Source organism: Impatiens glandulifera, chromosome 5, assembly GCF_907164915.1.
Source record: "Impatiens glandulifera chromosome 5, dImpGla2.1, whole genome shotgun sequence".
Lineage (NCBI taxonomy): Eukaryota > Viridiplantae > Streptophyta > Magnoliopsida > Ericales > Balsaminaceae > Impatiens > Impatiens glandulifera.
In genome coordinates, this window is record NC_061866.1 from 50,401,803 (window position 1) to 50,523,698 (window position 121,896).

The window sequence follows — 121,896 nt, forward strand, 5'->3', positions numbered from 1 at the left end:
CCGATTTTGTATGTAAAGTCTCGAGCTTGTCTTCTACACAAACGCGTATTTATCCCTGGTTGCTCAATTCCCGTCCGTAGATAAAATGCTGATAAAGGGTATCCATAGTTTTCATCGGGAGAACAAGAAATGTCATCATCACCTTCTTCAAGCCCTTAACGCTTATTGTTGGTTCCAATGGCGCCGGAAAGAATGTAATGCTACCGCCCTTCTTCCTACTCCTCTCCCCTCGTTTCGTACTCATAAATGTATATCTTATGTGTTTCACATGCCAGTGGTTTGGGTTTGCAGAAGATCGTTTAGTGCTTAAAGGATGCTTGTACCGGCGAGTTGCCCCCGAATGCTAGGTAAGGTCCTCTCTCTTTCTCTCAATAAACAAATACTTTACCATTGCACATGTTCTCAATTGGTTAACAAATACATTTAGTTTGTACCGGATGTTAACACTACTATTGCAAATCCAAGTTGGTTGAAACTTTTTCCAACTTGGATTCGAGTCTTTTGATTTAGTTACCTTATCTATCCCAATTATCTAGTAATGCACTATGCGAGGGAATATAAGACAGAAAGAGAAAGATTAATTAGAAATTAGTAAGAGTAAGAATAGATCAACAAAAGAAGAGAGTTTAGGAAAATGTACCAAGTAATTCTCTAGCCCGATCTATGTGGAATGCCCCTTATATATATGTTGTAGCGCCCACAATAGAAATAACTGCAGCGCCCAAAATAGAGATAACTGGAATTAGGAAATAACTGTCCACAGTCTATTTAGTGGGGTGAGTCATCACATTCCCACTCCCTTAAGAATGTCCTTTCTTCTGGTGAGTCATCACATTACGAACCTTTTATTGACCTTCTAGTCCTCTTAGAACGATTCTTCTAAACTGGAAATTGTTGACAAAAAGTAGGAAACTGAGAACGGAAGAAAGACCAATCCTCCCATGAAGCATCTTCAATTGGTGAGATAGAAACAAGTGGCGGCAAGAAGAGATTGATGGAAAGGGTTGAGCGCTTCCACGACGAGATAGAAAATACCTCACGGCTCGACTAGGGTTTACACATGAGGGAGCGAGAAGAGAAAGTAATGAGATAGAATCAATGATTAGACTAATGGCTCGAGCTCGACTAAGGTTTACACAGGAGGGAGCGAGAAGAGAGATTAATGAGAGAGAAGCAATTTAATTCAATCTAGGGTAGGTGAAGAGTCACAAATTAAAGCTATTTAATTTTTTTTTAAAATTCAAAAAATCCAGCGTGGCAATGCCACATAGATTCGCTTTATGATCTGAGCCCCACCCCTCGGCCCCCAAATCATTATTCTTTTAATTATCAATCTTCTTCCTTGGACTCTCGGCTCTCCCTCATTTATGTCTTCATTGACTTATGCCTCCAATATCCAATCTCTTGGTTAGTTCATCATCCTCCCCTTGATCCTTCTTCTCAATTGTCATTCCCACTTTTGTATTTTATTAATTTGATTTTTAATTACCAAATTTCAGTAAAAGTTGTCATTACCAATTTAAATAGATGACCACTGAAATAGTTGAAATAATAGGCGACTTATTTCTAAAGGTAAAGTCTGAACTGAAGATACAATGTTCTAATTAGACTTTAGAGTATATGACCTGTCTGGCATTAATGACCACTGAAATAGCCAAACTTTAGATAATGTCGAATTGGGACTAGGGTTTTGAGACCCATTTGACCAATGTTATGCAAAATTGTCCCAACCCCCTTCCAATTCCACTCGGATCCCTTAAACCCTCCCCTCGTTCTGTATCAACTTACACTCTGCGAACCTACCCATACCTACCGATTTTGTATGTAAAGTCTCGAGCTTGTCTTCTACACAAACGCGTATTTATCCCTGGTTGCTCAATTCCCGTCCGTAGATAAAATGCTGATAAAGGGTATCCATAGTTTTCATCTGGAGAACAAGAAATGTCATCATCACCTTCTTCAAGCCCTTAACGCTTATTGTTGGTTCCAATGGCGCCGGAAAGAATGTAATGCTACCGCCCTTCTTCCTACTCCTCTCCCCTCGTTTCGTACTCATAAATGTATATCTTATGTGTTTCACATGCCCGTGGTTTGGGTTTGTAGACGATCGTTGAGTGCTTAAAGGATGCTTGTACCGGCGAGTTGCCCCCGAATGCTAGGTAAGGTCCTCTCTCTTTCTCTCAATAAACAAATACTTTACCATTGCACATGTTCTCAATTGGTCAACAAATACATTTAGTTTGTACCGGATGTTAACACTACTATTGCAAATCCAAGTTGGTTAAAACTTTTTCCAACTTGGATTCGAGTCTTTTGATTTAGTTACCTTATCTATCCCAATTATCCAGTAATGCACTATGCGAGGGAATATAAGACAAAATGAGAAAGATTAATTAGAAATTAGTAAGAGTAAGAATAGATCAACAAAAGAAGAGAGTTTAGGAAAATGTACCAAGTAATTCTCTAGCCCGATCTATGTGGAATGCCCCTTATATATATGTTGTAGCGCCCACAATAGAAATAACTGCAGCGCCCAAAATAGAGATAACTGGAATTAGGAAATAACCGTCCACAGTCTATTTAGTGGGGTGAGTCATCACATTCCCACTCCCTTAAGAATGTTCTTTCTTCTGGTGAGTCATCACATTACGAACCTTTTATTGACCTTCTAGTCCTCTTAGAACGATTCTTCTAAACTGGAAATTGTTGACAAAAAGTAGGAAACTGAGAACAGAAGAAAGACCAATCCTCCCATGAAGCATCTTCAATTGGCGAATGACTCCATTGCATGAGAACTTGAACACATGGCTTCCCTTTTCGTCGTATAATCCGTCTTTGTAAAAAAATTTCTAGTTCCAATTGAATAACTCCCTCATTTGATACCGTTGGAAAAGATGGAAGGTCCCAACTTGGCTCTTAAAAGAGACACATGAAAAACTGGATGGACTTTATAATAATCTGGCAACTTCAATTTATATGCTACCATACCGATCTTCTACTCTACCATGAACGGACCAAAAAACTTGGCAGCAAGTTTTATATTCTTTCGAGCTGCAATAGTTGTTTGCCGATAGGGTTGTAACTTCAAGAATACCCATTCACCTACTTGAAAACTTCTTTCTACTCTCTTTTGATCTGCCATTTGTTTCATTCTATTGCTGACTATTTCCAAGTTATCCTTGAGAATACCACACATTCTTGTTCTCTCAACCAAGAAATCATCTGCTGCACAAATATTGCTGCGTAGCATAGGACCTAACGGAATCGAAACAGGGAGAAATCCATACACTGCTTGGAAATGAGTCGTCTTGAGTGATGCATGAAATGTGGTATTATACCACCATTCAACAAGAGGCAGCCACTGTTTCCACTTCTTGGGTTGATGCCCAGTCATACAACGCAAATATGCCTCAAGATATTGATTAACTCTTTCGGTTTGACCATCCATCTCAGGGTGATAAGCAGTACTTAATAATGATTGAACACCCAGGTTTTTTTAGTAATTGTTGTCAAAACTTACTAATAAAGATGAAGTTTCTATCTGAAACTATCGATTGGGGTAGCCCGTGAAGACAATAAATACAGTCAATAAAGAGGCCTGCTATTTGTAGTGCCGAATAAGGATGGTGCAGAGCAATGAAATGACTATATTTTGAAAATCTATCAACAACGACCAGAATAGTAGAATATCCTTCTGATGAAGGCAGTCCTTCTACAAAATCCATAGATATATGAGTCCATAGTCTCTCTACTACAAGTAATGGCTGAAGCAAACTTGGGTATGCTGTTCTTTCGTTTTTAAAACGCTGACATACATCACAAGATTTAACTAAATCTTGTATCTGCTTTTTGAGCCCTGTCCAATAAAATAACGCTTTCACTCGTTGATACGTCGCTTGCATACCCGAATGACCTCCTATACTAGAACCATGCAACGTCGAAAGAATTTGAAACCTCAATTCGTTGTTCTCGTCGACATAAATCCTACCTTTACATTTTAAAAGACCTCCTTCAAATGAATAATCTTTCTCTTGTTCAGATTTAGTGGAACATACAACTATAGCCTTTTGAACTTTCTCGTCCTCCTCATAAGACTTTTCAATCTTCTTATGCTACAATGAGTCGGTTGAAATCAACATATTTGCAATAGCATGTTTATTTTGAGATAGAGCATCCACTGCCAGATTGGAACTACCACGTTTATACACGATCAAATAATCAAATCCAAGTAACTTCGTAATCCATTTCTGTTGTAAAACCGTTGTAATCTCTTGCTCCATCAAAAATTTCAGATTTTGATGATCCGTTCTCAAAATAAAATGTCTTCCATACAAATAATGTCTCCACTTAGTTATCGCCATTATAACTGCTAACATCTCCTTTTCGTACGTAGAAAAACCCAAACGTGGTTTGGATAATGTCTTACTTAGAAATGCTATCGGTTGACCCTTTTACATCAGAACTGCTCCAATTCCATAATGACTTGCATATGTTTCTACTTCTAAAGGAATGCCAAAATTTGGTAGAGTAAGAACTGGAGTTGTCATCCATGCTTGTTTAAGCTGCTCAAATGCCTTCTCAGCTTCTAGACTCCATTGGAATTCCCCCTTGTTTAGTAAGTTATGTAGCTGCTTACTAATAAGACCAAAACCTTTAACAAATCGCCTATAGTATCCAGCCAAACCTAGGAATCCTCGTAACTGTTTGATGTTGGTGGAAACAGGCCACTCTTTGATGCACCTTATTTTTTCAGGATCTACCTTCACCTCTTGACCTCTCACAAAATGTCCCAAATACTCTAGCTTTTGCAATCCAAATAAACACTTAAAAGGTTTCACATATAACTGATTTAACCTTAACAAGGTTAGGACAGTTTTGAGGTGATTCACATGGTCCTCCACTGATCGACTGTATATTAGGATGTCATAAAAAAATTAACATTGTGTTTCGTAAATGAGGTTTGAAAATGTCGTTCATAAGAGCTTGAAATGTGGCTGGTGCGTTTGATAGTCCAAACGGCATAACATTGAGTTCGTACAATCCCGAATGTGTTCTGAAACCGTTTTATGAATATCTTCACTGCGAACTCTAATTTGGTGATATCCTGATCGGAGATCTAGTTTTGAAAATATTGTTGCTCCGTGTAGTTCGTCTAAGAGCTCATCAACTGCTGGAATATGATATTTGTCCTTGATCGTTATTTTGTTTAACTTTCTATAATCCACACAAAATCTCCACGTTCCGTCTTTCTTTTTCACCAGAATGACTGGCGATGCAAATGAGCTTGTGCTACCCTTGACAAAACCAGATTTCAGCATCTCTTTTATTAAGCACTCAATCTCATCTTTCTGAATAAATGGATATCTATAAGGACGTTGATTAGGTGGCATGGCTCTAGGGAGAAGGTTGATCGCATGGTCAATACTCCTCATTGGTGGTAGCATGCTAGGAGTTTCAAATACATCAGCAAACTCTTGTAGTGCATTAATTATCATCGGATCATTGTTAGAGCATAATGACTGCAAGTTAATGATTTGAGTCTCTACTGAAACAAAAAACAACTGTCCAAAAGGACAACTCAACCCTTTCTTCACCGATTTGTTGATAGTAGATTCATCCATAAGCTTGAAAGATGTTACCTCGTCATTCCCATAAAGTCAAATCTTCTTACCATTTAACCTTGCTTTCATTAGTCTTTTGGTGAAATCAAGACTTACTGGACCATATTTCTTCATCCAGTCAGCTCCCAATACGATATCACAACCTCTCAGTTTTATCGTTCTCATACTCTTTTTGAACTCAAAACCTTGAATAGTCAGTATCATTTTAGGACATATAAAGCAACTGTAAATCTTTCCACCATTAGCAATAGTTACCGATAATGGTATTGTTTCGTTTAGGTCATAGCCCAACTGATTTGCAGTTCCTTCGTCGATAAATGAATGAGAACTGCCGCTATCAATTAATATATTCACAGATTTCTTCTTCACCTTTCCAAGTATTTTTAGGGTAGTAGTGCTCGAACTACCACTTAGAGCATACATTGATATTTTCCCAATTGAGCCAACAACTTCCACTTCTGGTTCCTCATCTGGATTAGCTTGGGTTGCTAGCCATTCCTCCATTTCCACATCTACACCTTCAATTCGGAAAAAGATAACTCTTTTGCAGATATGATCCTTGGTGTATTTTTCATCGCATCGAAAACAAAGTCCTTTCGCCCTTTTAGCCCGCATCTCTTCAAATGATAGTGTCTTCTTTGACATTTTTCTATTTAAATTTCTCTTCGTATCGCTACTATTAGAGTTATACCTGACATTTCCATTATTCCATGGCGGTTTTGACACTACTCTTCTGGTTGTCATAATGCTGATTTAGGACCAACTTTCTGATTTTTCGTCAATGGTTCCAAGTAAACATCTTTTTCTTTAGCAAACTTGATCGTCTGTTCCATCATACGCGATTCTAGCAAGGAAAACGCCTCTTGCAGTTCTTCCCTCAATCCATCAATGAAACAAGAAATATAATAGTCTTCAGTTTGTGGTGTTGATTTTGATACCGTGAGTGCTCTTAACTCTTGCCATTTGCAAATATATTCCTTTAATGTATCTGTTTGCTTAAGTTGGTGAAATTCCACTACGACGTCTTTATGTCCAGCACCATGAAATTCTGCTAATATTGCATCTGTGAACTCCTCCCAGTTTGGCGACACCGCATCTATTCTATAATCAGTATACCAAATATTTGCTTCATCGATCATGTAATAGGATGCAAAATATACCATATTTATATCATTCATCTCAAAATTGCTAAAAAAATGATTAGCCTTACGGATCCATCCCTAGGATTTGTTCCATTAAACTTAGTGAAATCAATACGTGGATCCTTTACCAACATGCCTCCATTAGTGTTTGTTTGCTTTGATTTAGAGAAAGGAGTTACCAATTTAGTTCCTGACGGTTTTGGCAGAATACCATCGCCTTCTTCTGGTCTACGATTTGATGAAAACGCACCCCCTAACCCTTCATGGAAGCGATTGCTGGAATTCATCAATTCTAGCATTGTCACGCATTTCATATTCATATCTTCCAGTCTCTGATTTGAACTAATCAATGAATCATTTTGTGTCTTCTCTAGTCTTTCAATCCTTTCTTGCATCACTTGATCAGATTTCTCCATTCTTTCGGTAATCGTCGAAGTAAGTCGTCTGTACTTTTAGATCTTGTTTCTGGAGCCATTTCTTCACTTCCGAGCATCGTCACTCTGATACCAGATGTTATGTCCCAATTATCCAGTAATGCAATATGCGATGGAATATAAGACAAAATGAGAAAGATTGATTAGAAATTAGTAAGAGTAAGAATAGATCAACAGAATAAGAGAGTTTAGGAAAATGTACCAAATAATTCTCTAGCCCGATCTATGTGGAATACCCTTTATATATGTTGTAGCGCCCACAATAGAAATAACTGTAGCGCCCACAATAGAGATAACTGCAATTAGGAAATAACTGTCCACAATCTGTTTAGTGGGGTGAGTCATCACAGTTACCTTATCTTTATTTTTGTGTAGCCTTAGCTTGTTTATTAAACATGGACTCAACAAAGTCTTGAATTTCTAATCATCCGGTAGATACTTGTCCTGATTATAGACAATCTCCTGTAGTTATTTAGATTCCATAAGACATTCTTCCTTCCCTTCAGAGTTGTCATTGAATTGTATTTCGTATTTTTTTCTTATCACTATAGTTAACCTATTTTTCTTGTGTTTGAATGAATCAAATCCAACTATTGTACCACTTGAACATTTATTGGTCTCACAAACTATTGCCACATTATATTTCTACAATTTCATTTGTCAAAGGAATGTAATCCCATCAGATCACACTTCTTTTACCAAACGTAAAATTTTTCTTTCAACTATGACTTTGTAGATTTTCCAATGGAATCAAGATATTGCTTAAAAATTGGAAATTATCAATTTCTAAATATGCTCATTATAACCTGGTTTGTACTATGTTTTAGTTAAAGTAAGATGTCTTTTTTTTTGGTGAATTGTGTAACAACCAACATATGTAATTTCCTTTCTGTTTTAAATTTTCAGAAGGTTTGTCTGAGCTACAAATGCGCTGATATGGATCGTGAAATTCCAGCTTTAATGGGCGCGTCAAAGGCTGTTCTTGAAAATGTCATATTTGTGCATCAAGACGAGGTTAACTGGCCATTGCAAGATCCTTGAACATTGAAAAAGAAATTTGACGATATCTTCTCTGCTACTAGGTACTTATCATAACCTTTGGGATCATATATTTCGTTTTTTCTATTCAGTTGCACCAGCTTTGTGATACAATGTTAGGGTGTTATTAGCATTTTAGTGGGTTGAAAATTTTAATTGGGCTAGTTATCTAATCCAAGTAAGTTAAGCGATTAGTTAGATAATATTAGTATAAATAGTATATAAGGTTAGTATTTGTAAATGTGTGAAATAAAGTTGAAATTTCTTTTTCTCATCTAGTTCTTTACATTTTCTCTCACAATTTCAACAATCATCAGTATTATTCCTATCACTTTGTTTACAAAGCTAGGGTTTGAAGTTTCAATTGAGTCCAGCAATATTACCCTGTAACAATCCAGATAGTGATTTTATCCTGCTAGAGATGATAAAATGCATCCCCTTACTTAGTACAGAAAAAATGTGGCATTATTGACTAGTTATCTAATCCAAGTAAGTTAAGCGATTAGTTAGATAATATTAGTATAAATAGTATAGAAGGTTAGTATTTGTAAATGTATGAAATAAAGTTGAAGTTTTTTTTTTCTCATCTAGTTCATTTACATTTTCTCTCACAATTCCAACAATTATCAGTATTATTCGTATCACTTTGTTTACAAAGATAGGGTTTGAAGTTTCACTTGAGTCCAACAATATTACCATATAACAATCCATCCCCTTAATTTACAGAGAAAATGTGGTATTATTGGTTAGTTTTCTAATCCAAGTAAGTTAAGCGATTAGTTAGATAATATTAGTATAAATAGTATAGAAGGTTAGTATTTGTAGGGGTGTTTATCGGTTCGGTTTCGGGTTATTCGAGTTCCTCAATTCGGTATTTTCGAATTTTTTGTTTTTTTTCGTCAATTCGAAAACCGAACCGAATTCAAATAAATTCTAATTAAACCGAACCGAATTCGAATTTTATATTCAGTTTGAACTTCGAATAATTCGAATTCAAACCGAATTCTATTTTTTTTTATTTTAAACTCAAAATAAAATGTACCAACTAAGAATTGAACTAGGGGTCTATACCATGGTAGGGTACTATTCTACCACTAGACCACTAGTGTTTTTGTTTCATTTTTTTCATTTATTATAAATCTTAATTCAAAATATTCTAGTTTGATTACTTTGAACTTATTCTTAAGTTAAGTTTGAAAAATAAATAATAAAAAATGAATTCGGTTTTCAGTTTGATTTTCGAGTTGAAACCCAAACTCGAAAACCAATTCGAAAACCGTATTTGAATTCGAATTGGTTTGAAATTCGATTCGAAAACCGAAAATGAAATTCGAATTCGGTTTATTCGAATTCGGTGAATTCGAATTCAGTCGGATATTCGGTTTAGACCAAATATTGAACACCCCTAAGTATTTATAAATGTGTGAAATAAAGTTGAAGTTTTTTTTCTCATCTAGTTCTTTACATTTTCTCTCACAATTCCAACAATTATCAGTATTATTCGTATCACTTTGTTTAAAAAGCTAGGGTTTGAAGTTTCACTTGAGTCCAACAATATTACCATGTAACAATCCAGATAGTGATTTTATCCTGCAAGAGATGATAAAATGCATCCCCTTACTTTATAGAGAAAATGTGGCATTATTGGCTAGTTTTCTAATCCAAGTAAGTTAAGCGATTAGTTAGATAATATTAGTATAAATAGTATAAAATGTTAGTGTTAGGATCAGGATCGCCCTTGGAGGACCGGGGTCCGGCTTAAGGGGGAACTCTTACAACACAACACACACAAACACAAATTTGGAACTAATCCGGTTAAGGACTAGAACCACTCTTAACACTACATAGGTTGTCACAGACTCTTGAACCGAGTTCAAGGGTGGAAGTGTCTGTTTCAACCTGAAACAATTGCGCACGGTTCGGTTTAGAAGGTATTAGGAGAAATCGGTTTAAGGAGAAAGCCGATTCGATTAAGGGATTTATTAGTTATTTCGGTTGAGCTATTTAGGAGTTTCGGTTCGATTAGAGTAGGTAAGCCGGAATGTAAGTATGAAGAACACGAGAAAAGATTTTATCGATGTTCGGAGTTTAATCTCCTACGTCACCCATTCTTCTCAAATAGTGAGAAGAATATTCACTAACTGGAATATTACACAAACACAATGCCGATCGAGTCTTATTTACTGCTCGTCGGTTACACCACTCACACAATGATGTAATACTTTTTACTCAATGTAAAAATACACACAATACAAGATGATCTCGGAACTTTCAATAACTATTTAAGGTCGTGCGTAAGATTTCTTTTTCACTGTTATTTGTCCATGTTTCTAGAGACGCTTCAACTTCCTTTTATAGTGAAAGGATGACAACGATCATCTTTTCTCTCTCCAAGGGATTGGTCGCTGGAAGCCGCGCTGGTTCAGAAAGATTGCGTGCACGTCTTGCCATTTTGGACACTTGATAGACATGCATTAGGCCAGTTTGCTATGTCAGAAAATTTCTTTTGATTTGGACAGTTAGGTAATCATTCTTCTTACCGCATGCTTCTGATTAGAATCCTTCTTTTGCATATTTCCAAGAGATATCTATGTCATCATAGTACGTCATCTTCACAGATTCATCACTTTTGAAAACCGTTTGGCTTTATGATCTTCAATATTTGAGCCAGCCGGATAATGATGTTTTTCGCTTTGTATCTCAACTGAACCAGTTAGAGGAGTTCAGCCGGTTTCACAGATCATGACCAGATCTTTGAGGCATATGCTTCAGCCGGTCTGATGCGGTTTGAGCTGTTCCTGCACATGGAAGTTGAAACTGATTAAGTTTTTTTGACGGGTTAAAATTAATCTACTTAATTTTTCCAACAGTTAGTATTTGTAAATGTGTGAAATAAAGTTGAAGTTTCTTTTTCTCATCTAGTTCTTTACATTTTCTCTCATAATTCCAACAATTATCAGTATTATTCGTATCACTTTCTTTACAAAATTAGAGTTTGAAGTTTCACTTGAGTTCAGCAATATTACCTTGTAACAATCCAGATAGTGATTTTATACTGCAAGAGAAAATGTGGCATTATTTGTGTGTTGCAAATAGTTAAAGATTCCCGATTCTTGCAGCAATACAGGTTGTTGTCATTATATTTGTTAGGTAGTCAGAGCTATGATAATGACTTAAAGTTAGAACATAAAAATGGTGTGTGTAAAATTCTTTATAAAATGACCTTTGATATTTTAATTTCTCTCACTCTTACTTTGTTGATGTTTTAATCTCTCTCACTACTTATTCTACTCCCCTAGCCTTAGCAGAACACAATGAGGACGACAATGGCTTTGATGAAGAACACTGCAAAGAGATATTTAACAGCAGCGGAGAGGGCGGCGGCTGCTGCTGTTAGAACTCAAGTTATAGTTGACAAATTTAATGAAGACGCCCGAAAATCCTACCAACTCGAACTCGAATTCAGTGAAATGGTATAACATGTTAATTTATAGTTTTTTGTTTTGTTTAGTTTTATCACAAAGTGACCTTCTTTTGAAGGGAAAAAAGTAAAAGGAGGAGGAGGTGTGCCGAAGGAAAAAGAGGAGAAAGAGGAGGATGATGATGAGGAGGAGGAGGAAGAGGAGGAGGAAGAGGAGGAAGAGGAGGAGGTGTGCCGGAGGAGGAGGACCCGAAGCCGGAGTCCTCCGCCTAGGAACCGAAGTATGCAGTAGTAAGGAGCCCGATAATTTTTTAGGTACTATGAACCTACTGTTTCTTCTTTCTTCTTCTTCTTCACCAACCTTTCTTTCTTGTTTAATATTATTATGAGTATGTTATGTGTGTTATGTGTGCTTGTGACAACCTTTCTTTCTTGTTTAATATTATTAGGAGTATGTTATGTGTGTTTTGTGTGCTTGTGACAAACTGATTAACCTTTGTTTGATAATATTAGTGGGTATGTGTTACGGTCTAAAATCAAGACCTCGGTCCTAGAATAAATTCCAGCAACCTTTCTCGGCACCCGGTCTCGGTCCTATGGTGCACATGGGCCAGATTTCTGTTTTGTTGTTTTATTATTTTGTTTTGTTTTTCTTTTTCTATTTTACAAACTGAATTCTGTTATTTTCTAGTATTTGTTGTAACCGAATATTCTGGGGCAAGACATCACCTATATAAGGATGATCTTTCTTCCCCAATGACCCATGAATAGAATGATAAAGATGTGACTTCGCCCCTATTCGTCTATTATTATTATTATGGATTGTTTGGTATAGACCAACAGTATTTCTCTTCGCACCCTTGGTTCTTCTATTCCCTCACCCCCAAATTCTCTATTGAAAACCTTCCGCTGCCCTTTGATTGTAGAATTTCCACCAGTCTTAGAGATCAAGAACTCGATTCTTGAACCCAAAACACACCTTACGAAATAAGTCGTAACATTCTTGGTATCAGAGCAAGACGATCCTCAAATGAAAGAAACCCGATAGCAACAAAGATGGATGATATTAAGACCCTACTCGAAGGGCTGACCCAACAATATGCCTCCATGAATACTGCCCTGCGACAACATATGACCGAACATGCTGCCTTGCACAATGCTTTTCTGCAAAATGTGAATAGAATGTATGCTGCTGGAAAAAGCTTGACAGCCATTGAAAAAGGTGCGTTTAATAATGGTCAAAATCCTCGCACCCGACCCTATAATATTGCTTTTTGCTACCTTCCTCCAACCCAGCTCACAAATGTTAATATTCCTGAATTTGATGGGACTGATTTGGAGGGATGACTCTTATTTGCCGAGCAAGTCTTTAGGGAGAGCAAGACGAATGATGCCACAAAGCTAGACATTGTCCGCACTCACGTCTCAAAAGAGGCAAGAACGTGGCATGAATCATATCTATGTAATCGCAACCAAAAGGTAGCGTTGACGTGGGATGCATTCAAGAGGGATCTCTTGCTACGATTCGGTCGCAGGCTCTGGTACTGTGCCAAGCCGCCGCTACTGCCAAAACCATGCATTGTTAACACGGTCTGGCCGAGCACAAACCGGACGACTGATCCCAAGGAAGACCGACACTATACTTGCAATGATAATTGGGAGCCCAATCATAGGTGCAAATCCAGATTGTTCATGTCCCCGACTAATCAGCAAGAAGTTCAAGAACTCGTTCAAGAACCCGTCCAAGAATCAGATTTTTATGACCCACTTTTGCTACTTGAGACATGGAACAAACGTGTCATTATTTTGCACCCTTTCACGGTCCAGAAGGGTACCCCTCGGTCGCGGGTCAACATAATACAAAGCGACCAGCTACACAAGGCCTTGGAAAATTATAATGTTGCTGCCACAGTACAAATAAAGAGTAAAAACGAATACCAAAGTGTTTCACTTGTTTTGGAAGACACTCTAGAAAATTTCCAAAAAATAATCAAAGGGCTCACCCAACAACCCACCACCAGCCAGGAAGGTAGTCGGAAGACATGGCTATGTTGTTGCACATGTGTTGCTGGTCTGGATAAAGGACTGAGCTTGGTTGTTTGAAGATAGTCTAGAGTATGCCCGGAAGAAAATGGCCCTTTTGCTGCACCGGGTGTGTTGGGCCGAAGGAAGGACTGGTTGTGGAGCATGAAGACCGAAAGCTTCTAAGAAATGCGGTCCTAAGACTCCGACACTTGCTGGACTTGCTGAAGTCCGACCGAATTCTTTGAAATATTGAGAATGCGCATTAGAGGCTCGGCAGACTCGGCAGACCACGGTCTTTTTCGTCGAGGACGACGAAATTTGAAGGGGAGATATTGTTACGGTCTAAAATCAAGGCCTCGGTCTTAGAATAAATTTCAGCAACCTTTCTCGGCACCCGGTCTCGGTCCTATGGTGCACATGGGCCATATTTCTGTTTTGTTGTTGTATTATTTTGTTTTGCTTTCCTTTTCTATTTTACAAACCGAATTATGTTATTTTCTAGTATTTGTTGTAACCGAATATTCTGAGGCAATACATCACCTATATAAGGATTATCTTTCTTCCCCAAGGACCCATGAATAGAATGATGAAGATGTGACTTCGCCCCTATTCGTCTATTATTATTATTATTGACTGTTTGGTATAGACCAACAATATTTCTCTTCGCACCCTTGGTTCTTCTATCGCCTCACCCCCAAATTCTCTATTGAAAACCTTCCACTGCCCTTTGATTGTAGAATTTCCACCTGTCTTAGAGATCAAGAGCTCGATTCTTGAACCCAAAACACACCTTACGAAACAAGTCGTAACAGTATGTTATCTGTGATTATTGGTGGATAATATTAATGATATTAATGGTATGTTGTTGTTTGATTGTGATAAAAATACACTTGAAATTTTAATTGTCTTGGGTTTAAGATTATTAGACAAGGATGAAGTATACTATAAAGAGAATAGGGTTTACACGAATTCAAACCCGAATAAAAGTAAAATATTTCAGGATGGATTGATTTCGTGTTTTCATATATGCCCAAAATCTCTTAAAGTAATTATGCTTGTTTAAAAGGGTTAACGAGTCCTCACAATCGGTCGCACATTTTAATTGTGATAGTTTATTCATATTAAAAAATAATAAGAAAATGAGTTAAAAGAATATGTAAATATATTTTAAGAGTAATGATAAAGAACGATAATTTAGTATTATAAATAATGTCAAAAATGATAAGTCAACACGTAATTGGACTTAAATTTAATACGAATGAGAAATTTCATTTTTCAAGTTTAATCATGCGTTGACAGATCATTTTTAACACCATTCTATTTTTACTCATATTCTAGTGTTACCCAAAGAATATGTTGTTCATTAATGATTTATAACTATTAAAACTTAGAAGTATCATTTGTGATAACTATGTCTCTACTCTCTATACAAACTATTACTATTTCAAAAATTATGGACCTATGTCTCTATACAAACTATTATTATTTCAAATATTATGGACCAATAAAACTTTCAGGCCCAATTTACTTATTTTCTTATGGGCCAGTCGAAGAGGCCCAATTTACTTATTTTCTTATGGGCCGGCCAAAGAAGATTCTTGTACATTTTATTGGGCCCACGCATGATCTTGACAAGAGACTAAATAAAAATAAAAAATCAAGTATATTGTTATTACAATTTAATTTATTCTAACATCGATCTATCCAGATAAATTATCAGAATAGTTTTGATATTTTGGTGATAATATTCTTGATCATGTAGTTTGATTAATCTTATTTAATACGACTACTCTCTATTTTTAAATTACAAAAAAAAAAAAAATGATTTTTTTTATTTAATTGATAAAGAGTTTGAGTTACAATATAATACAAGACCAAAATAAAATTGTAGCTATGATCATTTTTGCAAAACATAATATAACAATTTAAAATTGATAAATATTTATTATTAAAACTTAATTAGGCCCTTTTCAAATTCACTCTAAACTATATATTTAAATAAATCCTTCAATGATCAAACATTTTTTTAAATAAAAAAAAATTGAACAATATATTAGTAACATTTCTCAGATTTATACATAAAACAATCTAATTATTATAAACTTTTTTTAAAAATTTTTTTTTCAAGAATGTATAACAAATTTTAAATGTAATGTTATCAGCCATTTATAAATGAACAAAAAAAAAACAGAGATAGGCAAATAACATAAACAGAGACAAGTTGATTACCAACAAAATATAGTGGAATAAATGTTATCTAGAACAAAAGAATATTAACCCATCATATTTTTTTAGTATTACTTAAACACAGATGACATATTAAGAATCAGAGGATAATGACAAACATAATACAGTACTGCTAACTTAGCATTATCTAAAAAAAAGACAAAATCAAATGACAAACAAATTAGGCCTCATCCGTCGGAGTAGGAGGATGAACACAATAGATAGATATCGACAAATATACTAGGTATTAAGAAACAGATGATAATGACAAACATACTAGGTATTATCAGCGTTCTCTTATTGTTTAAATAAAATAAAAAAAAAGACATAATCGATTATGTTCTGTATCTTGAATTTTAGTTTTATTTAGATAATACAAAGTAAGAGAACACTAATAAGACATTGTTTGTCATTATTCTCTATTTTTTAATACCTATTATGTTTGTTGATATCTATATATTGTTCATTCTCCTCCTGCAACAGACTAGGCCTAATCTGGTTGTCATTCAACATAGATATTTTGCAAGACATACCAATACTCAGTCAACGGAATTAAAAAAAAAAATATTAGATAAATGAATATGACAAACCTTATTATAAGGAAAAAATGGAAGCAAAAGAATTTTTTGCACAAGCATACCTGACGTGATGCTAACATCGTACGAGCAGGTTTTAAGAATATTGTCATCATCATCAGGTTCATGGGCCACAAGATAAGTAGATTGCAGGGTTGCCTGCACATACACTAAATTCAATCAAAAGTATTTGACATAGGGTATCCTGATTAGTTCATGAGTTTCTTTAACTGATGCCAAAGCACAAGCTCTATAGCAGTTGTGCAGTGCAAAGGTTAACAATGGGTTGGTCTATGTGATTATACAGATTGAGTATGAGATAGAGACATTGTCGATATCTCAGTTCTTTTTTAATGAACCGCCAACAAATTTCAAGTTTCGAGTAATTTTCTGAAGCTTCCTTTTCAAACTACTACTAACTAAATGGTATATGTATCAGATAAATAATAAGCTCAAGGAAGGTTAATTAATTACATACAGGATCATTTTAAATCATGTTGTCTTGATCTTCATATTCAGCCATGTCTGGTATGTAATCATCGTCACCCCCACCAAAGTATGATGGAATAAATTGAATGGTACTTTTCTTGTTGATATCCAAGCTCACCATGGACGGAAGGTTTTCTTCGTCATCAGATTTGTTTTCTATCAAAATTCACATTCTTTTCAAAAAAACTACTACAACTTATAAGTGCATTGAACTAGGTTCTGTAAATGTTGTTACCTATTTTGGCTTTCCATGAGTGGCCATCCAACCATCATTGTCCTCATCATCTAGAAGAACTTCTCCACCAGAAGTTTCATAGTCTTCTTCAGCAAAAGATATAAAACGGATTATAAGAGTTCTAAGTGCAGCAGTTATATGACTTCCACTTGCTATTACCATTTCTTGTGATCAAAAATTGCTTTTCTGCTGGTAAATATGACTTCCTCTTGCTTTGCTCACCAGATTCCCTACAATACATCACAAGAACCAACAAAGCAGAACAACATTTTTATGTTCAGGAGCCATAATCACATTCAATTCTCACAAATTCAAGTCAATTTCAGAAAAGACGCTATCATCACATCAAAAATGAAAGCAAAACAAGCATAGGTTTGGAATATCTAAGTTTCAGTTTTTTCGTGACTTTCCAAATGGTTTAAGGGAATTAAGTTATTAACTGTCTTAAAATGAAGAAACAGAAATGGAGAATAAAGAAATCAGCTGATGGAAAAGGGTAATATCCGAATTACCATGACCAAGTGGGGCATTTGGAAACGAGATTGTCGTCGTTCTTGGACGCTAAGAACGCCTTTCTCCTTGAAAGCGGAGACAGTGCGATGATGGCTTGTGATCCTCTTGAATGCTTCGTGAAGCTTCTGCCAAAGAAGCATCTTCTAAATCCCTCTAAGCTGATTCTTTGATCAGTATAAAGTGGAATCAGTGAAGAAAATCAAGAACATGAAATTAACGAAAACGTTTCAAATATCGTGCTATGCTAGGGTAGATGATTCATGATAATTTAGCCCCTTCACTCAATCTAACACCTAGTCACATGCGCAAGCCTTAAAATTAAAAATTAAAATATAATAACTCTTTATTTACTTATATACAGAATATTCATCTTTTATATTACTAATTATGCAAATATCTTTTTTCATATTCCTTTCTCCAATCCTACTCCTTAATTAACTCAAAAATTATTTATTTATCCCTATTAATTTTATATATTTAATTTTTATCTTATTTATTTTACTTATTTTATTTTATTTAATTATTAAATTTTTTTTTATCATGAAATATAATTAATTAATTTTTAATATTCTTTTTTCTATTTAAAAAAATCTAAAAATATATAATTAATTTTAAATATTATATATTAATAATAAAATTAAAATAAAATAATAATTTTATATAAAATAAATATTTTAAAAAGTTAAATATGAAATATTTTAATAAAAAATATTATACAAATGTTATCGTTTATATTATTAAATAAAACATTATATTTAATTTGACTAATTATTAATATATAATATATTAAAGACTTTATCTTATTTATTTATTTATTAAATAATTTTATTTATAAAAAAAATTAAATTTTATAAGTATTTTAATATACATATATAATTAATATAATAAAATATAAAATATTTATATTTTATTAAATTAATACACATTTCAATATTTAATATATTTTAAATAATTATAATATAAAAATAATAATATTTTGTATTTTAATTAAATAAATAAAGTTAAAAAAACATATTAAAAATTAATTAATTAATTATATTTAATAAAAAAAATTTAATAATTAAATAAAATAAAATAAGTAAATAAAATAAAATAAGAAAGATAAATATATAAAAATGATAGGAATAAATAAATAATTTTTGAGTTAATTGAGGAGTGAAGGCGGAAGTGGAAATATGGGAGAGGTGGGAAAAACACATCCCATTAATTATATAATTTTCTTATACATATATATATTAATAAATTAATGTTAAATGCATCTCTCATTAATTTTTGTATGTATTCATAGGGAAATTTGATGAAATGGCCTTTAAAAAGGCCTTAAATGCAGAAAGTGTCAGCGCATTAATTTTAATGCGTTGGTGACACATTTATTTTTTTTGGACGAAAATACCCTAGTTGCGGGAATTTTTTTTTTTTCAAAATATTTTAATTATGAATCTCTTTTTGGACGAAAATGCCCCAGTTGCGTCACGCAATTGCGAGATGAAAAAAAATTCATCTCGTGATTGAGGACGTCTCACGACATAGGCAAAATCGTCCAAAAACAGTAAAAGGTGTCACCAACGCTTTTTTTAAGCGCTGCACTTTTAGCATTTAAGGCCTTTTTGAGGGCCATCTAATCAAATTCCCAGTATTCATATGTATATAACACAATCAATTATAAAGATATAAAATTTATATTTACTTTAAATATATTCAGATGGTTCAATACAAAATTTTAATATTTTAATTCTTGACAATGTCTTCAAACTCTTCGAGAACTTGATTTATATGAGGTCTAAGAGTAAGTGAAGGAGAACAATAAGTCAATGTAAGGTCAAATAAATTTAAAATCTAACCTATTTTAAATAAGTTTTGTAATAATACATATCTCTGAAATAAGAGAGCAACAACAGTGAGGTTAGTAACACTACTTTACTATCATCAAGTGTGTAGCAGTGAGGTTGGTAACACTACTTTACTATCATCAAGTGTGTAGCTTGAGAAATTTTCAACTAGCCTTAGGGAGGGAATTCTACTTCGGTATTGATGAATTGATTCACATTGCTTCCGATGATTGTTGATATTTTCAAAGAACAACCGAATAACATGAGAATCAATGAGGCATACACTTATGGATCCTCTTTATAATTAAATAAATCCAATCATATTATATATATATATATGATCTATGAAACAACTGTATCCAAACACCGTATGCATTAGAGTGTATGCATTAGAGTGTTATTAAAATAAATATAAGTTATATTCACATAGAAATGCCTATGTTTTGATTGAGACGGTACATATGAAAATGTTCATGTAAGAATTATAATAAGTTATATTAGATAACTTGTTGAATATGGTAAAATAATTTTAGTTATAAAGTTATTTCTATTTATGTTATTATACCAATAGTTTAGGGCTATTTTGTAAGATGTATGAAGCTACTGTATCACTGTTAATAAGATCGGGAGATGGCCCCGTATAATCTATTACGTTTTTTTCAATTCTTGTTCTTACATTGAAAAACATTACTCAATCACAAGTTTTTCCACTTGATTCTAAAAATTAACATGATATTAGAGCAGGACGAAGTTTCTTCTTCTTCTGATTCTTCGTCTAGGTCTACTTATAGTTCTTCAGATACTACGATAGATTCGGAAGAAGAAGTCACTACTTATTCTACTCCACTAGCCTTAGCAACGCACAATGAAGCCAACAATGTAGGCTTTGATGAAAAACACTCCAAAGAAATATTTAACAACAACGAAGAGGACTACTTCTAGACTAAAGCTATACTTAACAAAATTAAGGAAGACAAAGACTATGAGGCTGTACGAACAGACCACAAACTCAGTGAAAAATATACCATGTTAATTTATACTTTTTTGTTTTGTTTAATTTTATTACAAGGTGGTGTTGTTTTGAAAGGAAAAAAAAGGAAAATGAGAAGAAGAGGAAGAGGAAGAGGAAAAGGAAGAGGAGAAAGAGGAGGAGGAGAAAGAGGAGGAGGAGAAAGAGGAAGAAGAAGATGAGAAAAATGAGGAGGAGAAAATGTAATATTATTTATACGTGTTACAAATAATTAAAGATTCATGTTTTTACAATACAGAATAAGTTATTATCATTATATTGGGTATCTAGTGATATTAGAGAAATATTTATATGAAAATGACTTAAAGTCATAATATAAAAATAGTGTGTGTAATCTTCTTTATAAAATGACCTTCGATATTTTAATCGCTCTCACTCTTATTTTGATATTTTAATCTCTCTCTCACACTATTTATTTTGCTCCCTTGGCCTTAACAGCGCACAATGAAGTCAGCAATGGAGGCTTTGATGAAGAATTCTCCAAAGAAATATTTAACAGCAGCAAAGAGGGCCACTGCTAGAACTAAAGTTATACTTGACAAAATTAAGTAATACGTAGACTATGAGGCTGTTCGAACAACCCACAAACTCAATGAAAAAATATATCATGTTAATTTATAGTTTTTTGTTTTGTTTAATTTTATTACAAGATGATGTTCTTTTGAAAAAAAAATGAAAAAGAGGAGTAAGAGAAAGAGGAGTATCAGGAAGAGGAAGAGGATGAAGAAGAGAGAAGGAAGTGTGTCGGGGGAGCAGGAATAGGATGAGGAGGAAGAAAAAGAGGAGGAAGAGGAGAAGGAAAACATGTATCATTATTTATGCATATTACAGATAATTAAATATTTTCGTTTCTTGCAATACATAATAGGTTGTTGTCATTATATTGGTTACGTAGTGATATTAGAGGAGTATTTCTATGAAAATGACTTAAAACCATAACATAAAAATTGTGTGTGTAATCTTCTTTAAAAAATGATTTTCGATATTTTAATCTCTCTCTTATTTTGATATTTTAATCTCTCTCTAACTACTTATTCTACTCCCCTAGCCTTAACAACGCATAATGAAGACAACATGCAGGCTTTGATTAAGAACACTCCAAGAATATATATTTAACAGCAGCGGAGATGGCTGTTGCTAGAACAAAAACTATATATACTTAACAAAATTAAGGAAGACGTAGACTATGAGGTTGTCCGAACAGCCCACAAACTCAGTGGAAAGATATACAATGTTAATATATAGTTTTTTATTTTGTTTAATTTTATTACAATGTGGTTTTTCTTTTGAAGAAAAAATGGAAAAGGGGAGGAAAAGAAAGAGGAGGAGCTCTGCCGGAGGAGGTAGAAGAAGACGAGGAAAAGGAGGAGGAGAAAATGTATCATTATTTATGCGTGTGGAAGATAGTTAAAAATTCTTGTTTCTTGCAATACATAATATGTTGTCATTATATTGGTTACGTAGTGATATTAGAAGAGTATTTCTATGAAAACGATTTAAAGTCATAACTTAAAAATGATGTGTGTAATCTTCTTTATAAATGACCTTCGATATTTTAATCTCTCTCACTCTTACTTTGATATTTTAATCTTTCCTCTTACTACTTATTTTGCTCCACTGGCCTTAGAAGCGCACAACAATGAGAAAATGCAACATTATTTATGCGTGTTCCAGATAGTTAAAGATTCCTATTTTGTAATACATAATAGATTGTTTTCATTATATTGGTTACGTAGTGATATTAGAGAAATATTTTTATAAAAATGAATTAAAGTCATAACATAAAAATGATGCGTGTAATCTTATTTATAAAATGACATTCGATATTTTAATCTCTCTCACTCTTATTTTGATATTTAAATCTCTCTCACTACTTATTCTGCTCCCATGGCCTTAACAGTGCTCAATGAAGCCAACAATGGAGACTTTGATGAAGAACACTCCAAAGAAATATTTAACAGTAGCGGAGATTACTGCTGCTAGAACTAAAATTATACTTGACAAAATTAAGGAAGACGCAGACTATGATGCTGCCCGAACAACCCACAAACTCAGTGAAAAGATATACCATGTTAATTTAAAGTTTTTTGTTTTGTTTAATTTTATTACAAGGTGGTGATTTTTGAAGAAAAAAAGGAAAATGAGGAGGAAGAGAAGAGGAGTAGGTGTGCCGGAGGAGAAGGCGAGGGAGGAGAATGAGGAGGAGAAAATGTAGCATTATTTATGCATGTTGCAGATAGTTAAAGATTCATATTTCTTACAATACATAATAAGTTGTTGTCATTATATTGGTTACGTAGTGATATTGAAAAAATATTTATATGAAAATGATTTAAAGTTACAACATAAAATGGTGCGTGTAATCTTTTTATAAAATAACTTTCGATATTTTAATCTCTCTCACTCTTACTTTGATATTTTTATCTCACTCTAACTACTTATTCTGTTCCCCTGCCTTAGTAGCGCACAATGAAGCCAATAATGGAGACTTTTATGAAGAACACTCCAAAGAAATATATTTAACAGCAGCGGAGAAGGCTGTTGCTAGAACTAAAACTATATATACTTGACAAAATTAAGGAAGATGCAAACTACGAGGTTGCCCGAACAACCCATAAACTCCGTGAAAAGATATACAATGTTAATTTATAGTTTTTTATTTTGTTTAATTTTATTACAATGAGGTTTTTTATTTTGAAGGAAAAAAGGAAAATTGGGAGGAAATGAAAGAGGAGGAAAAAGAGGAGGAGGTGTGCCGGAGGAGGAGAAGGTGGAAGAAGAGGAGGAGAAAATGTATCATTATTTATGCGTGTGATAGATAGTTAAAGATTCATGTTTTTACAATACATAATAGGTTGTTGTCATTATATTGGTTACGTAGTGATATTAGATGAGTATTTATATGAAAATGACTTAAAAAGTCGTAACATAAAAATTGTGTGTGTAATCTTATTTATAAATGACATTCGATATTTTAATCTCTCTTTCACTCTTACTTTTATATTTTAATCTCTCTTACTACTTATTCTGCTCTTCTGGCCTTAGCAGCGCACAATGAAGCCAACATAAAGGTTTTGATAAAGGCTACTTCAAAGAAATATTTAACATCAGCGTAGAAAGTTGCTGCTAGAACTAAAACTATACTTAACAAAATTAAGGAAGATGCAGACTATGAGGCTACCCGAACAGCCCACAAACTCAGTGAAAATATATACCATGTTAATTTATAGTTTTTTGTTTTGTTTAATTTTATTACAAGTTAGTGTTCTTTTGAAGGAAAAAAAAGGAAAATGAGGAGAAAAAGGAGGAAGAAGATGAGAAGGTGTTCCGGAGGAAGAGGAGTAGGAGGAGAAGGAGGAGGAAAAGAAAGAAAAGAGGAGGAGAAAATGTAACATTATTTATGTGTGTTGCAGATAGTTAAAGATTCTTGTTTCTTGTAATACAGAATATGATGTTGTCATTATATTGGTTACGTAGTGAGAAAATAGTTGTAGTTGTATAACAAATTTGATCAATTTCTTACAAAGTTTACCGGGTAATAAGTGCTTACATCGTTCAATCCTCTCCTCCTTCGGCTGATATCGCCGCCTCTCTTTCTTCGGCGGATGTCATCGCCTCTTTTCTTTCGGCGGATGTCACCGCCTCTTTTCCTTCGGCGGATGACTAATTTGTTGGTAAAATCTCGATTTAATTTGTCGTCGCCTTTCATTTTCGGGATTTTACAAATAAATTAAATCTAAATTTCACAAACAAATTAGTCATCCACCGAAGGAAAAGAGGCGTAGATATCTGTTGGAGGCGTGGAATGCACTACGTAAGTAATTATTACCTGGTAAACTTTGTCTCTCCAAAACCCTCTATATTTGGCTTGTTCATCTTATTCTCATCATCGATCAATTTATTTATCTCCTTTACAGCTATTTTCTCCGCTCGTTTTTAGCCTGTAGAGAGTTGACGATCTGTCTCAGCCTAGCTCTTTCCTTGCGACTAAGAGAGAAATTACGGAAGAACGTCATCCTTGACAGCGTAGAACTCATCATCGCAATGGTGTATCAAGATCTTGAAAGTGAATTTATTTGTTAAAAAAAAAGACTTTCACCAAAATTAATAAAATGTAAATAGACCAATTTACTTTAAAATACATGTTTAAATAGATCCGAAACTTTTTTTTTAAATGAATCTCAAGGGACGCATAGGACAAGATTATTCCAGTGAAGGTAATCTATTAGATTATTGTTTGGTTTAAATAATTTAATTACCACCTACACCCTCAAATTCAATGTAGCTAGGCCATACTTTTTTTTACAATTTTATTTGTAAAAAATAATCTAAACAAGGATATAGTCGTCGGATCATGATTATACACTTATTAAGTACAAATAATATCATTAAATTTTAATTTCGATTGCAAATTTAAATTGTGTACCATAAACTAAATTTTAAATAAGTTTATGCCTAGTTAAAGTCTCTCATTTGTACTTTTCTTTTGAAAGCGTATTAACTTTTTTAAAATTTAAATTGAAGGTTTAATCTTAGTTTGTAGGAAATAAATTTAGAGTTTGACAAAAAAAAAAAAATAAAATAAAATAAAAAAAAATTATTTGGATTAAATGATAATGACTTAATATAGAGAATTTATAAAAACAAAATCATAAATAACTTAATAACTTTAAGTCAATCCAACTCTTATTTCCCACCATTCACATTAATTGAACACCTTTATCACAAATATTATAATTCATAGTCATAATTTCTAAGTCATTTTGGTTATCTCTAAGATTAACTCATTGTTTTTTTTTTCAAAGATTTTTCTTTTTCATCTCTAAGGTATAAACCATAGCCACAAATTGTTCAAAACCTCGTTTCTCATATTATATTATATTTTATTACAAACACGATTTTAGAGTACTATATATATTCAATCAATGTTATTCTAACAAAATTAATTTTGATTGTTTATAGAACAGTTTAATATTTGATGTTAGTAGTGATTTTTTAATAGCTTCATTAGTTGTTCTATTAGTTGTTCGGCATTTTTTTTTTAAATTAAATTTTTGTAATAATACCTATAATAAAATAATTTTGCAATTCTTTTAGAGTACATATTATTTTGCATTTAAATGTGAAATATATAAAGAAATCAAAATATATAATTCAACATGACTTATAAACCTAATTAAGTTAACCTAAAATAGACTTAATTATTAATTAAACATTTTAAAAGATTGGTAGATGTTTTATTTTATTTTCGGCATGTTATATTTTTGTTGTTTTATTTAAACGAATTTATCATTTTTAATATACAATTACATTTTAAAACAATAGTTAATTTAACAAGAATTATGTGTCTAAGCTATGTAGTGTGTAAGTGTGGTCTGAATTTTAAGATATTATTATTTTGATTCTTCTGAGTTACTTTCTTCAATATAAATTAGTGTTTGTTGGTCTCGAACTCATACGATATAAATTTAAAAACTTTGATAATATAAGATTATTTCATACTACTCGTTCCTTCTGTCTCCAAGAGTTTTCCTTTGTCCTCCGGTGAACTCTCTTGCCACATGATGAAGTTTCTTTGTCGGGACGAATGTGACTTTAAATTTAGCTTTTATTGTAACCGTTTATCAAAATTTTTTTCTTTAACCTTAATTGTATCAAATCAGTTAGATAAACCTAATTTTTAGTACGACGTAAACGAGAGTATATAATACTTTTACAATTTTCACACTATTTTTTTTTATTAAATTTAATTTTTAAATATAAATATTTTATAAATACTGAAAGTTTAGATAAATAATTTTTTTTACCAAACGTAAAAATTCTCTTTCAACTATGACTTTGTAGATTTTCCAATGGAATCAAGATATTGCTTAAAAATGGGAAATTATCAATTTATAAATATGCTCATTATAACCTGGTTTGTACCATGTTTTAGTTAAAGTAAGATGTCTTTTTTTTGGTGAATTGTGTAACAACCGTAATTTCCTTTCTGTTTTAAATTTTCAGAAGGTTTGCCTGAGCTACAGATGCGCTGATATGGATCGTGAAATTCCAGCTTTAATGGGCGCGTCAAAGGCTATTCTTGAAAATGTCATATTTGTGCATCAAGGCGAGGCTAACTGGTCATTGCATGATCCTTCAACATTGAAAAAGAAATTTGACGATATCTTCTTTGCTACTAGGTACTTATCATAACCTTTGGGATCATACATTTAGTTTTATTCTATTCAGTTGCACCAGCTTTGTGATACAATGTTAGGGTGTTATTAGCATTTTAGTGGGTTGAAATTTTTAATTGGGCTAGTTATCTAATCCAAGTAAGTTAAGCGATTAGTTAGATATATCAGTATAAATAGTATAGAAGGTTAGTATTTGTAAATGTGTGAAATAAAGTTGAAGTTTCTTTTTCTCATCTAGTTCTTTACATTTTTTTTTCACAATTCCAACAATTATCAGTATTATTCGTATCACTTTGTTTACAAAGTTAGGGTTTAAAGTTTCACTTGAGTCCAGTAATATTACCCTGTAACAATCCAGATAGTGATTTTATCCTATAAGAGATGATAAAATGCATCCCCTTACTTTGTACAGAGAAAATGTGGCATTATTTGTGTGTTGCAAATAATTAAAGATTCCTGGTCTTACAGCAATACAAGTTGCTGTCATTATATTTGTTATGTAGTCAGAACTCTGATAATGACTTAAAGTTAGAACATTAAAATGGTGTGGGTAATATTATTTATAAAATAACATTTGATATTTTAATCTCTCTCACTCTTATTTTGTTGATGTTTTAATATCTCTCTCATTACTTATTCTACTCCCCTAGTCTTAGCAGAACACAAAGGGAAAAAAAGTAAAAGGAGGAGGAGGAGGGAGAGGGAGAGGAGGAGGAGGATCCGAAACCGGAGTCCTCAACCTAGGAATCAGAGTATGCAGTAGTAAAGAGTCCGATATTATACCGAATAATATTTTATAATAATTAATTTTTAAAATAATTAACACTGTCACAATTTTTTTTTATCATTTTACTCTTCAATTAAAATAAAGATTAAATATATAATTATTATTTGGCATCCCCTTATTTAGTACAGAGAAAAATGTGACATTATTTGTGTGTTGCAAATAATTAAAGATTCCTGATTCTTACAGCAATATAGGTTGCTGTCATTATATTTGTTATGTAGTCAGAACTCTGATAATGACTTAAAGTTAGAATATCAAAATGGTGTGGGTAATATTATTTATAAAATGACATTTGATATTTTAATCTCTTTCACTCTTATTTTGTTGATGTTTTAATATCTCTCTCACTATTTATTCTACTCCCCTAGTCTTAGCAGAACACAAAGGGAAAAAAAGTAAAAGGAGGAGGAGGAGGAGGAGGAGAGGGGGTTGGAGGGGGAGGAGGAGGATCCGAAGCCGGAGTCCTCCACCTAGGAATCAGAGTATGCAGTAGTAAAAAGCCGATATTATACCAAATAATATTTTATAATAATTAATTTTTAAAATAATTAGCACTGTCAAATTTTTTTTATCATTTTACTCTTCTATTAAAATAAAAATTAAATATATAATTATTATTTGGCATCCCTTACTTAGTACAGAGAAAATGTGGCATTATTTGTGTGTTGCAAATAATTAAAGATTCATGGTTCTTACAGCAATACAGGAGTTGCTGTCATTATATTTGTTATGTAGTCAGAACTCTGATAATGACTTAAAGTTAGAACATCAAAATGGTGTGGGTAATATTATTTATAAAATGACATTTGATATTTTAATCTCTCTCACTCTTATTTTGTTAATGTTTTAATATCTCTCTCATTACTTATTCTACTCTCCTACTCTTAGCAGAACACAAAGGGAAAAAAGTAAAAGGAGGAGGAGGAGGAGGGGGAGGGGGAGGGGGAGGAGGAGGAGGATCCGAAGCCGGAGTCCTCCACTTAGAATCAGAGTATGCAGTAATAAAGAGCCCGATATTATACCAAATAATATTTTATAATAATTAATTTTTAAAATAATTAACACTGTCACAATTTTTTTTTATCATTTTACTCTTTTATTAAAATAAAGATTAAATATATAATTATTATTTGGCATCCCCTTACTTAGTACAGAGAAAATGTGGCATTATTTGTGTGTTGTAAATAATTAAAGATTTCTGGTTTTTACAGCAATACAGGTTGCTGTCATTATATTTGTTATGTAGTCAGAACTCTGATAATGACTTAAAGTTAGAACATCAAAATGGTGTGGGTAATATTATTTATAAAATGACATTTGATATTTTAATCTTTCTCACTCTTATTTTGTTAATGTTTTAATATCTCTCTCACTACTTATTCTACTCCCCTAGTCTTAGCAGAACACAAAGAGAAAAAAAGTAAAAGGAAGAGGAGGGGGAGGAGGAGGAGGAGGATCCGAAGCCGGAGTCCTCCACCTAGGAATCAGAGTATGCAGTAGTAAAAAGCCGATATTATACCAAATAATATTTTATAATAATTAATTTTTAAAATAATTAGCACTGTCAAATTTTCTCTCTATATATATGATGAGAGAGAAAATAATAAATATATATATACAAAAAAATAGATAAAATACACAAATTAATTATGTGAGAGATAAATTATATATATATACATAATAAATTGAGAATTGAGGAGAAAATAAATATATATATTTTAACTATTTTTTTTAAAATTAATTTAATAAATATGAAGACTAATAATTTTAAAAAAAGACTTTTCATTACTTAGGAAGGAAATTTAATATATAAATGAAAAAATGATAAAATAAAAAACAAATTAATTATTAGTTATACAAAATAAAAATAAATAGATATTTAATATTAAATATAAAATTATTAATAAGGTAATATATATTTTATGTAATTTGTATGAAAAATAATATATTTTATATGAGAGAGAAAATAAAATAAAAATAAATTAAGAAAAATAAATTAATAATTATGGTAAAAAAATAAATTAATATATATATTAACGGAAAAAAAAGATAAATTAGTAATTATAAAATAAGAGTTAAATTAGTAATTATTATAAAAGAGAATTTGAGAATTATTATTAGTAGGTATATACTTGCAAAATAATATAGGAAAAATATAAATAATTTTTTTATAAAATATTTAATTTAATAAAAGAGAATATATTTATATGAAGAGAAAATATATAATATAAATATATAATTAATTATTAATAATTGTTTGATAATATAAGTAAATTTTATGAAAATAAATAAATAAGTAAAAGAATCAAATTTTTGAAAAAATATATAATAATTATTAATTTATCTCTCATTTTGTAATTACTAATTTCTTTTTTTATCAATTTTTTTTTTCATAAGACAATATGAAAAATATATATATAAATGAGAAGAGAAAAAATAAAAAAATTAATTATTAAAAATACAAACATAATATTAAGTGCGTCTCTCCTAAATTTATATATATTATTTTTTTCTTCTTAACTAATATATATATATATATATATATATATATATATATATATATATATATATATATATATATATATATTTGGTAGCCCTAATAATTAATTTATATTTTATTTTCTATTTCATTATATATATATATATATTATATTTTATCATTAATTTTATAATAATACAAAAAAATTATATTATTTTACAAATAAAATTTTAAAAACCAATATTAAACATTATCCCAGTTTATAAGAATTTTTCTCTTCTATCAAAATTACTTATACATAATTACTAATTTATTTCTCTTACTTTAATTATTTTAATTATTAGTTTAACTTTCCTAATTAAATTTTATTTTATTTTATTAATGTTTGTTTCTTAATTATATTTTTTTATTATTATATGTCTTATATATATTATTTTTATTCATTAATTTTATATAAATTTATATTTAATATTAAATATTTATTTATTTTTTTATATAAATATTTATGATATAATAATAATAATATATATAATAATAATAATATATATAATGACGTTTAATAGGATTGATTAAACTTACACTAAAATTACAAATTTCTCCATTTTAAATATTAAATATTCATTGATCTTTCATATTAATAATATATATTTCTTAATTAATTTTCTTTTTTATTTTCTTTCTCATCCTATATATATATATATATATTTTATAACTCTAATAATTAATTAATTTTTTATTTTCTTTTCCCTCATTTTTATATATATATAAATATATATATTTATATATATATTTATTATCTTTCTCATTTTCTATATATATTTCATATATTTTTACACATAATTTTTATATTTTTTAATAAAATAAAAAATTATAAATATTTTAATTTATTTAAAAAAATAATATTAAACTGTTCTCTCAATCTATATATATATATATAACGTGGTCTAAATAGGGAGTGAAATCGCCTTCGAAATCCATCAGCTCCAGTTCGAAATTGGCAATGATCATAGGTTAGATTTAACACAAAAGGCCAATGAGACCATCATCCAGTTAGCATTGCATCTCTTTAACCGTAAAAGATAAATAGTTTAGGGTTCGTAAGATATATGCTGTTTATTTTTTTTTGAAAAAGAATAGAAAGCTTACCACAAGTTGAGGAGAGAGTGAAATTGTCTTTAAAATTCATCCGCTACAGTTCGAAATCATCAACGTTGAAGCTGTCATTCAGCTTCATTGCTCATCTAGTGGTGCATGATAGTGTCTCGCACCAAAATCCTAAGTAAAAATAAATAAATAAGTGAGAAACGGAAAAGTTAAAAAAAGAACATGTAAGAGAAATAAAAGTTCACAACTATTTATAATGTTTTTTTCTTATTTATGTTTAATTCTCATTAATTTATCATTTATTAAATTTAACGATTTTATCTTATTTATTTCTAATCTTTCATTTATTAAATTGAACTTTTTTTTATATTAAGATAAAATAATAAAAATAATAATTAGGAAAGAGAAATTAGTAAAATAAAATAAAAATGAATTAGTAAAAATAAATTAATAATTATGATAAGAGAGAAACAGTTATAAAATGTTAAAAAAATATAATAAGTCTATGTGAGCTGTAGTGAGAGCGTAGATGTCACCCTATATTTATTTTTGTCATAATATATTATATATATAAAAAAGAGATAAAATACACAAATTAATTATGAGAGATAAATTATATATATATAATAAATATGAGGAGAAAATAAATATATATATTTTAACTATTTTATTAAAAATTTATTTAATAAATATGAAGACTAATAATTAAAAAAAAAAGACTTTTCATTACTTAGTAAAGGAAACTTAATATATAATATATAAATGAAAAAGTGATAAAATAAAAAATAAATTAATTATTAGTTATACAAAATTAATTAATTAATTATATATATATATAATGAGAGAGAAAATAAAAACTGAAATTAATTAGAAAATATATTATAGATAAATTAGTATAGTTATGGAAATATAATTATGATAGGAGAGAGAAACTCATATAAAATGAGGAAACTAATAATTATATTAAGGAAGAGAAATATATATATATATATATATATATTAAGAGAGAGAAAATAATTAATATAATTAAATTAGGAAAGAAAAATGACTTGATTTGTGGATGATTGTGGAGAGAGCGTGTTTTTCACCTCCAACATTTTAAATTAAGCGTCATTAGTACAAATACAATGATTTCAGTACAAATAAATTTAGAATCGCAAAATATTTGAATCATAGGTTCCACACATAATTCAAAATAATGAACAAAAATATTGATAATTATTATTATTATTATTATTATATAATTGTTTAATGAAAAATCGATAACCCAACGGAACTGATAGCTTATGGGTTTCATTATATCAGTTTATTGCTTAATCGATTCTAACGATTCCGGTTAACTAGTTTTTTTACTAGTTAAATGGTTTGGTTTTCGGTTGAACTATTTTTTTAACAGTTTAACTAGTAAATTTGTAAAAATTTAATATATATTTATATTTTTTAATTTATATTAGTTATTTTTATAAATATTATATATATTTATAAATAATATTTAATAATTTATATATATTAGTTATTTTTAAAATTTTAATTATTTTAAAAACTCTAATTTATATAGTTATTAGTTTAAAAATGGAGACTTTTAAAATATATTATATTTTATAATATTATATTGTTACAATAATATAATATATTATAAAATATTTATAAATATTTATAAATATTTTTATGAAATATTATTATAATATATTATAATATGATAGGACAGCGCAAACAAGAATTTTGAAAAAAAAAATATTTAATAAATTTAATACTTAATATAAAAATTAAATTATTGGTTCACTGTTAAATCGGTTAATCGATAAAACTAGAATCGGTAAAACTGATATAAATACTAATCGATTAACCGATTTGTAAAATAATATGTAAAATCGAATTTAAACGAGACAGTTGAACACCTTTAGTCGGGGGCATGAATTCAAATTCTTTAAGATATTATAAAACACAATTTAGATTATAAATATTTGTATTTTTTTTTTATAAAATTTTAAAATTATAATTTGAGAAAACTTTATTTATATATATTTATAAATTAGATTTTGTATGGTTTGTTAATAAAAATATTTATAAATAATATATTTATATATTATATAAAATTAGAAGATAGAAATTATATATAAGAAATTAAATAGTAAATAATACAAAGAGAAAGAAAATATTTATAGTATAAATAGTTGTTACCTTTTATATATTTTTGTATTTAAATACTTCATCTTTTAACATTCTGTTATGCTTTTTTATTGGGTTAACATGTACTTACAGTTCTAACTATTATCTTCCAAGAATTGATAATTTGTAATGTTTGTTTGGAGATCAATGTGGAGAAAAAGAAATGACAAGCTCTTATTTCTGCTGTCAAAGGGTTATAGGCATCCGAGTTCTACAACAATAGTCAACAAGAAGAGTTTGACAGCCTATTTTTCGCGATTATTCAGTTCTGAAAGTTTCAGAACTAATATTTTGGATGAGCATGCTCGACTAGGTAAACAAGATCAGATTGATTGGTTTGTTAATGAAAAGTTAGCTATTAAAAACAAAAGAGATGGATTTCCAATATTAAAAAATGAGTTTAAGAGAAGGATTATTCCATGTGAGAAACTAACAGTTTCATGGGCAACTTTTCCTTATTACATTTGGTAAGTATTTCTTTATTGATTGATTGATTCTTCTTCATACATGCATACTAATATGCTGCCATATATTAATTAATCTATTGTTTATTTTACTTCAGCAAACAATCAAAAGAAGTTCTGATGGAATGTGTTGCTTCTCATTTAAAGAATGATAAATTTGCTGCATATTATGGTGCTGAAATTTCTTGTTCAAATAAGAGAATACTTCTACAAAGTGTTTCAGGTTTAACCGTGGTTTTAAAAATAATAATCTGTCAATTCCAAGTACAAGTTAGTTCACATTGTTTCTCATTAATTCTGTGCCAGGTATGGATCTTTACAAAGAAAGATTAGTTAAAGCATTGGCACATGATCTAAAAGTTCCATTACTGATTCTTGATAGCAATGTTTTGGCTCCTTATGTGAGTTTCTCATATTTATTTATTAAATTATATTTTGGTTATTCTGTATATACTTTCTTCTTCTCATAAAAATCCAATGTTGTTGTTGATTGTTGTCATGTGCAGGACTTTGGTGTGGAAGAGCTAAGTGAAGTTGATTATGACAGTGAAGAAGAATCTTCTTCTTCAGAATCTGACACCGAAACCACCGAAGATGAAAATGATCAAAATAATGTGCATATATCTCTTTCTAAATGTTAACTGTCTAATTTGAATTCCAAATTTGTTGCTGAGTAAATATCATAGTTCAACAACGCTAATTCTTGTTGGTATTTGATTGCAAGCAGATAATCTCATTCTGGAAACCGAAGTCAAAAGCTGTTGAGTCATCTGAATCCAAGAGACCTTTGAAGAAAGGTGTGTGTGCCACCTCAAGTTCTTGCTTGTTAATTGACTTTGGATCTTTATCGATTCATTGCTTTCATGTTAATTGACTTTTATTAATAGGTGATCGAGTAAAGTACAGCATTGACTCATCTTCTGTTGTTATTAATAATAGGTGATTAACTCTGTTTCCTTTTAATTTTTACAAATTCTGCAATTGTGGCTATTATAGGCTTAAATTTACAGCCTATCCGATTCTATGGCATTGAATTTTGATCGCAACATTTATATATAAAAAATGAATTCTCAAAGATCTTGTCTTGATTGCAGAAATTTGGCTAGTGGTCATCAATGTGGGGAGGTCTTTAAGGTGGATGGGGATAATGTTACGGTTGTTTCACTGCATTGTCTAGATGGTATAAGTATTGATTTTATTGATATTCTTCATTTCTACCTTAGAGAACTCCAACTTAGAGAACTCCAATGACTGTTTTCAAACTCTATTATGGCATTGGGAATCAAAAAATTAATAATTTATCCAACCAGGAAGTGAAATTTGATGTTCTCCTTTTTAATTAATATCCTCAGTTAAGGAAATTAAGCATAATAAAGAAAGTCATGTTTACGACGCTATTGAAGCTTTGAATGAGGTATGTATGTATGTATGTATGTATGTATGTATGTATGTATGTATGTATGTATGTATGTATGTATGTATGTATGTATGTATGTATGTATGTATGTATGTATGTATGTATGTATGTATGTATGTATGTATGTATGTATGTATGTATGTATGTATGTATGTATGTATGTATGTATGTATGTATGTATGTATGTATGTATGTATGTATGTATGTATGTATGTATGTATGTATGTATGTATGTATGTATGTATGTATGTATGTATGTATGTATGTATGTATGTATGTATGTATGTATGTATGTATGTATGTATGTATGTATGTATGTATGTATGTATGTATGCATGCATGTATGCAAGTTCTGTACAGCCATTGAAATGTGCACAAATGGCATCTTAAGAATATTTTCATTCCATTAAACTGCAGGTCCTGAGTTCTGTACAGCCTCTTATTGTCTATTTTCCAGACCCATCTGTGTGGCTTTCAAGGGCTGTTACCAAAACAGGACGTGAAAAGTTCCTTAACAAGCTGCAGGAGATGCTTGATGATCTATCGGGACCTATTGTCTTGATATGTGGGCAAAACAAAGTAAAAACAGATTCTTCTTCAGATAAGAAAGTTGTGAGATTCCACATTCTTATTATCTTTATTGCTCTTCTTTTCCAAGCATTTCATCTATCTTTATACAGTATAACCTCTTTTCCATTGTGTCCAACAGACCAAGTTACTTTCAAAATTGTTAATTCTTCCTGCCTCTAAATTGCACGCATACTAGAAAATTTATGTAGTGGATAATTTCTAAGCTAGCTCAAGTCGGAAGAGTGGTGCTTAAGAGACCTCGATTTCCACTTAGAACAAATGGAATGATTATGAAAATAGTATAAATAAATATTGACCAAGAGTATATTCCATCAACTGTGAATTTCAATTTGTAACATGAACAATAAATATTATCTATACAGAATTACCCAAATAACTTAGACATGACAGATGCTTAACTTTGAAGAACAAAGTATATGATTATCCCTTCTTTTTGAGGATTATAAGTAGGTATAGATTGATACAATTTCCAGTTGACGAAATTTACAAAGGCTTGCATTTGATTTTGGCAAACTTTTTGGTAATGGAGAATTATTTCTGCTTCAGCCTCTTTTCAAACAATTTACTGAACTGAATTCCACGAAGATGCAGGTAGAAGGTCATGAAATTCTTCAGCTATTTTCTAATGTGATAAGCATACATCCTCCAACAGTATGTATCAATTTATTTCATCTTTCATAATTTATAGTTGTAAAGTCTAGTGACATACTCTGCGATCTTACTGTTTTTGTTTCTTGTAGGAGAAAGATGTCTTGAGAACATTTAATGAACAACTCGTAAAGGACATGCAAATTGTTTTAACTCGAAGTAACATAACTGAACTACAAAAGGTACAAACAAAAGTACTGTCTATGCAATTATTAACAAAAATATGCATTTTCTTGCTAAGGTTCGAGATTAACTAAGGGAGGAGGATTGCTTTTTTCAGGTTCTTGAAAAACATGATTTGACATGCATGGATCTATTAGATGTAGTTGATAATGGTCATGTGATACTTAACAAGCCAAGTAAGAATTTTTTTTTTCTCTCGCAAGAAGTCTTGATCATGTTAACCATGCAACTTTTTTTTTTTCAGAAGCTGAAAAGGTAGTTGGTTGGGCAAAAAATCTCTACTTAGCATCTTGTATTGAACCTTCAGTAGAAGGAGAACGATTGAATCTGCCTCTTAAATGGTAAAAATATGAGAGAATTGTTTGATATTTTATTCACAAATTATTTGTGAGATTTTTTTAATAGAGAGAAAGAGATACTTTTGAGATATTATTCTCATAATAAGTTGCAAGAATTTATATAAATATTATTGATGATTTTCTTTTTAACCAACTTATTCTAATATAAATGAGAAATAAATAAGAGAATAAGATCAACTTGCCAAGTTTAATACTTATATATTCCTGCTTAAATTTATAACAAAGAATACTTGACATCTTCTGTAGCATTGAGACTGCAATAGTGAGACTTATGAGTCACAAATCGATAAAACCTGCACGAAATCTCAAGGTACATACTACACATACCTGTAATGTAAATGAATCTTAAATTGAATTTTTCAGGATTATATATACTAGTTTATAAATTCATGCAGAAGGCTGAGAAGCATTTTCTCTCAGCCGTTGTAAGTCCAAGTGAAATTGGGATTACGTTTGATGATGTTGGTGCTCTGGAAGAAGTAAAACAAGCATTAGATGAACTTGTCATTCTCCCAATTAGGAGACCTGAGCTTTTCTCTCATGGAAATTTGGTAAAGGTACTAAAATAATTAAACTACTGCTACTAGTATTGTTTCATTAGTCTATTTCAACATAATACTCCCATTTAAAAAAGAAAAGAAAAAAGGAATATATTTTTGTTTGTTTGTTGTAGCCTTGCAAGGGGATATTACTTTTTGGACCTCCTGGAACTGGGAAAACCCTTATTGCTAAGGCACTTGCAACTGAAGCAGGCGCACATTTTATCAACATAACTGCCACAACTTTATTATCACCGGTAACTAACTGTTGAATCTATTTTTTATTTTGTTTTTATGGATTTCCCATAATAGGAAGATGACAACTAATGAACACTTGTGTATATGAATAATGTTTGCAGACATTTGGTGTAAGTGAGAGACTTGTAAAGGCCATGTTCTCATTTGCGGACAAAATAGCACCTGTAATTATTTTTCTTGATGAGGTGGGTGGTGGATCTGTTTGACAAAATTCATTTACAATGATCACACTTTTTTACAATTTGAATGATTAATAATACAACTTATATGATCTTATATTTCACAAGTCTTATGTTGTTATATATATTTCATATAGATTGACTGTTTACTTGGGGCCCGTGGATCCAATGAAGGGGAAGCAACTAGAAATATAAAAAACGAGCTTATGACAGCTTGGGATGGAATGATGTCAAAAGAAAACCAAAGAATCATAGTTATTGGTGCCACCAACCGCCCTTTTGATCTTGATGATGCAGTAGTTCGTCGTCTTCCTAGAAGGTACTTTCTTTACATTCTCTTATTTTTTCTTTTCTTTTCTTTCTAATGAACTGGACTGGACTGTTTTACAGGATATATGTAGACCTCCCTGACGAGGAGAATCGTGTCAAGATACTCAAAATTCTCCTAGCTAAGGAGAATATAGAACCAGGATTTTCATTTGAAAAACTTGCTGCGGCCACTAACAAATATTCAGGGAGTGACTTAAAGGTTAAGTACTATCAACTCAACTAGAGAGTACTGATATTATATGGCTTTATCTTATTATTCTTTTGTTAATTTTTTTTACAGAACCTTTGTACTGCTGCTGCATATAGACCTGTGCATGAAATTATAGAAGAAGAGAAGAAGGTGGTGGTAAATCATCATGCCTTTGTTCTTCTGTTTGGACTCCTGTCAAATGATTTTCATTGTATTTGACAGTTTGTGTCCTCCCCATTTATTATCATTTTTGTTTATCAGGGCCTAAGAAGTGATTCTGCATCGTCAACTGTCCCTAGACCACTCAATTTGGATGACTTCATTCAGTCCAAGGATAAAGTATTAGCATTAAATTAAATTACATTGCATGCATAATTTGATGTTTACCATTCGTTTGTGTTCTAATTAATCTAAATAAATAAATGGGGGGTAGGTGGTGCCTTCGGTTGCATGCGATGAATTCACCGAGCTTAAAAAGTGGAATAAGAAGTTTGGACAAGTCAAAAGCAGGAGTAAGAAGCAACCAGATTTGCAAGATCTTGTTGAGGATGAGTACGAGAAGAATTTTGTCTCTTCCGTTTTACCTCCAGGTGAAATTGGGATTAAATTTGATGATGTTGGTGCCCTGGAAGAAGTAAAACAAGCATTAGATGAACTTGTCATTCTCCCATTGAGGAGACCTGAGCTTTTCTCTCATGGAAATTTGTTAAAGGTAGTAAAATATAATTAAACTACTACTGGTACTCTTTTGTTTCATTAGTCTATTTTATAATAATACTATACTTTGTTTGTTTATTAGCCTTGCAAAGGGATATTACTTTTTGGACCTCCTGGAACTGGAAAAACCCTTATTGCTAAGGCACTTGCAACTGAAGCACGCATCAATTTTATCAACATAACTGCCTCAACTATTTTATCAAAGGCAACTAACTGTTGAATTTAATTTATTTAATTTTTATATATTTTCCATAATAGGAAGATAACAACATTTGTGTATATGAATAATGTTTGCAGTGGGTTGGTGAAAGTGAGAAACTTACAAATGCCCTGTTCTCTTATGCGAAGAAACTAGCACCTGTAATTATTTTTGTTGACGAGGTGGGTGGTGGGTCTGTCTGTCTGTCTTACAATTTGAATGATTAATAATACAACTCATATGGTTTTATATTATGTTGTTGTTATATTTAATAATACAGATTGACGGTTTACTTGGAGCCCGTAGATCCTCTACACATGAATCAAATAGAAATGTAAGGAACGAGTTTATGACAGCTTGGGATGGATTGGTGTCAAAAGAAAACCAAAGAATCATAATTATCGGTGCTACCAACCGCCCTTTTGATCTTGATGATGCAGTAGTTCGTCGTCTTCCAAGAAGGTACTTTCTTTACATGCTCTTCTTTTCTTTTTATTTTCTTTCTAATGAACTGTTTTACAGGATATATGTAGGCCTCCCAGATGCTGGCAATCGTGTCAAGATACTCAAAATTCTCCTAGCTAAAGAAAATATAGAACCAGGATTTCAGTTTGAAAAACTTGCCAAGGCCACCAACGGATATTCAGGGAGCGACTTAAAGGTAAATTATTATTATTATTATTTGTTTTTATACCAACTAAAGTAAGTAATTACATTCTCTTATAACTTGTTAAATCTGCAGAACCTTTGTGTTGCTGCTGCATATAGACCAGTGCAAGAAATATTAGATGATGAAGAGAAGAATAAGGTAAAATCATATACATATATAGACCTCTATTCTATTCTATTCATATTCATGATGACTTTTATTTTTTAAATTAATGATCTATCGTTTTTCAGGGCTTAACAAGTGATTCTGAGAATGTTGAAGAAATGAGGCCACTCAATTTGGCTGACTTCATTCAGTCCATGGCTAAAGTATTATATTCATGAAACTCATCTTGTTTAATTAATTTCATAATGCTTATTTTTATTATGTTTGACCCTACAAAAATAAATATAGGTGGCACCTTCGGTTGCATACGAAGCATCCAACATGAACGAGCTTCGAAAATGGAATGAAAAGTACGGTCAAGACGGAAGCAGAAAGACATCATCTTTTGGCTTTGCTAACCCATCTGAATTGTTAGCTTCTTCCGGATAGATAGCAAAATATAGCCCTCTTTTTTTATTTATTAGTCTTTCTTTTTAGTTGAATTAATTTTTTTTTGCAAGTAAAGATTGTTTAATTTTTTAACTATAAGTTGATATATAACTCAAAAACTTTTTATTAATAATAATCAGTATTTGAAGGAAACAAGAACATTGCTGCGAATAAATTTGGCATACTAAATCTCCAATAAAACTCCAATCACTCTTTCCATAATTCATCTACAAAGCCAAAGCCAAAATTATATGGATAAAATGGAAAGCCTTTTAGGGTTCATACATACATTCTTACAATACATTCTTACAATACATAACAACAGTGTCTAGGGAAGGTTTTCAGGAACTTCCCAGTTATCATCATCTCCTGTATCTTTCTGGGCTTTCGGGGTGGTACCGTTGCTGCCTTCTTGTCTTTCCTGTGCCGCTGGACCCCTAAACATCGTTCGTCTGCACAATTATTAAGGAACATATCATTCATCATGCATAGTTTTAAATGACCCTTTGCATTTCAATCATTAAAATATCCTCCAATAGAGCTAAGCTAGATGTGTGCACCAACAACATCAATCAATCTGATATGAAAAAGAGATGAGGGTTTCAAAAAGGGCAAATCACAAAATGAAATCCATTAGAAGTAGCAGTGTTCTAAACATCTCTAATAAAGACTTTTCCTTTCTAAATAGAATTCTACATACAATACAACCCCATTTTGGAGCTCATAACACACTCTCAAGTCCATACTATAAAGTGATTTTGTGTATTCCATTTCAAGAACTGACAATTGTTGGTGGTGTCAATTGATAAACCAAGGTGTAAGCAAAATGGGGGGCATTTCTATTGCAATTGCAATTGCAAACATGCATAACAAAGAAGATTTGGATCTTAATGAGGAACCAACTAACTATGTATGCATATTTGCCCATCCAATTCAGAGTAATTAATTAATCAATCATATGAAAAAAAGGGAAGATTAGAGAAGCTGAGAATGACTAAGTTAAGGATTTCTATCTCTAGTTTGGTTATCTCCAACCAACCCCAGGAGGCTATGAATTCTAGAAGAAGCTATCATCATATATAGTGTAGATTCAGTTAGTTAGTTAGTTAGTTAGGGTGAAAGAGAAAAGAGGCGAACGAAAACCACCAACCACCTTCGGCGATTGCGCTTGGCGGCGTCGCGGGTCCTGCGTTTAACTTCATCCTGCTTATTCTCAAAGAACCTCCTGCGTTTGCATTCCTGGATGATGCCGGCCCTCATGACCTCCCTCCTGAATCGATTCAACAGCTTCTCCTCTGGCTCGTTATCTTCCACAATCACCTGAACGTTGTAGGCCGACCGGAAAAACAAAGTGTTGGCGTAAGCCAGGGACGGGCATACCACCGACGACAACAGATCATCAGAGGATGAGCGGTGGTTCGCGACAATTGGAAGAAGGCCGCCGCGTCTGTCCTTGGAAGAGATAGTTTCGGATGGGAGATGGAGATTGGTAAGCTTAGGCGGCGACAGTGAAGGTGGCTTGGAGGAAGGGATGAAGAAGGAGATGAGATTGGAGAGAGATGAGGCAGCCATTAGAGAACAGATGAGGAGGCAGGCGGTTCTCTATTCTTTAACTTCTCCCTTTCTCTACTCTACTCTTCTATTACTTATTAGTATTTCCGGATAAGATTTCTTTCTACCTCCAATATTATAATTATATTGCCCTTTATTTATTTATTTCTTTATAAATTTTATTTTCAAATAAAATATACCCACCTAATTTCAAATTTAGTTATATGTATAAAAAATAAACGGTAATAATATGAACAGGATAGGTCTAAATGTCTTAAATCATGTTAATTTCTTATTTATTTTTTAAAATAAATAAATAATATTTTATTAAAACAATATATATATATATATAATCTCAAAATTTGTTTAATTGTAAAAAAAAAAGGATAGATAAGATTATTACAATCAAAAGATAATATTTATAATAATAAATAAAAATGATTTGATTTTTCAACTACTAGTATCCTTCTCATTAATATTTCTGTTATTTATATTTACTATTATTGTTAATATATGTATAATATGTTATTTTATTTATGCTATTATATTTTACTGAAAATTAATTTTAATAGTTATACTATTTGTTAATATTTTTTTAGACAAATTTATTAATAATTTTAACATTACAATATCAAAATTTATAATAATAAAATGTTTATACTATTATAATTACTAACATTTTTATTATAAAACAAATAAATAGTATTTTTAATATGTCAACAATGTATCGTTAGCATCTTTATTAACATTAATATTTATAACAATATAATTAAACAAATAATATCTTATTTATGTATATCACTTTTTTTTAAATATTTAACAAAATAACATTAAAAACACTTACTCCCTCTCACGTTTATGTTCAAAATAATTTCATGTAATATAGAGAAAAAAAACTTAATAAATAATATACTATTTTGACTTTTAACTATTATTAGATATTGTAATTATAATTATGTATGAAAAACTTAAAAAAAAAAAAAAAAAATTATTATGATTATTTCTATATTATTTATAAATATCATAATTAACTTTATTATTCATAAATAAAGTTTTTATTTAACCAATTTGAATAATTCAAATTCAAAAAATATATTTTTATTTTCAGTTCTTTTACCTCATTACCCATAACCAAAATATTAAAATAATTTTTATTTTTATTTTTTATTTTTTATTTTATTATTATATTATTATCTTTTTACTTTAAAAATATATACATCCCCATCTTTTATTGTCTCTACAAGAAAGGATAATTAAAATTTAAAAATATACATAATTTGAATTTGATATCTATTTTTTTTTAAATCATTATTTGTTTTTCAAGACAAATATAAATAATATGTATTTATTTTTTTAAGTGAATTTTATATATAATTATATTATTTAGCAATAATTTTGTCAAATTAATAAAATCAATACAACCGAATTCGATTTGAGATTTTCTCATACCTGACTTAAGGGTTTGATTATACATTTGAGTGTATAAATGTACCGAAACATTAATACCCTAATCACATATACAATATAATCCAGATGTACTGTGCAATAATAAAGAATAATAATAATTTACCAATGTAAAGACTGTATTGGATGAGTTGTTCAATGAACAAAAATTAGGTCACATGTTCTAATAGTATATTGTTTATATTGTACTAAAAGTTAAAACTGTATTAACACAAACTTTAACCTTTCAAAAGAAGACATTTTAAAGAAAACAAGTAACCAGCCTATGCTAGTTTCTATTTTATAAAGAAACTAAGGTCTATTTTTTATAATAATTTCTTATATCACTATCAACTTATATCTCTAAGCAGAAATACAACTTATATTCCTAACAAATAAAATATCACCTCTAATCAAATAACTGCTAATTGTTGTAAACCAATAGAGTTTACTATGATTTGAACACATTTTAACTAAAATTAGTATTAGGTTCCAACTATATTGTTATATACATAAACTAATAATAATAATACAGTCAATTTGGAAGTATTTAACAACTGGTTCTTCTACAAACTAGATATGTTATGGGTCCTGGAAAATAGCTTGCTTCTGATAGGAGTATGGACAAAGTATTCCATGTTTGTTCTTAAAACATTGTTTTCTTCATGAAGAGAAAACCCACAAAAGCTAAAGAGTATGTATGTATGTATACATAATACACATAATTAATGTAATGATGTCAAAACAGGCTATTCCCCTAAAGTTTAACACACAGGACAAAGTTTAGTTTTCAACCTTATTATTGTTATCATTTATTCTATCTGACTGATATCAGCATCAGCAGAATATATGAATCCAACAAAGTAGTCAATTCAGATTTTATAAAATGCATATTATTATAGATTTGAGTGAGAAACCTTGACATTCACTCGGTGCCATGACGTGTTAAGTATTCCTCGCAAATTCCAAATTGTTTCCACGTTTTCAGGTTGGACATTTGCAGCTGTATCAACCTGCAAATAAACATTATGAGAATTTTCTTTTTTGTTCAAATCAACAAGTTATGAACACTTGGGGACTTGTTTTCATCTAGGGTTATTTAGGTAAAAAGAAATCAGGGGTCTCAAATAACCCACAACAAAACAAGACCTTAAGATGGGGTTTTTTCTTTATCTTTTCATTTACATATAAAATATAATACAGCAACAAGGGGCCCTAAACTTGCCATCAAGTCCATGAATGCATGTGTAAGTAAAGAAAGATTACGGTTCAAAGAAACATACGGCTTTTGCGACAATCACAGCATTCTTTGGAATATTAACTTCCGCTTCAAATAAAACCCACGCCCATTTATCGCTGTTGGACTCATCGTCTGCAGTGTATGGCACTCCAGGCTTCTGGTATCTGGAAGCTTCCACCCATGTTTTCCCACCATCAATTGACACATCTACCCTTTCAATGCCACGTCCACCTCCAGACGCAGCATATCCCTGGACAGTTATCTGCATAAATAGGGAATGGGTCCATTGCTAAAACATTACTATAACTTCCTTTGTCAATGTATTTAATGGACCCATTTGAATTTATGTTTTTTGTATCTGGATTCAAATACCGAAAAACTGGCAGCAAAAAATAGGATAAGCAATCCTCTAATGTCGTCCATATCTCAGAAGCATAACCCAAATAAGTGCATATATAACTGACCTTGCTGGTTGGAACTATGTTTTCATCCTCTAAGGAACATATTGCACACTGTCAAAATAAAAAATAAGAAAATGATAAGTTATCCATGACTAGGTTAACCTCCCAAACAGGCTTTCCCAATATTTGGGACAAGGCCCATTATAAAATTCCATGGGTTCCAGCATGCAGGATTCCAAAGTTTGTACCTACTCTTTAAAGGTTTAGGCAATAACTCAAATTAAAAATAGTTGAAGTTGATACACATAAACCACTTACAAGTTTAGCGTAAGAAGTTGGCAACTCTGGTTATTTCCTATTTTATGTCCTTAACTTTAATACCCAGTTGAGGACAAATGGAATAAAGATGTTAAAATATTTGACTCATTTTATTGCTAATAATAAAGAGACATTACTTTGCGTTATATAGGCATTAGGCAACAGGATACATATAACCACAATTGTTATCTTCAATAAGAACTAAGAAGTAAATTACTATATTGTATTGGATAAGAGGGAGAAGCAAATACCTGAACAGGGAAATCCATTTGGGGCCTCCTGGTAGACCAATCAATGTTGTCCCAGTTCACTGAAGGTGGAAAAGTTTTATAGTCTTTTTGCATGAAAAAACCCTATAAAGTGTAAATCAAACTGAGTAGTAGGTAGACTAGAAGGAAGAGAGTGGCAAAAGAGATACAAAAACTTAAAGACATTGTTCACCTGGCATTCTTCTGCAATTATATTGATAGAATCTAGCCACTTAACAGAACGGGCACCAATAACACCAGGGACAATTCCTCGTAACGGGTACCCATGATCTCTATTTAAAGTCTTTAGCAAATTAATAAGGAAGCGTTAGGGCATAACTATTAAATAATTTTTTTTGAAAAGGACACTACCAATTAACTAAGGTATAACCATCACAAAGAAGAAGGTGAAGAATAAGGTTGTCCAATGGATATATTCCCTGTGTTCCCCTTTCTTTTACAAAAGAAAACAGTAAATATATTTATATTGCCTAAAATGCCCTCAATGACATATTGAGAAATTGATTTTAAAAGGTGTTTAGTGTGTTTAGGTGAACAAAACATTGTTATTTGACAAGAAATAGTTGTGAATTTGATAAAAAAAAAAATTATGAGAATGACATCTATATCGTTAAAAATGGGATAGGGTAAATATAAGATTTCTTGTTCTTTCCAGGAATAATGCACTTAGTTAGAGGTATTCAACTCCAGGGATGAATCGAAAAAACAGTTTGTCACTATTCAAATCATGTGATTTGCTTTCATATAGTAAAATGAAAGTAAGCATTGTTAGAATTTTTCTTATAAAGAAAAACAAAAGTAGTGAGCACAGAGAAATGTCATTATCATGAAGATCAAGATGGCCATATCTAAAACACTGGAGCAAGAACTAGGTGACTTGAAACTACTAGATAGTGACGGACAGTATAAGTAATAATAATGGTCCTCGGGGTAACTTGGCTTACCTCTCCATTCATCTCATAAGCAAGCAGAACATCAGCTTCAGGATTAGTTGCCTGGGACAATGTAATAGATGCTTTATATGGGCCTCCATTCTCTTCCTACAGAGAAACCGAGTAAAGACAAATATTAGACCATAAGTTTGGTAAGTATGTTGTAAGATGATATCATAATTAATGTAGCTGATTACCTTACACTTGTCAATGCTCACAAACTCAACATGCTTTCCACCTGATGGTGTAACTCTGGAATTGTATGGAATTCCAACAAGTTGGAGGACATCTGCTAGCTTAGCCCCTCCCCAAACAGCTGAAGAGAATGCACAAGGTAATAAACAAAGCAGAATAAAACGCATCTACATAATAGCTGCCATAAGTAAGTTGAAGTTAGCAACATCTTCTGACAAAATGTATTTTATCCTGTGAATCAGTGCATGCACTATAAAAGTTTGTTTGATGTAGGTTTTTTATTTAAAGAAAGAAAAAAAGCCGGTTCATGAAAAAGTTGATTATTTGGCTTAAATGTCCAAAATATCATTTGTATTTAAAATTTAAAAAAAACTGTAAAAAGCAAAATGAGGGTATTTTAGTATTTTAGCTGATGATTTGAATTGATTGATGATGGAATAAGGAGTTATTTTTTCATCAAACAAGGTATAAGAGTCTGAGATGGTGATGGCATTCCTAATAACTAACATATAAAATGAAAATAAGCAAGACATTTCAAACAGTTATTCAAGCTCTAGAGAACTAACCATTTCCTAATGCTGCTATATCCCAGCCTACTCCTCTTACTTGTTTCGTACTGCTCATTGCAGTCCTTCTGTTACCAGCACACTGCCAAACATCAAACCAGAATGGATTAGCTTATGAAGGAAAAATATATCAAGATGCTTTGCAAACTGATATATGATAAGTATATGATAAAAAGGTACTACGTAAATTCATCATCACTCCGCTAACATATACCTGCAAAGTTGCAGCAATAGTGTATTTTGGGAGGTTCCTGTAAGCATCAGCATAATATAAGTTCCCTATCTGAATAACAATCATTATAAGATAGATGTTCACATCCATCACTCACCAGATGTCCTTCATGGACAGTGTTTTCTCAGCTCCCTGTAAACCAGTTATAGACACACAGTATCTGCAAAGCCAAACGAAATACTTATAAAGAACAGCTTCTGAGTAATCGAATTATGAATATCAATTTAACCTTTCTAGATCATCAACCACTGGTATTGGTCCATGATTTCTCTTGTAGAACAAATCAACAGGAGTCACGTAGGAGGAGACGAGAGCTGCACGTGGTGGCTCCGCATTGAACGGCTCCTACAATATAAGAAACATAAAGCATAAATTTGTATACAATTGTCACAACAAACACAAAGTAGATCAATCATTCACTCAATTTGTAACGGTAATCGATTATCAAGCTACTAGACTAATAGATTGTAAGATTATACATAAGTGTGATGAAATTGTAAGATTACCTTAGAGTTGATTTTCAGGCAGGGATGACGAGGAGGTTCTTGCGAATACTCCGACGGTCCTCTTATTCCAGGCATTTCCTTCGCTCCGGTGAGCTTTCCGGTGACTTCCGGTTGTGACGGTGAATGTGACGGCGAGAGAGAGAGAGAGAAGACGGGGGGAGTTATCAAGGAAACTGACTCCGCCCCTTACTAATTAAAAGAGAAAAATCAGGGACTGGTCGAAAGGCTGAGAATGAATTTCTAATCCAACCTATGAACTTGTGGCAGATATGCAAATTGGATCTTAAACTTTTATTTTACGCCATATATAAACTATGATTGTGGATTTGGTAAGGGATATTGTGATCCACGTCAAATATTATTGGCAGTATTGAGAATTGATGGGATGACTACTTCCATTTTCTCTTCCTCCTCTAACAAGCTCACACTTTAGTGACCACAAAAACAAAATATATCGATTCATAATTTCACACCCACCCATTTAAAGATTCGTATTATTATTTTTAAATAAGATTCTCCTTATTTCAAGATTCAGTACGAATAAATTTAGAACGTCAATATAACACTAATTAATGTTGAGATTTTAAATGTAAAGGAATAATATTTTGTAAAATATTTGAATCATAGGTTCCACGCATAATTCAAAATAATGAACAAAAATATTGATAATTATTATTATTATATATATAAGTTTAATTTTGAGTGATCATGATTTTTTTTATTTTGAAACTAGTTTTTTTTATAAAATAATTTTTTTTATTCAAACTAATATAAATAGGGATGACAATTATTATTATTATATATATAAGTGTTTAATTTTGAGTGATCATGATTTTTTTATTTTGAAACTAGTTTTTTTTATAAAATAATCTTTTTTTATTCAAACTAATATAAATAGGGATGACAACGAGTATTTTTATGTCGGATAGTAAAGTAGTCTTTTCGGAACTCAATTTTAATTTTATTAAGATTCTCCTCGTTTCAATATTAGACACAATGCAATGTTTTTTTTACAAATAAATTTAGAACGTCATAATAACACTAACTAATGTTGAGATTTGAAATGTAGAGGTGAACAAGGACACATATATATCATAAGTGTTTAGTTTTGAGGGAACATGATTTTCTTTTACTTATAAATATAGTTATGTATCTTCATTTTAATTTAGTCACACTAGTATAATAAATATAGTTATGTATCTTCATTTCAATTTAGTCACACTAGTATAGTTAGGAATGACAATGGGTACTTTATTCGTCGGGCAATGAAGTACTCATTTTCGAACTCGATTTTAATTTTACTACTCAATTCCGACCCTGAACCCGATGAATATCTCTATTTGTACCTCATTTCTGATTCGTCTGGTACCCGTCGATCGAGTACCCCATTATCCGATTAAAATATAAATCTATATTTATTATTTTCTAAATATACTAAATATTAAATACACAAATAAAAATATATTGACGTGATATTATATAATAAAAACTAAAAAAGGTTAAAGAAAGTTAAAAAGAGGGTTGAATATAACATAAAAATATAATTGCACAAATTTGTAAGGTCTAAATGTTAATCTATTTATTTGTTATATTTTAATTGTTTTTTTATTATAATTATGGGTATATATTATTTTATGTCATATGTTTTGAATGAAAATTTAAGGTTTAAAAATAGTAAGAAAATTTGTCATTTATATTCTGTTTTGAGAGCTAATAAAAACTATAAGAAAATGACAAAGCCAAAGAGTAAAAAACATGCCTAGTTTGGTTCTAAGACGGTCTCAATTACTTATTATGCAATCTCCTATAATAGCTCAATTAAACATAGTCTTGACTCAATTTAAAGACAAAATATTTTAAGTTTGATTTTTATTAAAAAAAATCTTTAAATTGAAGTAAAATATAACCTTGTATCTTCTATTATAGCTTACCCCCACAAAATAAATTGTGATTTACACAATAAAAAGTTGCATAATAAATATTATGTTTTTTTACATTACAATAAATGAGCATAAATAATTAGTGGCCCCAATTCCAAACAAAAAGATACCGGTACCATCTAATTATTTTTATTAGGATCCCATTAGCCTGTGTTTTTTGTTAAGAACTAGCGCCACATACATTTTCATTTAAAATTAATTTATGAAACTCAGCATTGCTATTACATCTTGTCATTACCTTAATTTGCTTAATATACATATTTCTATTATGCTTTTTACTTACAAGTATGAGCTGGCAATAAGAACATCTATGCATAGAATTTATAGTGGAATCTCCAAAAATAAGTAATTTCAAATAAAACCTCAAACAGATCATTGAATGTAACCTTTTTAAGTAGGATTGATCCGAGCAATAGCACGATTCATGAGGTTTCTGAATTCTCCACTCCTCGACCATTCATCAATCTCTCGAGCACGTAGAACTGGAAGAGGATGCGAAAGCTGTCGCGTTTGAGCATTTCTGAGAAAAAAGAAAAAAACAGATATAATAAGTGTCAAAATTTAATACTGGACCAACTTCTTGTTATCTGTTTCTTATAGGGATCCAACCAAATTGTCTCCACCTTATGTACCAGCCAATAGGACTGGAAGAAGCTTTGTCATATGATCGAGCTTGCTCCAAAAATGCTTCAACATTTAGCTGGTCAGCCATGGACGGGCACCCACCAGCTAATTTCATCAGAATGGATATCACAACCTGTTCAAATAAATTTATGGATATGGATTTAGAAGAGGTCACATTAATTTGGAAACAGAAGTTAGTTTAACATATTCAAACAATTTATCGTCTAGACCCATATCTAGAAAGTGTTTCCAAATGGGTACTACTCACATTTGGATCCTGAGCCACAAGAAGGGCTGCACGATCACAAGTAAGCTCTGCAGCTCGTATCCAACGAAACAGTTGTTCTTCCAAATTCTGAGCTATCAACCCACCCACGCCTATCAATTTGCAAAACCATCAGATATGTTAGATGAAACTTGAAAGGAAGAGCTGCAGTTGCTAGTTAAGAAAATACCGGGTAAAGTATTAGCCCCGAGAGTGAGAATATTTGCAAATGTCAGCCATACTCCATGGTCACATTTCAAGTGACCCAATTCATGGGCAAGAACAGCCTGTCCACAATATTAATACATTATGATCAGTGTTTGTAAAGAAAATAAAAACACTATGAATTGTGAGATGTGTTACTTGAAGTTCTTTTCGGGTCATAAGCTCCACAAGGCTTGTATGAACAACAACAAATGGTTTTTTCCCACCTATAGCCAACGTATATGCATTTGGGACAGGACTTTGCCGAACATACAGATCAGGAGCCTCAATGTTCAGTATTTCAGCAGCCTCATTCATCAGTTCATGAAGCTCAGGAAGCTGCTAACACACGCAAATAAAAATGAACTCAGTAATGTCTATTAGTTTGATTCATTAATTGCAAGAACTAAAGAAATCAACATGCAGAAGTAAAATAACCTGATTTTTAGAAACAAGGACAGATGTTCCAATATTCTCAAGTAACATAACCTGCTCAGCTACAGTTCCTGAAATCGATATTTCAGTAATAAAATCACAAAGATACAAAAGAATCCAGATTTGTTTATCAATTCAGTAACTAAAAACATGGGTTTGGCAGAAGATTGATAGATAGGTAAATCAGATGACTTTTCGTACCTAACAAAGCCCTCCCAAGCTCGTTCAATCCAGGAATTGACCTCAAAATCAACGTATTCTGAACAAATTAAGAACAATCCAGACAAGCAAAATTCAGGTAAACAAAAGAAACTAACAAGACCTAGGAGGAGGAGTAGAAGATGATCTCTTCGAAAACCTACTTGTTTGTCAAGAGGATGCCTGAAGTCATCAGCGTCGAGATTACGAAATGTCAACAACGATGAAGCTCGGCAAACACAAGTCGCGGCTCTATGAATATTCTTGTTCCTCTTCATCGTCGTCGTCGTCATCATCACGCTAATTCTCATTCCGTCAAAACGAACGGCGGGAATAACAGTAACCGGAGAAAGCAAAGAAGTTGTCGCCATTGAATCGTAGAATAAGGTAAAGGAAGAAAGAGATCTAGCGATTCAGGGAATTGCGTACAAGTACTAGTCAGCCATAATTCTCTACGTCGTCAGTTTGTGTCCACAGCCGTACTCATGGCAGCTATTTGCCGCCACTTCGTTTTTCTGTTGACAATTTTGGAAGAGAAAGATAAAATCAGATATTTTTTAAAATTTTATTTAAATCTTAATATTTTTCTTTCAAAAATATTATAAAAATAATTTAAAATTTAATAATAAATAAATAACACTAAAACAAATTAGGTGGATTCGAATATCTCGACTTTTCTAATAAAGTTAAGGATGACATAGAAGAAACATCTAACTCCTTCGCGACTATCTTGTCAATTGAGTTATCTAGGTCTAAATACTGATTTTCAAAATAAAAATATAACATCTTAATAATAAACTGATCATTTTCAAAAAAAAAGAAAATTCTTGATAAATAAATTATTTGGATCAACCAATTAAAGAAACAAGAGAGAAATAGATGGATGGAGAAAATAAAAGTAATACAAAAGACAATAATATATATTCATCATAGAACCCATTCTGGGGTCATTCAAACAAACATCCAAACAAAAACAAACACATTGGCAAACAGCTTCTACAAGTAAGTCTCTCTGGAACCAGACTTAACCTCACAAGCTTGTGTTCCATGGAAAATCTGTTGGACAAATAACTAATATCACAAATCATTTATTCATTCAATCAAATCCTCGAGGGAATTCAAAAATCATGGTTGTTACACCCCAGCTTGTTCGCACAAATCTAGCAGGTCCAATGTCTACAAAATTAAGCCAGATCAAAGTTAGTCAAGCTGGTTTATAATATATTGTCATTTGTCACTACTAGATTGGATTATGATACTGTTATTATACCTCGGGCACTGAGAGCTCAAGACGGAACTTTGGTCCATCATAATGATGTAGAACTGGCCTAAAAGCATCTTCCTCCAACGGTTTGCATATCTTCCTAATACGAATTTTCACCTGAAAGGAACAAAATGTAACAAAATCAGACCTTAAAAAAACATGTCAGCAATTCTACTAGTGTTCCCACCTGTGCAGGGAACCTTGATTCTCCTTTAAACTTTTTGTCTTCCCAAGCAGTTGGGTCTATGTTGGAACCTCCAAAACTAGTCGCCTGCATTGAACTTTTATCAGTACAAGTCTACTCATTTCTATGCCCAAATTTCCCTTCAATAGTGTAACAGACTGACCTCAAAGATACCATGCAGCTGATGAGCAGTATAATTATACAGAAACAAGGGCAACCCTGGCGTAATTGCTCGCACAGAGTCTCTATATCTAGGTGGAAGACCTAGGATCAAAGGGTCAAGAGTGAAACAGATATTAAATAAGTCCACATTTTTTTATTTTGGTTACAAATGAATATGTGAAGTTATGCAGCTCATTGGGCAAGTAGAGTTATGAATTGCAGAGGAAATCATGATTACCGAATAGTTGATGCTTCAGATCTTCTTGCATGGTATCATTATTGCAAACAAATATGTAACCTCCGAGAACTTCATTTCTTGGAAGTGTTTCGGCAGTAGGCAGGGTCTTGAACCTTTTGTCAAGTGTGTTGTTCCCACTGGTAAAGTCACTGGTATTGTTGTTAAGCTCCTTACTGAGGTTGTTAACTGAGTACTTGCCTGCAGATATGTTTGCATTGCTCTTCTGATAAATAGATGCATTCAAGTTAAACGAACCATTTTGGAAGGAACTCTTGTTAATACTTTCCATTGCCTTAGCCTCCAGATTAAGCATGTTGAAATACATGTTTTTGATATTCTCATTATCCTGATATCCAATTTTATTTGACCTTATTTCAGCTAGACCCTTTGATAAATCCAGGTTATTCATTCTCTCACACTTTGACCTTGTCTGCTCTGCAAGACTGGAAGCAGCCATTAACCATTTGTGATCTTCCGAGGCTTTTACTTGACTACGATGCTCATTCCCCAATTCCCATAAGCTGTGCATCCCTTCCATCCTGTCATGTTTTACAGAAAAACAGTCACGAAGAAATTCATGAGAAAACTGATCTAGTTAGCCAGCAAAGAAAACCTCAAAAAGGAAGAAGAAAAAACTCTTATTTATTTGTCATATAAAAAAAGACATAAACTGTGGCATATCATTGCATCAAATGAAACCATTAACAGAAATTGAAGAATGACACAACATCTATGCACCAACCATCAGAAAACAAATAACTTAGTGATCAAAGAACTCTGAGAAAAGCTGAAACTCAAATGCAAAAGGTTTCACCATTCTGTTAGCCAAATCATTATCAAGAGGACAAACAAAAGATGCAGTATACAAGAATCATACACCATGGGAACGAAAGTCAACTGGATAAGAACAGCTGAGTATGAAAATCATCAAAAGGAAAGTATGGGGGAAGCTTTTCAACAGTTGAAAGAGATATAATTGAAATGCTTGCGTCAGTGCCTCTTGAATTGGAGAAATATAACAACAGTTTATCGCAAGATCTATTCCTAAAAGCGAATTGAGCGATTAAAGGACGTTTCAACACAAGTTATTCAGATAACAGGATAGATAAGCTTCTGAAGGAGGACAATTACCCTAAAACTGAAAATGAAACGTGTAAAAATGATAACTACAACACGATTGCAAACTCGCACATGAACAACCAAAAAGGCGGAATTGAAGAATGAAGTCGGGATCCTTAAACTACGTAGAAAAGTAGGGGATAAAGAAATAAGCTGGGAACAGCTGTAGATTCGATTTCAGACCAAAAATAGCAGAGAATTAAGAGTGATACCTCAAATTTGCAGTGGATTCCTGTCGGAGAGAGAAACCCTAGGGACTAGATTTCAGGATCCAGCGAGAGAAACGATGAACAGCGAGGAAAGCCAGATTTTTATCGTATCACCATTGGTTGATATCAGTCACTATTTCGTTGAAAACCACTGGAATTTGAAATTTCATTGTAGCAATCATTTAATTTTGAACAACTATAATTATTTATTAATTTTTGCTGAGTTTTAAATATTAGTTCCTTATAAATTCTTCTAACCTAAGACTTTTTCACTTTCCTTTTTAATGACTTAACTAATAGGGATGTCCATCTTCAATCAAATAATCATATATTTTTTTATACTAAAATGACAGGTTATAAATGCAATCTTATTAGGTTTAACTATAACTTTACTTAGACATTTCTAAAATTAATTTAAACAAAAAAAAAAAAGTTTAACATTATTTCATTGAAAAGCCCAAAAAGTTGGAGAGTCAATAATCAAAATTAGACGAATCATAGTTTTGTTGTAAGATAACAAATAAAATACCCAAAAAAAATTGAATGATGTAGTCAAATCACATTACAAAACACATATTATAATGAACAAAACTTATAATCTAACTATCCCAACATATGTTGTCTTCATATCCGCCTTTTTGAATATATTGCTTTTTTTCACGTCCCCTTATTTCTCGTTTTTTATTAAGAGAGATTGAATTGAAACAGATAATGATATATGTCTGTTCTCATTGTTTAATTTTTTTTTTCTAAATTAACACGTACTAACATGATAAAGTGTATTTTTTTTCAGAATTTTAAATCTTTTGTCACTACTTTTTGCTGTTTCAGTTTTATGTGTTTAAGGATCAACAATTTTGGTTATATCTTTATTTTTCTCCTTGGTTATATCTTTGTTTTCATCTTCGGTCTCTTTCTCTTTCTCTTTCTTGTCTTTAAATTTATCTTTTTTAATATCCCCTATTTCATCAATTTCATTGATTTTTTCACTATCTAATTCTACTTTGTTTTCTTCTAAAAAAAAATGAAATTAATTTTTATTTTGTACAATGCGGTACGTGTAAGAATTGAGACTGATTTTTAACTCTTAAGAACAATTTGACGATTTTATTGTATATGAGACAGAAAGTAAAATTTATCAAAAAAAAATAATTGGGGAGATAGAGATTCACCATTTTTTCATTGACGTAGCTTTGTCACTTGATTTTTTTTTTTTGATAAATTTTATCTTTTAATAACTTTAATAAAAATATTTTTTTTATTATAATATATATATTTTTTTGTATATTAGAAAAAAAAATTAATAGTCTATTCAAACTCATCGTATCTTTTAGTAGGGGTGGCCAAAGAATCCGATCCAAAATACTCGATCCGTTGATCCGGCCGATCCGATCCGAAAAAATCCGAATTCGATGGATCGGATTCGGATATCGATCCGATCCGATATTTTTACCGGATTTCCGGATCGAAAAAAAAATTCGAATACCCGAAACCGATCCGGTGATTTTAAAATTTATAAATAAACAACAAATCTAAACAAAAATATTGTTAAATAAATCTCTCTCTTCCTTTCTTTTTCTTCTCGTTTCTCCTCTTTACAAACTCAAACCCAAACAAAAATCAAAGATCTTTTTCTTCCATTTGTCTTCCCATTTTCCAAATCTGATTGTGAATTTCTCACATCGTCATTAGTCATTGCCACATTGGAGGCTTGAAGTCTGAAGCTGTTGCCACAAAAATATTGGGTCACTTGAGTGGACTAATGTCTTTTTGTTTTAAAAAAATATTAATTTTATTTTGGTATTTAAATTATATTTTTGATATGTATTGCACTCAGATTTTTAATGAATAATTTCAATTTTCTAGCATATGAAAAAAATTAAAAATATAAAAAAAAATAAGATCAACGGGTGTTCGGTTGTCTATTCGGTTGTCCGAACCGATCCGATCCGGTATTTTCGAATCGAACAGTGGTCGGATACCGAATCAGATACTAATCGCAATTTTTGAAAAACATAGAGTCGAATATTTGATCTGAAATACCGGATAGAAGGGTTTGTCCACCTCTATCTTTTAGTCTTTTCGCCGCTTTCTATTTGGGATACTGAGTACGAGGCCCCAATTCCTCCATTTTCATTGTTGAGAATGAAGAAATTTATTAAAAAGTTTGTCATTTCGGGTTTACGCCTGACGAGAGGGTGGCCTTGAGTTTTGATATACTTTCTTACCTGAGGAAGGATTGTATTGTTTGTTCTGATTCTTCTAAACATTTTCTTATAATTTGTATTTTCTCTTTTGTTTATTGTTAATTTTTGTTTTTCTCCATTTAGTTTTGATGTATTTTGGGGGAAAGAGAAATGACTATATTATATGGTCTGATTCTTTTAAGCATCTAATAATTTTCTGTATTTTTTTATTGTTAATTTATGTTTCTTCTCCATTTAATTTTGATATACTTTCTCATGAGAGTAAGGATTATATTTTTTTTGTTCTAATTCTTCTAAACATCTTTTGATCATTTGTATTATTTATTTTTTTCATTGTTAATTTATACTTTTCTCCATTTAGTTTTGATATACTTTCTTACGAGAAGAATGATTATATTGTTTGTTCTAAACAACTTTTGATAATTTGTTTTCGGTCTTTTGTTTATTATTAATTTCTGTTTTTTTCCGTTTAGTTTAAATGTATTTTTTTACCGTTTCTTGATAATAAGTTAATAAGTTGATGATGCATAGTGTACTATGTTCTTGATAATATGTTTTTGATGTTTTTATGGATGCCTAGTGTTTTGATGATGAAGGTGATTTATTTTTTTTGTTTTGATTGTTAGTTAATGTTTGTTGGTATGGAATTTGGTGCATGTTATGTGAGAATTTGAATATGGACCTAACTTCCATTAGTAATCTTCCTTTTTATTCAAATAAATCAAAATAGTTACTTTGATTTGTGACCAAATATATATTGTTGAATTGTAATATCACTTTTGCATATAAATTTCATATATGCAAATTTGTTGGAAAATTAAAGCATATAATTTTACTTCTGTTCATAAAACCTAATCAAATTAAAATATTTTATTGTAAAAGTTTTAAAATTATAGTATTTATCTAAATCTAATTTATTAATATCTTATATTGTTTTAAAATGATTTAAAAGTTGAAGGATTTATTTAAACATATTCAATAGTTTAAAGTGGATTTGAAACTCATCGAAATTTATATTCTAACGTAAACCCTAATCTTTTGTTATAAAACCCATACACCCGGACCTCTGTAAGTCATAGTCGCTTCATTCTCAAACTGTTTATAGTTTTATTTCTTGCATTCTCTGAATCTAGCAGCGGAAATGAGGCCACCAAGAGGTCGGTTTTCAATATCCTTTCCATGTTTATAGTTAATCGTGTTTTAATCTCGATTCTTTCGTTTGCTTATACAGGACGTGGTGGACCAAGGGGCGGTGGCCGTAGCGATGGCGGCGGTAGAGGAAGAGGAGGTTTCGGTGGCCGCGGTGGCGGACGAGGAGGTGACAGAGGTGGTTTCGGCGGCCGCGGCGGAAGGGGTGGAAGAGGTAGAGGCGGAGGTCGTGGAGGAGGAGGAGGAGGAATGAAGGGAGGTAACAGAGTAGTTGTTGAGCCTCATAGACATGAAGGAGTGTTTATTGCTAAGGGAAAAGAGGATGCGCTTTGCACCAAAAACATGGTTCCTGGAGAAGCAGTATATAACGAGAAGAGGGTTTCTGTTCAGAATGAAGATGGAACAAAGGTTGAATACAGGGTCTGGAATCCCTTCAGATCTAAGTTAGCTGCTGCCATTCTTGGTGGAGTTGATGAAATTTGGATTGTAAGTCTTTTTTATTCACCTAATTCGCTTGTTTTACATTTGATTATTAGCCTTTCTAACATTGGGTGTTGTTTTTATTCCTCTAGAAACCTGGAGCTCGAGTATTGTATCTTGGTGCAGCATCTGGAACCACCGTTTCTCATGTCTCTGACCTTGTTGGGCCTGTATGTATTCACTGAACATGATTAACTTTTTCTCATTACTTGTATATTTGCTGCATCTTATTGTTCTTTATCTGTACAGGGAGGGGTTGTCTATGCTGTTGAGTTTTCTCACAGGAGTGGTAGAGATCTTGTGAACATGGCAAAGAAAAGAACAAACATCATACCCATCATTGAAGATGCTAGACATCCAGCAAAATACAGAATGCTTGTTGGAATGGTAGATGTGATATTCTCAGATGTTGCACAGCCTGATCAGGTATTTGTTTTAATATCTTTTCAACTTCTTAATGATTTAGTATTGCCAGTTTTACAAATTTTGTTTTTGGATTTGTGTCTTGAGAGTTATTTTAATGCCTGCTTTGATTCTTCTTAAATCTCTTAAAATTGACTTGAATCTATCTTCTGCAAATATTTTTGTTGCAAATGATGATTTACTCGGATTCCCCTTCAAGACTTCATGAGTGATGTAAAACCGAGTCTCTGATGCTTATTCAGTTACTAATACCTGAATTTAAGTTATTAATCTTTTAAACTTGTTGTAAATTGAATATCTTTCTCATTTTGTTTGTAAGCATATGATGAATTACTCGGATTCCCCTTCAGGACATTATGGGTGATGCAAAATCGAGTTTCTGATGCTACCTTAATCTGTTTTTACTCTGTTTACTTCATGTTCTTGTTAAAATCTATGTTTCAATTTTATTGTTATTTTTACCAAATTTCATTTTTATAACATTGATGAAATGTTTTTGTTATCTTTTGATTTATTTGATTCTATGAAAATTTCCTTGCTTTTAATGTACTTGATAATTCACTCGGATTCCCCTTCAAGACATCTTGGGTGATGCAAAAACCGAGTCTCTGATGCTTCTATTAAGTTGCTACTACTACTACCAATTAAAAGTTGATTTATTTTGAATTTAATGGTCTGTTCGATTTTTTCTTTCTAAAATGGATTTTGTCCTTATTTTTGGTGCAGTTTGAACTTCATTTGGTTTTGTGCATGTCTTTCATTTTCAAAACCATCTAATTTCTATCCGTATTATCATCAACCTATTCCTGGAATTGCTTTAAATTGATTTATTCATAAGATGATATTAAAATTCCACTAATTCAATGCTTTACCATTTTATATTCTGTAGTATGAATGTCACTACTGGATAGTAAGTATTGAATTTATCTGATTTATCTTGTTTAATAGACTATGAGATTTAAATTTATTTATGTATATGATCTAATAATGCAGGCTAGAATATTAGCTCTGAATGCTTCCTATTTCTTGAAAGCTGGTGGCCATTTTGTCATTTCAATCAAGGTTTGTTATTTTTTTTTGAAATAAATGAACTTTGGAAAAATATTTGTTTATTTATTGGAGTTGTATTATACAGGCAAACTGCATAGATTCAACCGTTCCAGCAGAGGCAGTGTTTGCTCAAGAAGTAAAGAAGTTGCAAGCAGATCAGTTCAAACCAATAGAGCAGGTCACTCTTGAGCCATTTGAGCGTGATCATGCTTGTGTTGTCGGCACCTATCGTGTCCCAAAGAAGGTGAAAGTGGCTGCTGCTGTGTAGTTTAACACCTGTTTTTTTTATATATCTTTGTAGTTTACTACTTTTTTAGGATCAATGTTGTTTTAGGTATGATTTTGATCTATCTTTGTAGTCTACTACTTTTTTGTTATTAGTTTTATTAAACAAACAAAAGAATTAATGATAACTATTTGGCACTAGATTATAATGATTTGTTCAAAGTAGCAAACATTAGTGGATAGCAAACATTAGTGGAGTTGAGAATCCAAACAAAAAGTAAATTAAAGAACTTTACTATTACAACACAACATATTGTCCACAACCAACTTTTTTTTTTATTTATCTCCATTTATGATTTTTTCAAAATCATGCATTAGGGTGAGCAAACAAAGTCATCGCGAGTAGCTCAAGTAACTTGAATTGTAATCGAACCGAGTTTGATTATAAATCTTGATACTCGATCGAGTTCGAGTATTTACAATGTAATTTGAGTCGAGTTTGAATAGTATACTCGATTGAGTTCGAGTATTTATAATGTAATTTGAGTCGAGTTCGAATAATATGATACTCATACATTAACTAATTTGTGTAGATACTCATTTTCTACCTTCGGTTGACAAAAAATTTAAAATAACTCTCCACCAAAATTAGTTTTTAAAAACTATTTTTATACGAGTTTGTCTCATAGGATTTAAATAAATAAATTATTTGGAACCGTGTAACATACTCAAAAACAATTAAAATTTGGAAAATTCAAGATAATAATAAAGGGGTTTTATTCATTTTAAATTAAATTAAAACCTAAAAATAATAAAGGGGTGATTATTTTTTTATTAAATTAAAGTTTGAATGAATAATAAAATAATGAAGGCTCGTGATTTATTTAAAATTAATTTTTAATAAAAGTATATTAAAAATATGATTAATGGTGTTTGTTTATTTAAATTTAAAAATAAGAAGAAGAAAAAAAACACAGTCCTTATGTCCAAAATCTGCATGTGCCTTCCTACAAATTATTTTTATACAAACAATTTTTTTAAATATAATACATATTATAATATATTAAAATTTTATATTATTATAAATAAATAAGTTTAGTATTTTTATAAAATTTAATAAATAAATAAATATATTAATAATTTTATATATTTAATTGCATTTAAAGTGTTAGAGATTGAGTTGGAATCGAAAAAACAAATACCTTTCTAAGTCAACTAACCGTTCCAGATAGAAATCACTCCAAATAGAACTATTCTGTTAACGCGTTTTTAAATTGTTATCCTTTATCACAATAAAATATTTGTGTTTCTTTTTCAAGTTTTGATTTTTTTTTCATTTTACTTAAAAACCCTATAAAAGCTTCAAAATAAGTAAAACATCAAACAAGCTCTAAAAGAAATGACAAAAATAAAAATGACACTAGAATATTCTTATATATATACTTCAATCAAACTTCTTTTATACTACAATAATAGAATTTATAAACTAGTGAACAAAAATAATTACACTTCAATCACGACTTTATGAATATAACCAAAATTAGAGGATAGAGCATATTGGATCAAACTGTGCAGGACACTTGTTTCCACTCGCCGCATGCACTTTGTGTGTGCAGCAAATGAAAATTTGATAAGCAGTTACATGCATGCAATATGTAAGCAGTTAAACTCAATTGTGTGATTTGATATGGGTTATTTGAGATTAATTTCAAATAACCCATTATCCAACCAACATTAAAATCATCATCAATCAAGATATCATTTATTTAATTACAAAAATAAGTACATATTTTTTTTCATTATATATTTATACCCTTATAATGTCATGTCTTTACGTACCCAAATAACATAATTTTTAAAAACTTTCATCAAATAAAGTTATATTATTTGGAACCCTAGATGGATAGATCAAACAAGACTCCATGACTAATTTTTCAAACAGGGCCAATATATACAAGCAGTTACATGCTAGCTAGCCTAATGTCTTGTTTGATATGGGTTATTTGAGATTAATTTCAAATAACCTATTATCCAACTAACATTAAAATCATAATCAACCAAGATATCCTTTATTTAATTATAAAAATAAGTACATATTTTTTTCCATTATATATTTATACCCTTATAATGTCACGTCTTTACATACTCAAATGACATAATTTTTAAAAACCTTCATTAAATAAGGTTATTATTTGGAACCCTAGATCAAACAAAGCTTAGATATGGTAAAATATGAAAAATGTAATTAAATTTGATAAAACTATCTTTTAAAGGCTTAGATCAGTTCAAACCAATAGAGCAAGTCACTCTTGAGCCATTTGAGCACGATCATGCTTGTGTTGTCGGCACCTATCGTGTCCCAAAGAAGGTTAAAGTGGCTGCTGCTGTGTAGTTTAACACTTTTTTTATATCTTTGTAGTCTACTACTTTTTTATGATCAATGTTGTTTTATGTATGATTTTAAACAATTTTGTAGACTACTACTTTTTGTTATTAATTTTATTAACCAAACAAAAGAAATGATAACTATTTGGCACTAGATTATAATGATTTGTTATTAGTAGCAAACATTAGTGAGCTTGAGAATCCCAAAATCAAAAGTTAATTAAATAACTTTACTATTACGACACAAGCTCATATTGTCCACAACCAACCTCTTTTTATTTATTTATTTATTTTTATTTTCATATATAATTTTCTCAAAATCATGCATTAGGGTGAGATAAGAGTGTAAACGAGTTAAGCTGATCGTGAGTAGTTTGGCTCGAACTCGGGAGTAACTTGACAAAAAACTTTAAAGTTAAGTTGATCGTCCATTTAAATTAAAGTTTGAATGAATAATAAAAAATGAAGTTGCGTGATTTATTTAAAATGATATTTTAATAAAAATATATATGAAAAAAAGGATAAATGGTGTTTGTTTATCTTATAGATTTAAGAAATAAGAAAAAAAAAATCATTCTTATGTGACCAAAATCTGCATGTGTCTTCCCTACAATTTTTTTTTATAATATATTACAAATTTATATTATTATAAATAATTTAATTTTTTTTATAAAATTTAATGAATAAATAAATATATTAGTAATCTTATATATTTAATTGTGTTGAGATTGAGGTGGAAAAACAGGATAATTCGATATTTTTAAATGGAATAAATGATAAATTTAGAACTCAGAGTTTTGTCAAAATTTAAGACTCTTCTAATTTTTTATCATTTAAAGAACTCTCCTTACATTATTTAGTTATATTTAAGACTACCATTCAAACATATTTTATTATTATTATATTTTATTACATCAAACAAACCGAACCTAATTCGGCACATTAGGCACATTAAAGAAATTTGATTCCAGTGAAAGTAGAGCAATTAGAATTGTTTGTTTAATAATAGTAAATAAATTTGGTTTTGTTTGATGTAATAAAATATAATAAAAAAATAAATGATATATATCTAAATATAATGACAAAAATAAAAATGACACTAGAATATTGTTATATATACACTTCAATCAATGTCTGAACTTCTTCTTGGCTCATTCGGTCACAGCTCTGGAGCTGATATATCCATCTCCATTTCTTTTTCATACTTAAAGAATTTTTCTGACACACAAAACTTCGTTTACCATAATTTTTCAAGTTCTATATACACTGTCGTAGACATAAACTTCTAGCAGTTAAGCTTATCTACAATGATTAGGAGATCGGAAACTATGACAATTATGTTTAAGGAAAAGAAGACGGTTGGAAATCCGAACTGGTTCATTTGAAAAGTTTGATAGATCGGAGACGAAAACGGAGATGATTAGGAGAAGAAAACGGTTTAGAGATCAAAACTAGTTCATTGAAAATTTCGATACTAGATCAGAATTAGAAGATGAAAACGACAAGATTAGGTACATATTGAAACTGGTTCAATAAGGGAGGTTTAGAGATGAAGACGAACTGGTTCATGATTAAATAAAATATATAATTTTATCAACAGTTTTTAAACATCTGAGTTTTATCACTGATTTTTTATAAGTCAATATTAAAAACAATCTTACAATAAAAAAATACAAATATACATGAGTTAAAATCTACTTAATTTAATTTTCTTAATTTTCAATTAATATTTTTTTACTTAAAAATAAAATTTAACAAATTACTTGATAATGAAATAATAAAAATATGAAATTTGAAAGAGAAAATAAGAGATATAATTATGTAACAAAATTTGATTAGCTAAAAAGATAATAATATATTTTTTTTTCTTTATTTTATTCTCTTCTTTTTATCATTTTTCAGGCAATAATATATAATATCACTCATTCTCTCAATTTTTTCACACTTCTTTCCCCTGCCTCATCAATAGTAAAATATAAATTTAAGTAATAGTACTAAATGTTTAGTTTCTATATTTTTATCTTTAGATTATATCTATCATTATATATTCTGAATTCATCATAAAAGTTAATAATATATAATTTTTATTTTATTTTGATCTTACTTAAAACATAATTTATTTACTAATTAATTAATTAATTATCATTTTAAAATTTATTATAATTATTTTAATTTAATTATTTTTTTAACTATTTAAATTTATTATATTATTATTAATTTTTTTTATTTTAATCTTCTATACACAAATATAAAATATAATTAGTTTTTCATTAATTACTTATCCTTTTAAATTTTTTTATATTAATTTCAATTTAAATATTTTTCTTTTAATAATTAAAATTACATACTTAAAATTACTTAAAATCTTTTTCAACTATTATTAAATAATATGTAAAAAGTTTACTCTAAATTAATTTTATTTCTCCCAAAAAATTTATATTTAAAAAATAATTTCATAGAATTTTAGTTGATATATATATATATGATTGTTAATTGAGATTATGTATATATTATAATATTTATATTATATAAATATATAAAGTCAGGTTACTAAATAGGATTAAGTATTTTACTCTAATATAATACTTTGAATATTTTAATCAATATATGTAATAAAATTTATAATTATATAATTATATTATTACTTTATTTTCTTATAAAACTAAAATACAAAATATTTTTATTAAAATAATATTAAAATTATTCACTTACATCATTATTGACTTTTTTTTTTTTTTTTAATTAATTTTAGTTAAAATAGTTATGTTTTAATGATTAAAATTATATTTATAAAATATTTATTATTATTTGTTTGGTATAATAAATAACATATTATCACAAATTATTTTAATAATTTGTTTTTTAAAGAGTAATTATTATTTTTACAAATAAGGAATTATAATAATTAATATATTTAAGTTGAAATTATATTGTATATAAAATAAAAATAAAAATAAAAAGAAGAATGTAATAAATAAAATAATTAAAATTTTAGATAATTGTACTCGCCCTCTTGGAGGTACCCGAAGTTCGATACCTAGGGATTTTAAGTTTTGATTTAAAAGCCGGATAGGACTAACCTGGTCAAAAGTATAAAAATATAGCCTCGATTTATACGTCAATCTTTTTTAAATAAAACATTATTTAATAAAATAATTTGTACAAAATGTAGCTTTGACGCTTAGTTTAAAGATTTTAAAAAATAAATATTTTGGTGTACATATAAAAACATAATAACTAATAACACTAGAGTTTTCATAAGGGGTCCATTATTTAGTTATGCTCGGAAAATGACTTACGCACTATGTCCTCCACGTCCGTTGAAAACAATTTTATTTTTAAAAGTCTGGCTAACAAAATATTTATTTATAACGTTTATTTTGTTTGATTTAGTAGTTCGGGGGTCATAAACAAGGACAAATTTGTATTACTTAAATAATTGTACACATTTATTTAGAGATGCGTACATGCGTTTACGGTTATAAAAGATTGAGTAAAAGACCTGAAAATATCAGAAAAGGGTGTTAGAATTTAAAAATAAATTTCAAACAGAGCCTTAGTCAAAATTTTTGTTTGGGAAACATCCCGAAAATATTTTGAAATCATTTTCCGATCTCTCGGGACCATTTAAAAATAGATTGAGGTTCCAAAATGACAAAAATAATTTTGGGTTTTCAAATGTAACAAAACTAGACTTAGGACCGGAGTCCTAAGGATTTTATATGTTTTTGTCGGTCGGGGACCGAAGAGACTTAGTCTAGACCGAGTGAGCTCTCGATCGAGGTTTGGGATACTCGGTCGGATGACCAGAGTCCCTAGGTGAGGGTGTCAAGGACTCTCGATCCTTGGCTGAAATTACCAGTCTAGGCATAAAAACATATTGGTTCTGATCTAGCCTAGGGCTAGGTTTCTCGGTCAAGGTGTAGAAACCTCTTGGCCCGGATCTAGTTCTAGGCTGAGATCCTTGGCCTTGGGTTTAAGAAACTCGACGGTCCTAAGATCTGGGAGTCTTGGTTCCAAGTCAAATTTCTCGTCATTGGTCTCGGTTAGGACCGAGGATTCTCAGTCCTATATGACTCAGTCCAAGAACACCAAGTGTTTTTCATTTGGTTCAAAGTTGCAGGTTTATAACTTTTGATACAGATTATGAACACGTGAGCGGTAAATTGCTATTAACTCAACTAGATGTAAGGATCACAACCCATAATCTTAGAACCGATCAATCGAGCCCTAAGACAATCAATTTTTTGAAATGATTTCTAGGGCAAGATTTGGAAACTTTCAAATTATTAGGCCATCTCATGACCTAAAATTCTAGTTCCAACAACTTCTAAATGGTGTTTATAATCAAACATGACCAAAACAAGAACATCAATCAAGCTCTGTAACAAGTTTCAAAACTAAAATTTAAAATTTTATTTGAAAATGTTCAGTTCGATCAAACATAATCAGGACATATGTTATATAATTTAAAATTCATCCTAAAATGTTTAAAACATGTTATGCAGCTATCAATATTTTTTTAGTGTTAAACTTTGTTTTGACTTAAAATATACTAAGTCAGGAATTTATTATCCTAACATGCATTGTGGAGTGATATACATGGAGCATCCTTATTGATGATATCCACTAAAGAAATTGTTGCGCGGAAGGTAAGAAAGTGATGATCAATGACGTATAAAAAACAGATTAAGAGGGAGACTTTATTATAAAAGATTAAAATCTTACTGCAAATAAAATGGACTACAACTATTAATATGTAAATTACAGAAAACTTAAACACATAACTTAAATAAACGTAACCAACTGTAGAATAATGATAATGTAACGGAAATTAATATAAACCACAAACAATTAATGATTAATTTTAATTCATATACTAAAGGCAAATCGTTATAAATCTCCACATTCTCTTGGTATCACCAAACAAGAAGAGTTTTATCAGGCTACTTTCAACTGTCAACATTTAGCAAGTCCAAACAATGAGTGGATTTGTTAAATGAAACTGACTTTGTGAACATGTCAGCATGATTATGATGAGTGCTAATCTTCTTCAACTTGATTCTCCTCTCAATACGAAAAAAATGATAACGAACATTAATATGTTTGGTTCTATCATGATGCACTTGATCTTTGGTCAAACAGATAACACTTAAGGTAGCAAAAAAAATAATTTCCTGAGCATGATGGATACAACTGTCACTAATTAATCATTTCAACCATATACCCTACTTGGCTGCTTCCGTTAACCATATATTCAGCCTTGGTAGTGAACAACGTCACAATCGACTGTAATGTTGCTTTCCAACTAACCATAGAGTCACCATGGGTGTAAACATAACCAATCATTGATCTTCTACCATCGATATCTGCAGCATAATCTGAGTCTGAATAACCAGTTACGAGAAACTGGTTATTACTCCCATAAATGAGACCAACACCTGATGTGCCTCTCAAATAGATAAATATTTGTTTTACCATTTGCTAGTGTTCCTTAACAGGTTGAGACATAAACCTGCTAACAACACTAACTGAATATGCAATATCAGGTCTGGTGCAAACCATGACATACATTAAACTACCCATCGCACTAGCATACGGTACATGAGACATGTGTAACTTCTCAACTTTAGACTGGGGTGCGAATGCAAACAAATGATTAGTAACAGATGTATGAGTATTTAGAGTTTTTCCTGTACTCATACTAAAACGAGACAACATTTTCAAAATATAACCCTTTTGTGAAATAAATAGCTTCTTTTAAAATTGATCTCGTACCATTTCCATGCCCATAATTTTTCTTGCTCCACCTAAATCTTTTATATCAAACTCGGAACTGAGAAGGTATTTTAGCTTTTGAATCTCTGACATTTTCTTGACTGCGATTAACATGTTGTCTACATACAGGAGTAAATAAATTAAAGAACCATCACCGATTTTGTTGTGATAAACACAACAATCATATGCACTCTTATTGTAACCATGTTCAATCATGAAATTGTCGAACCGCTTATACCACTATCGATGAGACTGTTTAAGTCCATACAAAGACTTCTTCAGACTACAAACATATGTTTTCTTATTAGGAACAAGAAACCCTCCAGGATGACTCACCAATATATCCTCCTGAATCTCACAATGTAATAAAGTCGTCTTCACATCTAATTGCTCGAGATCTAATGTGCTACTATAGGCAGTAGTACCCTAATAGAAGTGTGTCAAACTATATGTGAGAATATCTCGTTGTAGTCTACGCATTTCTTTTGACTGAATTCCTTTGCAACTAGTCGTGCTTTATATCTGGTCCCTTTAGCACTAGAGGTTCCATATTTCCTTTTGAAAATTTATTTGCATTCAATGACTCTTCTCCCCTTAGGTAAAGTAACGAGCTCCCATGTATTATTCTTGTGAAGTGATTCTATTTCTTCACACATGGCAGCAATCCATGCGCATAATCACAACCATTAACAACTTCACTATAAGAAGATGACTTATTATGTATGACATCTTCAGCTACCTGAAGTGCATAACTTACCATTTCTTCAGTATCATTCATAGAGGGATTAATTGTCCTACTTCCATGACCAGTTGAGATCTTTCTTCCCTCGATTGGATGAATTAACTTGTTAGGAACTTTAATTTGCCTTCTAAGTCGTGTAGCAATGTCAGATTGACTTTTAGGTACTCCAAATTGATAAACTCCTCAGATGGTTTATTAGTATCGTGTGTCATGCCAGCTGTCCCGTGAACTAAAGCCACCTCAAGCTCCACCTTTTTCTCAGTACTATCATTTTCTCTAGAAAGTGATGGTTTTACAGGGATTTAAGTATAAACATCTCATTAAATGTGACATCCCTACTGAGGATTACTCTACCTTAAGAAGATGGTCATATTCTATATTCCTCGACTCCATCTTCATAGCCCATAAAGACACCATATTTTAACCTTGGTTCCAACTTTCAAGTGAGAATAACTTCAAGTGAGAATAACCAACGATATTACCAGACCATACCTCATAAGATATTATGCAATCAATTCCAGTATGAGATGCACGATTTATCAAATAGAAAATCGTTAAGACAACCTCACTCTAGTACTTTCTACTTTCTAGCCAATCCAGCATTAAAGAGCATGCTTATAACTTTCTCTAGCAGTGTTGATTCACATTTTCTACTACACCATTCTGTTGTGGTGTACCTCGGACAGTGTGATGTTTTGCAATCCCCATATCCATGCAGAATTCATTAAACTCAGAAGAACAATTTTCAAGTCCATTTTCTGTTTGCAGCCTCTTAACCTTCTTTCCAGTTTGATTCTCCATTAGTGTCTTCCAATGTTTGAAGGTCTTAAATACCTCACTCTTATATCTCAGAAGATACAACCAGGTCATCCTTGAGTAATCATTTATAAATGTTACAAAATAGTTATAACCTCTTATACATTCAACTTGAGTTGAACACCACCAATCAAAGTGAATATAATCTAGTGTGCCCTTAGTTTTTTGAACTCTTTTACAGAACTTACTGCGATGCTTTTTCCCAAAAATGCAGTGTTCACACAGCTCAAGGTTGGTAACCTTGTGGCCAGATAAAAGATCCCGTTTGGACATAATTTGCATCCCCCTCTCTCCCATATGTTCAAGTCACATATGCCACAACTTGGTTATATCAAGTTGCCGATTCATAGATTTAGATGCGACTGCAATGGAACCTGTCAGCGTCTTATCTTGTAGTATATGCACGATATTCTATTTGATACATTTCAGTATTACTTTTGAACATTTACTAATGCACATTGTTCCTTTTTCACCGCTAAAATTGAAACCTTTAGCATTTAAAATGCCTAAATATATTAACTTCTTCTTTAGTTTATGAACATGTCAAACGCCAGTTAGGGTCCGTATTTTACCATCATCGGTCAGAATTTTGATAGTTCCAATACCCACAGTTCTATATATGGCATCGTTTACTATGACAACGTTTCCACCATCATAATCTTCATAGGTATCAAACCATTCTTTGTTCGGACTCATATAATATGAACACCTTGAATCCAATACCCACATATCAATAAAGTGTAGAGAAGTGTTAGCTACAAGGGAAATGTCCTCTTCAGAGTTAGTGTCTCTGTCTTTATGTGATACAGAAGCCGTGGAATATTTGCCCATTTTCTTAGGAAAATTGTTTTTCCAATGACCACATTCTTTACGTAATTGCAGATGTCTTTAGCACTAGAACCCTTAGATTTGTATTTTTTATCCTTTTTCTTTCTAGACTTTTTGTAGTTGATTGTGCAGACAATCAACCCATATGCTTCACTATCTACATTTTACCGCTCTCCTTACGACACAGTTCTCTAATATGAATTGTTGACCGAACTTCCTCTAAAGTCACAATGTCTTTACCCACAACGAATGATTGAACAAAATTTTCAAACAAGTTGGGTAAAGATACCAACAGAATTAATGCAACATCTTAATTTTCAATCTTAACATCTATATTTCTCAATTTAAGTAATATAGTGTTTAACTTATCGAGATGTTCACGAAGAGACTTACCTTCAAGCATACGAAGACTGAATAGACGTTGTTTTAATAACAATTTGTTAGTTAGTGATTTTGTCATGTACAAAGCCTCTAACTTCGACCACAAACCGATTGCGATATCTTCATTTGATACCTCAGTAATCACTCATCAGCCATACAAAATAAATTGTTGAGTGTGTCTTTTCTTCCAAGGCCTCAACCTCAGTAGTGATTTTACCAGAAGTAGACTCCTTTGCATGACCTACAACAATTTTCACATTGTCCTTCGACAATGGTGCCCAAACGCCTTGATGTTTAAGCAATGCTCGCATTTTAGTGAATGTTTTGATTTTCAAATTCATTGAAGACATCTTCTCTCCAAATAACAAATATTGATAAATTGATCGGATCTAACCCACTCTAATACCAATTATTGTGCGGAATACAAAAAAGTGATGATCATCGACGTACGATAAAAAACATATAAAAAGATAGACTTTATTATCAAAGATGAAAAACTTATTGTAAATAAAATGAGCTACAGCTATTAATATGTAAATTAAAGGAAATTGTAAACACCTAACTTAAATAAGCATAACCGTAGAATAATGATAACTTGAAAATTAATATAAACCACGAACAATTAAAGGTTGATATTAATTCATATACTAAAGGTAAATCGTTACATAAATAATAAAAAATATATATAAATAATAAAAAAAAATATTATTTTCAAATATTTATATTTTAAAACAAGTATTTCATTTTAAAAATTTTTGTTTAATGAGAATTTATCCCAATAATTTCTTTAATGGAAATCAAACCCATTTTTATTTTATTTTTGTTATTAGACAATAACATAACATTGTTGCTACTCAAATTTTAATGACTAGCCAAAAAAGAGAAAGAACACCAATTCAAGATATGCATCAAACATAATTGGAGGGATTGATCAATCATTAAATGATCCACTAACAATTGTAACCAACAATTGCATGTGTTATTGAGACATAAAAAAATTATGGACAATCACATGAGAAAAAACACATTACATACATCACTTAACAACAATTGAAGCACACAAAACACACTTCATAGAATGAAAATTCAATAGCCAAGAAGAATGTCCCTTTCCAGTTCATCACCTCATCACATCAAGTCCTAGTCCTCCCATATAAATTGGCATAAACAACCTTAGTCCGGCGTACAAGAATCATGCTCAAAACAACCGCAATTACGCAGAAACCCGACATTATCATCGAAGTAAGGAAGAAACATATAGTACCCTCACATTTAAGTGGCTCTTCCCCACCATTAAGTGTCAACAATCCAAACCCATGTGAACCAGTATTCACATGTCGTTGTCTCTCTGCTTCCCTATCGTATATACCACTCGCAATAATCCCCGAAAAAACCAAAGAACCAGCCGGATTCGCCAACGTTAGAAAATTATACAAAGCCCCAAACTTCTTCAAACCAAACAACTCGGAAGCAGTCGCGGGCACAATCGCCCAATGAGCACCATACCCGAGTCCAATGAGCAACGTTCCAATATACATATCCCCTGGCCAACCAAACGCGAAAAAGACATGCCCAACTGCCATTATAACCTGAGCAACCGCCATCGCCACAGGCCTCGGATAAGCGTAGTCCCTAACAACCATTTCCGAGAAATAACCGCCGCCAACCCGACCCAAAAAATTCCAAATGCTAATCAAAGACACGAATATATGTGTATTATCATAGCCCAGAGACTGACTCATCTGACCCAAATTATCGATCACGGTTAAACCAGAACCAGATCCTAACAAAAGCGAGAAGAATATAAGCCAGAAATCCGCCTTTATCAAAGCCTGCGTCAAAGTGAAATCCTCCCCTCGTCGAGGGCCGCGTCTCCTCTTCAACCTAACTGCTCCTTCCGCAGCCGCCTGCGCCAGTTTCACCTGGAGCTGAGCTATCCTCTTCTGCCTCTCCGACGAAGGCAGCAAGTCTACATCACTCGATTTCTCGTCTTCCATCTCGCTGAATATAACCTCGTCATGAACAGAATAACTCGTCTCCGCTTTATGCCTCTCGGGCAATAAAGGAACCGCTTCTGAAGAGTCCTTTGGCATGAAAATGCTCAAAACGATAGGAATAACGACGGGGATCACGAGTAGTACGAACAAACCTAAGGTGAAGATCACAACGATCGAGTGGTTAAGATCGATGAGGTCTTCAACGAGCATGACTCCCATCAAGTAAGCTGCTAATATAAGACAAACGCTATAGATAAAGGAGAAACATAATCCGTCGGATGCTCTGACTTGTCTGTGACCGGCGACAGGTCTGATGATGAACATGAGGGCGATAACGACCATGGCTGGTCCGACCGCGACCATGAATATAAGTGAGGCGTGATCGGGGCTGTGGATGACTGCGTATATCTGAGTTAGGATTGCTCCACCCAAACCGGCAAATCCTTTCAGAATACCGACTACAGGGCCTCTGCTTTTGGGGAAATTTTGTACACATGAGACTAGAGCTGCTGTGTTGAAGTATGTTTCCCCGTTTGTTCCCACAAATATGAGAATGCACATCTGCAAACCAAACCAAACAATCAAACAAACAATTAGATTGTGTTCTTAGTTAGAATTGTGATTGTCTAAGGTCTTATCCAATGCAATGAAAACATAACCATATTGCATAACAGATGAGAATCAAAAAAGCAAGATTCTTTTTACTTAAGCTACCCTGAATCTTTTCGAATAACACCATCAACTCTTGGTGGGTAGATGTATCTTAAACATGGAGTTCTTCTTACAAATACCCTCCAATCTTTTGTGTTGATTTCTTGACTTTGTTCTTTCAGGAAGTGGTTGACTCTTTCGACTTGATCTACTACCTTGTTTTGGGACTCAAGTGATGAGTTGCCCTGATTGTTGATTGTCTTATACAGAGTTTTCATCTTTTTAAGAATGTTCTTAGTATTTAGCATCTGATTGGATTGTTGCAGATTACTTGATTTAGAAGTAGTACAATTAACTTTGACCAATTCATGTGTGGAAGATCCATAATCTTAATTAAGCCCCGACCCACAAATTTTCAAAATTAAAGTAATCAAATTTTAAGTGTGGACAGATCAAGAATCAGAAAAGAACAGTACTTACAGCCCAGAGAGGCAAAGGAGGAGCTCTGCCGGTAATAATAAGCCAAACCCAACCATAGCCGACAAAATTCTGAAGAGCACCGACGAAAAGAGCTGCCCATAGAGGTAAGAATTCGCAGAGAGTACCGGCCAAGAACCCAACACTATCTCCAAGGTCCTTAGCGATCCCAAGACGGGCGATCTGTTTTTGATTGTAATTAAGGGAAGTCTTAATGACCGGCGATATGCTACCAAAAAGATAGCCAATCCCTGCAACAGATTGAACCCACATTGCCGCCACAAAGACGAGCCATCTATTGTTGATAAAGCTACGAAATTTCTCCCCTACCCAACCCATGTCGATGATGATTCTGGTTCACGATTTCTTTCTTGACTCTCTCCAGTACTAGTCTAATATATCGAGAAGAAGAAGAACAAGAACAAGTCTTTAAGGATTTCGACAGACAGGAGGAGAGAGAGAAAGAAACGGGATTTGGGTTCTAGCTATGGCTGTGTGGCTTTTGCTGCTTTTGTTCTTTGTCACCTCAAGCTTTTTTTTTTTTTTTTTTTTTTTTTTTATCTCCATTCTTGTCTATTATAATATTATTAATAATAATAATATTAATATACCTGACTTTTGCCTTTTGGGTTTGGCAGATCTGATTCACGTTTTATATTTCATTTATTCCGTGAATAATAATATTAACAATATGCAATTGTTTAATGAATCAAAATTTCTAGATTCAATAATAAGAAATAAGTATTAATAATATATTAACTTTAATGAATTTTAATTCACTAAGATAATTTAAATATAAAAATAAATGTTTAAAAGATAAAAAAATTAAGATTATATTCTCATTTTGTTTTTAATTAAAGTGGGTTAATTGTGCTTTTCTCCTTAAATTTATATAAAAAATATTATTAATAAGTTTCTTATTTATTTTTAATAAATGAATCATTTTAATGTGTGATGAAATTAATAAGAGTATAATGATGAATAATAAAATTTCAATAAAGTTTTTATAAGAATAAGAAATAATTTTATCAATTTGTTTGTTATCAATCTAATCAATAAATTTAATAAAACATTCATTTTTATTAACTTTTCACATTATTCTTTTTACTTTTCATTTAATCTTTTTTATCAATTCAATTCTAACTTTCTACTCTTTTTTATTTATTATTATAATATTTTTTAATAAAATATTACATAAATAAAAGGTCATTATCTTAATTTAAGTGAGTGTAATTATAATAAAAAAAAAACTTCTATTGGTGATCAACAAAATCTCAGTTTTATTCTTGTGAAATAGTAATAAAAAAATTATTCATTAAAAAAAAAAAAAAAAAAAAGTCTAATACCAATTATTTTAAAATATAGCAAAAATAATCAATATATTAAAAAAATATAATATTATAAAATTATAAATTGATGATTTTTATTAGTATTCAAGACTTAGAGGAACAAAAATAATTTTGTGATCCCAAATAAAATATTTTAATTCAAAAATCAAATGACAGATTAAAATTAGGAAAATGATTAGAAGAGGTAATTTAGTAACAGCACTTATTTTATTTCTATTAATACATATCTTTATTTGTTATCAGTATTTATTAATTATGATATAATTTGATCAAAATTTAATGACTTATAAAATAATAGATTACAAAAATAAAATCTTTATACTGAATTTAAAAATGACAATATAATCTTATCTTTTTTTATACAGTTATACAGTTTTGTTTTTAATTGGATTGTGACTGATTCTGTCCACATTATTTTTTTTTTCTGTAATTTGTAATACTATCTTATCCATAGAGAGACTTGAACCGTTTTAAAATAACCGAATCCAATTACATCTGGACGGGTACCAACAAAATTCGGGTTTACGGATCGGATCGGAGTCGAAGACGGAGAAAAGTGAATAGGATGATAGATAGGCATAATAGCAACCAGCTCTCGCACCATATTTCCGTCGCCGTCCCTTTCGTACGCCGGCGCCGGCGCCGGATGGCTGATGAAAAACGCTAAGAGTGTAGATAGATACTACTCATTGGAATCTCACTAGTGTTGGCGAAGGATAAAGAGATTAGTAGAATCGATGGCAACCGGCGGCGTCGCAATCATTTCGCCGTTGTCGTTCCTCTACTACGCCGGCGGTTGTGCAGGGAACAGAACTCCTTCATTCCAAATGGTTGTCTCCAAGAATTCATGCCGGTATTAGGGTTTTGTCTTGGTTTTTGATTAGAATTTATGTTGTTCGATTTTTCTACCTTAATTTTCGCTGTTTCAGGAGGATTCAAGCACTTAAGATCACATGTGACCATTATTGTTTCGAAGTTAGTTCCTTTTAATTTCCACTTTCTCTTCCCTTCTCCAAAAATTCTCACACTTTACAGCTAACTTATGTTTCTTGGATGCCAAAGGTAATGAAAGTAAATTATCAACCCCCTGGAACCAAGATAAACCTTTTACATGAAGTGAGTTTATCTCTTCCAGAGAAAAGGTATGTTTATTTTACAGGTATCCCCCTACAATAGAGTGCCAGTTTCTGCCTTTTAACACTATCCTTTCTAACTCCACTTGCTTAGGAATTAGCTCATGTTACTCTTACTAGGAAGGGTTTATTCACTAGATCTTGAATATCCCTTTTAAGTAGTATATAGTGTGTTTCTAATGAAATCTGATCCTATGCTGAATGATTGTAGCTTTGGCTTGATTTATGGACGCAGTGGAAGTGGGAAAACTACTCTTTTGCAGGTCTTATTCTTCTTATTTAGATATTGATTTTGCTTATGATGCTAGTCAATTTCCCTGCATCTTGTGTTTGAGCTTCTTATGTTTCTTTTCCCTTACAGCTCTTGGCAGGGTTGGCAAAACCAACATCAGGATCCATTCATCTTCAACGATATAATGATGATGGGTTTCCAAATGAGCCTCCCAAACCATTATCTCCTCAAAGTGTTGGTATTGTTTTCCAATTTCCTGAGAGGTACTTTAACTGTAAATTAAAGCTTTGTTTCTATAGATGAGTGTTAATCACTGATCTCCTATTTAGGAATTAGGTCTCTTGGATACCTTCCAAAATTATTTTATGTTCCTACCACAATCAATATAGGTTCCTACTACATTTGGTAGTTCAATGACCAGAGATCTGGACTAAAGGACTTACTAACCTCAGATCTCATGTTCGATTCTAATTGTGGTGGGTTGTTGTGGTAGCCTCCTTTAGGGAGTAGTGGAGATACACATATCTGTGGACCACAATGGGGGTATGAAATTACTATATAAAAGGATTTAGCTCATTCTACATGTTTTGTAAACTGTCTTCTCAAATACTATATTGCCTGCTCATTTAAAGATGCTTTAGACAATGCATTTGGTCTATGTTCTGACCTCTTAACCAACTTCAATATTGTACCATGTTTATTATGTAAGTATTACTTATTGATACACTGATAATCTTGAATGGTTATACAAAATTCAAACTTGACTTACTCTCAATCTGATCCTACAGTTAGATGAATGACAAGATTCATAGTAATAATTAAATTGATCTGTGAAGTGACTAATCTCATTCTTTGTGCTCTAGGTACTTTCTTGGTGACAGAGTTCTTGATGAAGCTACATTTGGATGGCCTAGGACAAAGGGTGGACCTCAATTGAAAGAACTTCTTGCTTCAAGACTACATCGGGCTTTTTCCTCGGTAACTATATGGTCCCTATTTGGAAACGTTTTCAGTTATAGACATGTTTGAAAACTAAATTTAGCTAAAGAAGAATTCAAAATTTTATTTATGTGAAAATGTTTCAAGAAACAAAAACAATGTGTCAAAAATCTTTTCTATACACTTAATTTTTGGTAACATAATATCTTGGTGATGCTTTATGCACCTAATTTGTGGAAACTTAATATTACGCGATACTAACATGGCTACTTTACCGAAACTCTCTTAGGTTGGTCTGCATGGAATCTCTTTGGACAAGGATCCTCATTCACTGAGCAGTGGCTACAAACGGCGACTGGCCCTAGCTATTCAATTAGTATAAAATACATCTTTCCAGCTTAATCATGAATAACTATAATATGACATGCACTCATTGTCTACAATCTTAGTTAGTTGCTTTATAATGAATAACTATAATATTTTCCCATGTTATTTACATGGTTGCTTCCTGATTTCACACAGGTTCAATTTCCAGATTTATTGATATTGGATGAACCTCTTGCTGGTCTTGGTATGACATATCCCTTGAGTTAGTTCATATAGTTGTTAACTTTTGGATTATATGCATTTCCCTAATCTTACAGTCCTCGTGGCAAAAGATAATAATATTTTCTGCTGCTTACATTGATCAGATTGGAAAGCACGGGCAGATGTTGTGAAACTATTGGAGCAATTAAAAAAAGACTTGAGTTTACTCGTTGTCAGCCATGACCTTAAGTAAGTTTCGCTTCTTCTTAGCTGTTGATTTTGTGTTACTTTTTTGGTTGAAATATTGGTATAGTCTGGGGTAAGTGTGTTTTGCATTATGTTTGAGTAAGCTACAAGGTGCTTATGGTCATCTCACAATAATAATTTTCCTATTGTTAAAGTCTTTTATTTTATTTTAGCTGGCTACAAGGTCCCCTTCCTATGGATATTTATTGTCAATTGTCATCTGTTCTATCATTAAAAATCTCTTTTGCATAAAAAATAATACGTTTTTTCAGGATACTTTTCTTTTTTTTCTTAAAGAGGGTCAAGTTTGTATTAAAAGGATTTTATTGAACGTGAGGTGGGATCATTTTACATGAAAACATAAAATAATTGAGAAGGAACCTATCAAATCAAAATAGTCTCATCCTGTGCATATTCCTGATTGTCCTTTAGCAGACTAGTCAGAAAGGAAAACAATTATCTCATTCATCACTTTATCATAGTTGTGCAGCATTTGATAACAGGTCAGGTTAATAGAATCATTTTTCACTCAGAATGTAACTGCATATATATTTCTAGATGGAGGAGACCATATTAGCAGTTAACGGTGCTCGAGTCTGGTCTTTGGACATGTTTATAACTGTTTTCAGGTGTGTCATGTGACATTGTTTTGTCTCTTTTGTGGGTGCAGGGAATTAGCCCCTCTAGTGGATCATTCTTGGAAGATGGAAATGGGAGGGGTACTTAAAAAAGCGAATCTACCTGTTTGCTAGTGAACTCCTTACTACTACTAATCCAATTTATATGAGTGAGGTACATGAACTGGTAACTTAGCCATCTATATATTTTTTTTTTGTTACGGATGATTCTTGAGAGTTGGGTCAAAATTTGAAATGTATTCTTCCAACTATATGGAAAATGGTAACAAAATCATCTAACCATAAATTTCAAAGATTTTTCATGGTTAGGGAAAAGAGGTGGTAATATTATTTTCTAGAGGAAGACAAACAGACCACTCATTTTGTTGGTGTTAGGATGATCATATGATCATGATGAAGAAGAAGACAATTTGATTAATTAATAGAAAGATTAGATATGGTCGGTCAGAGAATAGAATAGAAAAGACAGGTGGTTGGTTTATCATGAACATTGCTTGCTGGCTGGCTTATTTATGTATTAGAGATCTGTTTAAGCCGCCTCCATCAAATATTTTATCACTTTTGTTTCTTTATTATATATTGGGGGAGCTGTTCCAACACAGGCAGAGAGTGGACGTGCAACTCAACTTCTTTATTTTATTATTATATTTTCAAGTTTTTATTATTATATTTTATTAATAAGGTAGTTGTAGTATGATTGAGATGACATGAGTCATATATATGTATTTTTTCTTTTGGATTGAGGCAATAAATATGCTATTATTATTATTATTATTATTATTATTATTATTATTATTATTATGACACTCATAACACTACTATCATTATAACACATTTTATGAGATTTTCCATTTTTTTTATGACAACTTGCTCTAACCACTATTTTTCATTAATAAAAAAATGAAGAAGTTAAAACACTGTTTGTTAATGAACATATCATAATATTAGTATTATTATTATACTCTTCTTTTTCAGGTCAAAAGAATATTATATAGAATGATTAAATGAACCATTACAAATTATTATATATACGAAAATGAACTCTCCAAAAGAAGCTACATGTTTTGCTATTGAATCAGCAATGAATCAAACATAAAATTAAGAGTAACAAAATCAATGCCCCCACTTAAACTCTGGTTTGTTAGACATTTTATATTTCAAAATAAAATATTTCACCTCATTTATTTACGCAATTTAACATAAACATTGTCAAATAAACATTAACACTCTTAATACTGGATAGTATATATATATATATTCTATTATGGTTTTCATTTTAAAATAATTATTTGATTATTTTGAATTATATTAAGATCAGAAAAATGGTCTCCACACGATTTTAGTCGTGCATGCCTCTCTCTTGTTTTCATGTTCTCATATTGCATGCTAACTAATTTTCAAAAAAAAATATAAAAAATATTCGTTAAAAGAGAGATGACATTTTTAGAGAGAGAGAGATAGAGGCGGGGGATGATGCAACTGCTTTGGAATACTTCTCCTTAACTTCCGTTACACCACCACTGTTGTCTCTTCTCTGACGAGTTCTCTCTCTTCTTTCTCTCTCTCTCACACACACGCACACACTAACAACACAGGTAGGTAAGGTATTCTCCTCCATCCCCATTCAGGACCCTTTTTTTTTTTCCAAACAATTCAAAAATTCCCATCAATGGATGATGATGCAAAAGAAATACAATCTCCAACTGATGATGAACCCAACCAAGATCTTCCCCCACAAATAATTGAAGACAACAACAACAACATTGATGTAGATTTGCAGAAACCTATTATAGAGGATGACGATGATCAAGGAGAAGGAGAAGAAGAAAGGCAACAAAAAACCATCCCTGATAATTTTGAGAAAATCTCTCAAGAGATTGATCGGTTTGTTCTTAAATTGAAAACCGCCAAGAAGGACAAATCGCCTGCCCCCGAATTATCCGAATCGTTTAAACAATTTGCTCATCATGTCGAAGCAAAGTTCTCCATCTATGATTCTTCCAGCGATAGGAGATGGAATCAGTTATCAGAAGTCGAATCTTCATCCTTCTTGGATACCGTCGAAAGAGTCTCCAGGCTAGCCATCAGCCTCAGCCATTTCCATTCTGAATCAACCTATGCTCCCGCGATTAATCTCATCTCCCGCATTCTCCAACACGCAATGTCATACCTCGAAGACGAGTTCATCTTTCTTTTGGAAGAATCCAAGAATATTGAACCGGAAACAAAGATTAATCCAACAAACGAGGAAGAACAGCAACAGGTTATTGATCAGGGATCTGAGTCTGATAATCAACAGGCAACGCCTTCTTCTGCTGCTGAAATAATAATGGCTGAAGGAGATCAATTTCAAGGTTACTCTGATGAAATCGTGTTGAAATTAAATAAGATCTCAAAGGCAATGTCAGTTGGAGGATACTCCCCTGAGTGTGTTCAAGGTTTCATCATCACAAGAAAGGCAATGTTGGAAGATACCTTGCAAAAGGTAGGATTCGAAAAGTTTAGCATAGATGAAGTCCAGAAGATGCAATGGGAGACACTCGAGAGAGGAATTGTTTCGTGGATCAACGCATTCAAGCATTGCATGAAGGTGCAACTTCCCGGCGAGCGTAAGCTTGCCGACTCTGTCTTCACCGATGTCTCCGATGCAGAGGAGGTCTTCACATCTTTATCTCGTGGAATCGTGTTACAGTTACTCAATTTTGCAGAGGCGACCACTATGATGAAACGATCCTCCGATAAACTATTCAAGTTTCTCGACATACACGAGGCAATTCAATTCGGTATTACCACCATCAACGAACTGTACAGAGAAGAATGCGGTAAAGAGCTCAGATCGGAAGCAGCGTTCATTAATTTCCGATTCGGGGAAGCAGTAGTCAGCATCTTCTATGAACTTGAGAAATCAATCGAAGCAGACACTTCAAAGAACCCCGTTCCTGGAGGAGCTGTTCATCCTTTGACACGATACCTAATGAACTATCTAAAATACGCCGGCGTGTATGCCGAAACCCTAGAACGTGTGTTCCAGGAACACCACCAAAAGATTGGGAGAACTAACAACAAGTCAACGAGTAATCCTACCAAACATAAGAAATCACACAAAAAAGATAAACAGAAACAAGAACAACCGCCTCCACCGCCATTACCAGTGTCAACGCCGTCGTCATCATCAGCAGCAGCAACAGTATCGAATCTACCGCCATTGGCAACGCAAATGAACAAGATAATGGATCTATTAGATATAAACCTAGATGCGAAATCGAAACTGTACAAGGACGTATCACTGAGCTTAATATTCCTGATGAACAATGGAAGATACGTATTGCAGAAAATAAAAGGATCTACGGAGATACATAAGCTGATGGGAGATACCTGGTCGAGGAAGAAATCATCGGAGTTGAGACAATACCATAAGAATTACCAGAGGGAAACGTGGGGGAAATTACTGAATTGTTTGAATCACGAAGGATTGAATGTTAACGGGAAGGTGATGAAGCCGGTGGTGAAGGAGCGGTTGAAGAGTTTCAACAGTATGTTTGATGATATACATAAGAATCAGAGAGAGTGGGTTTTGAGCGATGAACAGCTGCGATCGGAGCTTCGAGTGTCGATATCGTCAGTTGTGATTCCGGCTTATCGGTCTTTCTTAGCGAGGTTCGCTTCAGTTCTATCGTCGGGAAGGCAAACTCAGAAGTACGTGAAATTCCAGACGGAAGATATAGAGACGAGAATCGAAGGACTCTTCGATGGGAATGCTAGTGCAAGTGGAGGAGGATCAGGATGGAAGAAATGATTTATATATATATATATATAGGAAGGACCAAGCCAAAGCCAAAGCCAAAGCCCAAGCCATGCATACATATTATACTTTCCGAAACAACAATAATGCTTTGTTTTTCAATGATTTATTTGTATTAAAAAGGGACAACTTTATACAGATTTTAAAAAGTAACCACCTAACAAATAGTACAATCAAAGTCACAATTTTTTTATTTACTTATGTAATGAATTAGAAGAACTTATTGGTATTTATCTGAGGCTAAGTCCATGAATCATCTTTGTATTTTGGGCTGGGATCTTTGGTTTCAAATATCCTTCTTCTTAGATTGATTTATTTAGGTTCTATCTCAATTCTCATGTCTATTTCATACAATTAATATATAATATGCTTGAAAATATTAGATCACTTAAACCAACAATATTTTTAGATTATTTCTATATAAATAACATCTGAAAGTTTGAACAATATTCTTAGAATATATATGAGTACCAAATTAAATAGATGTAACAATAATATAAGTTTAATAATAATAATGGGTGCAATGAATAAGTGATGGTCATCATAAATCAAAAGTAGGGACTTGAGAATCAAAGCCATTCAATACCTGATATGTTAGCCGAGGAAGAATGTTTCGATAAGGATCGACTTCTCTTTTCTCCTTTAAATATTCCATGCATCCCTCGACCGACGACTTCACTTCCAAGTACAATTCATGTGCTTTCTCCCTGTTTCTTAATTCATTCTTCCTCCCTTTTATATAGAGAATGAAATATAATTCAATCATCTTTCAAATATATCATTTTAATTTATGTAGTAAACTCTAACCTTCTGTTTCAATTGGCTTTCCAAAATAGTAATAAAAACGGCCTGGAAGTTTGGGCGTCATTATTGGAAGGTGGGGTGCTTGGTTTGCAACTTCCCCGGTTATATTACCCCTGTAATCACAATGATCTATCAATTAAGTATTTTCACATAATATATTATACTAGGGATTCAAAATAGTGATCTGAATGTAAGAAAAAGCTAACACACCTCAAATTCCCAGCTTCATCAGTAAGTTGTGCTATTTCTTCCCTGAAATATGGAATCTTCATCAGATCATTGTAGTCGAGGAGCATCTGAAAAAACAAATATACAACATTTCCACTCTGTTATAATGGATAATCAAAGATCAAATCATTTGTTCACACGCAGTCTTTATTGTTGCTTTAATTGTACGGGATTTATAACATAGGATTATGTTCAGAAACAATTGAAATATCTTACTTGACAAACGTCATCTTCTCCAACAGCACCAAAGGGGATAATCTTAGCTCCAAATCTAGCTGCCATCCTTACAAACTCCGACTGCTCTGGCCAAAATAATTTATATTCCTCGCCCTGAAACATTTAATTTCTGCCCTAGTGAGTATTATTACACAATGCCCAAACAGAAAAAATACGCCTACCAGCATAGATATTTAAATCCATAGATCTAGCTTTCCATCATAATGGATCCAAATGCCAGGTTAGATCTCCTCTCAGTGATCAGCTAAGTCATGAGACTAATTTTTGGTAATAACATGTAAGTTAGGGTCACTGGCCTAGGAAATTCTTTATAGTTTACTTTGGCCTATTGCTTCCACTATGAACCTCTTTTGTATATATATAAATATATATAATGTAAAGTTTAAAATATATATTAGTCAGAATGAATGCTTGTTAATCTTACATCTTATTGGGCTTTTACTCAGTCAGTGATATACAAAATTGTCATTGTCCTAAATTGGATTGGATATGGGGGGGCATGTTTATATTTCTTAGTCATCCATCCATTGTTTCAGTTTAAGCCTAATATGATTTCAGTAGGCAAGTATAAAATTCATGTAACTGTGTAGGCTGAGTTCATGCAGATGCGGGATACCTAATCAGTCTACTCATTTTCACATTCAAACACAAATATTGATGCAGTTCGTAAGAGGAAGAAGCCTCTATAGTATAAATTACCTTGCGGTGGAGAGCCTCCCGCATGCCTCCTGGGTACAACAAGACATGGGACTTGTTTGCAAGAAGTCTGTACATGTTATTTGCCGACACAGGTACAGCACCCATAAGTCTTAATGTGTCAAATGTTGATATATCTGGTAACTTTCCCTCCTTCAGTTTCCTAAACATCATGGGATGAGCTATTCCCCGCATCATTACGTTCTTTTCAATCCACATACGAGTCACCATAGGAGCTAATTCCCAACCTAACAACATGTGATATCCAACAAACAAGACTGGCCCTTCTGAGGGTATTCCTGCAAGGCCCCTGACAAGTGTTCCATCCTCTAAAGTTGAAACCATTACAGGATTGACAGCCACATCATAGAGTCTGTTGTTCATCAATAATATCAAGTTTACTAACATTATTGGGTAGTGCAATGATTTACAGAATGTTCTAAACAACAATAGTATCATCTGTATAATCAAATCTATCAACCTCATCAAGTCCAACATTTTGAGATTAATCAAGCAAATCAGCATAAAGCAAAGTTGCAATGTATATATACTATATAGTTATAATTAGTTCACTGAGCCAATAACTACAAGTAGTCATACCAGGAAAATCAGTGGCAGACAACTGCAAAAGTAGATGTTCATTCTAAAAGGAAAAAACTGTTAATTTAATAGCACGTGCTAACAGCCAATCATAACTTGCCTGGCTGATTCATTTATCTTTTTGAATTCAGAAGCAGTTGGTGGCATGTAATCTGAGGCATAGTCAAGGCACCTTCCACGGCGATAAAAGCTAGCACCTTTTATTATAGTGAGCAAGTCAAATCCATCTTCCTGTAGTATATATGCAGAATATATAAGAACTATATATATACAGCACATTCTACATATACCTCATTAGTTTGAACTAAATGAACACAAATGTCACTATAATAAAAATGGTTATACTAGTAATAAGTAGCTAAGAAGAATTAATATGCTAAATTATTCTCATCCACAGAAGCGATCTTCCATATCAGGAACACAGGAGAAATTAGTTGTTCTAGAGGTTGCTGACAGAAAGTATAAATAAAATGAATATGCATTTAACTTACTCTGTGGTTCTATCAGTTAAGAAAAATTGAAACAATGATTAGTAAATTTCAACAATTGGAGCAGCTGACCACTGAAAATTTGAGTTAAGTGCTAGAACTAGAGCAGGCAGATGATACCATTTTTACATTCGTCAGCAACACGCCTTTTCGGAGTAATATGTTAGATATATTGCTCAAAAGTCCTGCTCAATTGCTACACTAGAGGTGAGTAAATGAAGGTTCGAAGTCTCAACTATCAACCACTGGTACTAAATAAAGATCGGAACTACCTCCTCAGACAACACATTCTCAAGCTAGAACAGAGACTACAATCAAATGACATTGCAAAGTGGATCTAGTTAGGATCATACCAGCAACAGAGCATGATCACTATCTTCAAACTTCCGGATCTCACAGTTTGGCAGTATATGATGAAGCCTTTTGCCTTCTTCTCCGCTTTGTAAAAACAGATCCTTCTCACTGTAGAAAAATGGCACAGTTATATGCATACGGAAGAAAAAGTGGAATAAGTAATAGGATGAAAGTTATGAGAAAGGCCAGTTTAAATAATATGTTTCCTCCATTCTCCTTGTTTTAACAAGCATGTCAAATTATGATCAGTAGAAGACATCTGGAAGGGAAGTGTCATGGTCCTTGTTGGAGCATATTCTGCATTTCTTTTTGAATAAAATACCTTAAAAAAGTGTAGTGGGAAAAAAAAAGTGGAAACCTGGAAAGCACTAATGTCTGTGCTTTAACAGCATGTAGGCGGGAATTGGCATATGCAGCAGCAGATCTGAGCATCTTCAGCTTCCAAATAAGGGTGTCGCTAGGTAATAGATTAACAAGTTCCTTCAAAGTTTATAATAAATTGATCTTCAGAAGGGGAATTTCATGTCAAATACAGATCCTATGATAATGCTACCCTGAAAGATACATTGATATATTCCTAGATAGAATAACCACTAAACCAGCAAAATATCCAAAATAGTTGTAAGAAGTTAGGGAGGGAAAGGAATGACTTTGATGCCTTGTTTATTAAAGATAAGTATAAATATATATATATATTACCGAGAGATAGGATGACAATGATAAAACACCCTGTACCAGTTCTCCAACTTTCTTTTCAAGAGGTAGCCCGTTTTGTACTGTAGTCATCACCATCCTCAATGGCATACCTAATATAACGATTACTTGTTTTAATTGGCAATCTTTTGACATTGATAAAAAGCATAACGTCCTACTCATGGGACTACACTTTATTATAAATTATTTAGGTCTGTACAATCAGAAGCGAAGCATGTCAATATACAATAGTGATCTAATGGCATGCTGTGACATCATTAATTCTATTTTTTTACAACCATTTTGGGAGATGGATCCAACCATTTTTCTACAACCATCAGAAAAGGAAAGGGTATATAACAATCTATGATATTTAAGGAAAACTGGGAGATGAGAAGAACAAGACTGAGTGAAATGAGCTCAATATTTCTTAATGATACATATGAGTTGAATGTAGTTTAACTACAGTTTTGTGCTAACCTTCTCCTAAAAATTATAATTCTGTGATGGTGAGGAATTTTCATTTAATCTAATTTTAATAATTTTGTAATGGGCTTAAGCTCCTTTATTTGCTGGATTATCCTAGCTTAATCTCCATGTGGTGTTTTCTACAAAAAAAAAAAATTCTGTAGATGCAACACTAATCACAGCTTCAAAATAAGCAAATGTAATGCGGTATTGAAATGTGTTTACTAAATGAATAAATGGCGTGACAGTAAATATAATTAGAGAGAACAAACCTTGGTCAGACACAACTAACAAGCAAATTAAAGACACTAATGCAACTAACTTTTTCATTGAAATAAGGTCAACCAGAGGCTATTGTGGTTCGATGAGTACAGCCTATTATTCAGTTGGAGCAACGTCTTACAGAATTATGATCTATAAATAGATATACTTCAATCAATTTCACTTTCTAAGTTTCTATTTAAGACTCTGATATAGTTAAAACTAGATCAAGAAAGAGATGAGAAGATAGTAGAGTTAAGATGGAAAAAGATTGATAGAGATGAGGATAGAGTGCTTCTTCATCATATTCAGCATACCCACTACTCTATCTCCCCTAACCTTTAATACTAAAGAAACCTTAGCCCATTGTCGGTTGCAACATAGGAGCAAAACTCTACTCCAATACAAAAGAACCCACATGGCCTTGGAGGACTAAACTACAGAAAACTACTAAAAACAAGGATTCAAGTAAAACAGTTACTAAACATCAGAACCCAATAGTAAATAAACTGTTACAGAATCCCATATTGATGCAGTACTTATTTGATATAAAATCAGCATACAAAATCGTATCAACAAACTACCTGTCATTAAACTCAGTACAAAAGGCAGGTTACTGTGTAGTTGTTCAGGCATCATTTCTGCTAAAGGTAATAATGATTGCATTTGTGACTTGCTAAAACCAGTTGCTGTGAAGAAATAAACAAAATGCTTCAATAAGATTGAAACAGTCTTTTAAAATCTGAACTTGCAAAGGAACTATGGTTTCAACAAAAAGAAGTTCCCACCTGGGTTAACTAGAATAAGTACAAGATCAATTTCAGGGTTATGAGCAGCAACAGCTAATGCAAGACATCCACCAATTGACTCCCCAACAAGATATATTGGCCTATTTGGTGATCGGCTATTTTCTGATCTCACTGTTCTTTCAACCAGCTTCACGAGGTCTGGCTACAACAAGAAGGTCAAATTGATATTGAAGTAAGCAAATTGGTTAGGGTAAAAACATCATAATAAAGTGAATGCAACACATATAGGCCAGAAGTGGGAACTGCAGAGAAAAGTAATTGCCGAAATGGCAAAAGCTTCGAAGTTACTTATTTTATATAGCTCAACAAAACCTCTACTCCTTTTACATTTCATTTCGTTGAATTATAGAATCATTTTATCACTGCTCTCCTTTCTTGTGTTCTTTCTGTATAATGCATTATATTTTCTATCATTTTCTACATTCCATGTGAATAATGCTCTAAGACAGTTGGATAAATAATAAATAATAAAATGTATTTCTAAAATTATATTTTAAGTGAACTTGTTGTTATGAGTTAATTAATTTAATTGTTTTCTACAAATTAATTATTGATGAATTAGTCCACTCCTTAAAATGTGGAACAAATTAACATACTTATTAATTAACATGTGTTTAATTGTGACAGGTAAAAGGTATTGGTATGACTTTTTCTTCTATACTATTGGTAATATCTCTATTCTCTAATTATATATAGTACTTGAGTAGACATTTTTAATAAAAAAAATATAGTACTTGAGTAGAGGAACTAACCCACAATTTCCAGATACAAATTGATTTACTCTTGATAATTATTCATTTGAACCTTTTAACGACCAAAACTTTAAAAGGCGGCAAAAGGAAATGTTGCTTGTTCTTGATATTGTCAAGGTTGAATTCGTTTTAATCACTCCCAAACCCTTGGATAATATAAGTGTTGGATTTATGGAAAATTTGGAAAAATGGATTGCTGTGGATAAAATATGCAAAATCATTATTTTAAATGCTTTATCAAATGAGATTTTTGAGGTCTACTCTAATTTTAACAAAGCATCTTAAACTGGGACACTTTCATAAACAAATATATTATCGGGCATTAAAAGATATGCTATAGGAAACTTTTACATTTTCAAATGAACGAGGAAAAAGATGTTTCTTCTCAAATAAATTAGTTCCACTTGATTCTTTCTAGTTAACAAATGAAAGTATCATTTTACCCAAGGCTTTAATGGTTGGTATACTCATAGAGAAACTTCCTGATTTCTTGGAAGCACTACAAAAATTCCATGAAGGAGGAAATAAATGACACTACTAGAAGTTGTGATTCATGTTTGTGTTGAGGAGAAAATTAAATGTCAAGATAAAGCAGAGAAAACAAAGAAGCCAACTCAGTGCAAGATCAAGGTGGAAACTACAACTCTCGTCGAAGCCGTCCCCATCGTTGTGAAATAAGAAATATCAAAATGGACCAAACAAAAAGCATTATGATAGGGCATTGCAACCTCATTGTCATAAAGAGAAAAGAAAGGTAATTTTTCTGGAAAGATTGGTCACCATGCAGTTCATTGTAGGCACAAGAAGAGAGACAAGAGACATGTCGCTTCAAGGCGAACCTAGATGAGACAGATGATATTATTGTGGCGGTTGTCTTTGAAATCAATCTTGTGGTCGAAGAGAAATCTTGGATGGTAGACTCTGGTGCTACCAGGCATTTAGCTACTACACAGACTCGAACAAAGTTAATGTTTGTGGATAAGGGAACCTAAAACTCATCTCTGGGAAAATTCTCTCGTTGACTAATGTTCTCCACATACCCGAGATTCGATCAAATCTTGTGTTTGTTTCTGTCTGGTAAAAGGCAGGTGTGGAGTGATTTGGTTTCTTACATAGTGACACTTAGGAAAAATAATATTTTAGCAAGCAAAGATTATTTTGCTAATAGTCTATTTTTATAAATTGTTGTTGAAGTTATTAATGATAATGCATATATGATGTATCTAACCAATAAAAATGACAAATGTCATGTATGTGTATAAGCTAAAATACAAAGAAAAATATGTAAAACAATCAATAATAGAGAATCTGAATTGTTATGCCTTAAATATGAATATAACATGGCTTGAGGAGGAAAAAGATTAAATTTATAGGCCATAGTTCTAGAATCTAGATACACCTACGTATATCTTTTAAGAAATAAGATGAAATTGTGGAAAAATTTATAAAATATAAAGTTGAAGTAGAAGTAGAAAACAAATTAAATATAACATGGTATCGTAGATGAGATAACTCCACTTTATTCACCGGAATCTAATGAGATAGGTGAACGAAAAATAAGAAATTAAAGGAAATGATGAATGTTGTGTTTATTAGTTGAGTCTCTCCTCCAAATTTGTAGGATTAAACTATTTTATCATCATATTTTATAAAAAAAACAGTCATATTTAAGAAAACAGGACAAATTCCATTCGAAATTTGGGAGTATACATTACCTAATCCAAAATATCTTATATATATAGTGTAAGGCGTTTTAGCTATTGTATTTTTACCTCGATAAGTATTCTAATTTGTTATTTAGTTCGAAAATATCTTAGATTTTCCAACAGATGTAACATATCAATTATCAAGAGATGAAAACTGATTCAAGCTTCCGGAGACATCCACCTTATTCGGTAATAACACATGTAAAGAATGAGAATAGATTTGGGGAGCGAAAGACCTGTAAATGATGATCGATCTGCAACTGGTATATGCAAGCACCATATATCAAAAATCCTTCAATAAAACGGACATAATTTTGATAAGTAGTAGTAACAAATAGCAGCTAGCAAAGAGATACATAAAGAGAATAGAGAAGAATGCTCACTCTCCCAAAGTTTGGTGATGCAACAGTAAACCGAGCCCAACACCATCGATACCTGCAATGTAATCGAGTTTTTTTTATCTGATGAATTAAATAAACTGTGAATCAGAGAGTAAAAGTAGTAGCATAGTAAGAAGAAAATAACCAGGAAGATATAGTAAGAGAGGAGAGTTATCTGAACGAGATCCGCCTGATAGCTCCAAAGGCGAAAACCAACGCGGTGGACCACCGTCCATTCGAACCATCAACTCCTTCGACAGCTCAAAATAATCGCTCAATCTCAACTGTTCTCTACCTCCAATCTCTTCCTCTATATCGACATGACTCGGAAGACAATTTCTGGCGTACTTCTTATCATCGAATCTCAGTTTTCCGTTTGCGATATGATATCCAGATTTTGATTGATTCGATCGACAATCAGAGACAGCAACTCCTGAGAATGAAAGGTTCGTTTTGATTATCACGGTAGCGATAGTGTTCATCGCCGTAGGATGTACAGTAAAAGCCGACGACGCTCCGGCGACGACCATGGCCATGATTGGGAAGTAAGTAACCGTCACTGACTATGGTGGACGAATGATATGTGACAACTTGGAAGGATATTATATAAAGCCTATTTTTTTTAAGAGATTCAGAGCATGTAAAAAATAAGTATCATTTGATGGCGTAAAAACAGCTAGCATCCGATTGGTGTTTCGAATAATAATTATAATTAATAAAAAAAAATAATACATTATTAATAAATAGAAGGAAATTATTTATTACACATAAATTACAAATATAATAATAATAAAGTATTATAGATAAAGAAAACAAAAAAGAGGATGGCGGTCAGGGATGTAGATGTGGCGGTCCGGCGAAACCGGGGGCGGCGGAAAAGCCGGCAAGGCTTTCAGAGATATGGCGAGCTGCTTTTTCAAAATTAACGAAACCCATAAACCAGAAATCATGTCCATCGTTCGTCATTATCTGGAGATATCTTTCAGATTGATTGTCTCGCATTACAACGGGATTGATCATACTGATCTTCGATAACGGTACCATAATCTGAATCAGATTTCAAAGTAAGCAAATGTTCATAGACTAAAATGATGATGATGATGAATCGTGAATTCATAATACATACCTTGTAGTAGCTCCAAGATTCTTGACGGGACGGTGTTGTGAATGAAAGAGGGCGATCGCTGCAGAAAGCTAAATGAAGATTCGACAAGTAGAGTGTTCCGGCAACAGGACCGGTGGATGTTGATAAGTAACAGGCGAATGTTTTCTTCAATTTCTCGTTTGGTAATGTATCGAAGGTTTGTTTGTATAAAACCTCGAATCCACCTCCTGTTATGGCTTTGGCATTCAGATTTAACTTGTCCCAAGCAGCTGTCGACACCGATGGCCCTGTTTTCACTGTTTTGAAGAACAAAATTGGTTAAAATTTAGGGTTAGGATAATTTGGGGATTTAGGGTTAGTGAAATAGAATATAGAATATACGTACAGTTGTGCCAGATGTTGTTGGCGGTGATCTCGGTCTTCTTTCCCCAAGTATTGAATTTCTGGAGGATGCATTCCATAGGGCTGTTTCCGGTGCCGGAGCCGGAGCTGGATGACGGTGGTTTCTGAACGGGGCTATAGTGGAGATAAGGATTGTGTTGCTGCTGGTTCTGGTTTTGATCTCCGGCGCTCCAGAAGGCGGCTTTCTGATTGGCGGGATGAGCTGTGGGGACTGCCGGCGTTCCCATGACGTGAGTCCCCCATGTTTCGTTTGGAGGAGGAGGAGGAGGGGCGGCGGCGGAAGAAGATGTTACCGGGATCTGGTCACCGGAGGACGGCGATGGGTAGTGAAAATGAGGATCTGTAGGATTTTTGGACATGGCTGGCGGCTAAGGATGAAACTTTTCTTCTTTCTTCTTTTCTTCTTCTTCGAAAACTGATGAGAGTTCAGATTTTCCTAAACCCTATTTATATAATCCGAACCTTCTTCATGAAGATTTTTCTCGACGCGTAACATTTAAGCCGTCAAAGAAACAGTTTTCAAAGCATCGTCTAAATACCAAATTGACTACTAAACTTACGTATATTGTTCAAATTAGCCGTTACATATGTAAAAGTCTTTAATTGTTATCTGTGAGTTTTTTTAGTTTAATATATATATATATATATATATATGAGATAAAGAATTTGGAAGATATAATGTGAAAAGTAATAATGATAAAATTTAATTGGTCAAAAAAAAATATTTTTTCTTTTCATATATTAAAATGAATTTTTAGTAATCAATTTTTTTTTCTCATCAATCAAAAGAGTTTCTGGAAAAGAAAAATAAAATTATATGTTAAAATTTGGTTGACAATTTTGAAATCTTTTCTGAACATGATTTTTTTCATTTTTTTTATATTTTGTTAATTGTAATATCGAGTTAGTTGGATTAAATTTGCCGTCCTCATGATATTTTTTTAATTCGAATAACACTCTCATTTCTTTGTGAATCATTGGTTGATTATGTCCTTCAATACAATTATATTGATAATTATTTTTTTAACAGTGATATCTTTAATAACAAATGTGATAAAATCATTTTTTTTATATTTTAGTATAAAGTAGTTAAAATTGATCTTTCACGTGAATAGTTTTTATAAGTATAATATTATCATTTATATTTCTTATCAATTCACGGACAAAAACAATTTTAAGTGCCACGACGATTGTTTATTTGGAGTCATGCTTAATAAATTGATTGAATCGTTGAATTTTGTTTTTATGTAGAATTTTAAATTTTAAAATTATAATAATATTTAATAGGTAGATTCATGCGAATATATTTATTTTTATTAAGAAAAAGGAAAGAACTCACATATTTGAAATTCAGATAACAATTTCAATATCTCACATAAGATCGGAGAGCAAATTGAACTTTTAACCTTAATTAAGACTTTTCCTACATTGAAAAAGAAAAAGACTCTTTTGATGGCGACCGTGGGAATTGAGATGCCTTCGTGTAATGGTGTGCTATGACTTACTTGTTAAGGAAATTAAGTGCTTGTTTTCTTAAATTTTTTTTTTAAAGAATTTAACTAAAATTAAAATTTCAATTAATCAATTCTTTAATCATTATATTATTTATTTCATTAATTAAAATACTAAAATATTTTTTATTTTATTTATATATAATATTTAAATTTTTTATTAAAAATAATCACAATCTCCTCAAAATTATCATAAATTATTATTTTTTTCTCTCTTTATATTTAAATAAAAAAAAAAAACAAAACAAAATATAAGACTTATCACAATCTTATATTTTTTTTTTTTTTTCTTTTTCCTTTCTACACCTTTATTCTCCGGAGACTAACGTTGACCTCCAATTTAACTAATCTTTATTCAGACTTTTTATTTATTTAAGTTATTCTTATTCTTATATCATTTCTTTGTCAATGTTTATGACCTTCAAATAGAAACATAGAAATATTTGTGATCCACAAATTTTGAAAAATATACTAAATAATAAATAGAAATATTGCAAAACTTAGTCTTTACTTTAAATATAAAAAATGTTTCTTCTATCACAGTTGAGATATTACAAAATATCAATATTTTTAATTAATTTTAATATATAATGTGAAATTGAAAGAAATAAAATTATTTTTTTTCATTTTTAATTTTTTTTCTCAAAATATAATCTCAACAAATTGTCTCAATAATATTTTATTTTATTTATTAACTTTTTTATTATTCTAAAAATATAACTGCTCAGTTAAAAAAAAATACTATTCTTATGTCATTTCGTTGCCAATTTAATTAAATATATATTATTGTCTTTGTTCATGGACCTGGATTAATATTTATTATTATCTTTAATATTTTCAGTCTTACATAGTTATAAAAATTATAAATATACATATTAATGTTATTATAAATATAATTTAAATTGATAAAACAATTTTTTATTTATTAAATTTATTAATATATACTATTAGAAAACCTTATTTCATCAAGTTAGTGATTACTTCCGCTGTTCCGAAAACCTTATTTCATCAAGTTATTGATTATTTCTGCCGAAAATCTCCGCTATGTAAAAGTTCCATCGTAACAACGAATAAGAACGAGGTTTCAAAAAAAAACTCACTCATGCAGTTTGAGGATAACAGATCTTAAGAGGATGGGAATTTTATTTTTTAGCCATCAAATTTTAACTAATAGAACAAAAGAAAAAGCATATAAGAACAATAAGTCAATAACAAGAGGTCAAGGAAGTTTCTAACAAGAGTTGATAAAAAAAAAAAAGTATGAATAAAACATGGATAAGTAAGAGGTATAAATTATTCTTTTGCAAATTTCTCCTCTTAACTAATAATAATAATAATAATAATAATAAATAATGTACACAACACATACCAACCAACTAGTATTCACAAAAACAAAAACAAACTTTGGGGTTCAGTAGCGGCGGGCACCTGCAGTTGACAAGAGGATACGATTTGGTTTCTTCCCTTTCTTTCCGAGTAATTCGCTTACATTATTTTGTGCATCTACTACTCCTCCACCTTCAGAAGACTTTTTTCTAGATATAACATTCGCAAACGAAGCTGCTGTATGGCTCGTACCTGCAACCAACCAACCAAAACAAGACTTAGTCCTCTCTTTCTTACCAGACCTAGATTATAGCTTCTTCTTCCATTTTTTTAATGTATCTGGAGATGATCAATCAAATTACCTACTATACCAGTTGTAGCCTTAGATCCACCACTACTACTGCTACTATTTATTTCGAGCTTAGGCAGAGAATGATGATTATGTTCATCATTTGTTGTTCCCCTCAAAGCTGGAGAGTCATGAGCAGCAGCAAAACCTAGCCTTGTAACACTTGAAAACAGCTTCCTTTCTCCTCCCCCAACTGTTGTTGTTTGTGGGCTTGATGATAACGGCGACAACACAACGTTACCATTTCCCAAAGCTGCATACATTATAATATGCAAAATCATCCATCTTATCACTAAAACAAATCATTATTCCATTCTAATTTTGCGTTTTAGAAACTACCCTAAGTTTTTACCAAAAGATTTTACCCAGCTTCAGATCATATATTTAACTGTTAATGAAACCAACTAACCTTCAAACTCATCTATTGAGAAAGTGGGGGCTTCACTCTGATAGTGCATAAAAAGATCATGTGATATTGCTTCTGTTTCAGCTTTGATTTTCTCCTTTTGTTCCTGGGATAAAAATATCAAATAAATTAAATCCCAACATTGCCTCAATATTTTTATTAAAACCATATCCACCACGTTACTTTTTACAGTTCACATGACCATGGCTTCTAACAAATCATCCAAACATGGAGAAAAAAGTACCTTCTTAGCAAGCCTCTTTCGACGATTTTCACGGTTTTTAATTTCATCCATAAATGGAAGCAGGCTATCAGATGGCAACATCTCGCTCAGGTCAATCTCACATAGCTGAGAAAATAGGGAAGCAAATTGATCAAGAAATAGTAGATACTGCAACCTCAATATTAAATTAAAAAAAGGGAAACAAACCTGGAACGTCGTTGTTAGAGAAAAATGGCTTATAAACCGGTAACGTTTTCTAATTGCCTCTGACTGAGTCACACTCTCTAATTCCAATATCTTTCCACCAATTCTGTTCAAACAAATTTGAGATCATCAAAAAGGAGAATAAGGAAGTCCTTCAGATAACATGGTTCCAAAAGAACTAAAAACAACCACATCATCCAACAGAAAAAACTCATCAGTATCATAAGACGATTTATGTACATTCAAAATTGTATAATTTTCTTGTCGCATTTAATAGTGTTAGTACACACAAGGAGAACTACAAAATTGTATCATTCCCAACAAACCTGTGAGGGAGGTCTTCGTAGCTCCCATAGTGATGCAGAAGGCACTTCAAATTCAGCGGATGAAGTATAATATACTGGCCATCAACTGCCTGAAACAAGTCAATAAAGATCACAGCTATTATCACTAGACATAACATAAATAAATAATTAAAATTCTATGACAACAAAATCAGTTATTATGCAAACCATCCATAGGCATGAATTTCCACACCCTTTATCAATTGCTACAGGATTCTTACTTTAAGTACGTGGGCAACACTATTTTCTCCTTTAGCATATTCACGTGTCCCAAGTAATTTAGATACCATGAGAAGGAAGGGGATGTCATAATTATGAGGATAATCTTATGACACAATTTGCAACCAGCACACACAAATTACTAAAGATTGTCCACAGAAACTCTTTGCTTGAGATCACACAGTGCATATGATGTAACACATATTTCAAATTAAACAGTAGTAATAATGTGCTGGTAGACTGACCACTCAAATGCCCATTCTAACAACGAGAAAAACAAGGTCTAAGGCGTGTTCAGACTGGGTTATTTATATAATCTTCAAATAACCTACCATCTATTCATCCTTCCTCTCAATATTCAAATCATCAACCAAAACACCAAATTACCCTCCATTTCTTTCTTTTTTATCAATATTTTTCATTATATATCAATACCCTTAAGTATTTTTACCCAAATAAACCACTTTTTATAACCTCAACATGAAATAGGTTATTTAAATAACCCAAATCCGAACAAGGACTAACTAAGATGCAGAACATGAAAATAATTGCAAATTTTTACCTGGTAAAAGTTGTAAGAATTATTTTCCTTTTTATCCGTTTTATCCTTAAGCCCATTCTCATGCACTTTCAAATCTTTTAGGTGCCCAGAGGAAGATATTGGAGCATCTACAGGGCCTCGCAATTGATTCACATCCAGAACAGGATCCAAGAAGACCTCTGCATGTAATTTGAAAAGTTTAGAGTCACTCTGGTCCGCTGATTTATCATCATTAAGGGAGACTTGTGGTCCGCAATTGAACATATTATCAGCAATGGATGCAGGTATTGATCCCTCTACTACAAACTGTGAAGAACTACTATTAACAGAGGCGCCATTACAAACTTGGCGCTTGATCCAATATTTATTCCTCTCCTCAAGCTGTTCCAGGGCATAACTAACAAAAGGAAGTTTCTCCAGGTCATCCTCAAGTCCAGAATCAACTCTAGCTAACCAACCATCTAATTCAGATATGGCCTCTCTTACTGACAAATCCACCTTCGATGTAAAACTAAGCTTTGAGAAGGAATCAGGAGCTTCTTCTTTGGTGCCTATGCCTTGTTTATTTTTCAAAGACAAAACAGATGAGTCCTTGTGCCGGGTTAAAAGCAAAAGATCCACCGTATCACCTAGATGTAGATGCTTAACATATTCAACATGGATGGTACAAAGATCCTTTGAAGATATCATTGTAAAACATAAGGGGCATTTCTTCCAGATTTCACTGTTGTGATCGTCTCCTCCCAGTGAGAAGTAGCGTAAAATACAGGGAAAACAGAATATGTGACCACACGACGTTATCTGTGGACAGAGAGGAGTTTCTAAACATATTGGACAATGCACAGGAGAAGGTGTAGAAAACCTCACACATAAAATATCCTCCCACTGTAACATCTTGTCTGGATTTAGTAACTCAGGTTGGTGGTCACCAGAGTCCAGCACAACAAAAGTGTAATTCGCTTGAAGGAACAAATCTTTATTGTAAGGCTTTCTCTTTTCTGCTCTTCTTGCAGGAGGAGCCCTAGGTTGTGCACGAGAAATAGGATCATAGTGGAAATTCAGCAAGTGGTTTCCATTCACCATCCGAGTCTTCCTTCCAGATGAATGCATAGCATTCGACTGGGAGCTGACATGACCCATCTCTTGTCTAGTTGACGATACAACAGCCTGAGAGGAAGGACTGCGTTGAGAAGAAGAAAAACTTCCTCGTGCAACATCATCCCAAGAATTCCCGTCACCCTTTTGGTGAACCACAGACTTCTTCACATTCAGCTTTACAGATTTGACCTACAAAAATGACATATGAAAGGAAATTCAATATATACTTTTCAATCACCCTTACATATAGTCAAGGAATCAACCACAATGAGTTTCTTGTTAGGGAATCAATTATCACATTTATAATTGAAATGACAAAAAGTGCAGTACTCTCAAAAACAACAAGACTCTCTATGGCTCAACTTCCACATTTCCCCAACCTACCAAATAATTGGCACCCTTATCAGCTAACCAAATGTGCAAGACCCCATAGATATTAGCCCTTATCAAACTGCTACTCATTACAGTCTTTTGCAGCAATAGCTAGAGAATCTCACTCCTTATCTAAGACTAAAAGTTTTCGTCCTAAAAGCTATGATAACTTGCATACTTCAAAACCCAACTCATATTATCTATCATACAAGTTAAGAAGAAAGAGAAATGCACCTTTTGACAAGAAGGACTTTGTGCAGGTGAAGCCAGCAATCCTGCAAGAACAGAACAATTTGGAATAAAATCGTTAGCTTTAATGATTTAAGATAGACAGACAGACATTCACGTCAATTGAGGAGCAAAAGATATGACGAGGAGACGCATCTGATATCGACAAAATAATGAAACCCTGGAAACGGGAATAAATATTACCTGAAGTATTGGGTGGTCCAATTGAAGACTGGAAATCAGAAAGGCGAAGCGATTCGAGAGATTCATTTTGGCGGAGAAGAGATGGTGAGATCCCTGGATGTTGGGATTGAAAGATGACGTCGTCGCCATGTTGTGAATTAGGGTTTTGATATAGCGGTGCACGCGAGGAAGAAGAGGATGCTGGATCTAGATTTTGTAAAGGCAAGATGGACATGAAAATATCGCCGGAACTGTTTTTGGGGAGAAATCCTTAACAATCTATGGAGCTTCCTTCCTGCCTCTTGTCGTCGTCTTTATAATGACGACCACCACCGATGATTTTTTTTTCTTTCTTTCTTTTGTTTTTGCTTGAAGAAGACTATGATCATTAAATTTGCCACAATAATAATAATAATAAACTCCAACCAGTCCACAAATAAATATGGGGAAATTTGATGAAATGGCCCTCATAAGTGGCTTAATTCCAAAAAAGGCCTGCGCCTACTAATGTTTGTAAAATGGGCCTTTTTGTCCTGCGAAATGTCCATTTTATCCCTGTAATTGCACTTACTCGAATTACACTTGCGCGTAATACACTTACGTGAATTACACTTACGCGTATTACATTTACACGAATTACACTTACGCGTATTACACTTACGCGAATTACACTTACGCGAATTACACTTACGCGTAATATGTAATATGCGTAAATTGAAAGATACAAATATATAAAACTATCCTAAACTATCTATTCTATTATTAACATACTAATAAGATACAAATAACAATATCAATAATATAATAACAAAATTCCAATCTATAAAATAAATAGTAAACTAAAAACAGAGAAGTATATATTACAAATAGTTTTTTACTATCTGAGTTTTTTCTACAAACAAATAATGAACTCATATATATTATTTGTTTGTAGAAAAAACTCAGATAGTAAAAAACTATTTGTAATATATACTTCTCTGTTTTTAGTTTACTATTTATTTTATAGATTGGAATTTTGTTATTATATTATTGATATTGTTATTTGTATCTTATTAGTATGTTAATAATAGAATAGATAGTTTAGGATAGTTTTATATATATAACTGGTGGACAAGTGAGTTTCATATAATTAAAATAATATAAAAATAATAAAAATTTATAAAATTATTTATAAAATAAAGATCAAATTATAAGTCTCTATTAGTCTCTATTAAGGACAATACAAATAAAATAAATACAAACTCTTAAGTCATGTTAATTTATCCACATAGAACTAGAAATAAGTAAACACAATTTAAAACAAAAAACGGGAAAAGAAAAACGGAGAGAGTGATAAATGAGAAATAAAATAAGTGATTTTAAAAAAATATATATATATAATAAACCCCTGGGTTAACCCGGATTACCGGATTTTCGGTCAAACGGGTGGATTGACCGAGTTTAACTGGGTTGATTGCATTTCCGATTTTTTCATCAACCCAGCCCGGTTTGACGACCGGTACACCGGGTTTACCAGTCTGACCGACAAGCCGAGTTTCGAAACTATGATAAAACTTGATCCTCAAATGTTCCTCTCTATACAAATGATACACCAACTAATAATCATAAGAGATTGAGCATTTTAAGTGAGCCAAAGTTATGAAGATAAAACTCAAGTTTAGACATTTCGATCGACCAACAACTAATCATAAGAGATGAAGAACCATGTCTTGTTTAGTCTAGGCATCTTGCTAAACCCAATACAAGCTTCCCATCAAGAAAAAAGAAGTAACTGTATCCCTAAACCCTATTGTTCTTATAATGATTCATATTTGAACAACAAATACTAATTAAATTAAGTGAAACAGCTTTCGGATCCAAAAGAAAAAAGACAGATGGAATTTATTAAAACAAAGAAAAAGAACAACCATTAGACAGATGGTTGTAAATAAAAGTCAAACATTCCTTCAACTTCCTGCCAATTTCAGATGTGATAGGAACAATAGACTCGGACCTCAATACTAAAAATAAATAATAGACAGACAAAACCACCCTTCTTCCACAATACACTACATTTATATCAAGTAAAAACCAAAACAGTTATATACTTTCAACAGAGGCAGCAAAATCCCAGGTAAAAAAGTATGAGAATATTTACCCAAACCAACCAACCAAAGAAACACTCTACTTGTGGACAGCTTTATACACCAGTTTCTGACCTCCACCATTCTTCCAAACACCCCGAACAGGCAAACTGCCTTCGCTCAGGTAATTCTTTTCGGGTGCTTCTTCTTCATCTGTGCGGTCTGAATTTCTTAAATCAAGAAGTGCCGCCACCGAACCATCACCAAGACGAGCTCTATGAAACTTTGAACTCTTTTTCCCTTGCTTGCTGCTGCTACTACTAACGTTGTTGCCTTTTCCAACCACTTCTTCTGCAATAACCTGTTTTGATTTGCCTTTCGGACCACCACCTCTATACCCATCTTTTGACAAAACCTCAACCACATCTTCCTCTGAAGGCCTCGTTTCTGATTGCAATTTCCGCACAGTCTCCATAATATCATCTTCTAATCTTCTTCCTCCTTCAGCAGCTGCATATTTCCCCTTACCCTTCTTCTTTGATTTGTCATTCCCGCTTGAAAAATTAACATTATATGTGTCGATGAGCTCTCTCTGTTTGTCGGTTTCGGGGCAGAGATTAGCCAACTCAACAACAAGATGCAACAAACCAAATTCTTGCACATGTGCCAGATACGTCCCTGCATCCATTACTCCTTGCCGATACTCTCCAGATATTGCTTTGAAAAGAGAATATTTATCTTCGTCAAAGTTAAGAGCTGATCGGATTCTTTCCACCAAAGACTTGTTTGCAGTCTGAACATCTTCCACTTTAAGCACATTCTTCTTCTGGTTGGACTTGGTGGGCATCTGTATGGCAGATGATACTGGGGGAAAATCATCAACAAGTTGTTCACTTGAAACAAGGTTAGGGGCAGAAGGTGAATGACTAATCCTGCCCGCGCTGCCCGACTTCTTATTAGCATAAACAGAATGTGAAGGAGAAGGTTCACGAACTGAATTAGATAAAGAAGACCCAGATGCACCATCCATTGTAGATCCTACAGAAGATGCCATAGGCCCACCTCGGCTTGGAATTGGCCATCCTTGAGTCACTGATGAACTGGATGAACTGGAAGAGATGTTCACATTTCTGTTGCTTTTACGGCGAAGATGTGCTGCCATGGAATAATCGTTATGAATAACTTCGGATTCTTGTTTTGTTTTTATTGGATTAGTAGGTGCTAGAGGAGGGAATGCCGTCTCTTCCAGCTGTGAGTTCCTTGCATTGTGTGACAGAGCTTGAAGGTATCTTGAGGATCGCTCAGCATCTGTGACAGTAAGGGAATCAAATGGTTCAACAATTGGATCAATATCGAGCATCCCTATGTGAGCACCTGAGCTTGCTTGGGCATGGGATGATGAAGATGGATCAGGATCTGCACTATAAGTTTCTAGACTCGCTTGAATTGCCCTGGCAAGCTGATTACTAGAGGACTCACGACCGAATCCACGACCGAATCCACGCCCCCTTCCACGGTGATTGTTTTCATCATTTCTCCTAAATCGGAAGCTCGTAGGTATCTGTGCAAAAATCATATAACCCAAAAGATTAAGGGTGCATTTGATAAAACTGAGAATTAATGAATGTTGAATATTGAATTAAATTCAAAATGAGTGAAGTATCTCAAAAATAAATGATGAACCCAAAAACCTGAATTAAGTTGATTTGATAAAATCTGAAACTAGTGTCGGGAAAGTATTGAAAGACTATTTTACCCTTAATGATGTAAGTTAATTAATTTGATCGGTTAAAGTTGCCATTTGAATGCTCTGACTATATTATTGGGTTAAGTTACCGAATTAAGCCAGATTTTATACATTAACTTTTTTTAGATTAATTTGAGTTGAACTTAAATAATTAAGTGATATTAAGGCATAGTTATCGAATGAACTTAATTCAAATAAGCACTTAATCATTTAGATTAAGTGATAAGCAGTGTTATCAACCATAGCCTAAAAGGGAAAGAAAAGTGGAAGTGTATAAACACATCGTTTTGTAATGTCTGTCAAATTGATGACAAAAAAAAAACACATTATCATCTGAAAAAATCAAGAACAAAAAATGTAAAAAGAGTTGGAATGAGGAAATTAAGCATGCCTGAAGGGCAGCACTACGCTGAGACCGAGACATGCGTCCTCCATGTTCTATAGTGTTGTGTCTCTGAAACCAAAGAGAAAAAGGATTAGCCTCGTTTAACCAAGAAATGCATAAACCATGTCAACTTATTAAGATGTAAAGATAAAGTGCCACAAAAAGATTAAGAAAATCACCTTGATCTCCGCCTCAGATTGGAAGACCATGAACTTTTTAGAGAGACAGACTTCATCCTCACATAGGAAATGTTCTCTACGGAAATGGACCTACATATGAAATCCATGTACTATCTAAGAGGATTGCAGGCTTTTCTAGTTCTGACAAAAACAATTTGAAATGCTAATATATCAAACCTCCAGGTCATCATAATTCTTGTAGTACTCATACTGTCCAGGATGCTGCCTAGAAGACAATAAATGGTATCAAATTTCTGTTCTGTATATGGCAACAACAATATAAGGGAGAAGATTGCATATAGCATACTAACTTTTGACATATGTGGCATGTATAGTGTTCAGTTGACATGTGTGTGTATAGTTCATTATCACCGTAAAAAGGTGTCCTGCAGAATTCACACATAGGATGTCCTGAAAAGCCACCTCGTTCGTCCTCAGTTCCGTCAACCTCAGAATCGCCACTAGTAATATGTTGTTTTAGTTGTGCTCTAGTGTACAGCTTTTGTTCACAAATGAATACCTGGTAAATTTGTAAAAACAAGTTAAAAAAACTATATCATAGTGCAAATGTAAAACTATCTCAAGAAATCAATTACAAGAAAGTTTGAATCGCATTGGCCGTGAAATTTGTACTACACAAGTTCTTTTCTCGAATACTGAACATAGCATATGTTAGTTTGCACAATTATAGCAATTTTTTTTATGGAAACAATGAATATGCTATCTTTCTTAGAATGTAGACAACCATTTCCATGCTTCATTGTAATTCGTACAAGACACTTATTGTTTATGTTTCTCTCTGGATCCGTCTCCAGATGCATATAAATTTTTAATCTGGCTCTAACTAAATTTAGTTTCCAAACATTTTTGTATGTGGAAGCGTATCTAGATAAAAAACATAAACAATAAGTGTTTCCAAATGGGGATATGTCCACATGGAAGTCACACCCTACTTAACAACAACTAGACATGTATGATCTACTAGTAAACACAGTTACATCTTTTCAGCAGCACAAATATGATATCATTCTCATTGCTCCTTAATCAAAACATTATGTTGGCCAAAGATGCAACATAGGCATATTTAGTAACAGGAGATACAATATTAACTTCCATACAACAAACTGACCATTTAAAGACCTAATGCCATTATTCCATATATTCTCTTAATAGTTTTCCACTGAATTCAGTGTATACCACAACAGCAAGGGCTCTCTATATTACCATTGACATCAAGAAAATCATGTAGCTGGAAAGATTATCTTTATGCAACCAGAGAAACAGAGAATTTTAAGATGTCAGAATGTTAGTAATAATGTGGATTTAGGAACACGAAATAGCAACGATGAATACAAAGAAACATCCCTCTACATAGGCTACAAGAGAGATGACAAAAGACTTCATTAGCCCTTTAATGCTGGATAATTTTTTTAAACGCGAACCAAATCTGTAACATTGACATGATAGGAACCGATTTGAAAGTTACCTCATCTCACTACCAAAAACCAAAAATATGAAATCTCACCAATGTCTACCTTTAGTCACCAAGCACATAGTACAGCTATAATTTTGAAAGAAGCCAGAAAAAAGTGGTTCATTGAAAAGAATAATGAAGCAGGACTTAAAGATGCAAAGAAATCACCTTCCTTCCTTCCAAGCATAAGCTGCACATGAGCAATCTATGCTGATGATGCAGATGCCCCTTTAGTTGCTCAATATTCTTGAACCTGCCACGCCATTTTGACCCATCATTTTGATGATTATCCATCTTGTCACATACACTGCAGGAAAGTCTGCACATAGCCTTGATCATCTTATAGTGCTCCAAATCATCGAATAGAGACTGCGTGTCTTCATGATACCAATACGACCCCACTCTACCCTCCTTTAACTCAGATGGAAATAGTGAGAAGTCACTGATTACCCTTGTGTAGTCCCCTAAAGCCTGCGGAATCAATAACCAGAAAACAAAATGAAACCCAATCAGAATTTTGGGCATCAATCAAAATGGGTAACTTAAACAGAACTATGTGAGGAATTTAGTTGATAATTGTGGAAGATAGAAGGCACCTTAGTAACGAATACGATGTTTGATTCGGCCTTGCAAATACAGCAACGGCGATCGTTGCAGATGAAGCGAAGACGAACGACGCAGGTTGAGCAGACATCGCGATGACTGCAAGGTCCATAGGCTACCCATTCCAAAGTCTCCGCACAGACCGCACAGCTATCGTCCATCCTCTACCGAAAGATGATTTGCCCTGAGACAAGGTGAATCAATGTATATTATCAATCGAAGGTAGAAGATGGATACGAAGATCTAGGGCTACTTCAGGAGACGAATAACAAAGAACTCCACACAACACGATCAGACTTCTGAATCAAAATGTATGTAGGGCAGCTATTTTCAATCAAAAACCCGTGGATTCAACGCCCGCCCGCCCGACCGATCGACCGGTCAAATGTGACAGCCGGCCCTCAAAGTGGATGGAATTATTAAAATATATATTTTCAAGTTAAATCTAATTAATGGATAAATAATAATAATATATTATTGTTTCAATTGGATTTTTTAGTTAAATTTAGTTTAAATTTTGAATTGTGATTTGTGTCTCATCTACTTTAACTTTAATTTATTTTTTATTAATATATATCTATTTTCTTATTTTAACCTAACAAATAATAATTTCATTTTCTTAATTAATTTATCTTGTACAAATAAAATAATTTATTTTGATTTTTTAATATATTTTCGTATATTATATATTTTTAATGCATTCAAACACAGTTTTAAATGTATATATTTTTAAAAAATACTCAATTTAAAACACAAACATCCACAAATTAATATATACACATATGTCCTTATGAAATTATTTAAATAATAAATACAAAAATCTATATATATTCAAAATTTCTTAATTATTTGTTTAGATAACACATTTTTATAATTACTCAAACTAATTTTAATAAACTTATAATATATAAATCTCAAAAATAATAAAAAAACAATATTCATTATTAAAGGAATACATGCCTAAAAATATTATTTTATTTAAAAACGTAATAAATTAATTAAAAAAAACAAAAATTATATGTTAAAATAAAATATCATTCGTTTTGTTCATTAAAAAAAATAAAAAAAAAATATCTTGATACATTCCAGTTCAAAGTTACATTCCAACGTGAACTATCTAGCAACAAAAAATTACAATTAATCAATATATTATTTGTAATAAATAATAATTTATTATAATGTTAATTATCAATAAATTTATATAAAAAATAGAGAGAGAAAAGCGAAGGCAAGAACATCGATCGTCGGTCATGCGCCACGGACCACGGCGGTGATGCAAATTCGCATTCGGCAAATTTTCTGTTTCTCTCTCTAAGATAAGCGTTTGAGATTTTCCGCCATTACAGAGGGTTTCATGGCTTCTTCAATGCTGCAAATGCAAGCACATTCACTATCTCCCATTCATTCACTCCACCACTCGCAATTCGTACTCATTTCTTCAGCAGGAACTCTTTTACCTCCTAGACTCATCGATTCTGCGTCTCCTCTCCTAACCGCTTCCATCAAACGATCTAGAAATACGGCCGCGGTTCGTCCTATAAGAGCTCAGAATGTTCCTGGTAAGTTTCAAGAAATTTGAATCCTTTTGCGTTCCATCTAATGTTTCTGTTTACTCAAATCTTGTTCAAATCTACCTTTGCTTTGTCGTAGATTACGTTCCGGATGCAAACTTCTACAAAGTGGAGGCCGTTTTGAGGTGCGACGAATTTATTTGGTTTATACCTTGTTCGCATGCCTCGAGTCTGTTACATACATTTCTTATTCTGATTTCACGATGATCGGTTTTATCTAATACTTGTCTGAATCTTTAATTGCAGGCCCTGGCGAATCCCTCAGGTTTCATCGGTATGATCCAATAAATAGCCATTTATTTGCAAATTAACTTCCCCTTGAATGAACAAATTTTCACAATAAACTGTTTAAACACTATTTGTTGAGCAGAATATTCTCCTAAAGTAGGGTATGATCTTGGTTTTGATTGCTACATTTTGTCAGTCCGGATGAGTTTATTTGGTGAAGCTTAATAGCTTAGGAAAAAAACAACCAAAGTTTGGATGTTATGATATTGCTATTGTACCTTATTTGGGGTTGTATCGACACAGATAATTTGTAATTAGACAGTTGATCATGCTTGTGGAATTATTCAGCAATATTGTTACTTTCGTTTAATAATTTTGGAAAACAGATCATAAATGAGCTCAAGTAAACAAACTATGCTAGTTTAATGACTTCAAACAAGCTTTTCCTATCAAGGTTCAGTTTCAAAATTTGATTGTAGTTTGGAAATATAAAATAGTTAAATTAGCAGAGTTTAGCTTAAAGGTGTTGACCTAGCTTGGCTTATTTTCTCTCCTGGTTAGATACCATTTGGACCCTAAACCTCTAGATCTATAAAACAAGTGAGGAGTTGTGGACTGTATATATATGTTCTCTCTAATATAGGAAATGACCAAGGGTTGGCACTTCAAAGGATTGTTGCTTGATTTATTTATATAGTAGCCAGGCAAGTCTTTTGATTAATTTTCTCTGCCTTTGTTTAACTTGTTTTCTCACAATCTAGGGTTTGTGCTATGTAGAAACATTTGAATGGTTTATATAATACATGTGGATATTATGTATGGTGATAATTGTAGATGGTTGACATATGTGAATGCCCGACTATTTATGGATTTGATTTTCTCAAATGAGGGTAAATTTCAATACCAGCAGCGTATGTTGATTATTGTTTGTTATTATTTTGTAAAAACATAAAGGCCCTGCTGAACATTGGTATTCGAGGTGTTACTGTTTCTGATGTACGAGGCTTTGGTGCTCAAGGTGGTTTGACAGAAAGGCAAGCTGGTATGCACACAATGAAATTAGTTTTGCATCTGATACTTCTTCCCCATTCACTCTTTTTCTTTACTTGATTTCATTTTGGATATTCATTTATAGCGGTTTGGTTTGGGAAGAAATGAAATTAGAATCATTTGTTTGTTTGTTTGTTTGATAGACAACAATGGTAGACAGACAACATGATTTATTTAACTTTTTTACTGCTGCAGGCTCGGAATTTACTGAAGACAAGTTTTTGCATAAAGTGAAAATGGAGGTTGTTGTCAGCAAAGACCAGGTAGGTATAAGAGCTTCTTTTTGTGTTTTGACAGCATATAAGATGTGATATATTTGCAAGAAGATGATCTTGATGGGAATTCTGGCATCCTTACCTAGGTGGAGGCTGTAATAGATAAGATCATTGAAGTGGCAAGGACAGGAGAAATCGGAGATGGCAAAATTTTCTGTATGGTTTTAATCTCTCCGTGTGTTTATTATGATATCCTCAAATAACGAGACTTACTGAATGATGTATTTGTGCAGTGATACCTGTGGCAGATGTAATAAGAGTTCGCACCGGTAAGAGATTAAACAAGTTTTGAATATGGTTTTTGCTTTTTTTTTTGGGTGTTTTGAATGAATGAATGAAATCTCTGATCAGGTGAAAGGGGAGAAATGGCTGAGAGGATGAAGGGAGGTCGGGCTGACATGACCTTGTCCACTGGTGTAGATGCACAAAATTAGCACGACGGCGAAAGGCAGGAACCAGTAAGCTTGCGGTTTGATTTGCTTACTTGCTGTAGTAGTGCGCATGTGAAATGTATTTTGTTTATCGCGGTTCTCTTCTTTCTATAGTTGATTATTCTAAATAAGTCTGGAAACTATTATAATTATTGTATTATTGACATTTACAACATGTTTATCATCATCATCATCATGTTACTTACCTAATGAGTTTTGTGCCTTTACTATATTTAGAAATAAATAATAATAGCTTGTTATTTATAACAAATTGATTATATAAATAAACAAAAATTAAGATCCATCTTTTTTTTTCTTTTCATCAATCAGGTGTTCGTACAGCACGTTTGTTTTGTTGTTCATACATTTCGATCAAAATTATCCAATACAAGTAAATGGGCAAAATCCCAGAAATAAAACATATATATAAGACAAGATTTGAACATTATTAATGTGAAAGCAGTTTGTTTGTTTGTTTCCCTTGTTGTTGTTCCTTCAGGTGGTAAAAGTGACATTCTTAATGTGTGAAAACCTCTCTTTAATGGCAGCTTTGATACCCGAACCAATGGAGTCAGGACCAACATACTTGACCAGACAATTGTCATCTTCAATAGACAAAACCTCCACACTCCCACCGTAGTTCTTTATGGCTGGTCTCAATATATCAAGATGCCTATTCACTGCCTGCAAAACCCTAATTTATTATTATTATTAAACATTCAAATCACCAATAACAAACCCTAACCCTAATTTATTTACCTCTACAGCATTCGTTCCACTTCCTGCTCCTTCATCGTCGTCGTTTACTTGCCGAATATCTTTCACTGCATCTCCAAATTTCTCCTTCAGAACTCTCTCGATCCCCATCTTCATCGTAGTTGTCGAGCTTGGACAGCTCCCACACGCTCCTGTTTTCATTTCTCAGAAACCACAACAAAAACAATAATAACATTACCTAAACCTAGACGGACAATACCTATGAGTTTGAGAGAGATGACACCGTCTTCGACGGACACGACGTCGACGTTTCCACCGTCCTGGATGAGGTAAGGACGGACGTCGTCAAGGACCTTGTCGACGTTATGTTGGGTGAGCTCGAATTGCTTCGCTGAATACAAACCCGGCGCCGATCCTCCTCCTCCGCTACTAGCTGATGCTTTAACTGTGAAATTCCTGTAGGTTTTGGATCTAAGATTTACTACTCTGACCATTGTTGTTAGGGTTTGGATACCAGTACCACCTAGTTTTGAGGATGCGGCGACAGATTGACGACGGCGGAGGCCTCCTCCGATCAAACTAATCGCTTGCGAAGACGACGCAACAACCACCATTGTAGTAGCGCCACTAGGAGTTTTGCTTTGCTTTGCTTTGTTTGCCACAAATATAAATAATACTACCAATACTACTATTATTTATATCAAATAATTATTTACATTCTAATTTGACAAACATTTTTATTTTTATTTTTTTGGATTATTACACTCCAATAAATAACCTTTAAACCATAATAATAATAATAATAATCATTCAAAATTGTGGATTGATGATATTAATTTCAAATACAAATTTATGTTCTTCCTCTATAGCAGGATTGGCTGAATAAGGCCCAAGATATCTTTCTCTATCAAAAAGAAAGAAGAAGTTGGCTTACAAAAATTCAGCACAAAATCATTCCTATACATTCATTCAGTTGAGGAAGATCTAATGGACAAAAAAAATTATGAAATAATTGCTGCTGCCAAGCCAACAAACCAAAATTAACAGACAGGAATTGTATCATCTTTCGACAGAATTGACTGCACTCTGCGCTGGATCTGAACGAGTGACGTCGTGATATTTTCTTCTCCAGTTTCATGACAACTTGAGTTTTTCGCTAATACTTCACACAAACTTCTCATTGCATTCTCAATCCCCCTCTCGCTTCTTCCGTATGTTCTTTCAAACTCTTGAGACTTGGCCGCAGCTTTGTATAGCACAGATTCAGGAAGCCCTGATATAACCAAACAAATTAGTACGAATTTGATATTAATAAAGTTGAACCATTCGAAGGAAACTCACCTGCTAGTCTTGCAACATTGACACCATAGCTTTTGGGGCATGCACCAGGTGTTAACCTATAAAGGAAGGTTACTTCTTCAAGGTCGGATTCACCTTTTCCAACTTGACATCCCATATGGCATAGAGATACCTGGTATTATTTATAAGTTTAAAATGTAACATCATCATTGTCATAGCTTATTCAATCAAAATTCAATTCAAGGTAAACCATTTTCCATGTTTTTTGAGTATCATACAGTAAATATGGATATGATTATATGGAACTAGAGGAACAAAGGATATTTTGATGGTAAGGAAAGACAACTTTAACCCCATGGAAATTAATCAAATTACATAGCTGTAAGGATAAAGTAATCTTCAATGACTTTTCCTACAGTAATTCCCCATTTTATAAAATCAACTTTTATATCAACTACTTAAAATTCAGATATTTTTCCTACACTTCATTTTCAGTATTATCAAACACAACCTTAATATGGACCTTGATAATCTTAGAAAATGATTTTGCCTTGGACATCAATTTTTTTTCTTTCTTATTTGTCTCTTTTTGTACTTGTCACTTCCTATTGTTTTTCTTAAAAGGGCCTTTACAAAAAAAAAATGTACCCTACAGAGATAGAGATGTAAGATGGGATTTGAAGAAGAAGAAGAAGGCATAATACTCATATCCATGAATACTGAGATAAAATATTAATTAGCAGAAACTGCAAGAATAACTAACTAAACAAGTACCTTCTCATCCTTCTCATAGTGTACAGCTAACCTATGATAGTGAGTGGAAAACATTCCTCGAGCCTGTGCATTGTGAACAAGATGTTCAAGAACAGACTCCCTACAAAGCAAGAATCAATATTAAGCTCCATGAGCATAAGTATGAATTATGACGAACATATTGTGACACTCACGCAATAGCCTGTCCATCTGAAGTTGATGTCCCTCGCCCAAGTTCATCCAAAGCCACAAATGAATTACGGGTTGCACATGACTGCATTAACAACAAATTATCTATTACAAACTTGTCGCATGCTAATAGTCGGGTGCATACAAGCCAAAAGTCAATGTGCCGAATAAAAGGAAACAATATCTTCTCATTTTCACCTTATTATTAAGTCAATGATCGGATATATTTCAACCTTCTTAATGGTCTCTGGATTCTATTCCCATTTGGTACCATTATTTACTTAGTATATCATAGTGAATGAATGAATCACTTGAAATGATAATTACAATCTGAAGCAACCTAAATGAATGAATCAACTGAAATTTCATTCTTCCCACATTGCTTATGATCACAGGCAGCACAGAATAATAACAAGTAGCAAACTGGAGTTGAGAACTTATAATGAGCATAATTTATAGAATTTCCCAAGAATTTGAATTGATGCTCTTACCAACATCTTTGATGTGTCCAAAAGCTCTGTCAAAAATGTGCTTTGTCCAGCCATAATATGATCTTTCGCACCCATTCTAACAAATATTTTGTCAACAAGCGACAGTTCAAAACTTGTGGCAGGTACATCCACCCCAACCTGGGAAAATTTAGGAGCGAAGGTAATAAAATAGAAATTAAACAGAAATCAGTCCCCAAAGGAAGAATGCAAAGCTATACCTGAGCCAAAATGATGGCTAAGCAAACTTGACGCAAAAGAGTGGACTTCCCACCCATGTTGGGACCCGTAAGCAAGATGAAACTTGCAGAATCAAAACCACCAATAGAAACATCATTTGGGACAAATGTGTTCTTTCCGAGAGAATCGCTTCTAAGCACTGGATGGCCTAGACCTTTAGCTTTCAAGTGAGATACTTTATTTGCGGTCTCAAACCCTGATATAACAGGACGGCAGGTGGGTCCTTCAAAATAGTCTCCCGCAATTGTCAAACTAATCAAAACATCAAGTTCTGCAAGATCGAAGATACATATGCCCCACATCAAACGAGAACAAGTTTCTCTAATTATATGATGTAATGTAACCAAACAAATGAAAAACAAATGTAGAAAAAGGAAAATCTTAACGTCAGTTCTCATGTGAGGATACTAACAGAAACAATATTAGCAATCAAACTGTACTTACCAGCAACAGCAGATATTAATTGTCTCCACTCCTTACGATTCTCACAGAAGCGTCGGACCAATCTTTGTAGAATACTTTTTAGCTTTGTCTCCTTATCAGATTCAGCATGTGTTAACTCTATCATTAATTCCTTAATAGTTGGATTCCAATACCTAAAAAACCCCTAACATAACAGATAGATAAAGAAATAAGATGAAGTGTTCAAAGAATTTAGCTTAGGTTAGCAATATTTTAACCAGTAAGTGACACCACCCGGGTAATAGCATACTAATATAAACAACAAATCCATATCATGGTAATCTTTTACATATGAATTTACACATCATAGTCTATAATGAAATTTGTAGAACAGCATAAATCTTGACAGATATAAATACATAAACATTTATTTCAAAGACATCATTAGTAGTTCAAATAGATGTCGGTCATATTCCTCTATGCTTGTGTATATCTTCCTTTATACAGATAATAACACAAGAATCAACAAATAAGATTAACTCAAAGGTTTTTATACATAATGATGCACACAAGATATAGACATATATAGCCATATAATTATAAAGATAAGGAAACAAAACAAAAAATATGGAGACTAAATATACAGTACAATCTCTTATGCTACTGCTAATCTCTTTATGATTGAATATTATCCCTTAAGAATCCCCTTCAAATTGGACAAAGATGTTAATCATGCCCAATTTGTTAAAAATATCATTTATTATATTTTCTGGCAAGTCTTTGCTAAACAAATTAGCAAGTTGGTCTCTTGTTCAAACATGATGGATGGTAATAAAACATTCTTCAATTTTTTCCCTCATAAATATGGCAGTCTATCATTATGTGTTTTGTCTCTTATGAAACACTGGCTTGGAAACAATGTGTATATCAGCTTGAGTATCACACCACACTTGCATTTTCTTCGCTGGTTGAGCATTAGTAGAATGTTGTATCAAAATGAGTTCACATGTTAGTTGAGTCATCGTCACAATACTGCCTGAGAATTCAATCATGCTTCCAAGTTTTGCTTCTTTCTTTTCCAATTGTTCAACTTCATGTAACATAGGATGCTCCATCACTTTTAACAACCCCATTTTTTTTCTTTAACCCAGATGCATATTCATGAAACAACCCAGAACCCAAAAGAGATAATAAACAAAATATATAAATTGAGATGTACCTTTTTGGAAGACTGCAACTCATAGTTACGGGGAATGCTTTTACTTAAACTTTCAGGAACTTCCAGAAGATACGAATCTTTTCCAATGGTAACATAATTTATCTATAACAGGCAATAAGAGGAGTGATGAAATTCCCAGATAAACTAGATGATTATACAGAAGTAGAATGAGTAACAAGTATTGAGTAAATTAAAGTCAAGGTTTTTAGGGACGCCACTGACCGATGCATCTCCAAGCAATTTCCTCTGTTCTTTCAAATGCTTTCTCAAACTAGATTCCACCTCTACTACTGCAGCACATGCAGAATCATATTCTGCATCAACCCCTTCATTAGGTATTATACGACCTGAATTGTTTGCCTCTGTCCAATCAAAAGCATCTTTGAAGTGCTTTAGAATTGGATGGACATTTGGAAGCCCTTCACCTAAAGAAAATTTAGCGAAATCAAAATTGAGCGAAATGAGACGCAAAGTATAATTGATATTAGAAGAGGAAAGATGTCAATGTCCCTTGTACCAGGAGTCAAAAGATCATGTAAAGGCCTTGATTGGACATTCTTCAAGGCGGCACCAAATGACGAGCATGATTGGGCCATCAACTCACAACCACATAGAGTTGAGACGAACTCCTGAAGCTGTCTTTTTGAATTATCCTCATAGAGCACCACTTTATTTGCGTTTCTTCCATTAGCTTCACTACATGTGTAGAACTAGTATATAGTCAGAAGATATTAAATGCAACCAATATCATCCCAATACAATAATTGAAGCAGCCACAACCTGTTACCAAAAAGGCGAGCTAGCAGACGCTCCATATCCGGAAGCCTAAACAACTCTTTCCGAAACTCAAGGGCAGAATGTAAATTACTCTCCTAAAATAAAAGTATATGTATATCAGTATTTATTTACATGTTGAATTGAGGCAAATCCAAACTTCCAGAGGATCATAAACTTTAAACACCTCCATTCTCCTAACCTAAGAATAGTAGAAATCTCTACAATCTTTCTTCACCAGCTTTCGCAGAAGATTAAATCTATTTCACCTATAAGTTTTACCTTTAAACATGAAATAGCATCCTGACGCTCTTTTATTGACTCCAAATGACAGAGAGGTCTGGCAAGCCAAGTTTTAAGTAATCGCTTCCCAAATGCTGTAACACAATGGTTGAGTTGAGCATACAATGTCCTACAGAAGAATAAAACCAAAATTTTATTTTTTAAAAGGATAATAAAAACAAAAGTATATAAATTAGTTGGAAAAAAACACAATAGGCCATGCAAACCTTACCCTGAAGAATCTCCATTTCTACTATTCTCAAAAATCTCAAGGTTCTCAAAAGCAGATGCATCAAGAACCATGTACGGCCTTCCAGAAACACTACCTAAACCAGAGTATGGAAGCAATTCGAATTTTGCAAATCTGACAAGTGTTTCATCCAGAAAAGCTTGCTTTAGGTAGAATAGAGCACCTCCAAGTGCTGAAATAGCATGTTTTCCCTTGTCACCAGCATCTACAAGTGTATTCAAAAGATCTGGTAGACAGCTCAAGCCATCACTTGATGAGGAATCAACATCATGCAACTTTTCTTCATCTAAAGATGATGTGATCAACTTGATACCAGTCCCCCTATAGATTTTCTTGACTTCTTGTAGAGTTTTCTCTGCATCCCAAAATTCTAATGTGGGCACCAATTCATTAACTAGAGGATTTCTTGAATGCCTCAACAAAACTCTTTCAGTTTCATGGCTGAGTAGCTTAGCTGGTTTTATAATCTCTACAGGCCTTAGTTCTGATAACAGACAACACAAGGTGCTGCACTCTGCATCATCCTCAAACTGGAAAAGAACCACATGACCAAGCAAATCTATATTATCTTGATGGTAAGCTTGATAAAAAGAGAATCATTAACAATCAAATATTGAACAAGATTTAAGAAAGACATAAGTATGATATCTTACATACACTAAGCATTTTATTTGTACAAATGTAAAATCATAATGGATTATGGATGATTTTGTATTATTACCAGTTACCAAGTTGAGAGCAATCATTCTTATAAATGGGAGTAATCTAATGAGCGAGGACATTAATTCACTCTATAGAAGAGTTATTTATGACAACAATGCTCTTGTGGATCAATTACCAAGAAAATCTACAAAAGGAGAATTAGTAATGTGCCCTGAGAAATTTGTACAAGAAGCAGTGGATACACTTCTTGATAATGGAATAATCCAGGAACAGAAAACAAGTGACGGTCATAAAGTTTACAAATCGTTTCACATGAAATTGAAGGCAAAGAGGGAAAATTTTGTTAGTACTTGCAAAGGGGTCGATCAGTTATAGTGGTGTGTATTAGGTATACACGAAAAAGCAATAAAATTCCAAGGGTAGAAATCGAGAAAAAAAGGATGAGGATGTATGAGAAAAAATGATGGATTATTTTAAGCCTTTTATTTCTTTTATAATTTTGAGGGGAAAAAATAGTAAAGGTGGAAATGTTACTGCTAAAATCTGAGAAAGATGCAACACATAACATGCATTATTCCACTATAAAAATTGTTAAACCATGAAATCCAAAAGGATATAGGAAGTTGGAACGACCCCCACAGCAAAAAAAAATGTATTTTCTGACATTCAAGCCCAGATATTAACAGTTGATTTAGAGATGAAACTTAAAAACACCAAAAAAATGACATTAAAGACCATGAACTATTCAGCAGCAACGAAAACTTACTTGCCCCAATATGATCTTGCTTGAAGCAACATCAACAGCACAAACACCAAAAATTCGCTCAGGCTGATCAAGACAAATTTGACAAGTTTCTGTGATTGCCATCAGGTAGGATGCTTCTGGGTTGGCTGAAAGTATCTCTCCTTCAGTTAGTGTTCCTTTTGAGACAACTGCACATATTTCACGTTTGACAACCTGTGAACGAAGATCAAATGTCACACTCCACAAAGAGGAATAGCTACTAATAGAGATAATATTTTTAGATAATATGATTACACATAACCTTATCCTTAACACCCTGTTCTTTCCGACGGATCTCAAGTTGTTCAGGTGTCTCTGTTTGCTCCACAACAAGAACCCTATAACCCTATGAGAGCAACAGGAATCAGTAAAGCTTCCAAGTAGGGAAGACTAAGAAAATGATACAATGACAAGATACAAGGAAATTTTGAAAACTGAGAAAAAACATATAGCAGATAAACCTTCTGAGCTAGTTTCTCCACATTCACACTGAAGTTCTTCTCTGGAAATCCACAGTGAGGTTGTTCACCCTATAAAAATTTTGCCAGACCAAAAAATGTAACCATATGTATAAAAATATAAGACCAAATTATAAGCATTTAATCAAATGTAAGGTACTCCTCCACAACTGATTATGGAAGGGTCCATGTCTGAACAAGAAGATTAAAAGGCTTTTCCAAGAGCATTTGCCGCAACAAGACCCTGAATAATCGCATGTATTATTTAAATCCTTCTGTAGTCTTTTGTTTTTTCAAATGCAAGGTGATCTTCAGTGATTGAATGCACATGGAAAGGGAAGGGCCAAAAGAGAGTGGGATTATACAACAAAGAAATACACTGGAAAGAATATCTTACTTTCATGTATTGCAAGTGAAGCTCGTTTGCTCCAACATGGGCATCCATCTCAAAAAGCTCATAAAACTTTCCCATCTATTTAGAAAACAATAAAAACAGTCATAACTTTGTTGCCATGCTCTGATACTGGTTTAACATAACAAATAGATCACACTGATCTAAGCATGAGTTTTTACCTTGAAAAACAGAACTTTGTCCATATGCTTTGATTTGAACTCCCACCATTGTCTCTGCAGAAGACCATGAGTCAATATATGGCAAGATGAAATTCTTGGAAACCTAAGAACATTATCCAATTCAATCACTACCTGGCCACTTGATAAGCCTTTTACAAAATCAGGAGGCAAGTACAGAGTCCTTGGGTCATAACCCTCATCACTGGCAAGTCTTCTTTTAGCATCTCTACGCCCTCTATTTCAGGAAGCAAGTCAAAACAATGGAGTAGAAACTGCATAAAAGGTACAAAAATGGAATAGAAGCAGCTAGCAAGAACCCACACAATATGTACAATTCCTTACACTAACTTTGCTATCCTTGACAACACTGGTATAAGGTATATACTACAAAAGCTATGAAGGAAAAGAGAAACATTAATTTTAACAGGGACTTACTCCCCAAGGAATCTCAACTTTTGTGCTTCCCTTGTGCCAAACCTGTCTGCAATATTTCCTGTTTGCCCACCAGAAGAATCTTGAGACTTCTTCACAGCTAGAAAAACAAATGTTTGGTTAAAGAATATAAATCCCTACTTAAAGATAAGTTAGTTCATTTTGGTAACAATACAAAATATGTTGAATGAAAAACATTGAAATGGAGCACTTACAATTATTATCATTGTTCTCTATAGACTTGCTTTCATTGCCACTAACTAAACTAACTTTGCTTGTTCTGGTCGTGGAATATCCACCATTGTTCTCTATAGACTTGCTTTCATTGACATTAACTAAACTAACTTTGCTTGTTCTGGTGGTGGAATCTCCACCATCGTTCTCTATAGACTTGCCTTCATTGACATTAACTAAACTAACTTTGCTTGTTCTGGTCGTGGAATCTCCACCATCCTTTCTCTTCTTACTTGAATCTATCTTTCCTGAATCGCTAACCTTCCGCTTCCTTGTCTCTGTCATCTTTCTTAGTTTTCGTCTATTACTTCCTATACATGCATCTTCATCACTAACATCATCCAAATCCATTTCCGGGGAGGCATCCTCTAGTGCTTCTATTTCCATATCCATTCCCCAGTTCTCATCTTCCGAATCATCACAGTTGTCATTGTCGGCCTCCGCCATCGCCTCCTCTTCATCTTCAATCACGGCAGAACGAACCAACCGTCTGGACTTTTTAGACGATTGCCCAACCCATTCAATCTTTTCATTCGTAAGATCCAAATGTTCCTCCTGGCCGTCGTCATAGAGAATAAGATGTTTGCTTGAGATTTTGTCAAATGAAACAACCAACCCTTCATACCATGTTTTGTCAAGTGGCCAGAAAACCCTAACTCTTTTATTAACAACATCATCGTCATACAATGTCTTGGTTACTTTGGGTGTAGAAGAAGAGTCTGGAGAAGGAAAAAGAGAAGGACCAATTACCATGAGGGGTTTATTGCGCTTAGGTGGTTGGGATGGAGTAACGGGACTTTGCTCTGGGGTTAGGGTTATTTTGGGTTTAAGCTTAGAAGTAGAATCAGGAGTTTGTTTGGAGATAATAGATGATGGTGATTGTGAAGGAGATGGAGAAGATGGGTTTTTGGAGAAAAATGATGTGATTTGGCGTTGTTGATTCACCATTGGCGATCGTCCCTTGCTCTGTTGGCGCGGAGTAGCCATTGAAATGAAGGTCTGAGAACGAAGTGGGAGTGGTGAAGACGAACCAAAAGTACTGGTTTTGGCCCTTTTGGGCGATTGGTATTTGCAAAGCAGTAATAAAGCGGGAATCCTTTACGGGGATTCCACCGGGAAAGTGTAGAAGACGTCGGACTATTTGGCGGGAATTTTGTAGATTAGGGTTTGTTTATTCCAATTAATATTATTTTATTATCAGCCTAATTCAAACTTAATCCCATATTTCATGTGTTTTTAATTATGATCTAACTTAAGATCTGGCAATATTAAATTTCTTAGTACAATTATCTTACGAGTAACTTAGTTATTTAGATCAATCTAATTTTCCTTATATGATGACACTCTAATAAGGATGACATTTATAAACTCAAACAAAAATGTTGAATATATATAATATTAAAACATTTGTTTATATAATTTTATGAAATAATTTTTTTTTTTAATTTTGATTAATACAATACAATGATTCCTTACCTAAATTTTTCGAAATAGAATGGAACATTATTCAAAATAAAATATGGTAGAAATGATAAAATATTTTTAAATTGTGAAAGTTATAATCCTCCTCTTATTATACTTTAAAATAAAAAAATTATTATTATATATTTTATGTTTATTG

The 121,896-nt window shown here is 32.5% G+C and overlaps 15 protein-coding genes, 3 non-coding genes and 1 pseudogene across 20 annotated transcripts; 7 read left to right on the forward strand and 12 right to left on the reverse strand.

Annotated features, from left to right (window-relative positions):
* Positions 1-15,964: 15,964 nt before the first annotated feature.
* On the reverse strand, positions 15,965-17,912 carry LOC124939626 (annotated as a pseudogene).
* A 22,853-nt stretch (positions 17,913-40,765) lies between these two features.
* Positions 40,766-42,184, reverse strand: LOC124937922 (30S ribosomal protein S21, chloroplastic). The gene is made up of 2 exons (XM_047478257.1): positions 41,728-42,184; positions 40,766-41,026 (listed from the first exon to the last, which is right to left on the reverse strand). Exons 1-2 carry the CDS (start codon positions 42,144-42,146, stop codon positions 40,903-40,905), a joined length of 543 nt encoding a protein of 180 aa, XP_047334213.1. The 5' UTR covers positions 42,147-42,184; the 3' UTR covers positions 40,766-40,902.
* A 2,019-nt stretch (positions 42,185-44,203) lies between these two features.
* On the reverse strand, positions 44,204-48,393 carry LOC124937921 (sulfite oxidase). 2 transcript variants are annotated; one of them, XM_047478255.1, is made up of 12 exons: positions 48,228-48,393; positions 47,951-48,066; positions 47,819-47,881; positions 47,704-47,740; positions 47,490-47,571; positions 46,926-47,044; positions 46,741-46,836; positions 45,969-46,079; positions 45,779-45,880; positions 45,273-45,320; positions 44,852-45,070; positions 44,204-44,581 (listed from the first exon to the last, which is right to left on the reverse strand). In XM_047478255.1, the coding sequence occupies exons 1-12, from the start codon at positions 48,300-48,302 to the stop codon at positions 44,465-44,467; spliced, it is 1,185 nt and encodes a 394-aa protein (XP_047334211.1). In that variant the 5' UTR covers positions 48,303-48,393; the 3' UTR covers positions 44,204-44,464. The 2 variants fall into 2 exon arrangements, with proteins under 2 accessions (XP_047334211.1, XP_047334212.1); XM_047478256.1 differs by lacking the exon at positions 44,204-44,581 and having other exon boundaries at positions 44,997-45,097; positions 45,181-45,320.
* A 1,952-nt stretch (positions 48,394-50,345) lies between these two features.
* Positions 50,346-52,426, reverse strand: LOC124938279 (protease HtpX homolog). Its single transcript, XM_047478696.1, has 8 exons — positions 52,058-52,426; positions 51,897-51,954; positions 51,699-51,766; positions 51,420-51,599; positions 51,247-51,343; positions 51,060-51,169; positions 50,791-50,924; positions 50,346-50,687 (listed from the first exon to the last, which is right to left on the reverse strand). Exons 1-8 carry the CDS (start codon positions 52,262-52,264, stop codon positions 50,558-50,560), a joined length of 984 nt encoding a protein of 327 aa, XP_047334652.1. The 5' UTR covers positions 52,265-52,426; the 3' UTR covers positions 50,346-50,557.
* Positions 52,427-52,775: 349 nt separating this feature from the next.
* LOC124938441 (B2 protein-like) lies at positions 52,776-55,236 on the reverse strand. Its single transcript, XM_047478882.1, has 6 exons — positions 55,073-55,236; positions 53,742-54,280; positions 53,505-53,605; positions 53,345-53,428; positions 53,164-53,274; positions 52,776-53,069 (listed from the first exon to the last, which is right to left on the reverse strand). The coding sequence occupies exons 2-6, from the start codon at positions 54,277-54,279 to the stop codon at positions 53,028-53,030; spliced, it is 876 nt and encodes a 291-aa protein (XP_047334838.1). The 5' UTR covers position 54,280; positions 55,073-55,236; the 3' UTR covers positions 52,776-53,027.
* Positions 55,237-58,319: 3,083 nt separating this feature from the next.
* On the forward strand, positions 58,320-60,703 carry LOC124938242 (rRNA 2'-O-methyltransferase fibrillarin 2-like). Its single transcript, XM_047478651.1, has 6 exons — positions 58,320-58,433; positions 58,508-58,911; positions 58,998-59,075; positions 59,155-59,331; positions 60,322-60,390; positions 60,464-60,703. Exons 1-6 carry the CDS (start codon positions 58,418-58,420, stop codon positions 60,644-60,646), a joined length of 927 nt encoding a protein of 308 aa, XP_047334607.1. The 5' UTR covers positions 58,320-58,417; the 3' UTR covers positions 60,647-60,703.
* LOC124940802 lies at positions 59,493-59,563 on the forward strand. The gene has a single exon (XR_007099537.1). It is a non-coding gene; the product is annotated as a small nucleolar RNA snoR60 (small nucleolar RNA).
* LOC124940800 lies at positions 59,645-59,715 on the forward strand. The gene has a single exon (XR_007099535.1). It is a non-coding gene; the product is annotated as a small nucleolar RNA snoR60 (small nucleolar RNA).
* On the forward strand, positions 59,873-59,944 carry LOC124940808. Its single transcript, XR_007099542.1, has one exon. It is a non-coding gene; the product is annotated as a small nucleolar RNA snoR60 (small nucleolar RNA).
* Positions 60,704-72,437: 11,734 nt separating the features above from the next.
* On the reverse strand, positions 72,438-75,163 carry LOC124937991 (protein NUCLEAR FUSION DEFECTIVE 4-like). The gene is made up of 2 exons (XM_047478339.1): positions 74,662-75,163; positions 72,438-74,091 (listed from the first exon to the last, which is right to left on the reverse strand). The coding sequence occupies exons 1-2, from the start codon at positions 74,995-74,997 to the stop codon at positions 72,667-72,669; spliced, it is 1,761 nt and encodes a 586-aa protein (XP_047334295.1). The 5' UTR covers positions 74,998-75,163; the 3' UTR covers positions 72,438-72,666.
* A 1,419-nt stretch (positions 75,164-76,582) lies between these two features.
* On the forward strand, positions 76,583-80,079 carry LOC124938301 (ABC transporter I family member 11, chloroplastic). The gene is made up of 10 exons (XM_047478721.1): positions 76,583-76,860; positions 76,937-76,982; positions 77,070-77,149; positions 77,352-77,403; positions 77,502-77,635; positions 78,236-78,350; positions 78,601-78,687; positions 78,834-78,882; positions 79,004-79,088; positions 79,756-80,079. The coding sequence occupies exons 1-10, from the start codon at positions 76,745-76,747 to the stop codon at positions 79,835-79,837; spliced, it is 846 nt and encodes a 281-aa protein (XP_047334677.1). The 5' UTR covers positions 76,583-76,744; the 3' UTR covers positions 79,838-80,079.
* A 1,313-nt stretch (positions 80,080-81,392) lies between these two features.
* Positions 81,393-83,525, forward strand: LOC124939627 (exocyst complex component EXO70B1-like). Its single transcript, XM_047480085.1, has one exon. It carries the CDS (start codon positions 81,393-81,395, stop codon positions 83,517-83,519), a length of 2,127 nt encoding a protein of 708 aa, XP_047336041.1. The 3' UTR covers positions 83,520-83,525.
* A 367-nt stretch (positions 83,526-83,892) lies between these two features.
* LOC124937599 (phytyl ester synthase 2, chloroplastic-like) lies at positions 83,893-92,594 on the reverse strand. Of its 2 annotated transcripts, none has more exons than XM_047477891.1 (14): positions 92,147-92,594; positions 92,005-92,056; positions 91,858-91,913; positions 89,143-89,301; positions 88,939-89,043; positions 87,632-87,738; positions 87,291-87,412; positions 86,932-87,040; positions 86,191-86,321; positions 85,494-85,863; positions 84,774-84,887; positions 84,540-84,625; positions 84,333-84,442; positions 83,893-84,257 (listed from the first exon to the last, which is right to left on the reverse strand). In XM_047477891.1, exons 1-14 carry the CDS (start codon positions 92,535-92,537, stop codon positions 84,067-84,069), a joined length of 2,103 nt encoding a protein of 700 aa, XP_047333847.1. In that variant the 5' UTR covers positions 92,538-92,594; the 3' UTR covers positions 83,893-84,066. The 2 variants fall into 2 exon arrangements, with proteins under 2 accessions (XP_047333847.1, XP_047333848.1); XM_047477892.1 differs by having other exon boundaries at positions 89,143-89,305; positions 92,147-92,288.
* Positions 92,595-92,725: 131 nt separating this feature from the next.
* LOC124937600 (GEM-like protein 5) lies at positions 92,726-93,950 on the reverse strand. Its single transcript, XM_047477893.1, has 3 exons — positions 93,492-93,950; positions 93,128-93,402; positions 92,726-93,048 (listed from the first exon to the last, which is right to left on the reverse strand). Exons 1-3 carry the CDS (start codon positions 93,865-93,867, stop codon positions 92,833-92,835), a joined length of 867 nt encoding a protein of 288 aa, XP_047333849.1. The 5' UTR covers positions 93,868-93,950; the 3' UTR covers positions 92,726-92,832.
* A 2,300-nt stretch (positions 93,951-96,250) lies between these two features.
* Positions 96,251-100,849, reverse strand: LOC124937677 (RING finger protein 10). The gene is made up of 9 exons (XM_047477975.1): positions 100,534-100,849; positions 100,336-100,376; positions 98,653-99,918; positions 97,854-97,942; positions 97,531-97,633; positions 97,345-97,449; positions 97,104-97,206; positions 96,708-96,947; positions 96,251-96,597 (listed from the first exon to the last, which is right to left on the reverse strand). Exons 1-9 carry the CDS (start codon positions 100,745-100,747, stop codon positions 96,431-96,433), a joined length of 2,328 nt encoding a protein of 775 aa, XP_047333931.1. The 5' UTR covers positions 100,748-100,849; the 3' UTR covers positions 96,251-96,430.
* Positions 100,850-102,371: 1,522 nt separating this feature from the next.
* Positions 102,372-107,253, reverse strand: LOC124937734 (E3 ubiquitin-protein ligase HEL2-like). Its single transcript, XM_047478054.1, has 7 exons — positions 106,957-107,253; positions 106,529-106,831; positions 105,198-105,406; positions 105,064-105,112; positions 104,887-104,976; positions 104,714-104,776; positions 102,372-104,136 (listed from the first exon to the last, which is right to left on the reverse strand). The coding sequence occupies exons 1-7, from the start codon at positions 107,122-107,124 to the stop codon at positions 102,676-102,678; spliced, it is 2,343 nt and encodes a 780-aa protein (XP_047334010.1). The 5' UTR covers positions 107,125-107,253; the 3' UTR covers positions 102,372-102,675.
* Positions 107,254-108,171: 918 nt separating this feature from the next.
* On the forward strand, positions 108,172-110,745 carry LOC124938648 (nitrogen regulatory protein P-II homolog). The gene is made up of 8 exons (XM_047479125.1): positions 108,172-108,522; positions 108,614-108,659; positions 108,781-108,808; positions 109,717-109,804; positions 110,008-110,075; positions 110,174-110,243; positions 110,321-110,356; positions 110,439-110,745. The coding sequence occupies exons 1-8, from the start codon at positions 108,318-108,320 to the stop codon at positions 110,519-110,521; spliced, it is 624 nt and encodes a 207-aa protein (XP_047335081.1). The 5' UTR covers positions 108,172-108,317; the 3' UTR covers positions 110,522-110,745.
* A 48-nt stretch (positions 110,746-110,793) lies between these two features.
* On the reverse strand, positions 110,794-111,903 carry LOC124938646 (nifU-like protein 1, chloroplastic). Its single transcript, XM_047479124.1, has 3 exons — positions 111,495-111,903; positions 111,278-111,426; positions 110,794-111,202 (listed from the first exon to the last, which is right to left on the reverse strand). Exons 1-3 carry the CDS (start codon positions 111,847-111,849, stop codon positions 111,014-111,016), a joined length of 693 nt encoding a protein of 230 aa, XP_047335080.1. The 5' UTR covers positions 111,850-111,903; the 3' UTR covers positions 110,794-111,013.
* Positions 111,904-112,041: 138 nt separating this feature from the next.
* Positions 112,042-121,420, reverse strand: LOC124938040 (DNA mismatch repair protein MSH6-like). Its single transcript, XM_047478406.1, has 21 exons — positions 120,257-121,420; positions 120,045-120,141; positions 119,742-119,844; positions 119,610-119,663; positions 119,434-119,508; positions 119,040-119,108; positions 118,841-118,924; positions 118,561-118,752; positions 117,114-117,661; positions 116,882-117,011; positions 116,606-116,697; positions 116,343-116,521; positions 116,048-116,250; positions 115,826-115,927; positions 114,649-114,811; positions 114,186-114,475; positions 113,968-114,105; positions 113,482-113,561; positions 113,309-113,408; positions 112,577-112,706; positions 112,042-112,508 (listed from the first exon to the last, which is right to left on the reverse strand). The coding sequence occupies exons 1-21, from the start codon at positions 121,260-121,262 to the stop codon at positions 112,276-112,278; spliced, it is 4,068 nt and encodes a 1,355-aa protein (XP_047334362.1). The 5' UTR covers positions 121,263-121,420; the 3' UTR covers positions 112,042-112,275.
* Positions 121,421-121,896: the final 476 nt, after the last annotated feature.

Bases quoted from the DNA above. Each gene is read 5' to 3' on its own strand.
- LOC124937922 (XM_047478257.1), bottom strand. From the start codon at position 42,146: ATGGCTGCCTCATCTCTCTCCAATCTCATCTCCTTCTTCATCCCTTCC. The intron at 41,027-41,727 runs GTGGTTGGTGGT...ATAATTGTGCAG, and splicing joins GCCAAGCGCAATCGCCGAAG to ACGAACGATGTTTAGGGGTC.
- LOC124937921 (XM_047478255.1), bottom strand. From the start codon at position 48,302: ATGCCTGGAATAAGAGGACCGTCGGAGTATTCGCAAGAACCTCCTCGT. The intron at 47,882-47,950 runs GTTAAATTGATA...TTGGCTTTGCAG, and splicing joins GTGGTTGATGATCTAGAAAG to ATACTGTGTGTCTATAACTG. The intron at 47,741-47,818 runs GTGAGTGATGGA...TGATGCTTACAG, and splicing joins CTGTCCATGAAGGACATCTG to GAACCTCCCAAAATACACTA.
- LOC124938279 (XM_047478696.1), bottom strand. From the start codon at position 52,264: ATGGCGACAACTTCTTTGCTTTCTCCGGTTACTGTTATTCCCGCCGTT. The intron at 51,600-51,698 runs GTTATTTTACTT...GTGTGTTAGCAG, and splicing joins TCCTTGTTTCTAAAAATCAG to CTTCCTGAGCTTCATGAACT. The intron at 50,688-50,790 runs GTGGAGACAATT...CTTTTTTCTCAG, and splicing joins CCTATTGGCTGGTACATAAG to AAATGCTCAAACGCGACAGC.
- LOC124938441 (XM_047478882.1), bottom strand. From the start codon at position 54,279: ATGGAAGGGATGCACAGCTTATGGGAATTGGGGAATGAGCATCGTAGT. The intron at 53,429-53,504 runs GTCAGTCTGTTA...AGTTCAATGCAG, and splicing joins AGCTGCATGGTATCTTTGAG to GCGACTAGTTTTGGAGGTTC. The intron at 53,070-53,163 runs GTATAATAACAG...TTAATTTTGTAG, and splicing joins TTGAGCTCTCAGTGCCCGAG to ACATTGGACCTGCTAGATTT.
- LOC124938242 (XM_047478651.1), top strand. The intron at 59,076-59,154 runs GTATGTATTCAC...TTATCTGTACAG, and splicing joins TCTCTGACCTTGTTGGGCCT to GGAGGGGTTGTCTATGCTGT. The intron at 59,332-60,321 runs GTATTTGTTTTA...CTAATAATGCAG, and splicing joins ATGTTGCACAGCCTGATCAG to GCTAGAATATTAGCTCTGAA.
- LOC124937991 (XM_047478339.1), bottom strand. From the start codon at position 74,997: ATGGGTTGGGTAGGGGAGAAATTTCGTAGCTTTATCAACAATAGATGG. The intron at 74,092-74,661 runs GTAAGTACTGTT...TTTGGTTTGCAG, and splicing joins CTCCTTTGCCTCTCTGGGCT to ATGTGCATTCTCATATTTGT.
- LOC124938301 (XM_047478721.1), top strand. From the start codon at position 76,745: ATGGCAACCGGCGGCGTCGCAATCATTTCGCCGTTGTCGTTCCTCTAC. The intron at 77,150-77,351 runs GTATGTTTATTT...GAATGATTGTAG, and splicing joins TTATCTCTTCCAGAGAAAAG to CTTTGGCTTGATTTATGGAC. The intron at 78,351-78,600 runs GTAACTATATGG...AAACTCTCTTAG, and splicing joins TACATCGGGCTTTTTCCTCG to GTTGGTCTGCATGGAATCTC.
- LOC124939627 (XM_047480085.1), top strand. From the start codon at position 81,393: ATGGATGATGATGCAAAAGAAATACAATCTCCAACTGATGATGAACCC.
- LOC124937599 (XM_047477891.1), bottom strand. From the start codon at position 92,537: ATGGCCATGGTCGTCGCCGGAGCGTCGTCGGCTTTTACTGTACATCCT. The intron at 87,413-87,631 runs GTAATATATATA...TAAACTTTGAAG, and splicing joins CATTGTCATCCTATCTCTCG to GAACTTGTTAATCTATTACC. The intron at 87,041-87,290 runs GTTTCCACTTTT...ATTTTTCTACAG, and splicing joins CAGACATTAGTGCTTTCCAG to TGAGAAGGATCTGTTTTTAC.
- LOC124937600 (XM_047477893.1), bottom strand. From the start codon at position 93,867: ATGTCCAAAAATCCTACAGATCCTCATTTTCACTACCCATCGCCGTCC. The intron at 93,403-93,491 runs GTACGTATATTC...TCTTCAAAACAG, and splicing joins CAACAACATCTGGCACAACT to TGAAAACAGGGCCATCGGTG. The intron at 93,049-93,127 runs GTATGTATTATG...AATCTGATTCAG, and splicing joins AATCTTGGAGCTACTACAAG to ATTATGGTACCGTTATCGAA.
- LOC124937677 (XM_047477975.1), bottom strand. From the start codon at position 100,747: ATGTCCATCTTGCCTTTACAAAATCTAGATCCAGCATCCTCTTCTTCC. The intron at 100,377-100,533 runs GTAATATTTATT...CTGTTCTTGCAG, and splicing joins TGGACCACCCAATACTTCAG to GATTGCTGGCTTCACCTGCA. The intron at 96,948-97,103 runs GTTAGTTGGTTT...TAATGTATGCAG, and splicing joins CTCAATAGATGAGTTTGAAG to CTTTGGGAAATGGTAACGTT.
- LOC124937734 (XM_047478054.1), bottom strand. From the start codon at position 107,124: ATGGACGATAGCTGTGCGGTCTGTGCGGAGACTTTGGAATGGGTAGCC. The intron at 105,407-106,528 runs GTGATTTCTTTG...CAAATTTACCAG, and splicing joins TATGCTTGGAAGGAAGGAAG to GTATTCATTTGTGAACAAAA. The intron at 104,777-104,886 runs GTGATTTTCTTA...CTTTGGTTTCAG, and splicing joins AATCTGAGGCGGAGATCAAG to AGACACAACACTATAGAACA.
- LOC124938648 (XM_047479125.1), top strand. From the start codon at position 108,318: ATGGCTTCTTCAATGCTGCAAATGCAAGCACATTCACTATCTCCCATT. The intron at 108,809-109,716 runs GTATGATCCAAT...AAAAACATAAAG, and splicing joins GAATCCCTCAGGTTTCATCG to GCCCTGCTGAACATTGGTAT. The intron at 110,357-110,438 runs GTAAGAGATTAA...ATCTCTGATCAG, and splicing joins TGTAATAAGAGTTCGCACCG to GTGAAAGGGGAGAAATGGCT.
- LOC124938646 (XM_047479124.1), bottom strand. From the start codon at position 111,849: ATGGTGGTTGTTGCGTCGTCTTCGCAAGCGATTAGTTTGATCGGAGGA. The intron at 111,427-111,494 runs GTATTGTCCGTC...AAATGAAAACAG, and splicing joins CATCTCTCTCAAACTCATAG to GAGCGTGTGGGAGCTGTCCA. The intron at 111,203-111,277 runs GTAAATAAATTA...AGGGTTTTGCAG, and splicing joins GTGGAACGAATGCTGTAGAG to GCAGTGAATAGGCATCTTGA.
- LOC124938040 (XM_047478406.1), bottom strand. From the start codon at position 121,262: ATGGCTACTCCGCGCCAACAGAGCAAGGGACGATCGCCAATGGTGAAT. The intron at 116,698-116,881 runs GTAAAACTTATA...CTTTTATTTTAG, and splicing joins ATGCTATTTCATGTTTAAAG to GAGAGTAATTTACATTCTGC. The intron at 114,812-115,825 runs GTACATCTCAAT...CTGTTATGTTAG, and splicing joins AGTTGCAGTCTTCCAAAAAG to GGGTTTTTTAGGTATTGGAA.